Source organism: Arvicanthis niloticus, chromosome 1 (assembly GCF_011762505.2).
Source record: "Arvicanthis niloticus isolate mArvNil1 chromosome 1, mArvNil1.pat.X, whole genome shotgun sequence".
NCBI lineage: Eukaryota > Metazoa > Chordata > Mammalia > Rodentia > Muridae > Arvicanthis > Arvicanthis niloticus.
Window position 1 is genome coordinate 107,135,870 of NC_047658.1, and position 144,179 is coordinate 107,280,048.

At 40.8% G+C, this 144,179-nt stretch overlaps 6 protein-coding genes, 1 long non-coding RNA gene and 2 pseudogenes across 46 annotated transcripts in view; 7 read left to right on the forward strand and 2 right to left on the reverse strand.

Annotated features, from left to right (window-relative positions):
* Positions 1 to 4,235: 4,235 nt before the first annotated feature.
* LOC117719702 (olfactory receptor 13A1-like) lies at positions 4,236 to 4,876 on the forward strand (annotated as a pseudogene).
* Positions 4,877 to 10,597: 5,721 nt separating this feature from the next.
* Positions 10,598 to 15,136, reverse strand: LOC117724339 (olfactory receptor 13G1-like). 33 transcript variants are annotated; one of them, XM_076913014.1, is made up of 5 exons: positions 15,026 to 15,136; positions 14,561 to 14,614; positions 14,035 to 14,103; positions 13,208 to 13,398; positions 10,598 to 12,454 (listed from the first exon to the last, which is right to left on the reverse strand). In XM_076913014.1, the coding sequence occupies exon 5, from the start codon at positions 12,318 to 12,320 to the stop codon at positions 11,358 to 11,360; it is 963 nt and encodes a 320-aa protein (XP_076769129.1). In that variant the 5' UTR covers positions 12,321 to 12,454; positions 13,208 to 13,398; positions 14,035 to 14,103; positions 14,561 to 14,614; positions 15,026 to 15,136; the 3' UTR covers positions 10,598 to 11,357. The 33 variants fall into 33 exon arrangements, with proteins under 33 accessions (XP_076769129.1, XP_076769114.1, XP_076769091.1 ...); XM_076912999.1 differs by lacking the exon at positions 13,208 to 13,398 and adding an exon at positions 13,617 to 13,757; XM_076912976.1 differs by lacking the exon at positions 13,208 to 13,398 and adding an exon at positions 13,617 to 13,816.
* A 12,083-nt stretch (positions 15,137 to 27,219) lies between these two features.
* Positions 27,220 to 37,752, forward strand: LOC117716139 (olfactory receptor 13A1-like). Of its 5 annotated transcripts, none has more exons than XM_076913046.1 (3): positions 27,220 to 27,491; positions 30,977 to 31,031; positions 31,330 to 37,752. In XM_076913046.1, the coding sequence occupies exon 3, from the start codon at positions 36,124 to 36,126 to the stop codon at positions 37,054 to 37,056; it is 933 nt and encodes a 310-aa protein (XP_076769161.1). In that variant the 5' UTR covers positions 27,220 to 27,491; positions 30,977 to 31,031; positions 31,330 to 36,123; the 3' UTR covers positions 37,057 to 37,752. The 5 variants fall into 5 exon arrangements, with proteins under 5 accessions (XP_076769161.1, XP_076769159.1, XP_076769163.1 ...); XM_076913044.1 differs by having other exon boundaries at positions 36,014 to 37,752; XM_076913048.1 differs by having other exon boundaries at positions 36,017 to 37,752.
* A 6,579-nt stretch (positions 37,753 to 44,331) lies between these two features.
* Positions 44,332 to 56,111, forward strand: LOC117717500 (olfactory receptor 13A1-like). 2 transcript variants are annotated; one of them, XM_076913054.1, is made up of 2 exons: positions 44,332 to 44,493; positions 54,275 to 56,111. In XM_076913054.1, the coding sequence occupies exon 2, from the start codon at positions 54,379 to 54,381 to the stop codon at positions 55,315 to 55,317; it is 939 nt and encodes a 312-aa protein (XP_076769169.1). In that variant the 5' UTR covers positions 44,332 to 44,493; positions 54,275 to 54,378; the 3' UTR covers positions 55,318 to 56,111. The 2 variants fall into 2 exon arrangements, with proteins under 2 accessions (XP_076769169.1, XP_034370606.1); XM_034514715.2 differs by having other exon boundaries at positions 54,278 to 56,111.
* Positions 56,112 to 59,820: 3,709 nt separating this feature from the next.
* LOC117719055 (olfactory receptor 13A1-like) lies at positions 59,821 to 67,650 on the forward strand. 2 transcript variants are annotated; one of them, XM_076913056.1, is made up of 2 exons: positions 59,821 to 60,068; positions 65,441 to 67,650. In XM_076913056.1, the coding sequence occupies exon 2, from the start codon at positions 65,477 to 65,479 to the stop codon at positions 66,413 to 66,415; it is 939 nt and encodes a 312-aa protein (XP_076769171.1). In that variant the 5' UTR covers positions 59,821 to 60,068; positions 65,441 to 65,476; the 3' UTR covers positions 66,416 to 67,650. The 2 variants fall into 2 exon arrangements, with proteins under 2 accessions (XP_076769171.1, XP_076769170.1); XM_076913055.1 differs by having other exon boundaries at positions 59,823 to 60,068; positions 65,390 to 67,650.
* A 4,170-nt stretch (positions 67,651 to 71,820) lies between these two features.
* Positions 71,821 to 79,830, forward strand: LOC117718151 (olfactory receptor 13A1-like). Of its 2 annotated transcripts, none has more exons than XM_034515669.2 (2): positions 71,821 to 71,943; positions 78,554 to 79,830. In XM_034515669.2, exon 2 carries the CDS (start codon positions 78,587 to 78,589, stop codon positions 79,577 to 79,579), a length of 993 nt encoding a protein of 330 aa, XP_034371560.1. In that variant the 5' UTR covers positions 71,821 to 71,943; positions 78,554 to 78,586; the 3' UTR covers positions 79,580 to 79,830. The 2 variants fall into 2 exon arrangements, with proteins under 2 accessions (XP_034371560.1, XP_076777628.1); XM_076921513.1 differs by having other exon boundaries at positions 78,557 to 79,830.
* A 5,186-nt stretch (positions 79,831 to 85,016) lies between these two features.
* Positions 85,017 to 88,701, reverse strand: LOC143434426 (uncharacterized). Its single transcript, XR_013103892.1, has 3 exons — positions 88,347 to 88,701; positions 87,913 to 87,995; positions 85,017 to 86,793 (listed from the first exon to the last, which is right to left on the reverse strand). It is a non-coding gene; the product is annotated as an uncharacterized LOC143434426 (long non-coding RNA).
* Positions 88,702 to 102,302: 13,601 nt separating this feature from the next.
* LOC143434427 (histone H3.3A-like) lies at positions 102,303 to 106,798 on the forward strand (annotated as a pseudogene).
* Positions 106,799 to 136,505: 29,707 nt separating this feature from the next.
* The window catches only part of Cyp2e1 (cytochrome P450 family 2 subfamily E member 1), a 10,128-nt gene continuing 2,454 nt past the window's right edge, over positions 136,506 to 144,179 (forward strand). Inside the window, exons 1-6 of the mRNA XM_034512669.2 lie at positions 136,506 to 136,730; positions 137,481 to 137,640; positions 140,777 to 140,926; positions 141,240 to 141,400; positions 141,734 to 141,910; positions 142,656 to 142,797. Coding sequence (XP_034368560.1) covers positions 136,554 to 136,730; positions 137,481 to 137,640; positions 140,777 to 140,926; positions 141,240 to 141,400; positions 141,734 to 141,910; positions 142,656 to 142,797 — 967 coding nt within the window. The 5' untranslated portion in view covers positions 136,506 to 136,553. The remainder of the gene's footprint in view (positions 136,731 to 137,480; positions 137,641 to 140,776; positions 140,927 to 141,239; positions 141,401 to 141,733; positions 141,911 to 142,655; positions 142,798 to 144,179) is intronic.

Here is a 144,179-nt window from a genome sequence, read left to right on the forward strand (position 1 = left end):
ACTTTGGGATTCTCATGGCCTGTGTGGACAGCCTGAATTGGACATACACACAGTGGGTTTATTCTAAGAATCTTGTACTGTCTACCTCTCCCTTTCCCTACACTCCAGCCTTTCCGTATATTGTTAAGAATTAATGTTCCTTCAGCACTTCCATTTTGTTTGCTACATTTTTAAACATTTAAAATATTTATTCAGCCCTGCATTATTATACAGACTTAATGGGTTGTATTTAGGAACACACACACATACATGCAATAACAATTAGCAATAAAAAAAGAGGTCATGCATTTGGAGGAGACTAGGTGGGAGCATATGAGAAAGAAAGGAATGAAATGCAATCAAATTATAACCTCAAAAAATTAAAAATAAAAAGTCACTCAATATTTTATGTGACACCGAATTTGTCATAAATTAAAATATAAATAAAAACATTATTTTAAATTTTTTAATTCTAAAAAATATTTACACAATATATTCTGATCACTATTTTTCCTCCCCCAACTACTTCCAGTTCCTTCTCTTCTCCTCCACTGACCCAATTCCAATGACCTTTCTTTCTCTAGAAAGTCAACAGTTAAACAAACAAATTAACCCAAATAAGGCATAATAATAATAATAATGAGGAGAACCAAACACACATAGACACAGACACACAGACACACAGACACACACACACACACACACAATTAAAGAACCAGAAACAATAGCATACAAGGAAAAGGTCATTAAGAGAAAAATGTCTCCCACAATTCAATATGAGACAAAATGTTCTCAAAAATGCCATTGAGTTCATTTTGTGTTGATGGTCATGAGGCCTTCTGGTAACTGTGTTCGATATGCCCTATGAGACTCCAGTGGGTAGAACTAATTTTTCTTTGTAAGCACTTGTAATTTGGAGATAGCTTCTTGGTTATGGATATTTTATGTCCATTTCCTCCAGTCAGTAAAGGGAACTTGTCTAGCTTATGCCTTTGAAGTACCTGTGCATGCTGCCACAGTTTCTGTGAGTTCCTATGTGCATCAGTCTGTTCTATCTGAGAGATACTGTTTCCTGGAAACCTTTTATCCCCTCTGGCTCTTATAATCTTTCTGTCTCCTCATCCTCATAGGCCCCTGAATCCTGAGGGGAGGAGTTTGATGAAGACATATTTATTATTTAGGACTGAGTGTTCCAAAAATCTCTCAATATGCTAGTCTTGATTCTGCCAGGCATTTCTCTTGCCTCAAGTGAACTACAAGTCTTTATTTTTATGGAGGGTTAAGAGTGACTCTTTGCTCAGTCCTCTCAGTTTACCAGCCCCTAGTTTCCTTTTCCTGTTGAGAATGTGCCCTGAAATGTATCTTTCAGGGCCAGTGTATGCATTACATGTAAGTTTTGTACTGCCACATTTGTACAAGGTTAAATGTAGTGTCGTAATAAAAGTCAAGGAGACAAATCTTAAGCAGTGCTGTTCCTTCTTTAGAGTATGATTTCTACCTGTTTAAATCCTCCTTGGAGCCTCTGAATAGCTGATTTTTTTTTCAGATATTTTTTCAGGAATATTACCAGTGTAGCGGAACTGACAAATCCATTCCATTCTCAGTCAAGGTAACCTTAGAATTACCTGTCATAATTAAAATGCTTCCTCAAAAAATAGAGATAAAATTTGCAGAGTGAAGAACTCAGTCTAATTATTAAAGACATTCATTCACTTGGTGAAAATTTTCGTAGGAAACATCCTGGCCAAGTTCATTGCATTGGAATAAGAAGATAAAGAGTTTCTGGATTTTTACTGTAAAAAATGTTTCAGACACAAAAGCTTTAAAATTGGTATATATTGGAGAATGGTGATGTATATACTGGAAGCCCTCACTATTGAGCTATTGTACATCAAATTGGGAATGTGTTCAGCTTTGAAGTATGTTATGAGGAATTAGGAAGACTTGAAGAATTAGTAATGATCGGGCAAGATATTGAAGGATATTGATTTTTGCTTTGAGAAATGACAATAAAGTGGACAATAAAGGACATTTCCAGAGAATAGCAGTCCAAAAAATTGGTACCTACAATATTACAGAGGTAGAGTGTGACCATAGCTGGACTGAGGGGGCATTCTGCAGAAAGGACCATGGAGCCGTCTCAGATGGACTTCCATTGACAGCTACATAATATATCATTTTCTTGAGGACTCAAGAGAGTTACAGTCTTATTGGAGTGTGTGATGGATGCCAAGCACCAAGCGCCTGATTTTAAGGGTACTCAAACTGGTCTGCATGAGGAAAAATAACAAATGGCACAAAAAAAAAAAAAAAAAAAAAAAAAAAAACCACCAAACCTGGCCATGTAAGAAATGACAAGAAACCTTGCATGTCCAAAGTTGCAAGAAGAGAGAATGTGTGCGTGATGTTCAGGAAGTTTTACTATAGGCTCCATGACTATTTGGATGACAGACATAAGACACATTCTTTGATTCATGGAACAGAGATTTCCCAAATGTCTACTATGGAAAGATAACTCAAGAGTATTAAAATACAGTGAACTAGGAAGATGGAACTCTGCTCCACAGAACACCCAACCTCTGACAACCCGAGTGCCTGAGGCTAGGTTGTCCTGTGAGGCCATTAAAACTCCATAGGAACAACTCAAGAAACCGACAGTGACAACAGCTATGTGAGTATTGAGTTGGAAGTACCTGTGGCTTGCAGAAGCATAAAAGCCACAGAAGTGCTTTGAGTTCACGGGTCTGGAGTTTGAAGAGAGGCTCTCTGGGTTGATAGATTTGAGATTGATCAGAGTAAGGATAGTGTCTTATTTGGGGTTTCTATTGCTGTATCTCTGAAGAGATACCATGACCACAGCAACTCTTATGAAGGAAAACATTTAATTGTAGCAGCTTGCAGTTCACAGGTTTAGTCCATTACCATCATGGAGGAAAGCATGGCAGCACATATTCAGATGTGGCTCTGGAGAGGTAGTTAAGGGCTCTACATCTGGACTGGCAGGCAGTAGGAAGAGCCAATGGACACTAGGTCTAAACTGAACTTCTGAAATCTCACAGCCCGCACCCAGGGACACTCATCCTCCAACAAGGTTATACCCACTCCAAAAGGGACACTTCTTCAAACAGTACACTCCTTATGGGCCAGTGGGGACTATTTTGATTCAAACCACCAAAGATAGATGTAACCACAGATTAAGAAATAAATCATATTAAGTTAGGCTTAGAAAAGACAAAAAGTAATAGAGAGTCTTTTGAATAGAACAGGGATCAGATAACACAGTTCCCACTCAAAGTAGCAGAGATGGGACAGTAAACTAGGTGGACAGGCTGTGTGGAAATCACAAAAGCTATGAATGTGGTAGTCTGAATAGGTATGGTCCCCACACACTCAGGTTGTTTTTGAATGTTTCACCCATAGGGAATGCAACTACTTGTTGGAAGAGGTGTGTTACTTTGCAGGTGCTTTGAGGGTGCTCAAGCTATACTCAGTATAGCATTCTCTGCCTGTGGATCAAGATGTAGAACTCTGATCCTTCTCCAGCACCATGTCTGCCTAGAAGCTTCCATGCTTTCTGCCATGATGATAATGGACTAAACCTCTGAAACTATAAGCCAGCCTCAATTAAATATTTTCTTTTATAAGAATTGCCGTGGTCAGGATATCTCTTCACAGCAATGGAAGCACTAAGACACCATCTCGGCATTTTCTTCTCTGAATGGTACCACTGGTGAGAAGAACACCTGCTGTTTAAGTTATTGGCACAAAGATGTCTCCATTATATCTTTGGCAAAGCACACCATTTGAGGTAATTAATCAGTAAAGAGAAGGCAGATATGAAGCAAGACATCTTCTACTCTGTTTATACATTTATGGAGATGAGAAAGGGATATATGTGTCTCAGAACCTAAAGCTATAGGATGGAAGGTTAAAGGGCAGAAAGTAAAAAAAATATAATAAGGATCCATAGTTTTCAAAATGGAGTGTGGCAGCAAGTAAAGATTTAAAAAAATGTTCCCATGGTAGAAACACATGCACTCTTCATCTTTCTGAGACCAGGACAAGTTTCAAAGTAATCAAATATAAAAATCAAACTTTGAAATCATGAGCTATAAAACTTTTCTCAGATTCCTGAAGACACAGCAGTGTTTTGGGTACAGTTCATACTGATGTTGAGCTCCAACCAGACACTGGTGATTGAGATCCTACTATAGAGGTTCTCAGAGCATTCCAGTCTATGACTGCTCCTGAAAAAAATGTCTTTCTCTCCTGTAAACCATAAGGCTCATGAGAAATGTTGTGATAATTCCTTTGGATCTGTATGCCATAAGGTACTGGTTGGTCTAATTGCTAAGAAAAACACCACTTCTTTCCAGGGACATATGGCTCAGTTCTTTTTCCTTGTGTGAGCCATACTTTCTGAGTTGCTGCTGCTGTTTGTGGTCATGGCCTATGATCACCACCATGTAGCCATTTGCTTTCCTCTGCACTACAGCTCTAGAATTAACCCATAATATGAGGGACCTGACTATAAGCATGTGGTCCACCTGTGCTCTAAATTTTTCCATCAATGTTGGTCTGATGAGATGGCTATCATTCTGTGACACCAAGGACACCCACTTCTATGAGATTTGCCAGTTTTACTGCTCTCCTGCAGACCCTCAATTGTAAACAACATCATGACTCCCATGACTTTTTCAGAGGCACCACTTTTTGCCTCCCTGTTGTCTTATGGCTGTATCAGCAGCAGCATCTAGCACATATACTCAGCTGAGGGAAAGCAGAAGGCCTTCTCCTGCTCATCTACATCACTGTGATCTCTCTCTATTACTCATCCAAGTTCTGTGCCTGCTCCCAACTACAGTCCAGAAAAAGTTATTCACCTGAAGTGATATAGCAGGCTCTAAGTCTCCCTCTCAACCTTACACACTGATGAACAAGAATAACACACATTCTTGCAGGCCATTCTGACAATGTAAGGTCATTTCTCACCTGCACTGCTAAAAGCATTTTCATAGCCATGTGGCTTGGTTATGGCCATTAAAGAAAAGAACCTTTAAACTCAGGACCTGCACATGAGCTTTTTGTTCTGTGTTCATTGTTTTGATCAATCTATGATTATGTACACAAAATAAAAGCTTAATTCACATCAACATCACCCCAAGTCCTGACAGATGTTCTTCTTTCACAGAGAAAGTCATTTTGCCTTCCCAAAGGACACAAGAGAGCCTTGCTTCTCTGTTGGCTCCTTGCTGGCAGGCCTAGGCAAGAGGAGAGTGGTCCTGGTCCCAGTCCTGCTGGATCTCTTTGGGGATAAGTGGGATGGTGAGTGTTGACAGCCCAAAAGAAACACACCGGGCCGGGAGTCTTGTTGAAGCAGGAACTCAACTTTGATGCTTCAGCCTCTGACTTATATAAACTCAGAGCATAGGGAGGGTGATTTTTGGTGAGGTGAGATGACGTAGGAAGGGTGACAGACGGTATGGAGTGACTGACAGGACCAATGGCAAAACTCTACATTAGCAATGGCGGGGCAGAGGCAGGGCCAAATAGGTCTTGCTGAGTCACACCAGTACAAAAGTGACTGAGATAGGTCTCAAAACTCAAGCCAGGCTCAGGTTTGTCCACAAGGCCCAAACCAGGGCCAAAATGGGGCCCAAAACTTCTCTGAGACGAGTTCTTGTTTATTAGCTACTACTATTTTCATTAAACAATTCTTCTGAGAAAGGGCCACTGTCTATATGTATACAGTATTATCTCAATATGAATATTGGTAAATAAACAGTCTGTCTTCAGTGTCTTCTTCCTACTTTATATGTGGTCAAGTGCTGTACTTCAGCTGTCCCCTACCTCTCCCTTTACTAGACAAATGTGGCATATCACTGAATGCAGATTCTCAAAGCAATAGAATATGTGGCATAGATGCTTTCTTATCTCGAAGCAGTTGGGAAACTGAGAATTTTTTTATTCTTCTCTCATACATTACATCTCATCTTCAGTTTCTCTTTCCTCCATGTCTCCAGGTTCAGCTCCCACATCCTCTTTCTGCCAGATGCATTCCTTATCCATTTCCTTTCAGAAAAGAACAGGACTCCAAGCGATAGCAGCCGAACAAGGCATAACAAGCTACAATAAGTCTAAGCAAAATCCCTCATATCAAGGTTGGATGAGGTAACCCAGTAGGAAGAAAGGGGTCCTAAGGGCCGGCAAAAGAGTCAGAGACAACCCCCTACTCCCACCATTAGGAGTACCACAAGAACACTAAGATGTACATCATAACATAGTCAAAGAACCTAGATCAGATCCATAAGGCTACATAATAGCCCCTTCAGTCTCTGTGAACCCCTATGATCCCTGCTTAGTCGAGTCTGTAGGCTGTGTTCTCATTGTATACAAAATCCCTCTGGTTACTACAACCCTTTCTCTCCCTCTTCTGCAGAGCGCTCAGAGCTCCACCTAGTATTTGACTGTAGATCTCCGCATGTATTTCTATCAGTTGCTAGATTGAAACCTCTCTGATTACAGTTGGGCTAGGCACCGGTATATGAATATAGCAGAATACCATTAGGGATCATTTCATTGACTCCCTTGCCTTCCCTTGCCTTCCTTCCCTTGCCTTCCTTCCCTTGCCTTCCTTCCCTTGCCTTCCTTCCCTTGCCTTCCTTCCCTTGCCCTCCTTCCCTTGCCTTCCTTCCCTTGCCTTCCTTCCCTTGCCCTCCTTCCCTTGCCTTCCTTCCCTTGCCCTCCTTCCCTTGCCTTCCTTCCCTTGCCTTCCCTTGCCTTCCCTTGCCTTCCCTTGCCTTCCCTTGCCTTCCCTTGCCTTCCCTTGCCTTCCCTCCCCCTCTTTTTTTGTGCCAGTTGTGTTTGGCTCTATCCTAGGTCTCTAGGCTAATGAGTCTCTAGTTCCTGCAGATTCAGGAATAGGCTCCCTTTAGTAGGATGGACCTCAAATGGGACCAATCATTGTTTGGCCACTTTCACAAGTTCTGTGCCATTATTACCCCAGCACATCTTGCAGGAAGGCTATATTATAGGTTGAAGGCTTTGTGTCTGGATTGGTGCTCCAGTCCTACCACTGTAAGTCTTGCCTAGTTACAAGAAGCTGGCTGATTCAGGTTCTCTACTCCCATAACTAAGAGCCTTTACTAGGCCCACCCTTATATACTCCATAGAGTATCCACTGCACTATATTTCTACATTTTCCTCACAGCACATCTCAATTCCAGTCATCTCTCCCTGTACTCTCTTCCTCCATGCCCCCAGCCCAATCTCTCCTGTCTACCTACAAAATTTATTTTTATTTTCACTTCCCAGGGGGATTCATGTGTTCTTCCTTAAGACCTCTTTGTTACTTAGCCTCTCTGGGTCTGTGGATTTTAGCATGGTTATCCTTTACTTAGCAGCTAATATCTGTATATAAGTGAACATATAACATGTTTGTCTTTCTGGGTCTAAGCTTCCTAACTTAGGATGATTTATTTAAGTTTCTTCCATTTTCTTGCCAATGCTATGAAGCCATTACCCAACGAAGTAATGCTGCATTGTGTAAGTGTACCACATTTTGTATAACCATTTGTTAGTTGAGGGAAAACTAGGTTGTTTCTAGTTTCTGGCTACTATGAATAAAGTCACTATGAACATAGTGTCCTTGTGGCATAATGGAAGTGGTATAGCTGGGTCTTGAGGTAGATTAATTCCCAATTTTATCAGGAACCAGCATATTGGTTTCCATAGTGGCTGTACAAGTTTGTCAGCATGAGTTGTCACTTGTAGTTTTGATTCAAGTTTGAGGAGTATTGATGTTTGAAGTATGACTTAATGATCTTTTAGATTTCCTCAGTGTCTGTTGCTATATCCCCTTCTCATTTGTGATTTTGTTAATTTGGATGTTCTCTCTCCGTCTTTGTCTTTTAGTTAGCTTGAATAAGAGTTTGTCTATCTTGCTAATTTTCTCCAAGAACCAATTCTTTGTTTCAGTGATTCTTTGATTTTTAGCATTGTTCTCTTTGTTCCTATTTTGTTGATTTCAGCCCTGAGTTTATTTCCTGCCATCTACTCCTCATGGGTGCTTGTTTCTCTTTGTTCTACAGCTTTTAGGTGTGCTGTTAAGTGTAAAAGTAATTCCTGCTGGGAGGGAGGTCCTATGCCCTGCTTTGCTCCCAAATAACTGCAGGGCATTTCTACACTCAATCTAACTCATTTTAGCATCCAAATAAAGAAACAGAAACAAGTGATAATAGCTGGGCAGATCGTGATCTATTCTAATCCATCTAGGCTGCTACTACCTAGTCAAATTGTTCTTTGCCTATATCTGAGTCTGCCATGGCTCATACATTACATACAAATTTCAGTTTCCTTTCCTGCCACTCCTTCAAGTTCCCACCCCCACACCTCTTCACTCTGCCAGATGAATTCATTGTTCATTTTCCTTTTAGAAAAGAGCTTTAAGAATGGCATATATAGCTTGATCATGCTATCCCTTTTTGTTCTGGGAATACTTTAATTCCTGCCCATCATGTTAAAGCTTGTCTAAAACAACATCATGTTGGCAGCCAAAGTATATGGCTTGAACTGAAATGGGACCCCCCCACCCCCAGACAGAGTTATTAGTTTAACAGGCTGGTAAACCAAGGATGGGTAAGATTCTGCACAGAGCCTTACCAACCTAAGACAGAGGTGCATTTGTTTTGATAATGCATATTCCATGATGGGTAAGGAAGGCATTCTTGTCAGAACAACCTAAGACAGGTTTAGTCTTGTTTATGAAATAAAAAAGGGGAGAGGCAGAGAGCTTTTGAGGCTGCTTGGCAAGAATCTGGCATTGGCCAAGAACAAAAAAAATGGGCTGCTTGGCAGGAATATGACATTGGCCAAGGACAAGTAGTGGGCTTCAGGCAGGAGTCTGACATTAGGCTAGAATAAAGAAGTAATTTCAGGCAGGAATCTAAATCTTAGGCTAGAACAAAGAAGTAATTTCAGGTGGGAATCTAAATATTGGGCTAGAACAAAGAAGTAATTTCAGTCAGGAACCTAAATCTTAGGCTAGAACAAAGAAGTAGGGTTCAGACATGAAAATGACTTAGCGCTAGGACAGGGAAGTAGGCTCAGATATTTTGGTCATCATGATAAGCCCTTAGAAATAGTGATCACAGGAGTAATCACAGAACTTTGTTTATTGACTTGCTTGTTCTTTGGCTATTTGTGTTTATTGTCTTGCTTGTTCCTTGACTATTGCATCTATTGTATTGCTAGTCCCTCAACCTAGAATCGACCTTAATACTTCCATGTAATCAAAATGGTATAAAAGCAAAAAGGAAGGGGGTGGGGAAAGGGGATGACATCTGAAATGTAAATAAATAAAATATCCAATTAAAAAAAGAAAAGAGCATGTGTGTCCTAATGACTGCTCTCTCATGTCGAATCCTCCTGGTCTCACCGCATGTCTTCTCTACATCTTCCTCTCCTCATGGTACTTCTCTGTCCATTCATCTCCTCTGGGGACCCTGGTCTGGGATCTAAAGTTCCACCCTATTTTTTTCTAACCAGCTAAGTAGTTGACCAGCTCTTTATTAACCAATCAAAGTAATGGAAAACAATTTACATAAAATAGAGACATGAAATGCTTGACCATGCCATCATCTGGGCTGCAGCCACATGTCTGGACCCTGAAATCAGCATCTGAATGCACAGTGCACAAAACCATCCCCCAACAGTTAAGTTGCTAGTATAAGATCTCTTTATGAAGGTATTTAGTGCTATGAACTTTTCTATAGCACAGCTTTCATCATGTCCCATAATTTTGGGTATACTGTGCATTCATTTTTATTAAATTCTAGGAAGCCTTTCTTTCTTTCTTCTGTCCTTCCTTCCTCTTTTTTTTCTTTCTTTTTTCCTTCCTTCCTTCCTTCCTTCCTTTCTTTCTTTCTCTTCCTTTCTTCCTTTCTTTGTTTCTCTTTCTTTCTGTCTGTCTTTCTTTCTGCCTTTACTCAATAGTCATTCAGTTAAAAAGGAACAGAGGAATTTAAACTTGTCTCTCCTCTTGCTGTGTTCCACACTTGCCTGTCCCCAGTACATGTGGGCACAGCTACCCAATCATTCCTTTTTGGAAACAGTTTACAGATAATCATGGAAGTGTGTGTAAACATTATTGTTGGAGATCAATCTAGTCAATCTAGTCCACAAGCAAATAAATCATCATACCATGATTCATTGACATGGTCTTTTTTTACTTTCTAATTTTCTCCATTCTATTTACCTCATTTGGTAATCATGTTTTTTGACATGGCATTTGTATTAGTCACATGACTCTATGTAACATGAGTCTATTTGTATTAGTCACATGACTCTATGTACACACTCTTTACATCTCTGTGTAAAGAGATCTTATACTAACAACTTAACTGTTGGGGGATGGTTTTATGCACTGTGCATTCAGATGCTGATTTCTAGGTCCAGACATCTGGCTGCAGCCCAGATGATGGCATGTAACATATAGAACAACACCACAGTGTATGAAATGTAACATATAGAACAACACCACAGTGTATGAAATGTAACATATAGAACAACACCACAGTGTATGAAATGGTCAAAGTATACATGATCGCATCACTATGAATGTTTTGATAAGCTTTTTATTTCTGAGTTTTTGTCATAGTAGAATAGAGCTCATGTCAGGTTAACATTGCATACAACATGAAGTGTTAAACTTTGAAGGATGGGCATGCCACACAAAACTCTTCCAGGCAGAAAGTTGATGATGAGGTAAAAGTTAGAGTCATGAATTAGCAAACCTTTGCAATGACACGGGATCTGAGAAGAAGCCACCTGGCCAATGTCTGATTCTGGTCTGACATCTATGAATGTTGAGATAAGAGACATTTCAATAGGGATCAGATGCTCCCAGACACAGCCCTGAACACAGTTCCTCTATGGAAATCTCCTTCCCTCAAACTGTTTGGTAAACCAAGCAACAGGAAAAACAGTGAGATAATAATATGAAAAATGGAAACGGTCAAATCAGGCCAGAAAATGTCCAAAGCATATGTGTGTGTGTGTGCGGGTAGTCATGTTTCTTAGTCTCTTTAAACATTTACTTGTGGCCAAAGCCACAGAAGATCAGGAATTTTTAAATAGGATTATGAAAAGGACAACACTCAATATTTAACAAGATTTGATTTGTTTACTCATAGAAATATCTTAACATTTACTAGTACTGAACTTATAAGCATACATTTCTAAGGATAAAGTAGAAATGAGTAAAGTTATTGAAAACATTTAAAAGGGCAGAACTCTGTTATTATCTTGAAGACAGTACAAACTTTGGAGAATTAACTCAGGCTATAACTTCACAGGACTTGGGTGACCTTTTTAGCTTGTTACCCACTGCTTCTAGAGTTCATCTCCAAACTCAAAGTTCTCAATAGAAAAATGAGTTTTTTAAAGGATGTTTTGAATTCCTTGTTTCTCAGGGTATAGATAAGGGGGTTCAGAGATGGGGTCACAGTGGTGTACAGAACAGAAATGACCTTGTCCAGGAGTCCAGCAGTTCCCAGGGCTGGCCGGACATAAGTGTATAGAACAGTGGAATAATAAAGGGTGACCACAACCAGGTGGGCAGAGCAGGTGGAGAAGGCACGCTTCTTGCCCTCAGCTGAGCGGATGCGTAGGATGCTGGTGACGATGAAACCATAGGATGTCATGGTCAATAAAAAGTTCAGGCCTGTCAGGAACATGTCTGCAATGACAGTCATGACGTTGTTGATAAAAGTAGGGCTGCAGGACAGCATCAACACAGAAGGGATCTCACAGAAGAAGTGTGTGATGAGATTGGGACCACAGAAGGACAGTGGCAACACCAGACAAGTGAGCACCAAGGAATTGAGAGCTCCAGTGAACCACGCAAAGGTTGCAAGGGCCACACAGGCTCTGCCACTCATGAGGGTACCATAGTGCAATGGCCGGCAGATTGCAAGGTAGCGGTCATAGGCCATGGCAGAGAAAAGCAGAAGCTCAGAGCCCAGGACCCAGGAGAAGATGAACATCTGTGTGAGGCATCCCCCATAAGAAATGCTGTTCTCTGCCACCAGGCTCTGCAGGACTTTGGGCAAGACGGTCACAGTGCATATCACATCCATCAGGGCAAGGTTGGCTAGGAAGAAGTACATGGGCGTGTGGAGGTTGGGACTGCTGTGGATGGTTATGATAATCAGGCCGTTGCCAGCTATGGCTGCTATGAACAAGGCAAAGAAGAGGCAGAAGAGGGTGTCCTCAACCAAGGGGTCATCAACAAAGCTTTGCAGGATGAACATGGTCACAGCCGACTGGTTTACCGGAGCCATGGGAAGCACTGTCTAGGCTAAGGATGAGAATTGCACCTTGGGCCTCTGGCACACGTAGTGATCTTTAGTCTGATGAACTCAAAATCATTTTAAAGCATTGGTAACAATCAATTCTATGTAACGAGGAACCTGTTCTGATAAGAAAAATTGGTTTAATTTTATTCTCATGGCTCACAGACTAAAGAAACTAGCAGGTCAAAGTTATACCCCATACAGACTCAGTCTGTGAACATGGGTGGAGCCTGAATGAAGGATTCTGTGCAAATTGTTTCATACAAGCTGTAGCTTATCCATCAAGGTGGGAGAGATTGCCATGCTTGTATAAGCCAACCAGGACATAGTTATTGGAGACTGTCTTGTGGATAATGGGAAGACATGAATAATCATGAAAAAGCTGAGAAAAGGGGCAGTGAGAAGGGTTTACCCTGGTGCTGGCTGCTGTCCTAGAGTTGGGGAATAATACACAGAGCATTAATTGAATGTCTCTCTGGAGACAGAACCTAGTGTGGTCTTTATGACAATGTGGCTTCTCATCCAGATGACAGCAATGAACCAAGAACTTCCTACCTTAGAACTCTATTCCACTAGCACATAAAGCTAGAGGATAATAATCAAGGCTCATATACAACTTGTGAAGAAAACTTGGATCTCCTGGGGGTCCCTAGGGTGTCTTTCAACAGTTTGAGCCATAGGAACTCAGCTGATCCCAACCCCAGCTCCTGCAAAGTTACACAGAGAGTCACCTAAACAAATCAAACAACCCCTGTAGGACTTCCCATTGCCTGTCCCTGTCCAGCATGTATCTGAACTACACAGGCCCCCAGATGTTGAGAAAGCAGCCTTCTGTTGTTAGAGGAGGGAGCTGTGGTTACCAAGATTTAGCTCACCTGGACTATGTGTATACTGGTCACTTGTCACTTCCCACTAACCAGACTCTGCCAATTGGGGTACAGTAAAGGATAGGTCCATGAGTGTGATTTATGAATCAGAAGCTAAGGCCAGGATGATGGTGACACGGGACAGGACCTTCCAATGGGGAGTGCCACATGAACAGTGTGCTCAGGCTGCTCTCACCCTGCTTTCAATGCAGCATGAAAAGACATTTCAGGTCCTTGAGTAAAGCATTTACATATTTCTAGAAAAGAATGTTCTAAAACAGAAAATAATCCTGGACACACATTTACTGGAACTGCAAACACACTATGTACCACCTCCTTTAGTTCATCCCACAGTGCTCCAGAAGGGTTTTCAGGGAGAGGGGTGTGGGTGTCTATGCTGTGCTGGCTCTGTTCCTACCTTCATCCAGCAAACCAAGTTCAATGTTATTAATACTGGTATAGCTTGGGCTAGTAGTCCTCAGAACATTTTCCTGGAGTTGACCTTCATTCTTTGCTTCCAAATGGCCTCAAATCTTGCTTCACACGACCAGTATCCCCTCTGTTTCACAAAGAGTTTTCTAGTCACTGGATAGCAGTTGGGATGTGCACATGGTGTCCCTGAACACCAAGAATTGTAGACTCAGTGCCAGATTTTACAGACAAAATACAGGGGACTGAGATAAACAAAAGCACCCTACAAAAACAGGTCTAACATACTCCCTAGAAAATTGTTACTCTAAATAATACTTGTTGATTAATCAAATGCAGTTTCATCTGAACTTCTCTATTTTTCTGTCCACTGAAGTCGACCCAACTCCATACATCCCTCTCCTTACCAGTCTTTGCGGCCAGCAGCAGTTGAGGATGCCCCTGAGTCTGGATTCACACATCTGAGAGATGAACCACTGTCAAACAGCATGAGAATGTGCTCCCTGCTCCAAACTTACCCCTAATAATTGCCCTCCCATTGCCTATGCAGAGGGGTCAGGAGCAGTTTGCTATCTGTTCTGTCTAAGCAGCCCGACAAAAGAAGAAGAGAATGAAGTTGAGGACAATTCCACATCCTGGGGAAAGGGGCATGACCTCATTAGGCTGTCCCCACTAGGATGAAGGTGAAATGGCAGTGAGTGCTCCACGGAGTCTAAGGAGCTTGATGCAGGAACTGCCGCTGAATATACAAACACAAGCCCCACATAGGCTTTCTACTTCCTATTTGAAAGATTGAAACTTACTCCCAAATTACAACCAGCACATTTCTGCCATTTTTTTGTATATCTTTGAGTGAGAAAGATGAAATCTATATGGGAAGAAACTATTTCCATTTGCAAAAGTCTGGAAGCATCACATGGGTATAAAACCTACCTGTATGTCCAAAAACATGTGTCTGGGTGTCCAGCAAAGTATGTAGAAAGGAACCTGAGAAAGAAGAGAAGGGAAGAGAGGAGAGGAGAGGAGAGGAGAGGAGAGGAGAGGAGAGGAGAGGAGAGGAGAGGAGAGGAGAGGAGAGGAGAAGAGAGGAGAGGATTGCACTATTACCCCGTTACTCCTTCCCTCCAGCCTTACTTCTCTGTGATAGCTCTTGGACCTACTGATCCTTCTCCAGAAACACACAGAAACACATCTTTGTTCTTTTGAAATCAGAGAGACTATAGTCCTAACTTGCCAGCCCCCCAGACTCTATAAATGAGTCTCCTGATTGAATGGCTGACAGGAAAAAAGAGACATAGCCAACTAAAACAGCAATACACATTACAACTAAGCATCTTTTCCAGATGAGTCCCCAGGACTTTGACATAGGGTTGTCAGCTCCTGCCTAGAGAGATGTACCTGGACCCTACAAAGGATGAACATCTAGGTCATGTCCTCACCACACCATTTGGGCTGCGGGGAAGCCTTGGTCCTGAGGAGCACAGAGGTGTCTGTTTGCTTCAGGTAATCCTGGCTTAAATCTGGATAGCTTTGGCTGTATGATGCAACCCAAGGCAGCCATACCCCATGGGAGGCCTGCCTCAGGGCTTTGGCCAAGGTGGCCTTGCAGCTATTTGTCAAGTGGAAAGTGAAGGTGGAGAGGGGCCTGGTCCCAAGGGCAGATGGGAAGGATACTGCTTCTGCTTGCTGTGGCAGGAACTCATGCTTTCTCAGCTACAGCTCACTTCTCTTTCAAGTCACTGTTGAAAACACAGCAGGGGAGGGCGCAGGGGCTGGTATTCACTGGCTAACTTCTCCAGAAAAGGATCTCAGACTTCTCTAACATCAGGGGCCTTCACTGCCTGCATTTGAGGCTGTGATGACAAAGTTTGTGTGGGAAAGGGATCTCCTACTCATAGTGTTAGACAGGGTTGAGTCACACTGTGAGCTGGAGCAGGCAGGAGTTCAAAATCCCAGGCTTTTCTGTAGCAAGTCAGTGCTCTGGGGTGTTGCACTCATCCAACTGTTGCTATGAAAGCCTTGCTCCTCAAAAAAGGTATCTGCCATGGGCCCTCAGATTCCCATGTACATTCTCCTCCTTCCTTCCCAAGACAAAGGTTTTGGGATACTAAATGTTTTCAGTTTCACCGGATACATAAACAGAATATAGTTGAAAATGGTGTCTTTAATTTAGGAAATACTTTTTCTTTAACTTTTAAATTTTAAAATTTGGAAGCAACATGAGTGTTTGTATTTTAACTTTTAAGATCTATACTCACTAATATTTATAATACAGAGACACACACACACACACACACACACACACACACACACACACAGCTTTTAGGACAGTAATTTCTCCTTTCATTTTATTTGGTATTCCTACTGTTGGGCATTGCCAGTGCATCATAACCTAAAATTTTTGTTGTCAGGAACATTTTGAAAGAATTTCAGACTTATAGAGGAGTTGAAAAATACTAGAGGGTTCTCCCACCCTTCATCCAGCTTCTGCCCAGCCCTGTATGTCAGCCACAGTCACCTATAAATGCCCTCTATCTGGAACCCCCAAGGGCCACACCTGGCTTGGACTGAGGTAGGTGATTCTCACTTCTATTCCTATCCCCTGTTACAGACTCTCCAGTCTCAACCCCAGTCCTGTAACAGCCTGGGTGAAGGCACCTGTCCTCCGATTACACATCTAATCCTGGGGAACTCTAACAAACCTTAGAGTGGACCCAACTGTTCTTCCTGTAGGCCCTCAGCTTCCTCCCTTCCTAACTAGTTAATCCTCATTCCTTCCTGACAAATCATAGTACCCAGAAATGCTTTCAACCTGGACCCTCAGTGGCCATGCCTGTAAAGGACTCTGGTAAGTGAATCACACTATCCTTCCTGCCCTCCACTTAACTCTCTCTTCTCAACCACACCCAGTTAGAACCTGCTTATAAGCCTCCCCGGTCAACCACATTCACTAGAGACTCTAAGTCTTGTTTCAGACTCAAGGTTCTCTGATATTTTTAACCCTGACCAGAAAATTCTTTGTTTTACAGTAACCTAGTTCCAGGATCCCCTCATTCTACCACACCTACAACTACCTGTCGACCCCAATCTTGTGTGTGAATGGAATCCCCTTATCTCTGAAGCCCCGCTCAGCCTCTTCTCCTAGCCCACCTCTGTTTTTCTCTCTGTGTGTCTCTCTCTGTCTCTCTGTGTCTCTCTCTCTTTCTCTCTTTCTCTGCCATCCACTGACTTGGGCAAGCACTCAGCTACTACACTTTCCTAATATCCAGAGTGCACAGAAACCATGGAATGGAATACTCACCCAACAAAGACAAGTCCAGTTATCAAGAACTAGAATCAACTCAGTCATTTTATTCCAGATGCTTAGATACCAGCACAAAAACAAAACACAAATACTAAACATCAAGACAAGATGCCCTTACCAGAACCAAGAAACTCAACTACAATAGGCCTTAAGACATGTAATGTAGCTGAAACACAAAACAGGACTGAAAAACAGCAATATGAGTATATTCAAGGACTTTAAATAAAATATGAATAAATTCCTTAATGAAATATGAAGACACAAACATTAGAATGAACAAAATGACAATTTATCACATGAAAGAAGAATTTAACAACAACAAAAACAGAATTACTAAAGGAAACCTAAACTAAGATAAAACTGGAACTAAAAAGTGTAGGAAATGAAACAACCAACAAAGCAACCAAGCAACCAAATAAACAAACAAAAACCCTCAGAAGTAAGCCTCACCTATTGACCAAAAGGCTCGGAAGGGAAATTATAGAACACTGAAGATAAGATATAAGAAGGAATTCCCCAGTCAAAAACGCTAATATTAAAGAAATTCAGGAACAAAACATCCAGGAATTCTGGGACACTATGAAAAGACTAAGCTTTGAATACTAGGGACAGAGAAGAAACTGAGAGGGAAAATCAGAAAAATATTTTCAACAAAAGCATGACCTAAAGAAGGAGTTGCCCATCAAAGTACAACAAGCACACAGAACACCAAATAGGAAGGAACAGAAAAGAAATTCTCCATGACACATAATAATCAAACACTAAACACGCAGAACAACAACAACAACAAAAAGAATATTAAAAGCTGCATGGGAACAGTAGTCTGAGGAGACTTCTGTGGTCTCTTAGGGTCTGCAAGACATCTTCCCAGGCTCTTCTAGTTTTTAGAGTCTCTGTGGAGAAGTCAGCTGTAATTCTGATATGCCTGCCTTTATTTTTACTTGCCCTTTTCCCCCTTGCAACTATTTTTTACTTTATATATTTGTTTATTCATATTTCAAATGCTTCAGGGTTTCTCCCCTGACCCTCCGCCCCCTTCACCTCTGAGAAGATGCTCCACCCACCCTGGGACATCAAGTCTCTGCAGGATTAGGCACATCCTCTCTCACTAAGACCAGGCAAGTCCTCTGCTACATATATGCAGGGAACCTCAGACCAGACCATGTATGCTCTTTGGTTGGTAGCTCAGTCTCTGGTAGCTACCAGGAGTCCAGATTAGTTGACTCTGTTGGTCTTCCTGAGAGGCCATCCTCTTCAGGGCCTCCAATCCTTCCCTTAACTATTCCAAAGGGGTCCCCAACCTCTGTCCATTGTTTGGCTGTGGGTACCTGCCTCTGACTCAGTCACCTGCTCTGACTCAGTCAGAGCCTCTCAGAGGACAGCCATGATAGGCTTTTGTCTGCAAGCACAACACAGCATCACTATGTTCCAGGGATTGGTGCCTGCCCATAGGATGGATCTTAAGTTGGGCCAGTCACTGGTTGGCCATTCTTTTAGTCTATACTCCATCTTTGTCCCTGAAATTCTTTTAGACGGGATCAATTTGGGATCAAAAGTTTTGTGGGTGGGTTGGTGTCCTGACTCCTCCACTAGGAGTGCTGTTCGGCTACTGGAGGTGATTTCTTTAGGTTCCACAACCACACTTTTGGGCATCAACTAAGGTCACCCATGTTGACTCCTGGGAGACTCCTCCACCCTAGGTCTCTGGGACTTAACTACAGAAATTTCCCCCACCCTTCCCACCCCTCATTCCCAGAAGCTGCATATTTCCAATCATTCTCCTGGCCTTCTGTGCCTCTCTGCTGCCCCTACCCATAAATGATCCTGCCCCCACTTCCTCCTCTTCCACCCAGATACCCTCTTCCCTCTGCCTCCCATGACTATTTTGTTTCCCCTTCTAAGTAGGATTCAAACGTCCTTACTTGGGCCTTCACTCTTGTTAAACTTCTTTGGGTCTATGGGGTGTATTGTGGGTATTCTGTACTTTTGGGCCAATATCCACTAATTAGTGAGTACATACGATGCACGTCCTTTTGGGTCTGAGTTACCTCAGGTGTCCTTGTGGTATGGTGGAGCATCTTTTGTGTACATGCTCAGGAGTGGTATAGCTGGGTCTTAAGATAGAACTATTCCCATTTTTCTGAGAAACTGTCAAATTATTTTCCTGAGTGGTTGTATGTTTGCAATCCCACCAGCAATGTATTCCCTTTGCAATATATCCTTGCCAGCATATGCTGTCCCTTCAGTTTTTGATCTTAGCCATTCTGATGGGTCTAAGATGGAATCTCAGAGTTGTTTTGATTTCCATTTCCTTGATTACTAAGGATGTTATTTTAAGTGCTTTTTGGTCATTCAATATTCCTCTGATAAGAACTCTCTGTTTAGCTCTGTGCCTCATTTTTTAAATTGGGTTACTTGGGTTGTTGGTATCTAACTTCTTGAATTATTTATATATTATAGATATTAGCCCTCTGTTGGATATAGAGTTGGTGAAGATCTTTTCCCAATCTGTAGGGTGTTGTTCTGTCCTATTGACAGTTTCCTCTGACTTAGAGAAGACTTTCAGTTTCATGAGATCCCATTTATTAATGAGATCCCAATTATTAATCTTAGAAAATGAGGCATTGGTGCTCTGTTTAGGAAATTGTCTCCAATGCCAATGAGTTCAATGCTATTTCTATTCTATTAGGTTTGGTGTGTCTGGTTTTATGTTGAGGTTTTTGATCCATTTGGACTTCAGTTTTGTGCAGGGTGATCAGTATGGATCTATTTGCATTCTGATACATGCAGACATCCTGTTAGGCCAGCACTATTTCTTGAAGATATTTTCTTTTGTTTGGTTTTGGCTACTTTGTCAAAAATCAAGTGTCCATAGGTACATGGGTTTATTTCTGGGCCTTCAGTTTCAACCCATTGATCAACATGTCTGTTTCTATATAAATACAATGCAGTTTTTGTTACTATTGCTCTGTAATACAGCTTGAGGTCAGGAATGGTAGTTCTTCAGGAAGTTCTTTTATTGTTCATGATTGTTTAACCTGTTCTGTTTTGTTGTTGTTTGTTTGTTTGTTTGTTTTTGTGTTTCATATGAAGTTGAGAATTTCTCTGAAATGGGAGATATTTATAAAATGGTGCTCTGTCCAGCTTGTTCCCAGGCAGCTGCCATGTTCCTGCTGGTCTCGCTCAGACCGCAGCTCCAGCTAGCTAGAAGGGTCGGCCCTGGCACCCATGAGACACCAGCATGGCAGCTGGTTCTGTCGATCAGTTCCATAGATACCATGCCCCAAAGCATAGATCTTGGACCAACCCTGTCACCCACATGGTTCTCTGCTAAGCCTCAGACAATACCTGCCGTACTTGCAGTACCCAGTAGAATGAAGACTCTTAATGTTTAAAGATTATCCAATGGATTTATATATTTGGAAATGCTCAATTAACAAGATGCCCACACAATTAGAATCATTACCCAATATCTAACCTTTGATATAAGCTACCCAGGACTGCTCTCAACCCATCCATCCTCCCCCATGGTTACTAGCTCTCCCTCCTTCTCTCTTCCACTTCCTTTTTCCTTCTCCCAGCTCCACCTTCTCTTCTACTGCCCAATCACTGAGGTCCACTGCAAATACAATGTAGCAGAATAAATACCCTGCTACATTGCTCTTTCAAGTTCTGTATAGAATTGTGTTGTAATTTTGATGGGAATTACATTGATTCTATAGATTGCTTTTGGTATGATGGCCATTTTCACAATGTCATTCCTACCAACTCTGAGCATGGGATATCTTTCAGTCTTCTGATATCTTCCTCTATTTCTTCCTTCAGAGACTTAAAGTTCTTGTCACCCAAGTCTATCACTTGCTTAGTTGGAGTTACATCAGGATATTTTATACTATTTGTTGCTATTGTGAAGGGAATTGTTTCCCTAACTTCTTTCTCAGCCTATTTATCTTTTCTATAAAGGAGGACTACTGTTTTCTTTGAGTTAATTTTGAATCTAGCCACATTGCTGGAGTTGTTTATCGGGTGTAGGAGTTCTCTGGTAGAATTTTGGGGTCACTTATGTATACTATCATATCATTCCTGAATAGTGATACTTTGTTTTCTTCCTTCCCAATTTGTATTGCTTTGGTATCCTTTAGTTGTCTTATTGCTCTACTTAGGACTTTAAGTACTATATTAAAGAGATAGGGAAAGAGATAAGGAACCATGTTGTCTTGTCCCTGATTTTAGTGAAATTGCTTTAAGTTTCTCTCCATTTAATTTGATATTAGCTATTGGCTTGCTGTATATTGCCTTTATTGTGTTTAGGTATGTGCCTTGTATTCCTGATCTGTCCAAGACTTTTAACATGATGGGGTATTGTATTTTTTTCAAAGGATTTTTTTAACATCTGCTAAGATGATCATGTTGTTTTTTCTTTGGATTTCCTCTGTGTCTGTTGTTATATCTCCATTTTCATTTCTGATTTTGTTAATTTGGGTACTGTCTCTCTGTCTTGTCTAGTTTGGCTAAGAGTTTGTCTATCCTGGTAATTTTCTCAAAGAAAAAACTCTTGGTTTGTTGATTCTTTATATTGTTCTCTTTGCTTCTAATTGATTGATTTCGACCCTGAGTTTGATTATTTCCTTCCATCTACTTCTCTTGAGTGTGTTTGCTTCTTTTTTCTAGAGCTTTTAGATGTACTTTTAATTCATTAGAATACTGACTCTCCAATTTCTTTATGAGCATTAGTGCTATGATGTTTCCTCTTAGCACTGTTTTCATAGTGTCCCATAAGTTTGGGTATGTAGTGCCATCATTTGCAACTAACTTTAAAAGTTTTTAATTTTTTCTTTATGTTTTTCATGATCCAGCAATCATTGAGTAGATAGTTGCTCAGTTTCCATGAGTATGTAGGATTTCTGTTGTTTTTGTTGTTGTTGAAGTCCAGCTTTAATTCATGGTGATTTGATAAGATGCAAGGGATTACTTCAATCTTTTTGTATCAGTTGAGGCTTGCTTTGTGACAAGTTATATGGTAAATTTTGGTGAAGATTCCATAAGGTGATAAGAAGAAGGTATTTTTTTTTGTGTTTGAGTGAAATGTTACACACACACACACACACATATATATATATATATATACATATACATATATATATACATGTGTATATATGTATATATATAACATTTCACTCAAACACACACACATACATATGTATATATATACCATTTATATATTATATACATTATACATATTATGTCCATTTGAATCATTAACCTCTGTTATTTTTATTATTTCTGTGTTTAGTTTTGATCTGGATGACCAGTCTATTGTTGAGTGTGGGATGTGGAAGTCTCCCACTATTAATGTGTGGGATTCAATATGTGATTTAAGCTTTAGCAATGTTTCTTTTATGAATGTGGGTGTCCTTGCATTTGGGGCATAGATATTCAAAATTGATAAGTCCTCTTGGTGGATTTTTCTCTTAATGAGTATGAAGTGTCCTTCCTCACATCTATTCATTACTTTCAGTTGAAAATCTATTTTATTAGATATTAGAATGGCTACTCCAGCTTACTTCTTGAGTTCATTTGCTTGGAACACCTTTTACTTTAAGGTAATGTGTATCTTTGTTGATGAGATGTGTTTCTTTTCTTTTTTTGTTTTTTGTTTTTTTTTTTTTTTCAAGACAGGGTTGAGATGTGTTTCTTGTATACAGAAGAATGATGGATTCTGTTTACACATCCATTCTGTTTCTTTCATTGGGAAATTGAGTCCATTGATGTTAAGAGATATTAATGACCAATGATTGTTAATTCCTGTAATTTTGGTGATGGTGGTGGTAGTATGTGTATGTTTCTCTTTTATTGGTTTTAATGATGTGAAATTATTTCTTATGTTTTATTGAGTGTACTTAGCCTCATTCAGTTGGAGTTTTCCTTCTAGTATCCCCAAAAAATACACTTTACCACCAAGGGTAGACATCACCTCAGAGTAAAGGATGGAAGAAGAGATTCAAAACAAATGAATCCAAGCAAGCAGGGGAGGCCATTTTAATATCTAAAAAACTAGACTTCAACTAATCAGTTGAGACAAAAACTAATCAGAAGAGTCAGGGAATATCACCACATACTCACCAAAAGGAAAATCCACTAAGAGAATATTGCAATTCTAAACATTTATACACCAAATGTAAGGTTACTTAAATTAATGAAAGAAAAACTACTACAGCTAAAGTCACATATTGACCCTTACACAATACTGGATAAATTCAATACTGGAATACTTCAATAGATTGATCATCTAAATAAAAACTAAACAAAGAAATACTGTAGCTAAATGATGTCATCAAATGGAACTAGCAAATATTTACAGAACATTTTCTCTCTGGACCTCCTAGAAGTTTCACCAGCATTGACCACAGAAAGAAGCACAAAGCGAGTCTCAACACATATAAAAAAAATGTAATAGCACCCTACGTTCTATTTGATCATCACAAATTAAAACTGGACTGCAATAATATTTTTAAAAAACAAGAGAAAGTTTACAAATAGAAAATCATGAAAACTGATCAACTACTGAATGAGAAATGGATTAAGAGTAAAATGAAGATACACATTAAAAACCTTTCAGAACTGAAAGTGAAAACACACCATACCCAAACTTATGGGACACAATAAAGGTGGTTCTAAGAGACAACTCTCCATACTAAGTGCTTACATGAAAATAATTTGAGAGATCTCACATCATCAATTAAACAGCACACCTGAGACCTCTAGAAAAAGAAAGCATAAAAGCCAAAAGGAGTAGTTGACAAAAGAGTAATCAAACTCAAGAGTGAAATCAGTAAAATGAAAATGACAAGAAAAAAATGAAGAATCAATAAAATAAAGAGCTGGTTCTCTGAGAAAATTAATAAGCTTGATAAACCCTTAGCCAAATTAGCTAAAAGATACACACACAGAGAAGATGCATATTAATAAAACTGTAGAAAAAGGTGGAGGCATCAGTATAGATATTGCAGAAATCCAGAAAGTCAAAAGGACATACTTTAAAAATCTATACTTCACCAAACTGGAAAATCTAAAAGAAATAAGTAAATCTGGATATATATATATTACCTACCAAAGTTAAATCAATATCAGATAAGCAATTTAAAAAATCTATAACCCTTAGTGAAATGAAACCAGTAGTTAAAAATTATCTACCAACCAAAAAAAAAACCTAGGGCCAGATTGATTCAGAATAGAAATGGTACAAAACAAACAAATAAGGATTAACAGCAATATTTTTCAATTATCTTATGAAAACAGAAACTGAAGGCATATTTCCTAATTTTTTCATGTGGCCACAAGCATTCTAATATCTAAATCAAAAAAAGAGAGAATTATAGATAATTTTCCCTAATGATCATAGATGTAAAAATTTTCAATAATATCCTTGCAAAACAAACTTAAGAAACATCAAAATGATTATCCATTATGATCAAGTAGGCTTCATCCAAGAGATGTAGGGATGGTTAAAGTATATAAATCAATAAATATGATGCACTAAATAAATGGTCTGAAAGATAAAAATTACATGACCATCTCATAAGATACAGAAAGGCCTTTTTAAAGTTCAACATCCCTTCATAATAAAAGTACTGGAGAGACTAGGGATACTAGGCACATGCCTCACCATAGAAACAGGAGATTTATAGTATACCTACAGTCAACATCAGCATAAATGGAGAGAAACTCAAAGCATTTCCACTGAAATCAGGAATAAGACAAGGATGTCCACTCTCTCCATACCTGTTAAATACAGTACTTAATATCTTAGCTAAAGTAGTAAGACAACTGAAAGAGACCAATGACATACAAATCAGAAAGGAAGAAGTTAAAGTATAATTATTTACAGACTATGATTTTATACATAAATGGCACCAACGATTCTACCAAGAACTATCTACCAACTATCAACAAAGTTTCAGAGGAAGATACCCAGGAGGTGTCCACCTGCCTAGAGGAGGAGAGAAGGGGGAAGAATTGTGAGAGGGGGTGACCAGGAGAGGGCAATAAACAGGTTGTAAGTAAATAAGTAAAAAATTTGAAAATTAAATTAAAATTTTAAAAAACAGTAGCCTTTCTATATACAAATAACAAGCAGACTAAGACAGAAATCAGGAAAACAATACCTTTCACCATAGACTCAGAAATATCATGAGGTAACTCTAACCAAGCAAGTGAAAGAATTATATAATAAAATTTTTAATTTACTGAAGAAGAAATTGAAGACTATATCAGTAGATGAAAAGATCGCCCATGCTCTTGGATCAGTAGGATTAATATAGTGAAAATGGCTTTCCCAGCTAAAGTAATCTACAGATTCAATGCAATCCTCATTGAAATTCCAAAACAATTCCTCACAGAAATCAAAAAGACAAATTATCAGCTTTATATGGAAACAGAGAAAACTAGGCTAGCTGAAACAATTCTTAATAATAACAAAAGAAGTGCTAGATAATCCCTGATCTCAAATTGAAATACAAAGCTATGGTAATACAAAACAAAAAACAAAAACAAAACCAGCATGCTATCTGCATAAAAACAGACACCTTGATCAACAGAATCAAATTGAAGACCGAGATATAAATCTACATACCTATGGATAACTGATCTTTGATAAAGAAGCTATAAATACATACTTGGTAAAAGAAAAGAAAAAGACATCATCAATAAACAGTGCTGGTCAAATGGATATCTGCATGTAGACAAATGAAAATAGACCTGGATTTATCAACTTGCATGAAGCTTAACTCTACACAGAACAAGGACCTCAACATCAGGCCAGAATCACTGACTCTGACAGACTAGAAAGTGGAAACAGTCTTGAACCCACTGGCTCAGGGAAAGACTTTCTGAATAGGACACAAATAGCAAAAGCCTGTACGACAATTTTAAAAATAGGTCCACATGGAACCAGAAAGCTTTTATATGGCAAAGGCACTATTATTCAGACAGAGTGGAACGCTACAGAATGGGAAAAGATCTTTACCAATTACACATCTTGGTCTTCCTTACTGGTACAGCATGAACATTTTCAAGTAATTTTTATTTGCTTTCCCATGGTAACTAAAGATATTGAACATTTCTTCAAATGTTTCTCAGTCATTTGTAATTCACACTTTGAGAACTCTCTGTTTAGTCCTGTGCCCCCATTTTAAATTAGGTTTTTAGTTTCTTAATGGCAAGTTTGGGGAATATTTAGGGCTTCATTTAGTAGGATTGCTGAGCCCTGGTTGTGATGTGTTACCCTAGCTGTTGTTGATTGATTGAAGGAAGGAAGGAAGGAAGGAAGGAAGGAAGGAAGGAAGGAAGGAAGGAAGGAAGGGATACAAACTTCACTTACTGGTACACCCCATGACCAGCAGCAAATGGTGGAAAAAATGGACTCATTAGTATTTTAGTAGACTTTATTTCTCATATTTCTTTGGTTGACTATTTAATCTGACTGGTCTATTACTTGTATTTTATGAATTTGAGCTGGTTTTTCTAAAGATAGAGAGGAAGAAATGGCATGGAGTCATGTGGATAAGGAGGATCTAGCAGGAGGTTGGAAAAGGGAAACAGCAGTCAGAATACATTGTATGAAAAATATTTTTCAATTAAAAATTTTACTAAATTGGTTTATGTAGATTTTCCTTTATATGGTTTGGTGACACATAAAACATTAATTAACATTTTTATTTTTAAAATTTGTTAATATTATATTTTGATTTTAACTTTTATATGGTTCCCTTCTCCCTGAAAACCCTACCATATATCGCTGCATGATTCTCCTCCAAATTCATGGCTTCTTTTTATTTATTGATTGTCATTGAGGGTATATGAGTATATGTATGTCCATGTATATTCCTAAATATAACCTGTTATGTCTGTAAAATGTTATTTGTATATGTAGTCGCAGGCTTGAATGAATGTTTTGAATGCTTAAAATGTCACAAACAGAAGTGCTGACAGAACATTAATTCATAACAATATACAGAAAGAATTGAGTGTAGAGAGAGGAAGATGTGTGTACAAACAGCATACTTTAAAAACACATTTGATGTGTTTAAAATAGAGATAAAGTACTCTCAGCAGGATACAAAAGAGTCAATTTGTACCATGATGAGACCTTCCACACAGGGTATGAAAACACCAAAGACATTCTGAGACATGCATGAAGAGGGTTGGCAGAGGGAGGTGCAGAGGGAGAACTGCTCCTGCCTACCATATAAAACTTCCCTGACCTCTCTCCTCCACAACAGTCTACAGGGAGCTTGGGTCACGAAGTCATGAGTCCCCTTTAATTGATCCTAAGAGCTTTCTCCTTGAGTTTCTATCCCAGGAGGCACAAGAACAAGCACCTGCCCCTGGTCTCAGAAATCACGGGTATCTCTGAATGACCAATGACCTGTACACAAATGAACACAGAGCTTCAGAGGGACACTAAAGACTTGCTGCTTGCAGAAAAGGAGAGCTGTTCTCAGTACAGTGTGCACCTTTGTGGAAGCCATCTGTCACCTGAATTCACTGTGACATGGAAAGGTGAGTGAAAAGAAAATGTTCATGTATGTGACTCTTCTGGCTAACAATGAAGCTGCAAAGCAAAAGTCTCACTATAAAAGTGACATTTGTCCCATTGATTGGACGTCAGCATGGAGAGACATCAACTCATGATTTCAATGAGTATTAACTCTAATAAATAGTCCTGGGGCAAAGGGCGGAAGACAATAGAAATATTTGGTTTTCTACTCCACTGTATAAACAACAAAATATCTAGCTTCTAGTCATGATCAGTTTTTAATGTCTGACATTTCAGCCTTACTCATTCCTCACCCACGACGCTCACACTAGTTTTTAAATGAAACCAACATATTTAGATGAGTCTACATTATATACAGATGACTAGATAGAGGTTGAATATTGTCTTGTCTTGCCTTAGCATCCAGAGAGGATGATGAGAAAATGCCAGAGCATAGAATCCCTTACCCTATTGTTCAGAGTCCACTGTTGAGGTATAGAAAATGGCCTTGACTATCCATGAAGTTAAAACACCAGCCAAGTCCTGATGGTGTCAGCCTTGCCCTAGCTGCAGCAGATCAAGGATGGCATGACTGGGAGTCATCTAAAGAAATAATTACAGATGTCTGCATTAGTATCAAGAAAATGGCCAGATAAAGAGAGGGCTATGATACTAGGGCTGGAGGTGTAGATGTTTTCTCTGCCTTTATTAGCTCCTAACCATGGCATCTGCAGACACTCCAGTTCATGACCATGGTGATGCTCCTCAGCAGCTTTGTTCCTGGTTGAGGCTCAGCTTCTGAAGGTTTTCAAGCCAGCCTTGCTGAGATCTGGCTTACGTGTAATCATGAGAGGCTGTTGTGAATTTGTTCCCACAACCCCCCCACCTGGATACTAGATTCTCCCATTCCCACTTAGAAAGAAATGGGTACTCTAACAATAAAAACTAAGTTCACAAAGAGCAGAACAGAACCATGGACGAAGGGCTCAAGTACACGCAGATCATCTGTTTCACAGTATGCATGGGTGAGCAGTTACAAAACATTTTTCCTCTACAAAGCAGTATCACATCTTATCACATCTGAGTAAGATGATATTACATGTCTCTGCTAGACTCTTAGGAATGACAGGCATCAAAATAATTCTTGCTAAACACAGTATGTATGAAAAGAATAAGTACTGATTTGTGGTTTTCTATAAGTGCTATTCTACTCTCTGTCATGCATTCAAACTATTCCAGAAAAAAAGTGTACATTAGTCTGTTGGATATAACAGTTTATGGCATGCCCCTGACCAATGCAGGCAAAATGGCAGTCACTGGCCACCAAAGTGAGTTTTCCTCTTTTATCTGTAGTTTATCTTCTATGATAGTACAAATACTGAGGCTCCTCCATGATACAGTACAGGGCATGCCTGGTTTTATCCTGATGAAAAGCAGCAACTGGTACCACTAACATAAGTTCACAGGGTAATAATTTTCAAGGTACACTTAAGGAAAAGGTTTCCATACTTTTAACCATCTGATGTCTTTTACATGATGCACATATAGCACATGTTTTATGAAGATGCAGGACATTTTCAGAATCCCAGAATTCCTCTACACCTTCTTGTTCAGGTCACAATAATCAGTAGGTAACACAGATTGGTATTTTCTGATATAGGTTAGGCTTTGAGAGCATTTCCCTCTGTATGGAAGCATGTAACTTAATTGTAAACAGTTATTTTGCACATCTTAAACTTGGGACTCCATACTGTTGTCTGCTTATATCTTTCTATTCTGTGTTAAATTTTTCTGAAATGGTATATGAATAAATCTGCCATGAATGCTGTCAATCATTGTTACCATTTGGAAAAATAAGACATTGCTGTGTTGATATTTCAAAATGTTTATACATATTCTAAGCAAAGGTTTATGATACTGTTACTTTTTTATCTCTAACTTTCTAGCTTTGAGCTCCTCTTGTCTAGTTATTTGTAAATATGTAAGAGATGACTGTGGGGTGTCTTCACTCTGCCATGCAGAGCCCTGGAACTTATTGTTCTTTGGTTTTTTTGTTTTTGTTTTTGTTTTTTGTTTGTTTTCCAAGACAGTGTTTCTCTGTGTAGCCCTGGTTGTCCTGGAATTCACTCTGTAGACCAGGCTGGCCTCAAACTCAGAAATCCGCCTGCCTCTGCCTCCCCTTATTCTTCTTGTAAATGTACTTGGTTCTCATCGTTCTATATCCCTTAGAATTTATTCATCTTTGCTAATTATCAAGTCTATTAATCATTATCCTACTAAGGTAGAGTTTTCTAGTTTCTACATGTGAGAGATAAATATAAGTATCTCTCTGTGCCTGGCTTGTATTTCTTCACATATTATTCTCCATTCCCATTTATTTTCCATTTCTTGTAGGGTATCATGTTATTCTGGTTGAATAACATCGCATTGTGCATAAATACTACTTTTTCCCTCATGCTTTCATACCCTGAGAAATACCTAGACCTAGGATGGATCTTGCCACAGTCTCCTGGCCTTGTTAACAGTTCCAGTTATGAATTCCACCTAGAGAAGTGGGTCTTAAATTCAATGAGAAAGTGTTTATTCATCCCATAGAATCCATGCCACGTTCCCATCAGTGGCCATGTCTTGCCAAGCCTGTGGTTGTTGCTGTAGCTCATATGGTTCAGAACTGGGTGAGATTGGTGATGGGTTGTTTTCTCCTCAAGAAGTCTGCACATCTTTCAGAACTGTGAGAGCAAGCAAGTAGTGGTGAAGCTTGCAGACCTGTACCTATTTGATTTCTCCATGTTGACCGTCCAAGTAGGTGTTGTCTCTGGCAATAGAGTCTTACTATCACATTCTGGATGATAACTCAGAGGAATAGCAAGAGCTTGTAATGTCTGACAGTCAACAGTGTCCAGCGATTAACATCTCTTAAGAAGTGTTAATCTGGTACGGATACAGGAGTTTTATTTAGTACCATGTGGTGTCTAGTCGAACTGTTGCCTGCCCCATTATAGAGTAATCCCATTTAAATATTTTTATTTCTGCATATGAGTATATTTTAGGAAGCTTCTACTACAGCAGATATCCATAGAGAGTTTTCAAAAGGTTCCGGTGTTACATGACCATCTGCATAATACCTCTTCTACCCTCTGCCCGTCCTCCACATTATTTCATTTGTCTTATTTAATGAGGTCCTTCCCATCTCTGAAACATTATATGCTATCTCCCCTTCCACCTCCACATGTTGCCTTACTAGATGCTATCCTCTGTGAGGATTCCAAAGGAGGCATACATATCTAAAGCTTAAAAGGTAATACTCGCCTACGAGACAAAGCAGGGAGTGTTTCTCTTTCTGGGTCAGGGCCACTTTACTCGGGATGATTGCTTCCAGCTCTGCCTATTTTCCTAAGTCTTCATAATCTTATTTGTCTTAACAGCTGAGTGACGTTCCATTTTGTAAATGCCACATGTTCACTCTCTGTGAAGATATGATGAACGTTTATGTCATTTTCTTTTCCAGGCTACAGTGAATAGAGCGGCAATGAACACATAAGAACAATTGTTGCTTTATTAAGGTATGTAGTCCTTCGGGTTTATGCTTAAAAGTGATATACCTGAAGTATGTGCTATATCTGTTTCCATCTTTAATAATCCGCAATACCGATTTCCATAGTGGCTGTACCAGTTTCCACTCCCACTAGTACTGAATAAGTCTTCTCCTCTCCTTACGTATTTGCCTCCTAGCATTGCCTGCCTTTTCCTCCTCTTGTTCATTCTGACTGAAGTAACATTTACTCTCAAAAGTTTTAAATTGCATTTCTCTGATGACTTAGCATGTTGAAAATTTTTTATTACTTTTATTTTTTTTTACAGTCCAGCCATTGCTCACCTCCTAGTCTGCTCTCCTACAGTTCCTCATCTTCTTCCTCCCTCCCCCCCCCCCCGTCTCCAAGAGGATGTCCCCACCCCATTAGGCCTCCCCACTCCTTGGGGCCTCAAATCTCTGGAGGGTTAGGCATGTCTTCTCCCACTGAGGCCAGACCAGGCAGTTTTCTGCTGTCTAAGTGTTGGTCAACCTCAAGGGTCCCCGACTTCAGTCCAGTGGTTGGGTGTAAGAATCTCATCTGTCTCAGTCAGCTGCTTGTTGGACCTCTCAGAAGACAGCCATGCTAGTATTTGTGTTGCATCTTTTGAAAATTCTCTGTTTAGTTCCAGTCCCCAAGTGAGTTGGATTGTTTGTTTTCTTGTTTAAAGTTTTTAATTATTTGCATATTCTAGATATTACCACTGTCAGATGTCTAAATGGTAAAGACTTTTGCCATTCTGTAGGATACCTCTTAACTCAAATGATGGTTATTTTTGCTGTACAGAAGCATTGCAGTTACAAGTGAGCCTGTTTGTCAATTATTAACCTCAATGCCTATAGTACCATGGTTCTATTCAGGAAGACCTTTCCTGTTGGGAGCCGACTCGTAGCAGAATGCGGCTATCATCTTTGCAGCCATCTCGAGCCATATACCCTGACAAGAGACTTGTTTTCAACAGCCTACAACAGCTGAGCACACTCTGATAAACATCTTGTTTATCCCACATATCTTGTTTTGCTGTTTAGTGTCCCCAACTGCAAGGCGCACGTGATATCCACACCTGCAAGGCACGTGGCAAAGCGTATAAATACCCAGGATTTCCTTTTAGTAAAGGAGACTAGAGAAGAGAAACTTGATCAGAACCTCTGTCTTGTCTCCATTCTTCTCGTCTCTTCCCCTTCATCTCCACTCTCTCTCTTGCTAGACCCTGACCCAAAGACCGGAGCAGCAGCTCGGGCCAGGACACAGTAGCCCACAAGCTGGGCAGTGTGGGCCTCAACACTTTCCAGTAACAATGAGTTTTCTCCTTTGTCATTTTCAGGGTGTTGGGTCTTAGGTTGAGGTCTTGATCCACTTGATTTTTTTAAAGTTTTTTAAAGATTAACTATAAAAATCTAGCATAATTCTTTTGTTTGTTCATTTGTTATTTATTTATTTATTTATTTATTCATTCACTCTACATCCCAATTGCTGCCTCCCTCCCAGTCTCCCCTCACAGAGTTCCTCCCCCTCGCTCCTCCCCTTCTCCTCTGAGAGGGTGGAGGCCCACCTTGAATATCCCCCCCACCCTGGTACATCAAGTCTCTGCAGAGCTAGGTGCATGCTCTCCCACTGAGGCCAGACAAGGCAGCCCATTTAGGGAAACATATTTCACAGACAGGCAACAGCTTTACGGACAGCCCCACTCCAGTTGTTGGGAGGACCCACATAAAGACCAAGCTGCAATCTGCTACATATGTTCAAAAGGCCTAGGTCCAGCCCATGTACACTCTTTGGTTGGTGGCTCAGTCTCTGAGAGCCCCAAAGCATCCAGGTTAGTTGACTCTGTTGAGCTTCCCATGGAGTTCCCATCCCCTTCGGGGCTTTCAATCTTTCCTCCAACTCTTCCATAAGAGTTCCCAACCTCTGTCCAATGTTTGGGTGTGAGTATTTGCATCTGTTTCAGTCATCTTCTGTGTAGAGCCTCTTGAAGGACAATTATGCTAGGCTCCTGTCTGCAAGCATAACAGAGTGCTCACAAACCTAATCTAGGAACACATCAAAAACATGATCCAGCATGATCAAGTAGGCTTCACCCCAGGGATTCAGGGAGGTTTAATATGTGAGAATCCATCAATATGATCCTACATATAAACAAACTGAAAGAAAAAACCACACACGATCATCTCACTAGATACTGAAAAAGCCTCATCATGTTACAAGTCTTAGAGAGATCAGCGATACAAGGCACATACCTAAACATGATAAACGCAGTATATAGCAAGCCAGTAGCCAACATCAAATTAAATGGAGAGAAACTTAAAGCAATTCAATTAAAATTAGGAAAAAGACAAGGCTGCCCACCCTCTCCCTATCTCTTCAATATAATAGTTGGAGTACTAGCTAGAGCAATAAGACAACTAAAAGATCAAGGAGGATACAAATTGGAAAGAAAGAAATCAAAGAGAACTACAGCTGATAAACTCCTTCAGCAAAGTGTCTGGATACAAAATTAACAACAACAACAACAACAAATCAGTAGCCTTTCTTTATACAAAGGATAAACAGACCAAGAAAGAAATTAGGGAAACAACACTTTCTTTCTTCCTTCCTTCCTTCCTTTCTTTCTTCCTTCCTTTCTTTCTTTCTTCCTTTCTTTCTTTCTTTCTTTCTTTCTTTCTTTCTTTCTTTCTTTCTACCTCTCTTTCTTTCCTTCTTCCTTCCTTACTTTTTTCTTCTTTTTCTCTCTTTCTTTCATCCTTCCTTCCTTCCTTCCTTCCTTCCATCCTTTCTATCAAACACTTCCTCCTACTCCCACCTCACAGAGACATTCCTCCCAGCTTTTATAATAGCCACAAGTAATATAAAATATTTTCATGTAACTCTAACCAAGCAAGTGATAGTATAATTCTTCTATGTGTTTGACCATGATCATTAGTTGGAAAAAAGTATATATTTTTCTTTTCTATAGTGTATGCTTTTTTACTCTTTTGTAATAAATATGTATCCATAAGTATGTGGACATAAGTATGGCTCCTCAAGTCACCCAATTTATTGCATTTCTCTGTTATTTTTTAGGGGTGTCATTTATAAATCTGTTATTTCCCATTTTATTATATGTGCTATTGGTAACAAAAATCTATCAAACAGTAAATGTTTTTAATAGATTTCAATTATTTTTTAATATTTCTCTTTACCTCAGCCTGAGGTGATCCTAATCATTACTCCCCAGGGAAGGTGCCGAATATCACTCATAGACTATCAGTACTACCAGGGGTATAATCCAAAATTCAAGTTTACTTGAATTAGCTAGACAGATTCAAAATATACCAGGACATTATGAGGAATTTACATCTGAATTATTTTTTGGTAGAGCAACTTGAAATATCAAACTATGTATTGGTGTTCTCTAATGCAATAGAATTGAGGAGGGGAGACGTATGGATAGATCTAACACTGCCCTTATGGTTGAAGACAGTAAATGCTATATTTGAATACCTCTAGTTTGAAATGGAGGCAGAAATAATGTTTAAAATTTAACATGTATGATTAGGATGAGGAGAAAATAGGTTGTGAGGCATACTACAGAAATGATACAGGAGATAAAATGTGACCCAAAAAAATGAAGTGTTAGGAGATGGGTGAGGGACAAAGCTGGAAGTGCTGGGCACCGCTGGGTTCAGTAAGTGGAACACATTACACTGACTAATGTGACATGGATGTGCACTGTCATGATGAAAAAATATTATTTTTATCTTGGGCAGTAAAATGCAAGGCAAAGAATATTTCCAGTGCAAATAATTGCCACAAAGATGATTACAGGTGGGGTAGAGTGGGTTCACATAGGAACTCATGGAACCCCTAGAAAAAGTGAATGGGTGATGTCAGATGAGACTATATCAAGCAATGGAGTGTGATTTGCTGTAAGACTGGAGAGAGACAGTGAATTTAGACTAGGGTCCAAAGGCTAATGATCTATAAGTGCACACTCTATGCTTCTTGAGTGATGGAGGAGAAAATCGGGAATGTTGGAAAGGAAGCCAGAAATTATGAAAAACTTAAAGAAATTGGAAATATGATATAATCCTGGGGAAACTATAGTTGCAAGCTTTGAGGGTAAGTTGGATGAAAGAGGTAAGAGGAAGAAAGTATTTGTCATATAGAACAGGAAGCTACTTTGTATCTTCCATGGGCCTAGGGTAAAAGGTAGAAATGGCTCCATCAGAGAGATGGAGCTGTGCTATATTAAATAAGATCTCAAAGCACTGGGACGGTGGGGATGAGTTTCTATGCATGCCTGTGGAAGCACATGGGAACATCTGTAGACTATGCCAATTATTTCACTCTAGGTGTGTTAACTTTGATATCACTGTGGTTTGCTGAGACAGAAAAGGAACTGAAATGCAATCTGTCTATAGGCTGGGGTTTTGAGAAATGCTCTCTGGGGCACTAGATTTGAAGTGGGTTAGAGTCAGGATAGTTTCACTCACAGGAGAAGTCACATATTACAGTAAACTGAAACAGAAGATACATACCTACTTAGCCAAAGACACAATAATTATCAAGTTTCAATGGGTAGAAGAGAAATATCTTCTCTAAATATCAGAAAAAATAAAGGGACTGAGAATCAATAGACCAGGTCCAAAGGATGGACTTCAGGTGAGTCAGCTCAGTGTGTGTTCCTTCAAAGCTGCCATTGCATGGAGAATACCAGCTGCGGGAGGAAGGGATACTGTTCCCAGCACTGTCAGCAGAACATGGTGCTTACAGGTAATGTACAAGGAAAGCACAGGTGGGTCCTGAACTAGTAACTTTACACTCATTTCACATGTTCAAAGAGATGAGGGAGAATCGGATGTCCTTGATCCAAATCTACAGGGAGAGATTCCTGGGTGAAAATTAAACTGTAAACAAAACACCAAAGGGTATGGTAAGAAAATAGAGGACAAGAGGCTTCCCTGACGCAAATACATTCACTCTCTGTCTGATAGCAGGGAATTGTGAGATGATCAAGTTTCAAAATCAGACTTTGGCATGGTAAAGTGTAATATTTTCTCAGAAGCCAATCTGCACAACTGTGAACTGGATACTCTACATAAAGATGGTCAGTCCGAACCAGACAGGAGTGACAGAGTTTGTGCTGCAAGGGTTCTCAGAGCACCCTAGTCTAAGGCTGTTCCTGACAGGCTGCTTCCTGTCTCTGTACACAATAGCTCTAATGGGCAACACTGTGATCATTGCTCTGGTCACCTCCAGCACTGGCCTCCACAGTCCCATGTACTTTTTCCTGTGCAACCTGGCTACCATGGATATTATCTGCACCTCCTCTGTGCTGCCCAAGGCCCTGGTAGGTCTACTGTCAGAGGAAAACACCATCTCCTTCAAGGGGTGCATGGCCCAGCTCTTCTTTCTGGTGTGGTCTGGATCCTCTGAACTGCTGCTGCTCACAGTCATGGCCTATGACCGTTATGTGGCCATCTGCCGTCCCCTCCACTACAGCTCTAGGATGAGTCCACAGCTGTGTGCGGCCCTGGCCATGGGTGTGTGGTCCATCTGTGCTCTGAATGCATCTATCAACACTGGTCTGATGACACGGCTCTCATTCTGTGGACCCAAGGTCATCACCCACTTCTTCTGTGAGATCCCCCCACTCCTCCTGCTCTCCTGTAGCCCCACATATATAAATAGCATTATGACTCTTGTGGCAGATGCCTTTTATGGAGGCATCAACTTCGTGCTAACCCTGTTATCCTATGGCTACATCATCGCCAGCATCCTGCGCATGCGTTCTGCTGAGGGCAAGAGGAAGGCCTTTTCTACCTGCTCATCCCACCTCATTGTGGTCTCTGTGTACTATTCATCTGTGTTCTGTGCCTATATCAGTCCTGCTTCCAGCTACAGCCCAGAAAGAAGCAAATTTACCTCAGTGCTGTACTCAGTCCTCAGCCCAACCCTGAACCCTCTCATCTATACACTGAGGAACAAGGATGTCAAGCTAGCCCTGGGCAGGCTCTTGCCCTCTTTCTCACATTAAGTGAAGGCTGTTCTCCAGGCCTGGGCTGTTCCTAAACATGTTTTCCTGAGGGCAGCCTCACAGAGCCCAAGTGTCCCTGTTGTTGCTTTAGAAAACATTTGTCTGAGGGGAAGACTGGACAATTCCACTCGCTGTAACTTCTTCCATTTGGTGTAAATAAAACACCAGTTTTCTCTCCTGACAAGAACAAACCATTTCAAAAGTAAAGTTTATCTAAATAGAGATTCCATGTTCCTATGCTGAAAGATTTTCTGTGGATGACTTTGGTGACAGTCAAAGAACATAGCCTTTCATCCAGTGACACCCTATGAACACCACAGAGCCTTGGTTACGAACTACAGCTAATGAATCTACATTTCATAAGTAAACTTGAGGGGCCAGCATGGCCTCGGTACCTTGGGAAGAATAAAGAATAGAGTGGCGCAGGTTCCCAATTTCACAGCTTCCGGCTGTGCGGTGGACATCAAACAGGTGAAACAGGTTTGAGGAGGGATGCAATCAGTGCAATGGAGATGAAGTTTAAGTTTCAACGATGAACTCACACATGTGATTCCAGATTGTTTATGACAATGAAAATAATCAAAAGCACAGGAAAGATTAATTACTTCCAATAAAGAGTTTTGGGGAAACTAGATGAATGTCTGCACAGAAAAGTGAAACTCCTTCATATTTAAATAAAAGTCTACAAAGAATGGATCATCGACAAAGTTTTTCCTATAACATATTTTAATCATATTCTTTCCCCTCCCACAACTCTTTCCTCATCCTACCTACCCATCCAATAATTCTGTATCTCAATCTCTCTTCATCCCCCCTCTCTCTTTATGTCTCTCTCTCTCTCTTTGCAAACATAAAATATATCCAAAACAATAACATAGAATAATACCAAAACAAACATGCACACAAAAGATAGAGTCCATTTTGTGTTGACCAACCACTCCTGGCTAAAACACTATGAGAGCAAAGGGAAGAGAGAGGGGGAGGGCGAGGAGGGAGAAGTGCATCTGTGCCCACTGCTGAGACACTGGTGGGAAGACAACACAGTGGAGAAAGGGCAGCATCTGCAACAGCTGCTGCTAAGATGCTGTATCCTTTTCTGACTACACCCATTCTTCACCACCTTACTTCCTTATTCTTCCTAACTGCTGCACCATAAGAGGAGTTGTAATGTAAGTCACATATGGTGCAGTAATTCATCCTTGTGACCCAAATACCTTTTCCAAATATTGCTTTTGTCCCATGGTTCCAGAAGCTGCAGTCCATGGCCACTTAACTGTTTTGGTCTATAGTGTGGCCAGGCCTCATGGTGATGGGCTTCTGTAGTAGAGAAGCCTCCTCCCACCATGGCAGCCCGGAACACAGAGAAGAGGAGGACCTGCACTCAACTGACTTTCTCCTTTTCCCTTTAGCTCATGCTTTCTGGTGCCCTGGGATGGTGTTACCCACATAGAGAGTGGATCCCTGCTTCAGTGATTCCTTTCTGGAAACACATTCACATGCACAGACAAAAGCGTCCCTCGGGGATCTCCTATGTGATTGTGTAACATCTGCGAATCATTTGCCTGACCTGTTTCACCTGTTGGTTTGTTTCATGCTATTTGCTTCATCTTTAAGCCATATTCTGTGTCATTTCTTCTGCTATTAGTCTCGTGACTGTAACCTATAGAACCTATAGATAATCAGCCAAACACTAAGTATACAAATGGTCACACACACCTCATAAATACATTACTTATGAATTCCTATCATAGTGATGTAATGGCTAAAGAAACTCTATTTTTTGCTAGGCGTCCATCTTGGTACCTAGTAGTCATTTGTCTCTGACTCACTTCCTGGAAGATAAGTTCCCAGTAACTCTGACTCATTTTCTCCCATTCAGAAATGTACAGCTTCTCCACCTGTGCCCTAGCCAGAAGCCATCAGCTGTGAAGAGTTACACTTCAGCACCCTTAGCACAATTTTTAAGAGTTCTCATTGATGCCTTCCTTTTTAGGCTCTTCCTTTTTGGGAGGATGTCTGAGGTAGGGATTAGAGTTGTCACGTAAGCCTTCCAAGTCCCTCTTTCTCAATCGTGTGTCTTTAGTCATTGATATCACTGCCAATGTAGCTTCCTTGTTCTTTACAGTTAGCTGGAGCTTGGGTCACGAGTGTCCATGCGGTTTCTGGAAACAGTACAGACCATGAACATGGCCCCTGACTGCAGTAGGACCAAGGACTTTAATAAGGCCCTCAGAGCCAGTCCTGGACCACAAACATCAGCATGGCCTCAAGTGGCAACACAGGCCACTCACATCATGACCCCCTGGTGGTACCACAGACCTTGGGCATCTGTATGGCTTCAGGCTGCAGCATACACCATGGACAGCATCATGGCCTTCAGTGGTTAATATAGGCCATGCACATCAACCTAGGCTCTGGCTGCTGTAGGACCATGGACCCAGACATGGCCTTCAATAGCATCAGGGCCCAAATATCACCATAGCCTCAGATGGCAGTGAAGGCCACTTAGATCAGCATGGCCCCTAGTGATAGCACATCAATAAGGCTTCAGGTGGCAGCATAAACCATGGACATTCAAATGGCCTTCAATGGTAACAGGGGCCATGGATGTCAACACAGGCCCTAGTTGGAGTAGTACCATAAGCCCAGACATTGTCCTTGGTGGCAGCAGGGACCAGAACACTATCATAGCTTTAGATAGCATTGCAAGTCACTCACATATATATGACCCTACCTTGGAGGGGCAACAAGGCCCACACAGATCGATATGGCTTTAGGCCTCCACACAGAACACAGATTCACATGGTGGTCCTTCAAAGAGGTCTCATCCAGAGTGTGAATCATTCAGTCTTGCATCTAGGCAGCACGTTGAGGTGTGTGGGCACAGGGTGGTTCTGCCTCTGTATGGGCTCCAGGTTGCTGCACTTGAACACACAGGACAACAATCTAAGCCACTGTTGACCTCAGCCCTCTCTCATACCTGCCACTAGCATCAAGTCATCAAGTCCCCTAGCTCTGCCTCTCACCAAACCACAAGCACTGCTCCGCTCTTCCATCTTTCCTATCTCTCCACCACACATCCATTCATCTTAGTGGCACCAGGTGCCTAGCGTGTCCTCACAACCTGGGGGCAGGGCAGCCTTCGGCCACTCCAGCTTCCTGATTGATTCTTTTCTTATATATGCAAAATTTGTCCAAATCCATGAATAGTAGAAGCTTATTGGGAAAATATAGTGCCTCCATCATTTTCAGTAAGAAAAAAGCCACTGCAGACCTAAGAAGTTCATACCCAGCCATCTCAGGGACTTGCCCCTTTTCAGAAGAATATAAAACAGCAGAGAAGACTACTAAGAAACTGGGAGAGAGTGACCTCTTCTAACAGAATTAATGTTAAATTTCCCTGGAGTGTTAGCAGAGACCAATATCCCTAGACTGGCCTCACATCTGCCACCAACTGTTGTTCACCTCTCGAGCTCAGCCTCACCTGAGGGGAAAGCAGTACCCAATCTTGAGAAGAGCTAAAGCAAGCATTAGAAAGCACATGAGCCACCACAGAGACACAGGAATCTTGGTCCCCTGCAACTCATCTTGGAACATTACATTACTTCCTGTCAGTAAGCCAGGCACCAAAGACTATCATCCTGTTTAGGGCTTAAGGGAAAGAAATTTAAAAAGTGGAAATTGGGTGCCTGAGTGCAAGAAACCCTTACACTTTATTCAGACTACTAGACCCAGGAAAAACTGTATGTAATGTCTAAAACCTAACAGGGTGCCTTCTCTCTCTGCTTCTTGTGCCAGTGAGCCATCCTATAGTTGCCTTTAGAGGAACCAACCCCAAGTCAGGGTTCCTATGACCTGTACTCAACTCTCCAGAGCTGTAGAAACCATCCTACTCTGTTTGATGAAGCTCTCACTCATACCTGCTTGAGTATGTCCAATGACACCTGAATGTCACCCCCTTGCAGTATGTGGATGATCTTATCCTGGCTTCATGGACCTCAAAAAGAGTGCCCATAAGCCACAGAGGAACTACATGAAACTCTTCAGCAACTAGGATGCCACATGCCTGATATACAGGCCCTATTGTGTTCCAAGAAGGTAACTTTTCTGTGGTATTGCTTAGCGTAGAGTGGCAGCAGGACCCTGTCTTCAAGCAGGATCCCAGCTATCTTTGACTATTCCTGGGCCACAGGATAAAAGGCCTAATGAGTACAGCTGGGTCCAGCTGGATACTGCAGACTATGGATACCAACCTTTGCAGAAGTAACAATGCCATCATACCAGAGCCTAGAAAGAAATGCCCACTAAGCTAGGACAGCCAAGAAAATGGGACATTCCAAAATCTCAGTGAAGTCTTGATGTCAGTCCCAGCACTCAGATTAGCTGACACTGCTAAGCTTTGCCACTTGTTTGTAGACGAATGATACAGGGTGGCAAAGGATGTACTGACAAACTTTGGAACAAAAAAAGGCTTGTGGCCTATTTGTCTAAGGACCTACACCCTGTTGCATCAGGACAGCCAGCTGCACCTGGGCCATGGGTACTACAGCTACAATTTCTTTCTTTATTTTATCAAAGAAAACTGATAAAATGACCATGGGACAGGGATTGGTTGTCATCACTCCGCACTCCACTGAGATGCTCCTTTAGAGAGTTGTCTGAGCACTGAATGTCAATCACAGACCTCTTTTAAGATGAACTGAGGATCAGATTCTTAACCTCTGCATTATTAAATCCATCATGACTCCTACTTGATTTTGAAGAACAGCCTATAACTATGCCCAGGACATCAGCCACCCACAAGATAGATAACTAGGTGTCGAAGATCAACCACTCAGGATGGCAGGATGTGGTGACCCCTATTCACCAATGGAAGCAGTTGTGTACAGAAAAGGATCCCATATACAGGGGCAGCCGTGGTGACACTTACTAAGGTAATCTGGGCCCAATCTAGGCCTCAAGGGACGCCAGTCCAAAAGACAGAACTTATAGCCTCGACCTCAGGCACAATGATGGGAAAATCACCAGGCAGTCAACACCTGTCAGTATGCCTTTGCCACTGCACATGTCCATGGTAATTTGTATCAGAAGCAGGGTCTGCTGCCTTACTCAGGAAAGGAGATTAAAAATAAAAAACAAAGAAGTTTTTTTTTCTTTGTTTCTGCCCTAGAAACAACTATTTCTCTGGAGGAAATGCTTGCTATTATACATTGTCCAAGACGTCAAAAAAGGATCTCAGTTGAAGCCTGAGGTAACAGACTGGCTGGAACCACAGAAAAAAAAATAGCAGCCACATGGCCAGTGGGTCCATTGCAAACATTAGGCCCAACCTCAATTCTCAACCTCCTGCCTGAGCCAGACCTATTATAGCATCCTCCATACACCAGTGAGAAAGAAAATTGGACCAAAAAGCAGAACACCAAGACAGAGGACTTGTGGTTCTTCCAGACAGACACCCCACCCTACCAGAAGTCCTGGGGCCATCCCTTCTCTCTTAAATCCATCAAAGTACACACCTGGGATTAACCAGATTGAAATAATCAATAGTAAACAGGTGCTTTCTACATGTCCAGATGAAAGTCTGTAATTAAACAAATTACCCATTGCTTTGCTGTCTGTGTCCAGGTGAACCCAAGAAGAGAAAAAAAACAGCACCTATTGAATTCAGCAAAAGGAATTCAGTCCCAGGGAACACCGGGAGTTGGGTCTCACTGAAGTAGCCCACTCACTGACAAAATTTGACTGCCAATATTTGCTAGGTTTTGAAAATACTGTTTCGAAATGAGTAGAAGCTTTTCTTCTTCAAAAAGATCTAAAGTAGTTACTAAAACGTTACTGATTTGTTGCCCATCCCCACTTATTCCTGCAAAGAAGAACACAGACTATTGCAATGTCTAAGTATCCCTTCCTCAAGTCCTTAACAAGCATTGCAGCAGACTAGCTGAGGCATCCAGACTCATCTATCACCCCCCCCACCCCCACTGCCTGCTCTGCCTTTGGCTGAACCAGCAACACATTGAACCTGGGGACTTAGTGTGGGTTCACTGCCTATCTAGAAGAATCCTGGAACCTTTCTGAAACTTATCATATGCTGTGATCTTAACAACACCTGTGGTCATTGAGGGAGCAGGGATCATAATATACATTCATGATTTCCATCTAAAGCAAAGTTATGAACATGGAAAGTATCTGAGATCCTCAGAGCCCCCTAAACATGTGGCTTCTCCATGCCTCAGACTCAAACTGACACTAGTGTTGAAAATCTTGACAGGTGTCTTTTACCTTTGACCAGATGAAAATAACTGAGATTCAGGATTAGGAGTTGTCAAGGGAACCATGCTCCTTTTATCCATGGTCAACTAGTAAAAAATAATAATGAGTATTTTCTGAAATGTCACCTCCTAGACTATGTTTAGATTTGATCTATGTGATTTCTTCAAAGATCAGCCAGACCTGGCTGACCCACAAGATTAGAACCAATCACTTGCAAAATGTGGTGTAGAGGAGGTGGGGTCATTTCCAGGAAATGGAAAAATATTTTTCAATTTCAAATTTTATTTAAGTTGGTCTTATCTGGTTTTTTCTTTATGAAAGATCTTATGACAGTAAAACTTTGAATAAAATGTTTTCTTTAAAGTTTTTCTGAGATTATAATTTGATCCTAACGTTTCTGTCCTCACTTTCTACCTCAAAACCTTTCCATCGATTCCTCCCCCATTCTTCTCTAAATTTATGGCTGTGCTTCATTTACTAATAGTCATTAAATGCATATGTGCAGATTCATCTATATTCATAAAATATGCCTGTTCTGTCTGTGTAATGCTACTTGTGTGTATATTCTCAGGGATTTAAAATGTAGCAAAAAATGGACTGGATGTACTGAAGGAAGATTAATTCATAACGATATATTGAAGGCTTGGAAAGGAGGCATAGAAAGTAAAACATACTTAGAATAAATACATTGCATATATCCAGTTTACATGAAGTTCTCTCAGCAGAGTGCAAAGGAGTCAATTAATACCATGGTGAGATCTTCCACACAAAACACGAGAATATCAAGACATTCTGGGGGATGTGTGTGGAGTGTTGAAGGGTGGGTGGAGGAGGAAGTGCTTCTACCTATGAAACTCCTCTGACCACACTCTTCCACACCAGGCTTCAGGGATTTGAGGTTTATGAAGCCAAGGGTTTTTTTTAAATTGATCCTAAGAGATTTCTCCTTGGGTTTCTATCCCAAGAGGCACCAGGACAAACACCTGCCCCTGGTCTCAGAAAATCACTGGAATTTGTGACGGTCAGTTGACACTCAACACAAAGGAAGACAGAGCTTCAGAAGGACAAAAGACTTGGTGCTTGCAGGAAAGGAAAGTCTGTGCTCAGCACAGTGGCCACTGTGTGGGAGCCATCTGTCACTTCAAATCACTGGGACAGAGACAGGTGAGTGAAGATGTATCTTCCACAGGCTAGCAATGGCACTCCCAAGCAAAAGATGTCTCTCTAAAAAATGACATTTGTCCCAGTTTTTGGAAATCAGTACCAAGGGAAAGAAACACAGAGGGATCAGGTTCTCAACAGATCCTGGGTTTGAGGAAGAGTGATGGGTCGGAGATCAGAAAATAGAATATAATAGAAAGATTTGGGTTCCAGCTCCATTGTACAAACAGCAGAATGTCTAGCTTCTAATCAGGATCATAGATTTACTCATGTCTGATATAGTCAAAACTGCACTAATTCATTCACCCACAGTATTCCCACTAATTATGAAATGAAACTAACAAATTTAAATGAATCAAAAATCTATATTGATGACTAGATAGGACTTTTAATGTTCCCCCTTTTGGTCTGTGGTATCCATAGAGAATGGTGGAAAAAAGCCACAAAAGATTTTCTTACCTCTTGTCCAAGTCTACTATTCTGGGGTCAGAAAATGTTCTTCACCTTGAGTTGAAAACATCAGTCCAGCCTCCTGGAATTAGTCTTGCCCTGTCTGCTTCAAAATCAGGGCTGGAATGACTAGAAGTCATGTAAAGAAATAATTACAGCTGTCTAAAATTAAGTATTGAGAAAAATGGTCAAATAATGGGAGGCTGTGGTAACAGAACTGGAGGTGTAGACGCTTCCTGTGCTACTTTTGCTGTCTTGACCATGCATGGTGCCTGCAGACACTCTGTTTCACAACCCTGGTGAGGCTCCTCAGCAGCTTTGCTCCTGGTTGAGGCTCAGCTCCTGGAGGTTTTCAAGTCAACCTTGCTGAAATCTGGCTTACATAATATCATGAGAGGCTGTTGTGAATTTGCTCCCACAAACTCCCCACCTGGATACTAGATTCTCTGGTGTCCTCTTAGGCACAAATGATTGCATATAAGCAATCAAAGTTAAATTCCAAAGAGCACATTACAGGAAAGAAGCTCAAGGAGAGGCAGCTACTTCTCTATTCACAGTGTGCATTGGTGAACAGTTGGGAAATGTTTTAATTAGTTTTTGCTTCTGTATGACAGTACCATATCTAAATATGATAATATTGTCTTCTAGGCCAATAGGAATGACAGGCATCAAAACATTGCTTGCCAAATACAATGTGTGTGAAGAGAGTATTGATCTACCATTTTCCAGAAGTGCCATTTACCTCTCATTTCATTTGCATGAAATATTCCCAAATCAAATTTGTGTATTTGTCTACTGGATGTACCAGTACATGGCAAGCCCCCAGTTGTACAGTCCAAGTAAAATGGAGTCATGATCTACCAAAGGGATCTCCCACACTTCTCTCTGTGGTTTATGTTCTATGATAAACTACAAATGTTGAGTAGGACTCAATACAAATACTGAGGCTCCTCCATTATATTGTGTAGGGAATGTCCAGTTTGCTCCTGATGAGAAGCAGCAAATAATACCACTTGATGAGGTGCACAGGGTGAAGTTAGTACTGTTTCTGTGAAGCCAACAGATAATATGTAGGGCACTGAAACTATTGGAAAGTCCTGTGTCTAATCCAGCCTCTGCCCATCACAGATTTATGGTCATGATCTTTCAATCTCTCTGTTGTTTTTTCAAGAACAAAGCTCCCTCTAGTTCGTTAGCCAGTCTCAATTTGGACTTAGAAATCTCAGAACTGAGCACCTGTCTGATTTCACTATTTGTTCCAGTTCTGGGCAGTTCAGGGATCACAGACAAAAGCCCTGATGGTGTCTCTGTCTGCTAGGACAGGGGCTATTTGTTCATCATGGCACCACAGGCTCTTACAGGTTGTCACCTCACTGTTAATGCCAAGGCACTGAAACAAGCTCTTGGTCCCTTCACTGACCATGTTTACCAGGATTCAGACATTTGTAGTTATTTCTTTGTTCTTACCTCTAAGTGGGCTCAAATGGAATATTGTAATTTTTAATGTAGTTTATATAGATTTGATCAAATTATTTTATAAATGTACTATAAAATCATTGATGTTTTCTTGTGTTCAATTCAGACCTGTCTCCTGCTGTGCACACATTCATATTTCATCTCTCACTATTGTAAAGTGAATGAACAAGTGTACATGTTGCCATTGTATTACTCATGTGTCAAAGACATTGTGTTCCACTGTTCATAAGACACATCCCCATGTAACCTCTCCAGTAGTAATCCTACTCCAGAGGTCACACACTCTCCCCTTTCTCATTGGTGTCTCCTTTCTCCACCTAAAAGTATGTGTTCCCATTACTCTAAATATACATTCCATTTGCCCTAATGCATTTAAAATATTTTTAATATAGATATCAAGGCTTTGGTTAAAGGGCACTTAACAATGAAAGCAATCTTTTCATATGCTTGCATTTTAAACCCATTTTGTGTTTTATGAAATGCTTTCTTTCATGTAGCCAAGTTCCATGAAGATACAGGGCATCTTCATAATCCTAGAAGTCCCATACACCTTGTCAGGGCACAAAAATTAGGAAGTAACACAGATATACATCTTCTACAGATCAGCTTTTAAGTGCATTTCCTTCTACATGGTCATATATAACTTTATTCTTAACAGCTATTGTGCACATCTTAAACTATGAACTCCATCTATATCATTGTCTGATTATATCTGGCTTTTTGTGATATGTTTTTCTGAATTGGTATCATGAGTAACAATAGCTGTCATGAATGATGTTGATCAATACTGGTATTTGTAATACAAGTCACTGTATATGTTGATGGTTCATAGATATTTCAGCATGGTTTATACATATTCTAAGTAAAGTTTGTTCTAAGTAAGTTTGTTTCTGTGACTTTGTCGTCTCTGTCTTGTCAAGCTTTGAGCTCATCTCTTCTCATTTTAAATACATAAGAGATGATTGTAAGAGAGAGAGAGAGAGAGAGAGAGAGAGAGAGAGAGAGAGATGATTGTAGAGTTTGTCACTCCACTATACAGAGCCCTAGAACTTATTTTTTCTGTCTAAATGAAGTCATCTACCGCCTCTAGATCTTAAAATATTCTTTACTCCCCTCATCCATGAATATTTTTAAGTCTTGAGGAAAGAGGTGTGATCTAAACCTCCCGTTTAGGTCTGAGCACCCCAAAGTTTGTATTCTGTTCTCATTGACCAGTATTAAGCCTTTCTGCTAATTCTTATCTACTGCAAGAAGAAACCTCTCTGCTGAGGGTTGTGTGATGGACTTATCTATGCAAATAGCAGTAAAGCAGTAGAAGACTTTTGAACACTATGTCCATTTAGTAGGAAACCAGTAATAGGTTTTTCTTAAACCTAGGATCTTTCTAGGCACAAGTTCTTGACCTTGTTACCAGTATCAGGTATGGGTTCCATCTAGTAAAGTGGGGTTTAAATTCAGTCAGGAGGTAGTTGGTTACCTTATTACATTTGTGTCACTATTGCATCCATGGCCATACCTTGCCAAGCAGGTTGTTAATAGCTTGTAGGGTTCAGAGTTGGGTGAAACCGATCACATTTTTTCCCACAAGTAATGTGCATAGCATCTTCCAGAACTGTGAAAGCTAGCAAGTAGCAGTAAAGCTTTCAGGTCTGTAACCACTTGATTTCTCCATATTTATGGTTCAAGTTAAGTGGTATCTCCAGCAATAAGATTTTAACATCACATTCTGGAAGACAACCAAGAGCAATAACAATAGCCTATAAGGTCTGAGTGTCAATGCCACCCAGTGACTAACATTTCTAAAAGAGGTAAGCCAGTTCTGGTACAAGAGTTTTATTTGATAGCATGTGGTATCTAATTGAGGTTTTGCCCACCCCTCACTATAAGGTAACTCCATATAAATTCTTTTTATATCTGTATATGAATATATTTTAAGAATGACGTACTATACTAAGTTTCCATATGGATTTCTCAAAAGACTTTTAGTGTTACTTATTATGCTGGCTAGTCTTATAAGTTCTATAAGAAAGCAGGCTGAGCAAGCCATGATGAGGTAACCAGTAAGCACACCCCTCCACAGTCTCTGCATCACCTTCTGCCTCCAAGTTCCTGCCCTGTTTAAGTTCCTGTCATGACTTACTTCAGTGGTATCAACAGTGATGTGAAAATGTAAGACAAACCCTTCTCTCTCACATTGCTTTGGTCAGGGTGTTTCATCATAGCAATAGTAACTCTAATGTAAACAAGTTGGTACCAAGAGTTGGGTATTGCTGTGGCAGACCTTACCATTTTGTTTGTGGAAGGATTGTGGAAGAACATTGAAACTTTGGGCTAGAAAAGCCATTGACTGTTGAGGGCTCAGTGAGCTGTACTGTAGGAGCTTGGAGTTATACAGACAATGTACAATGTAAAGTTTCAGAGGGAAGCAGACTCTACCAGGTCTTTTGTGTGATGAATCTATAGCGTCTGATCAGCCAAAGCTGAACAGTCAGTGCTGATTAGCAAGAGACCAAAACCACTGAAATAAAACCTTTACTTTTCTGAGACAATGGAGACTAATCACCTAAAGAATCAGCTGTGATTAAGAGAAGACCAGCAGTAGATGAAGCATTCTTGTTAGGGTCAGCACACAGAAGATTGCCTCATTTTGGCAGCCAAACATAGTGGTGTAAAAGTCATGTAGGCAGTATTGGTTTTGAAGGCATGAAGAAGTCACTGATAGCATGTGGAGTTTGGCTTTATGAAAGGCTGGGAGAGGCCATTGAAAAAAAATTCAGCTTCAGTAGCTGTTGAATCCCCAGGATTGAGGGGGCCATGGAGAGAAGTTGAGGCTTGGCACCATTAAGAGATCATGAATAAATGCCAGATATTTAGCATTGAGTTATTTAAACTGTTTGGGTGTTGCTTTGCTCTGCTTGGATTGTGACTGTGCCCTAGTTCTTCCCTATTGAGGTAAAAATGTATTTGGCTTACTTTATTTATTTTATAGGAGCCCACATGTGGTAGGCTTTAATTTTTTCTTTTTGTTTTTGTTTTGTTTTGGTTGGGTTGGGTTTTGGGGTGTGTGTGTCTGTGTGTGTGTGTGTGTGTGTGTGTGTGTGTGTGTGTGTGTGTGTGTGTGTGTGTGTGTGTGTGTGTGTGTGTAGAATGGATTTTTTCTTTTATTGAAAATAGATTCTTTTCTCTCACAATACATCCTGATTATAGTTCCCTCCCTCTACCCCTCCCATCCCCCCTCTACTCTGGATTCACTCTATTTCTTCTCTCATTAGAACATAACAGGCTTCTAGGAGATAACAATCAAACATGAAAAAATATAAGATGAAACAAAAACATTCCATATCAAAGTCAGACATGGCAGCCCAACAGGAGTCCTAGGCAGGCAGAGGAGTCAGAGACCCACTCATTCTCCTCGTCATGAATCTCACAAAAATCCTAAATTAATAGCTATGATATGTTGGGGGCCGACTTTTAGCAGAAAGCGGCTATCAGCTTTGCAGCCATCTTGAGCCATATACCCTGACATGAGACTTGGATTACAGTAGCCTACAACAGCTGAACACACTCTGATAATCTTGGTTTAGATACCTTGGGTGTGTGAGATTAAAGGTGTGTGAGATTAAAGGTGTGTAACTTAAGAGTGTGACTTAGAAGTGTAGAGATCAGATTTAGAGACAAGACCTAAGGGCATGATTAAAGGTGTGACCAAAAGGCATGGCTTAAAAGTGAGACATATAAAAGGCTAGAGGCAGACAGAGAAAGCAACAGACTACTTGACATTAGGTAGAAGACACTTGGCTCTAGAGAGAACAACTTAGAGAACAATTTGGAGTAACAGAGATTCAGACACTAGGAGTAGGAGTAGACATTAGACACTCGGAAGAGAACAACAGGAGTACAACTAGGAACTAGGAACTAGGAACTCAAGACTTGGGACTTAGACTAGGAAGAGAGACTGAAGAATAAATGGGATTGAATCACACTCTGTCTGGTCTCCATTCTCCAAGTCTGTCCTCACTTTTTCTCTTGCTGAATCCTGACCCGCAGACTGGAGCAGCAGCTTGGGCTGGGAAACAGTGGCTGCCAATCGTGGAGTGTAGAGGGCCATGATACCCCTAGAAGACCTGGTATAGACCCAAACAGGCCCTGTGCTTCCTGCTTCAGTCCTCTCTGAGCTCTATGTGCTTTGCTTAGTTGATTCCAGGGGCCTTGTTGAGACTGAATTTTTTAAAGGCATTTTGAATAGTAAGTGATTTTAGATTTTTACAGAGACTAAACTTTTGACATTTTTGGTTTTGTTCTGTTTTGTTGGGTTTTTTTTTTTTTTCTTATAATGGACAACACTTAATTGAGGTTCCAGGTTCTGAGGTTCAATCCACTATTATCCTCATCCTACCTTTTGACATTTTAAGTTGATAAAGACTGTAGGATTTTACATTTGTAACATATTTTACATTTGTGGTATTAATTAATCTGAGATTTGGGGGATGGACCAACAAAGGAAAGATTATGTCTTTAAAAAGTACTGTGTCAAGTTGACAAGGAGTCAATTGTGCTGGCCAGTTTTATGTCAACTTGATCTGAGCTAAAGTCACCTGAGAGGAGGCAGCACCAACTGAAGAAATGCCTCCATAATACTCGCATTACATGAGACTGTAGAGCATTTCTTTAAATTAATGATTGATGTGAGAGAGCCCCGCCCATTGTGGGTGGGATCATCCCTGGACCGTTAGTCCAGAGTTTTATAAGAAAGCAAGCTGAGAAGTCCAATAGGCAACACCCCTCCACAGCCTCTGCATCAGCTTCTACCTCCAGGTACCTGCCCTGTTTGAGTTCCTGTCTTAACTTCCTTCAATGTTGAAGAGGGATGTGGAATTGGAATTCAAATAAACTCTTACCTCCTCAAGTTGTTTTGGTCATGGTGTTTCATTACAGCAATAGTAATCCTAAAACATATATATATATATATATATATATATATATATATATATTTTAAAAGGTAATATATGCCCATGAGAGAAAGCATGTGATGTTTGTCTTCCTGGGTCTTGGTTACTTCACTTGGGATGATTGCTTCCAACTCCACCTATTCTCCTATTAATTTCATTGTCCTTAACAGCTGAGTAATGTTCTATTATTTAATTACCACACGTTCACTATCCATTATCCATATGATGGACATTTATGTTGTTTCCATTTACTGGTTATTGTGACTATAGCAGTGCACATGGACAAGCAGGTTTCAGTTAATTAAGACATTTAGTCCTTTGGGTATATGCCTAAGAATGGTATACTTGAAGCATGTAGTGTACTTATTTCCAGCTTTTTGAGGAAACTTCATACTGGTTTCTATAGTAATTATACCAGTCTGCACAAGCCGTGAATTATTCCTTTCCCCACAACTTGTCAGGATCCACCGTCATACTTTTATCTTGGCCATTCTGACTGGGGTAAGATGGAATCTCCAAAGATTTTTAAACTTCCATTTCTCTGATGTCTTAGAAAGTTGAGCATTTAAAAAAAAAATGGGTTCTTAGCTATTTTGTTTCATCTTCTTAAAATTCTGTTTAATTCCATTCCCCATTTTCAGTTGAGTTGTTTTTTTCTTGTTGTTTAATTATTTGTACATTAATATATAGATATTAATGCTTTCAGTTGTATAGTTGTTACAGACTTTTTGCCATTCATTCTGTAGGCTGCCTTTTCACTCAGATGATGTTCTTTCATGTACAGAAACTTTATATATTGTTGCATGTGAGCCCATTTTTCAGTTATTGAGCTCAATGCCTGTGCTGCCATGGTCCTGTTCAGAAAGGTCTTTCTGGGACAATGAGTTGAAGCACGTTCCCCATTTCTGTGATTTTCAGGGTGTTAGGTCTTACACTAGTCCTTTACTCATTTGGAGTTGAGTTTTGTACAGCTTGAGAGATAAGAAAAGTCTATGTTTAATCGTCCTGTATTTTCTCTAGGGTGTAGTTTTTACTTATTTGTAATGAGTGAGTGTCCATGGGTATGTGGACGTGTGTCTGTATTGTCAAATCACCCTATATATTACAGTTCAGTTCTCTGTCATTACTTCCTCAGTGTGTCATTTAGAAATCAGATAGTTATTTTTCATGTAATTAGATTTTTACAGATGTGCTATTGGTGTTAAGAGATATCTACCAGATAACACATTTTCCACAGGTTTCAATTAATATTAAATATTTCCTTCTAGCTCAGCCTAATGTTCATCTTTATTAACACTTTCTGTACTCTGAGTGAAGTACACCCTGGGGATGGAAGTTAATATCACACATATATTATAGATACTATCATGAAAGAATTTCACAATTTCAGGTTTAGTTTAATTAGCTAGCCAGATCAAGAAAGTGCCAAACATATTAGAAAAATACACTTTTGTAATTCAGTTTCTGTAGAACCACTTGCAATACCAGTCTATTCATTAATGTTTTCTAGTAAAATAGGATAGGAGGGAAAGGAAGAGAAGTGGTCAGACATAAAAATGTCCACATAGTTGCAGAGGGGAAACGCTATATTTGAGAATCTCTAGTTTAAAATGGAGGCACACATAATGTTTAAAATTCAACCCTTACTATTAAGTTGGTAAGAAATAGGTTGTGAACATTATTATGGAAAAGATATATAAGATAAAATGTGATCAAAAATGAAGTAACACTAAAATAATTGCCACAAATAGGTTTGTAAATGGGGTAGAATGTGCTCAGATATGAACTTATGAGGGAACCTATGGAAATGATTAATGGAGGTGTCAGGTGAGCCTTCCGTGTCAAGCTATAGAGTATATTTTGCTAAGAATTAGGAGAAAATATAGTGAATTTGCCTAGAAGCCAAGGATGAATTGTTTTAAGGTATACACACTGTACTCCTTGAGTGATAGAGGAGAAAACTGGAAACGTTAAAAATGACAAGAACCGAGAAAATATGAACCAGCTGAAAACATTGGGAACATGAGTTACAATGTTGGGGAAACTATAGTTATAGACTTAGAGGATCATTTGGATGAGAGAGGTAAGAAGATGTAGAACATGATTCTTGGCTCACAGACCAGGACTCTACTCAGGATCTACCAAGTGCATAGACTACAGGTAAGACAATGAGTCAGAGAGATGGATCTGTGCTCCATAGAAAAGCCTTCATGAAGCACTAGGTAGCTGAGGGTGAACTTCTGTATAAGGACATTGAGAGTACACAGTACATCTGCAAACAGTGGCAATGACTTCAGCTGTGGGTATGTTGACTTTGAAGTTACTGTGATTCATTGAGACAAAAAAGGATTTGAGAAATGTTTTCCAGGGTGATAGATTTGAAGTATGATAGAGTCAGGACAGTTTCCATCACAGTAAAAGCCACATATCACAGTGAGAAAATTCAGAATATACATCACTATGTGGCCATGGGAAATGACATCACATTGAGATGTGTCATAGAGCAACCACTCAAAATATCATAAAAGACCAAGTGCCTGGGAACCTAAGAGGCTGGGTGTGGAAGAATGTACAAAAGTGATCTCAGTGAGTCCATCCAAAATTGTCATCATGTGGAGAACACCTGCTATGGAGGTAAACGGTACAGCTGTGTCACTAAGCACTGTCACCAGAACACATGGGACAGGCAAGTAAAGCACAGGCAGGTGCTGAGTGAGGATACTTGCCACATGCTCAAGAAGATGAGGGAGGAGCAGTTGTCACTCTTTATTCAAAGCATTGGGATGAGGGTTTCTAAGTGGGAAAGAAAAGTAAATAAAATACATGTGGTTTCCAGTGGTGTACTACAGACAACAAAAGACAAGAGGCTTCCATAAAGGAAATACATTAATTCTTTCCCTTCCTGACAGCAGGAAAATTTGAGGTGCTCAAGGTCGAAAACCAGACTTTGCAGTGATAAACTGTGATACTTTCTCAGAAGCCAACAGACGCAGTTGTGAAACAGATAGTCTCCATGATGGTGTTGAATCTCAACCAGACGGGAGTGACAGAGTTTGTGCTGCAAGGGTTCTCAGAGCACCCTGGTCTAAGACTGCTCCTGACAGGCTGCTTCCTGTCCCTCTACACGATGGCTCTAATGGGCAACACTGTGATCATTGCTCTGGTCACCTCCAGCACTGGCCTCCACAGTCCCATGTACTTTTTCCTGTGCAACCTGGCCACCATGGATATAGTGTGCACCTCCTCTGTGCTGCCCAAGGCCCTGGTTGGCCTAATCTCTGAAGAAAACACCATCTCCTTCAAGGGGTGCATGGCCCAGCTCTTCTTCCTTCTGTGGTCATTGTCTTCAGAGCTGCTGCTGCTCACAGTCATGGCCTATGACCGTTATGTTGCCATCTGCTTTCCTCTGCACTACAGCTCTAGGATGAGTCCACAGCTGTGTGGGGCCCTGGCCATGAGTGTGTGGTCCATCTGTGCTCTGAATGCATCTGTTCACACTGGTCTGATGACACGGCTGTCATTCTGTGGACCCAAGGTCATCACCCACTTCTTCTGTGAGATCCCCCCACTCCTCCTGCTCTCCTGTAGCCCCACATATATAAATAGCATTATGACTCTTGTGGCAGATGCCTTTTACGGATGCATCAATTTTGTGCTTACCCTGTTATCCTATGGCTGCATCATTGCCAGCATTCTGCGCATGCGTTCTGCTGAGGGCAAGAGGAAGGCCTTTTCTACCTGCTCATCCCACCTCATTGTGGTTTCTGTGTACTACTCATCTGTGTTCTGTGCCTATGTCAGTCCTGCTTCCAGCTACAGCCCAGAAAGAAGCAAAGTTACCTCGGTGCTGTACTCGATCCTCAGCCCAACCCTGAACCCTCTCATCTATACACTGAGGAACAAGGATGTCAAGTTCGCCCTGGGAAGACTCTTGCCCTCTTTCTCCCAGTAGGTGGAGATATGCAGAATATTCTTCTGAACTGGACTATTCCTAAACATGCTTCCCCGAGGGTAGCCTCATGGTATGGGATGTCCCTATTGCTGTTTTAGAAAACCTTTGTCTGATTCAAGCACTGGACAATTCTACTCACTGTAACCTCAAAAATCAACACATTTTTATTGGATATTTTCTTTATTTACATTTCAAATGTTATCCCCTTTCCCACCCACCCCCCTGGAAACCTCTTATCCCATCCCCCTCCCCCTGCTTCTATAAGAGTGTTCCCCATGCACCCACTCCAGCCTCTTCACCCTAGCATTCTCCTACACTGGGGCATCAAGCCTTCACATGACCAAGGGCCTCTCCTCCCATTAAAGCCCGACAAGGCCATCTTATGCTACATTTGCAGTTGGAGCCATGGTTCTCTTTGTACTCATGTGTACTCTTTTGTTGGTAGTTTAGTCCCTGGGAGCTCTGGGTGGGAGGGGGGAGCCTGGTTGGTTGATATTGTTGTTTTTCCTATGGGGTTGCAAACCCCTTCAGCTCCTTCAGCCTTTTCTCTAACAAAATTCTTAAAGGCAATGTAAAGAAAACAGTCAAGCATCATTTCCTGATAAGTATAAACCATTTCAAAAGTAACTAAAGTTCATCTAAATGGAGGTGCCCTGTTCCTGAATGGGAAGATTTTCAGTGAGTGTCAATGATGATTGTCACAAAACAAAAGCATTTTATGCAGGGACTCTCTGTAAATATAACAGTCACTTGTTTCAGAATTATTGCTAATAAATCTAAACTTCATAAGGAAACTTGAGAGGCTAGCATGGCCACAATGTCTTGGGGAAACCAAAGTTGCATGTCTTGGATTCTCCATTGTATAGCTCCCTATAGTTTCCTGGGAGTCAGATGGTATGGAGAAAGAGGTAATCTATGGAACTGAGGTAAAGTTTAAGTTTCAAAGTGAAGTCACATATGTCACACAGCATACTTATGACAATGAAAACAATCAAACTCATAGGAAAGATTAATTATTTCCAACAAAGAGATTTGGGGAACTAGATGAATGCAAGAGCTAAAGTAGAAGTCTTACTCATGCTATAAATAAAAATCGACCAAAAATAGATCATGGACAGCAATGCTAGGTTAAAACTTTATACATACAACATCATCTAATCATCTTGTTTTCTCATGCAACTCTTCTCGGATCCTACCTACCTACTTACCTACCCACTGAATACTTGCACCTCTCCTTCTCTCTAGCAAACAAAATGCACAAACTCCAAACCAATAAGAAGAAACAATACCAAAACAACAAAAGCACACACACACACACACACACACACACACACATATATTATGGTGATAATGAAGAATAGTACTTATGAAATATTGGCCTTGGCCTATTATGGCTGTGTACATTACCTCACCTCTGTGTCATGTGTGTGCCATTTCATCTGGTATTAGTCTTATTACTATAATTTAAGCTACAGAGCAACTGATAGTCATCCAAACACAGGAATAGCAAATGGCTACAAATACATATACATGCATACATCTCATATATGTCTCCTCATCATGAGACATGCCTTATGTCATGTTAACATTACCTATAATGTGTAACACAATATAGAAGTGACCTGCCAGGATAAACAGTTCACAAAAACACACCAGACACTGGGTGTCTAAGTCAGAAATGTGACTAAGCCAATGCCTGATGTGTCATTGTGTCTAGACTCCCTGAGCTCTATCTGGTGTTTAGCTGTGGGTCACTACATTTGTTTCCATTGGCTGCTAGGTGGAGCCTCTCTGATGACAGTTATGCTAGGCTCCTGTTTATGACTAAAACAGAGTATTCGTAGTATCAGGGATTGGTTCTTGCCCATGGGATGGCTCTCAAGTTGAGCCAGTCATTGGTTGTACATTTCCTCCATCTCTGTCCTATCTTTGTCCCTGCACATCCTGTAGGTAAGGCACATTTTGGGTCAAAGTTTTTGTGGGTGAGTTAGTGTCCTTATCCCTCCACTAAAGTCCTGCCTGGCTACAGGAAGTGGCCACTTCAGGATTGAAATCCCCCACTGCTAGAAGTGTCACCTAGAGTTGCCACCATAGACAACTTGCCGCCACCCTCCCCCAGTCCCTGGTCTCTAGCACATCCTAGAAATCCCCCAGCCCACTTCCAATTGCTATTCTTTCTCCCATGTTCTCCTTATACCTCTTCCCCCCAGCTTCCCTCCCTGACCCCTCTCCCACTCAGTGCCCTTTCTCAATCCACCTCTGATATCTATGTTATTTCCCCTTCTGACAAAAATTTAACCATCTTCTCTTGGGCCCTCCTTGTTAGTTGGCTTCTTTGAATCTGTGGATTGTAATGTGGTTATCCTGCATTTTGTGGCTAAAATCCACTTATAAGTAAGTACATATCATGCATGTCTTTTTTGGCTTGGGTTATCTCATTCAGGATAATATTTTTCATTCCATCTATTTGCCTGCAAAATTCATGATGTCCTTGTTTTTAATCACTAGGTAGAATTCCATTATGAAAATGAACCACATCGTTTTTGTTTGTTTGTTTGTTTTATCCATTCTTCAGTGGAAGAACATTTAGGTTATTTCCAGTTTCTGGCTATTACTAATAAAGCTGCTATGAACATAGTTGAACAAGTGTCTTTGTTGGATGGTAGAGCATCTTTTGGGTATATGCCCAGGAGTGGTACAGCAGGGTCTTGACATAGAACTATTCCCAACTTTCTGACATGCATGATATATACTGACTTATAAGTGGATATTGGCCATAAAGTTTAGAATAACCACACTATAATCAAGAGACCCAAAGAAGTCACATGAATAAAATCAGAAATAAAAAGGAGACATAACAACAGACATTGAGGAATTTAAAAAGAACTATTATCTCTTACTTCAAAAGCCTGTACTTCACAAAATTGAAAAATCCAAATAAAATTGATGATTTCTATAAAGATACTACTTACCAGAGTTAAATCAAGATCATGTAAAGTATCTAAATAGTCCTATAACTCCTAAGGAAATAGAAGCAGTCATTAACAGTCTCCCAGCTGAAAGAAAAGTTCGCAGCCAGGTGGTTTAGATGGTTTCAAAGAAGAGCTAATGCCAATACTCCTCAAATTATCCCAAAAATAAAAACAGAAGGCATACTACTTCATTCTATAATGGCACAGTCACCCTGATACCTAACCCACACAAAAACTCAACAAAAAAGAATTTCAGACCATTTTTCCTTGTGAATACTGATGCTAAAATACTTGCATAAAGAGTCTAAGAACACATCATCTACCATGATCAAATAGATCTCATCTGGTGGGTGCAGGAGTGGTGGTTCAATATGGGAAAATCCATCAACATAATCTACCATATAAACAAACTGAAAGAAATAAGAACACATGATCATCTCATTACATGCTGAAAAACCCTTTGACATAATTCAACACCCCTTTATATTAAAAGAAATGGAGAGATCAGGGATACAAGGAACATAGCTAAACATAATAAAAGCAGTACACAGCAAGCCAATAGCCAACACCAACTTAAATGGAGAAAAACTTAAAGCAAATCTACTAAAATCAGAGACACAAGGCTCTCCCCATATCTCTTGAAGATGGTAATTGAAGTTCTAGCTATACCAATAAGACAACTAAAGAAGATTAAGGGGATACAGATTGGAAAGGAAGAAATCAAAGTATTGCTATTCACAAATGATATGTTAGTATATATAAGCAACCCCAAAAACTCTATAAGAGAATACATAAAGCTGATAAACACCTTCACCAAAGTGACTGGATACAAAATCAACTCAAGTCCTCTTTATACAAATTATAAATGGGCTGAGAAAGTTAGGGAGACAATAAAATCCACAGTAGTCATGGTTCTTTTTAAATTACTAATTGTTATTGCTTGGAGATAGATAGATAGATAGATAGATAGATAGATAGATAGATAGATAGATAGATGATAGATAGATAGATAGATAGATAGATAGATAGATAGATAGGCAGGCAGATAGATATCCATTCCTAAATATGAACTCTTCTATCTGTATAATACTAGCTATATAGAGAGTCTCAGGGCAGAAAAAATATTTTTAAATGGTTAAAAATGTAGCCAGCAGAATGGAAGTGATGAGGGAACATTAATTCATAACAATATTTGGAAAGGCTTGAGTGTAGGAGAGGGAGGAAAAGGTAGACAGTACAAAATAATTAGAAGAACCCCTGTGTGTGTGTGTGTGTGTGTGTGTGTGTGTGTGTGTGTGTGTGTGTGTGTGTGTTTGAGTCAGATGAAGTTACCCCAGCAGAATAGAGAGTAGTCAATTAGAATCATGGTGAGAGTTTCCAAAAAGGACATGAGAATCCCAATGATATGGATGCACAGTGTTGGTGGGAGGAGGCTATAAGAGGAATAACTGCTTCTGCACACAGTATGTGACTCCCCTGACCATTGTCCTCTATACAAGTCTGCAGAGAGCTTGAGTCATTAAGTCACAAAGTCTCCATTAATTGATCCTAAGAGCTTTGTTCTTGAGTTTCTATCCCAGGAGGCACCAGGACAAGTGCCTGCCCCTGGTCTCAGAAATGATAGATATTTCTGAACATCAGTGACCTCTGTAAAAATGAAGACAGAGCTTCAGAGAAACACTAAAGACGTACTGCTTGCAGAAAAGAGAGTCTGTGCTCAGCACAGTGTGCACCTTTGTTGGAGTCATCTGTCACCTGAGTTCATGGTGACAGAAAAAGGTGAGTTAAATTCTAAGTTCCATATGTGTCTCTTTTGGCTAATAGTGGATCTCCAAAACAAAAGTCTCACTATAAAAGTGACATTACTCCTAGAGTTTGGATGTCATCATTAAAGGACAACTTATCTTCTCAGTGAGTCCTGAATTTGATGAAGAGTGCTGGGTCAGAGATCAGAAAACGGACTATGATAGAAAGATTTGGTATCCTGCTCCATTGTATAAACAGCAGAATGTCTACCAGCTAATCACAATCAGAGACTTTAGTCATGCCTGTTATTTTTGTCTTATGTTCATAACTGGACCTACTCATTCATCACCCACAGTGCTGACACTACTTTTGAAATGCAGCCAATATATTTAGATGAATCTAAGATATACACAGATGAGTAGAGAGGACTTGGATGCTGTCTTGTTGGCCTGTGATATCCACAGAGAATGGTGAGAAATGCCACAGAAGAGATTTTTCTTACCCTGTTGTCTAGAGTCCACTGTTTAGCTTCCATGGAGCTAAAAACACCAGCAAAGACCTGATGGATGGTGTTAGCCTTGTCCTGTCTGCAGCAGGACAGGGATACTATGACTGGGAGTCACCTAAAGAAAAAATTACAGCTGTCTAATACTAAGTATAAAGAAAAATAGCCAAATAAAGGGGTGGGGGTGTGATAACAGGGCAGGACATGTAGAGCCTTCCTCTACCAAGTGTTCTCAAGAGACCGTACACTGTTAGTCTGCAGACACTTTAGTTCACGACTCCGGTGAGGCTCCTCAGCAGCTTTGCTCCTCACTGAGGCTCAGCTTGTGACGGTTTTCAAGTCAGCCTTGCTGAGATAAGGAGGGGCTGTTGTGAATTTGCTCCCCAATAATTCCCCACCTGGGTAGTATATTCTCTCGTGTTCACTCAGTCACAAACAATGAAACTTAAACTCACAAAAGACCAGGATGTATTTATGGAAAGAGAGCTGGGAAGTCACAGTTCATCTCCCTGCTCCACTATGTATGTGGATAAACTCTTGGAAATCTTACTGATTTATTTTTCCCTCTGTGTAGCTGGATCAAATCTGACTAAGATAATATTGTCTGCTAGTACTGTATAGTAATTATAAGCACCAAAATGTTGCCACTGGATTACTCATGTGGCAAAGGCATTGTGTTCCACTGTTCAAAAGACATGTCTCCATCTAAGCTCTCCGGTAACAATCATACTCCATGGAGGTCACACTCTCTCCCCTTGTCCTTGGTGTCTCCTTTCTCCATCTTAAAGCATATACTCACATTACTCTGAATATACATTCCATTTTCTCTACCACACTAAAAGCATTTTGAAGGTAGATGCCAAGCCAAGCTTTGGATTAAAGTAAAATTAAAAGGTAAAAGTAGTCTTTCTTTACAGGGTCAAGGTAAAGTTAAGGAAGTGGTTTGCATTCCACTAGCAGTGAATAATTGTCATTTGCCCCACAACTAGACAGCATCTGCTGTCTTTTTTTTAAATCTTGACCACTCTTACTGAGAAAAGATAAAATCCCAAAAGGCGTAATTTCCATTTCTTTGAAGGCTTAGTATGTTGAACATTTTTAAAAAACTGTTTCATAGCTATTTTTGTTTCATCTTCTGAATATTCCATCAAATTCCATTCCCTATTTTTAGCTGGGTTGTTTGATTTCTTGCTGTTTAAAGTTATTAGCTATTTGTATATTCTAGATACTAACTTTCTATCACATATATAGTTGTTAAAGACTTGTTGCTATTCTTCAGGCTGTCATTTCACTCAAATGATGGTGTTCTTTTCTAAATTCTTGCATAATTGTAGCATGTTGACTAATTTTGTACATTATCAATCTTTTTATTAATCATTTTATTCATTTAAACTTCGAATGATATCCTCCTTCCCAGTTTCTCCACAAAATCCCCATTCCATCCCCCTTTGCCTCTACATGGATGCTCCTCCACCCACTCACCCACCCCTGTGTCACAGCTCTAGCATCCCCCTGTTCTGGGGCATCAAGTCTCCACAGATAAAGCCATCCTGTGCTACATCTGCAGCTGGAGCCATGGCTCCCTCCATGTACACTCTTTGGTTGGTGGTTTAGTCTCTGGAAGTTATGGGTGTTCGGTTAGTTGATATTGTTATTCTTATGGTCTTCCATTCCTTCAGTCCTTCCCCTAGCTCTTTCATTGGGGTTCCCAGGTTCAGTCCGATGGTTGAATGTGAGTATCTGCATCTGTATTGGTCAGATGCTGGGAGAACCTCTCAGGGAGCAGCCATACCAGGCTCCTGTCAGCAAGTGCTTCTTGGCACCACCAATACTATTAGGGTTTCATGTCTGCAGTTGGAATAGATCCCTAGGTGGGGTGGTCTCTGGATGGCCTTTCCTTCAAACTCTACTCCATTTTTTTGTCCCTGTCTTTCCTTTGGACAGGAACATTTCTGGGTTAAAAATTGTGAGATGGGTGGGTGGCCCCATCTCTCAACTGTGGACCAAGAGGTGGTCTCTACAGGTTGTACCTCCCCTTTGTTGGGTATTTTGGTTAAAGTCATCACCATTGGGTCCTGGGAGACTCTGACTTCCCTAGAGTCTGGACTTTCTAGCGGCAATCCCCAGTTCACTATCCCCCAGTGATATACATTACTATTCAATTTCCTGACCCTCTGTACTTCTTTCCTGATCCTTCCAATACCTGAACCTACCCCCTATTTTTTCCTCCCCCTCCTCTCTCACTCCCAGGTCTCTTCCTCCTTCTACCTCCTGTGATTGTTTTCTTCCCCCTTGTATGTAGGATTGAAGCATCTACATTTTGGTCTTCCCTTTTTAAGCTCTATATGGTTTATGGGTTTTATCATGGGTATTCTGAGCTTTTGGATTAATATGCACTTATCAGTGAGTATATACCGTGTGTGTTCTTTTGTGTCTGGGTTACCTCACTCAAGATGATATTTTCTAGTTCCATCCATTTGTCAGTGAATTTCATGAAGTCATTGTTTTTTAATAGCTGAGTAGTACTCCATTGTGTAGATGTACCACATTTTATGTATCCCTTCTTGATGTTGAGGGACATCTGGGTTGTTTCCAGCTTCTGGCTATTATAAATAAGGCTGCTATAAACATAGTAGAGCATGTGTATCAGACTTAATGTTTGAGCTACCATGGTTCTATTCAGAAAATACTTTCTGTGGCAATGAGTACAAGTATATTCCATAATTTCTCCTTTGTCATTTTTAGGGTGTTTGCTCTTAGACTGAGGTCTTTGATCTAATTGCAGTTGAGTTTTGTACATGGTTAGGGATAAGAGGGTAGTTTCATTCTTCTACATGTAACTGTTCAATTTTACCAGCACCATTTGTTGAACATGCTATCATTTCTCTAGTGTGTTTTTGTTTGATTGTTTGTTTGTCTGTTAGTTTGTTTGCAAAAATACATGTGTCCATAGATGCGTTGGCATGTTTCTGAGTCCTCAGATCATCCCACCTATTATATTACTCTGTCATTTCTTCTTAGGTATATCATTTAGGAATACGTTCATTATTTTCAATGTAGTTAGATTTGTACAGATGTGTTATTAATACTAGGAAATTTCTATCATATAACACATGTCTGTCACAGGTTTCAATTATTTTTTAATCTTTCCCTTCAGGTCTGAGGCATGTGTACCCAAGAATAGAAGCAAGTATTACTGATTATAGGTACTATCAAGAGAGTATTTTACAATATCAGATATAGTTGAATTAACTAACCAGATCAAGAAACTCCTAAAAACATTATAGGACTTTGGTTTTGAACGTCTGTTTCTCCAGAGCCTCGAGCAATACTTAATATGCATTGGCATTCTCCATCACAATAGAATGGGGAGAAGGACACATGGTCAGACATATCACTATCCACATGGTTCCAAAGAGTAAATACAATATTTCTGTTTCTTTAATTTGAAATGTAGGAAGACATAATGTTTAAAATTTAACATTCACTACTAAGGAAGGAAGAAAATAGATTGGGAGCCATAGTATGAAAAATAAATGTGAAATAAAATATGAGTAAAGAAAATGAAGTGATATAGGGCAAAGTGGGGAGTGGGGCATGACACTACATTCAGTGAATGAAACATGTCTCTGGAAGACTGGTGCAAAACAAAGAGTATTTCCAGATGAGAAGCACTGCAGATAATTTCCAATACAGGTTTCCAGATAAGGTAGAGCATATTCACGTCTAAGGTCAGACAGGAACTTAGGGAAAAAGCTAATGAAGGGTGTTGGATGAGTCTATTATGTAAATTCATTGGATGACTGTGGAGAAACATAGTAAGTTTTGCTTGGGACAAAAGCCTAGTTATAACTATATCATTTGTATTTCTGGAGTGATAGAAAAGGAAACTGGAAATGATAAGACCCCAGAAATTATGAAACTGCTGAAGACATTGAGAACATGCGTTGTAAGGGTGGGGAAGCTATAGTTGCGCTCACTGAGGATGAGTTAGGTGAGAGAGGTAAAAAGGGTAGAGAACACCACTCTTGGCTCATGGAGCACGACTCTAGTGGGGATCTATCAAGGGCATAGACTACAGGTAAGACAATGAGGCAGAAAGATGGAGCTGCACAGCATAGAAAAAGTATCTTGAGCTGCATAGCTGAGGGTGAATTTCTGATTAAACATACTGAAACTATACCGAAACATCACAGACAGTGGTAATGACTTCAGCTGTGGGTATGTTGACTTCGATGTTCACTGTGGTTCGTTGAGACAGAAAAGCCACATACATTCTTTAGGTTCATAGGGCTGTGTTTTGAGAAATGTTCTCTGTGGACATTGATTGGATGTGGGTTAGAGTCAGACCAGTTCCAAGTAGAGACGACACCAATAACAGTAATTAATTCAGAAAATACATGTCTACTTAGCCATGGGAATGCCAGCATCTGGTTGAGTTGGGTAGTCGGGCAACCACACCAGATATCAGAAGAAACAAAGTGCCTGTCAGCTAAGGAGGCCAAGTGTGAAAACAAAGGTATAATATCATCTCAGTGTGTCTATCTAAAATTGTCATCATGTGGAGAATAGGAGCTGTAAAAGTCAGGGGTACATCTGCGTCACCAAGCACTGGCTCCAGAGCACAGGGCTTAGTGGTGATGAGGAAGGAACGCATAGGCAGGTGCTAAGTAAAGGATGCCTCACTCTTTTTGCATGTTCAAGACCAGAGAAAACTATAGGGTGAAAGTTACTATGTGAGAAACAAGAGGAAATAAAATAGGTGTGGTTTTCCAATGGTGTGGTACATATAAGAAAAGACAAGAAGCTTCCATGAAGGAAATACATTCACTACTTCCCTTTCTAACAGCTGACAGTTTGGAACCAGACTTTGAAGTGGTAAACTGTGGTATTTTCTCAGAACCTGACAGACACAGCAGAGGACTCCATACTCTCCATGATGATGATGAGTCTCAACCAGACAATAGTGACAGAGTTTGTGCTGGAAGGGTTCTCAGAGCACCCTAGTCTAAGGCTGCTCCTGACAGGCTGCTTCCTGTCCCTCTACACGATGGCTCTAATGGGCAACACTGTGATCATTGCTCTGGTCACCTCCAGCACTGGCCTCCACAGTCCCATGTACTTTTTCCTGTGCAACCTGGCCACCATGGATATAGTGTGCACCTCCTCTGTGCTGCCCAAGGCCCTGATTGTCCTAGTATCTGAGGAAAACACCATCTCCTTCAAGGGGTGCATGACCCAGCTCTTCTTCCTTTCATGGTCTGCATCCTCTGAGCTGCTGCTGCTCACAGTCATGGCCTATGACCGTTATGTTGCCATCTGCCGTCCCTTGCACTACAACTCCAGGATGAGCCCACAGCTATGTGGGGCTCTGTCCATGAGTGTATGGGCTATCAGTGCTGTGAATGCATCTGTCCACACTGGTCTGATGACACGGCTGTCTTTCTGTGGACCCAAGGTCATCACCCACTTCTTCTGTGAGATCCCCCCACTCCTCCTGCTCTCCTGTAGCCCCACCTATGTGAACAGTATTATGACTCTTTTGGGAGACGCCTTTTTTGGAGGAATCAACTTCGTGCTAACCCTGTTATCCTATGGCTACATCATCGCCAGCATCCTGCGCATGCGTTCTGCTGAGGGAAAAAGGAAAGCCTTTTCTACCTGCTCATCCCACCTCATCGTGGTCTCTGTGTACTATTCATCTGTGTTCTGTGCCTATGTCAGTCCTGCTTCCAGCTACAGCCCAGAAAGGAGCAAAGTTTTCTCAGTGCTGTACTCGATCCTCAGCCCAACCCTGAACCCCCTCATCTATACACTGAGGAACAAGGATGTCAAGCTTGCCTTGGGCAAAATATTGGCCTCTTTCTCAAATTAAGTGGAGATGTACAGGCTGTTCTCCTGACCTGGACTGTTCCTAAACATGCTTTCCTGCGAGCAGCTTCATGGAGCGAGGTGTTTTAGAAAACCTTCGTATGATGCAAGGGCTGGACAGTTCCACTTACCTCAAAAACAACAAAATTCTTCGTGACAATGTAAACAAAACACTCAAAAGTTTTATTTCCTGAGAAATAAAACCATTTCAAAACTAACTAACATTTATCTAAATGAAGGTTTCGTGTTCCTGGACTGGAAGATTTTCAGTGTCAATGGTGATTACCACAAAACAAAAGCATTTCATGCAGGGACTCTCCATAAACATAACAGGCCCTTGTTTCAGAACTGTGGCTAATAAATTTAAACTACATAAGGAAATATGAGAGGCTAGCATGGCCACAATGTTGGGGAAACCAAAGTTGCATGTCTTGGATTCTCCATTTTAAAGTTTCCTACGAGCTCTGGAAATCAGATGGTATGAAGAACGAGGTAATCTATGGAAAGGAGATAAAGTTTAAGCTCCAAAATGAAGTCACATACATAACACAGAATACATATAACAATGTAAACAATCAAATTCATGGGAAAGATTAATTATTTCCAGCAAAGAGATTTGGGGAAACTAGATTGATGACTACATGCAAAGGGTAGAGTAGAAGCCTTATTCATACTATAAATAAAAACGAACCAAAAATAGATCATAGACAAGGCTAGGTTAAAACCTTCTTCTCATACATCATTTAATCATCTTGTTTTTCTTTCCTGCAACTCTTCTAAAGTCCTAACTACCTACTTACCTACCTATCCAATACCCACACCTCTCTTTCTCTTGCAAACAAAATGCACAAAATCCAAACCAATAAACAAAATAATACCAAAGCAAATCCAATACACACTCAGAAAATGAAGTTCTTTATGCATTGACCAATTACTTCTGGCTCAAACACTCAAGAACAGCAAGGAGGTTGCAGGAGATAGGAAGAGGAAGGAGAAGTGTATCTATGATGACTGCTGAAAGACTGATGCAGTGACAATTCAGTGGAGAAAGGGCAGCTTCTGCAGGAACTGCTGCTGAAAAGGTGCTGTATCCTTTTCAGACTATACCCATTCTTCATCAACTTACTTTGTTATTATTCCTAAATGCTGTACCACCACACCAGAACTTGTGATGCAAACTATGCATGTTGTGTTAATCAACTCTTCATCTTTGTGAGCAATAAATATATTTTCAATGTATTTATTCTGACTCATGGATTCAGAGGCTTCAGTCCATGACCATTTGGCTCTTTATTTTGGCCTATTGTGAGGCAGGACCTCTCAGCAGTGAGAGTATGTGATAAAGAAGTTTCTTTCCATCATGGCAGCCCAGAACACATAAAAGAGGAACACTCCTGTGTTCAACTGGCTTTCTCCTTTTCATTTTACCCCGTGACTTGTAGTCTCCAGTGTTTAGGATGGTGCTTACCACATAGAAGGTGGATTCCTTGTTCCAATGAATCCTTCCTGGAAACACTGTCACCTGCCTGGACTGAAGTGTCCATTAGTAAACTCCTATGCCATTCTTGACGCTTGACCAAAATAGAAATACTGACCTTAGGCCATGGGCAATTTTATCATCAACACTCAGCAGAGCAGCATTCTTGGAATTCATAAGCTCACTATACAAAGTTAAAACATCCAGAGAGGTATTAGAATTATGCCAAATATACTGCAAGTGTCTTTACACTTTTTCCTAAATATAATTACTACCACAGTAAATTTTAGAACTGACACAAATCAAATGGTATTTGGTATAACACTCAAGATGGCTCCTTACTCTTAAATTTTGAACCTCCTTCCAATAATTTGAATAGGATAAAGAGCATCAATCCATTGTTCCAAATGCCGATCTAAATCCTCTTGTATATTCAACACATTAGTAATGTTTTTTGCTAAATGATTAACAAAAGTAGCTGTCTTAACTTCTTGTTAATTGTCACAGCAATTGTAGAAGCAGTGGTTCTAGCAATTAATGAAATTAAAGCTGTTATACCAGCAATAATCAAGCCAACTACCCTCTTGCTTCTGCCTAAAGCCTGACTCACTTCTTTTAGTACTTGCAAGCTTTTTTCAGAATACCAAGGTTCTGTGATACTCAGGGCAATAAAAACAAAAGTGGTTGATAGACCTCCATAACAGACATGCCAGGTTTCAACACACTAACACAACTAGAAAGTGTAAAATCAACACAACTTGCATTAAATACTGTAGAAGAAACAAAAGTAATTTTATCTTGACAATTCAAAGAGCCTTAACACATGTACTAACACTTGTTTCAAATCTAGATCCTGTTCCAACTTTATCTCTTGCTAACTTAACATCATAGAGAACTTCAGCTAACTTCCAAATATGTCTCTGAAAATGTTCAGAACCAGCCTTCCAAATGAAGACTGTAATTTCCAATATTGGATTGATTTCTAGACAAGTCCATGATTGAGTCTGAATTGGTCACATTTAAGAAAAATACAAGAGTTATTTTAATTTCTCTTTTTGATTCTCTGTTCCAATTTCTCTGTTTGATTCTCAAGTCTAAAAACTTGAGGCAAGGCAGCTTGTCCCATCTGGGATATAGGTAAGCAAAGGTGGGTTGGGAACATATGTCCAATACAGCTTCCCAGTCACCATTGTCAGGGCACTCAGCAAGCTCACAGGTCAGCATCATTCTTTGTGCTGGTATCAACATGTCTTACCCATCACTCTGGCAGCCACCATGCTCTCCCTGTGGCCATCCCCTCCTTGGGTAATAGAAGAAATCTTCTTTCTTCTCTTCTTGTCAGTTCTTCTTGAGGCAGCCAAGGGGGGAAGAGCATGGGGTGGGGGTAAGACTTGGTCTTATGAGATTCAGGGTAAGGCCTTGGGCCTTACAAGATTTGGGGTAAGACTTTGGTCTTACGAAATATTTAGGGTTGCTGTATAACAAAAGTTTACTTATCTATTCTAGAAAAGTTCGCTTACTATACTACTGTAGCTGACCTAGCATCCTTGACCCTGTGGCCAGAAACTGCAGTCTCTGGCATTTAGCACCTCAGCGCCAAAACAGCAAAGGATTAAGTAAATAGCCTTTGTACTCTCTCAGCAGGAACTGCTGGGCTTTAATTTATGCCTGCTAGTCTGAGGTCGCAGAAAGAAAAGACACTTAGATGTGTGGTTATAGCATTTATTACTAAGTTGTTATAAGTTTCCTATGAAAGCTATCTAAGGGGAAAAGCAGAAAGGTCCTAAGTGGGGAAAAGGAAAAACTTCTATTCCATCTGGGGAAAGGGAAAAATTCTATTCTATATACTACTCTAAATGGGGAAAGGTAAAAAAATCCTATCCTATCTATTCTATCTCTCTATTCTAACTATTCTAACTGACTCTCATCTCTTTATCCTCAGTACTTATACATCTTTCAGAGTACATGATCACATGTTACAAAGTTCATCACACATTCACACCAAAAATCAAATCATAAATTGAAATAGAAGTTTACAACAGAGAATGTTTACATGCATATCCATTAGGAGAAATTATCTGGCTAAACATCCATCACCTGTCTAGCTCCACAGGTTCATTGAAGGTTTAAAACTATAACTAAGAAATTAGTGAGGTTTTGTATAGATAAACTCAGGCAATATTTTATCTTCTGTCCTAACACCTATAATAAATCATGAGTTCCCTTTTAGTTACCTTTAGTTAATTGTTTTACAACTTCTTGGAATGTGCTATGAGTAGGAGAAAGTCTGGTTACTATCTGAGAGCAATTAACTGATGACACTTAGGAGACAGGCAGAGTTCTCACTGCAGTTTTGACTATCAGGAAAGTACCTAATTAAAGAGCTTAATAATCATTGATATAATTTTAGGAATTCTTATAGGATCATCATTAAGACTTAAGAAGTCATCTATTTATCTATATAGCATTACTACAAGACAGTACATCTTTGTGGATCTGCAGAGATCTGCTCCAAAGGGGTGTGCTATTGCTTAGTGATTGTTACATATGTTTAATAATAATAATAGGAAAAGCATATTAATAGCAGGAATCATTCCTAAAATAAGTCCCTTACAGCCTTGCTGACTAAGGGTTCACTTGTCGCAGATTATATAATAATTTAAGGCAAACCATTTCAGGATGATTACCTGCTAATTATTAGCTTGTCCTATTATGGCTCCTGACAATGCTCCTTCAGCATCCTGCAGAAAAAACATAAACATGCCCTCTTCCCCATATTAAATACCTGATCAGGATCGTGCCATATGCCAGTATTTGGGTCCTTCTCTTTCACCTATGCATAAGTATGCCTAGTTGTAGAGTTCAGCAGAAAGTTCCTTGGAATCAAAATTAAAAAAAATAAAATAGAAAGAACATGATTGAAATAAATTTGTGGTGTATGGAAATATATCTCTCCCCACCCCCTTTTTTTTTAATGAAGATATTGTTTTAAACTTCCATGGGCCCCTTCCACAGTTCCTTGTCCTTGACAATTATAAGGAATCCCAGTAATATGAGTAATATTAAATTGCTGACACAAGTCTCAAATGCTCAACTGCAATAGCCAGTTCCATTATCTATAGTTGGGTTTTTTATTCAATAATTTATCTACATTTCAGATGTTATCCCCTTCCCTCATTCCCCCCCACAGAAACCCCTTATCTCATTTCCCCTCCTCCTACTTCTATGAGGGTCTGTCCACATCCATCCACCCACCCCCACCTCCCTGCCCTCAAATTCCCCCACACTGGGGCATCCAATGGCTGCTTTTTATATTCTAGTTGTTATTACATGCTTACATTAAGTATTATTAAGTATACATAAATGTATACTTAATCCTAAATATGAGCTCTTCTGTCTGTATAATGCTACTTCTATAGAGAGTCTCAGAGCTGAATAAATATTTTAATTGTTTAAAATTGTAGCAAACAGAATGGAAGAGCTGAAGGAACATTAGTTTATAGCAATATACAGAATGGCTTGAGTGTAGGGAGAGGCAGAAAGAGGTAGACAGAACAAGATACTTAGAATAACCCCACTGTGTATGTCTAAATCAGATGAAGCAATCTCAGAAGAATGCAGAGTAGTCAATTTGTATCATGGTGATACCTTCCATACAGGACATGGTAACACCAATGCATGCATAGGGTTGGTGGCAGGGAGGCTGTAGAGCAGGAACAGTTCCTACCCAGGTAGTACCCACAGTATGTGACTCCCCTGACCATTGTCCTCTATACAAGTCTGCAAAGAGCTTAGATCATTAAGTCATGAGTTCCCTTTAATTGATCCTAAGAGCTTTCTCTTTGAGTTTCTATCCCAGGAGGCACCAGGACTGGTGCCTGCCCCGGTCTCAAAAATGACAGGTATTTATGAAGGTCAGTGACCTCTAAACAAAGGAAGACAGAGCTTCAGAGGAACACTAAAGACGTGCTGCTTGTAGAAAATAGTCTGTGCTCAGCACAGTGTGCACCTTTGTTGGAGTCATCTGTCACCTGAATTCAAGGTGACAGAAAAAGGTGAGTTAAATCCTAAGTTCCATTATGTTTCTCTTCTGGCTAATAGTGGATCACCAAAACAAAGGGCTCACTATGAAAGTGACATTACTCCTTGTGTTTGGATGTCATCATTAAAGGAAAACAACTTATCTTCTCAGTGAGTCCTGAATTTGATGAAGAGTGCTAGGTCAGAGGTCAGAAATCAGACTATGATAGAAAGATTTGGTATCCTGCTCCATTGTATAAACAGCAGAATGTCTACCATCTAATCACAATCAGAGACTTTAGTCATGCCTGTTATTTTTGTCTTATGTTCATAACTGGACCTACTCATTCGTCACCCACAGTGCTCACACTACTTTTGAAATGCAGCCAACATATTTAGATGAATGTAAGATATACACAGATGAGTAGATAGGACTTGGATACTGTCTTGTTGGTCTGTGGTATCCACAGAAAATGTTGTGAAGCGCCACAGAGATTTCTTTATCCTGTTGTCCAGAGTTCACTGTTTAGACAAAGAAAAAGACCTGCAGCTTCTGTGGAGTTAAAAACACCAACAAAGCCCTGATGGTGTTAGCCCTATCCTATGTGCTGCAGGACAAGACTGGCATGACTGGGAGTCGCCTAGCTGTCTAATATTAAGTTGTCAAGAAAAATGGCCAAACAAAAAGTGGGCTGTAATTACAAGTATGGAAATGTAGATGCTTTCTCTGCCTTTATTTGCTCCTAACCATGGCATCTGCAGACACTCCAGTTCATGACCATGGTGATGCTCTTCAGCGGCTTTGCTCCTGGTTGAGGCTCAGCTTCTGAAGGTTTTCAAGTCAGCCTTGCTGAGATCTGGCTTACACGTAATCATGAGAGGCTGTTGTGAATTTGCGTCCACAAACCCCCCCACCTGGATACTAGATTCTCCCATGTTCTGTTAGGCTCAAATGGTCACACAAACAATCAAAGCTAAATTCCCAAAAGACCAGGATGGAATCATGGAAAGAGAGTTTAGGTAGACATAGCTCAGCTCTCTATTTCACCGTGTCTATGGTTGAGCACTTGCAAAACTTATTATTTTTCCTCTGTATAACAGAATCACATCTGACTAAGAATAATATTGTCTGCTAGACCTATAGAAATTACAGGCATTAAAATACTGTTTGCTAAACACAGTGCATATGAAAAAGATTTATTATTGATTCATAGTTTTACAGAAATGTCATTCTCTTCCATGTTGTGCATGCAAATTTTCCCACAGAAAATCTGTGCACTTCGTGGTGGAATACTCCAGTATATGGCATGCCATAGCTAGTCAATCCCAGCAAAATGGCAGTCATTGTTCACCAAAATGATCCCCTACCATCTTCTCTCTGTAGTTTATTTTCTATGATTATACAAGTACCATGGCTCCTCTGTGATACCCTACAGGGAATACCTGGTTTTATCCAAAGAAGAAGCAGCACCTGGTACCACTTGGTGAGGTGCACAAGGTGATGTTAGTACTGTTCCTGTGGAAATGACACAAAATCTGTGGGGAGCTGATCTAATCCAGCTTTTGCTCATCACAGATTCACAGTACTGCTTTTCTAATTTCCTTCCGACTGTTAGTTCTTCAAGAAGAAAAGCCCTTCTCCCTTCTAGTTTGCTAGCCAGTCTCAATTCTCGCTTGGGAACCCAGAACTGGGCACCTGTCTGATTTCACTCTTTTTCCAGTTTTTGAAGCTTCAGGGTTCATGGACAAGATCCCTAATGGTGTCTCTGTCTCCTTGAGCAAGTGCTCCTTATTCATTGGTATATATAATATCATGCCACTACACTACAGGCTTTTAGAAGCTATCACCTCACTGTCGATGCCAAGGCCATGAAAAAGCCTTTAATTCTTTGCATGTTTATCAAGCTTCAGACACTGATTGCAATTGTTCTGTTCTTCCTTCTAAGTGTTCTCAGGGGACTGGGACATGGTATTTTTCAATGTGCTTGATACAAATATGATCTGAAATTTTGGCACACCTGCTATGGAATCATTGGTGTTTTCTTGTGTTCATTCCAGACCTGTCTGGTGATATGCACACACTCGCATGACATCTCTAGTTGTAAAGTAAACACACAAGTGTGCATATTGCCATTGGATTATTCATGTGGCAAAGGCATTGTGTTCCACTGTTCAAAAGACATGTCTCCATCTAACCTCTCCAGTAACATTCCTACTCCACAGAGGTCACACTCTCTCTCTCTCCTTTTACATTGGGGTCTCATCTCTTCACCTTAAGACACCAGTCTCCTATTACACTTAATACAAATTTCATTTACTCTAACATACTTAAACGATTTTGAAGATAGATGAAAAGCCAAGGCTTTGATTAAATTAAAATTAAAAACTGAAAATAATATTTCTTTACACTTTCAAGGTATAGTTAAGGAAGTAGCTTGGATTCTTTTTTGACCATGTGATGTACTTTGCAGAATTCTGCCTGCCATGTAGCCCAGTTCAATGAAAATGCAGGGCATTTTCATGATCCCAGAAGTCCTCTAGCACCTCTTGTTCAGGTCAGGTTAAGTAAGAGGCAACATGATATGCATTTTCTGCTACAGGTCAGGTCTTTAAGTGCAATTCCCTCTACACAAAATCATATACGTTCATTGTAAACAGTTATTTTCTCATCTTACACTTTGGGCACTATCCATATTGTTGTCTGTTTATGTTCAGCTTTTCCATGATATATTTTTATGAATTGGTATATGAATAAATCTACCATGAGTGGTGTTGATGAATGTTGTTATTTGTAACAGAACATCACTGTATGTGTTGATGGGACATGGGTTGATATTTCAATATGTTTATGCATATTCTAAGTAAGTGTTTATGTTTTGTGACATGGTCATCTCTGTCTTCTCTAGGTGTGATCTCCTCTCTTCTTGTCTGTAAATACATAAGAGATGACTCCAGAATGTCGTCACTCCACCATGCAGAGTCCTAGAACTTATTTTTCTGTCTAAATGGGCTTGGTTACCATTGTCATATCTTGCTTAACACTTTCTCATCTTTGACATTTATTATATTATTAATCCTTATTCTTCTCAGATAGAGTTTTCTAGTTTCCACATATGAGAGATAAATGTAATATCTGTCTTTCTGTACCTGGCTTATTTTTCTTCACATATTTTTCTCCATCCCTATCCATTGTACTGTATATAAAAAGGTACCATGCTTTTTATAGTTGAATAGCATTCCTTTGTGCATCTTTATTATCTTTCCTTCATCTTCTCATTTCAAAATGTATGCTTAAGGTTATTCTGTTTATTTGCTAATATGACCTATTCTCCATAAGGGTGTGTTGGTGTTGCTCTGGTATACTGATTTTTTAAATTTTTTTATTAATTATTTTGTTTATTTACATTTCAAATGTTATCATCCTTCCCAGTTTCCTCTCTAAAAATCCCCATCCCACCCCTCTCTCCCTGCCTCCATGAGGGTGATCCCCCACCCACCCACCCACCCACCCATCCACTCACACCCCACTGTCCTAGCATTCCCCTATGCTGGGGCATCAAGCCTTCACAGAACCAAGGGCCTCCCCACTCTTTTAATGCCAGACAAGGCCATCCTCTGCTACATATGCAGCTGGAGTCATGAATCCCTCCCCATGTATTCTTTGGTTGGTGGTTTAGTCCCTGGGAGCTAGGGGAGGGTCTAGTTCATTGATATTAGTGTTCTTTCTATGGGGTTGCAAACTGCTTCAGCTCCTTCAGTCATTCCCCTGACTTCTCCATAGGGGTCCCTGTGCTCAGTCCCATGGTGGGCTGCAAGCATCCCCATCTGTATCTGTAAGGCTCTGGCCAAGCCTCTCAGGAGACATCCATATCAGGCTCCTGTCAGTAAGCACTTCTTACCATCAGCAATAGTGTCTGGGTTTGGTGGCAGCATAGGGGATGAATCCCAGGTGGGGTAATCTCTGGATGGCCTTTCCTTCAGTCTCTGCTCCACTCTTTGTCCCTGTATCCTTTAGACAGAAGCAATTCTGAGTTAAAATTTTGACAAGGGTGGGTGGTCCCATCCCTCACTCAGGAGCCATGCCTAACCTCTGGATATGGTCTCCAAAGGTTCTCTCTCCCTTTAATTCCTGAATAGATTTTCTGCATTTTGAAAGTGTCTCATTATGTAGCTCTGGCTAATCTGAACCTTCTTTATGTAGATGATTCAGGCTTTCAACAGCCTCAACCAAGAGCTGGGATAAAAGGTGCATTGCCAACATGCACACCAATTTTGAAATATGATTTTAAAATATTTTTATCAATTCTTTAAGAAGTTTATACAATATATTTTGATGAGGTTAGTTTTCCCGCCTCAATGCCTCCCAGACACATCCCCACCACCCTACTCACTCAACTTTTTTATATCTTCTCCTTTAAAACACACCAAGCTTCTTGTTTCTGTGGCCCACCTACCCATTTTAATTTACATCCCAAACACTGTCTCCCCTCACAGTCCTCCCCTCATAGAGTCTGTCCTGCCATCCTCCTCCCCTTCTCCTCTGAGAGGGTCAGGCCCTCCCTGGGTATCTCTCCACACCTTGCCACATGAAGACTCTGCAAGGTAGGTGCATCCTCTACAAATGTGGCCAGACAAGGCAGCCCTAGGTTCTGGAGGCCTTGGTCCAGCTCATACATAATGCTTTCCAGTTGGGGCTCTGTCTCTGAGATCTGCCAAAGGTTCAGGTTAGTTGACTCTGTTGGTCTTCCTGTGGATATCCTATCCCCTTCTGGGCCTTCAATCCTTCCCCCAACTCTTTCATAAGTGTCCCCATCATCCTTCCAGTGCTTGGCTGTGGGTATCTACATCTGTTTCAGTCAGCTGCTGGGTAGAGCCTCTCAGAGGACATTTATGCTAGACTCCTATCTGCAAGCCTAAGAGAGTATCATTAATAGTATCAGAATTGGTGCTTGTCTGAGGGATGGATCTCAAGTTGGGTCAGTTATTGGTTGGCCATTCCTTCGGTTTCTGCTCTATCATTGTCCCTGCATTGCTTTAAGACAGGATAAATTTTGGGATTGAAAGTTTTGTGGGTGGGTTAGTGTCCTAATCCCTCCACTGTGAGTCCTGCCTGATTACAGGAGGTTGGCCAGATACTTTTAAGTATAGAGTCTACTTTGGAGTGTGGTCTATAAAGAGAGATCACATCAGTAAACAAAACTGACTCTGCTTTTGCCACCAAATGTTGATAGCTCCTCAGCTAAGGTTGGGACTATGAGCCAACCTCCTCCTCATGCTGGGATTTTATGTGTCTTGTACGCTGTAAAAATCTCTGTGAGTTCATATGTGCATCTGCCCCATTATTCCCAGGCATCCTTTGCTTGATGTCATCTGCCACCTCTGGCTCTTATAATCTTATTTCCTTCGCATCTTCCATGAAGACTCCTAAGTGTTGAGGAAACGGTTATGCTCTAAACCTCCCATTTAAGTCTGACATTTTGATGTTCCTTTTTCTGTGTTCATTGTCCAATTATAGGCCTTTGTTAATTGTCCTCTGCTGCAAGAAGAGCATTCTCTGATGGGAGTTAAAGGATGGGCTGATCTATGAGTATGGCAATAAATTATGACAAGTCATTTTAATGCTATGTTCATTTAGTAGAAAAATAGTAATAGATTTTCTTCTGAGGGCTATGATACATCTAGTCACAGGTTCTTGGCCTTGTTAACAGTACCACAGTAATATGGGTTCTAGCTAGTGAGGTGGGCCTTAAATTCAGAAAAAGAAAGAAAAGAAAAAAGAAAGAATAGTTGGTTAGTTTGTAACATTTGTTCACTACAGCATCAGTGGCCACATATTTATTACCAAGGAGGCTGTTGTTACAGCTCACAGGATTCTGATTTTTCAAAAGGCTTTTAGTGTTGTTTATCTCTCCACATATTCCCTACTCTACCCTTCCTCCCAACTTCTACCTTCCTTCATCATTCCCAGTTAATGTTCTCCTTCTCATACGTGAAGCATTGCATGTCATCTCCTAGCCTTCCTCCCCACAGTGACTTTGGGATTATTCGGCAGGGTTTTGAAAAACATTCTCTTGGAGAGATTTAAAGTGGATTAGAATCAAGACAGTCCCAAGTACAAGAGAAGCCACAGATAACAAGTAAAATTCAGGACATGCGTGGCTACTTGGCCATGGGGATGTCATTATCAGGTTGAGATTACCCATAGAGTAACCTCTCCAGATATCAGAAGAGACAAAGTGCCTCAGAAGCTAGGAGGCAGGTGTGAAGCAGGATACAAGAGTCATCTCAGTGTGTCCATCTAAAATTGTCCTCATGTAGAGAATGCCTGCTGTGGAAGTGAGGGTCCAGCTGTGTTGCCAAGCACTGTTTAGTGGTGACAGAGAAGTAAAGCACAGGCAGATGCTGAGTGAGGGATGATTCCACTCATTGAACTTGAGCTTTTTCCACATGTTCAAGAAGATGAAGGAAGAGCAGATGTCCCTCTTGATTCAAATCTACATGGAAATAATTTCTAGGGGGAAAAATCAAAAGTAAATAAAATATATGTAGTTTTCCAATGGTGTGGTGGAGACAAAAAGAAAAAAGAAAAAAAAAGACAAGAGGCCACCATGAGGGAAATACATTCACTTTTTCCCTTTTTGACAGCAGAGAATTTGGAACCAGACTTTGAAGTGGTAAATGGTGATATTTTCTCAGAACCTGACAGACACAGCAGAGGACTCCATACTCTCCATGATGATGATGAGTCTCAACCAGACAGGAGTGACAGACTTTGTGCTGGAAGGGTTCTCAGAGCACCCTGGTCTAAGACTGCTCCTGACAGGCTGCTTCCTGTCCCTCTACACGATGGCTCTAATGGGCAACACTGTGATCATTGCTTTGGTCACCTCCAGCACTGGCCTCCACAGTCCCATGTACTTTTTCCTGTGCAACCTGGCCACCATGGATATTATCTGCACCTCCTCTGTGATTCCCAAAGTCCTGGTTGGCCTAGTATCTGAGGAAAACACCATCTCCTTCAAGGGGTGCATGACCCAGCTCTTCTTCCTTGTGTGGTCTGCATCCTCTGAACTGCTGCTGCTCACAGTCATGGCCTATGACCGTTATGTTGCCATCTGCTTTCCTCTGCATTACAGCTCTAGGATGAGTCCACAGCTGTGTGGGGCCCTGGCCATGAGTGTGTGGTCCATCTGTGCTCTGAATGCATCTGTCCACACTGGTCTGATGACACGGCTGTCATTCTGTGGACCCAAGGTCATCACCCACTTCTTCTGTGAGATCCCCCCACTCCTCCTGCTCTCCTGTAGCCCCACATATATAAATAGCATTATGACTCTTGTGGCAGATGCCTTTTATGGAGGCATCAATTTTGTGCTTACCCTGTTATCCTATGGCTACATCATCGCTAGCATCCTGCGCATGCGTTCTGCTGAGGGCAAGAGGAAGGCCTTTTCTACCTGCTCATCCCACCTCATCGTGGTCTCTGTGTACTATTCATCTGTGTTCTGTGCCTATATCAGTCCTGCTTCCAGCTACAGCCCAGAAAGAAGCAAAGTTTCCTCAGTGTTGTACTCAGTCCTCAGCCCAACCCTAAACCCCCTCATTTATACACTGAGAAACAAGGATGTCAAGCTAGCCCTGGGCAGGCTCTTACCCTCTTTCTCACATTAAGTGGAGATGCATATAATATTCTCCTGACCTGGACTATTCCTAAACATGCTTTCCTGAGAGCAGTTTCATGAAGCAAAGTGTACCTATCACTGCTTCAGAAAACCTTTCTCTGATACACGTACTGGACAATTCCACTTACTGTAACTTACAAAACAACAGAATTCTTAGAGGCAATGTAAACAAAACACTCAAGCTTTATTTCCTGATAAATACAAACCATTTCAAAAGTAATTAAAGTTTATCTAGATAGAGAGTCCATGTTCCTGGACTGGAAGATTTCAGTGGGTGACAATGGTGATTGTCACAGAATAAATCTCTTTTATCCTCTGCCTCCTGTAACCATCACAGGGTCTTGTTTTAGAACTAGGACTTAGAATGTAAACCTCACAAGGAAGGTTGAGGGGCCAGCATGTCCACAGTGTCTCAGAAAGGACAAAGCTGAGTGGCTTGACTTCTCCACTCCACAGCTTCCAACTGAGCCATGGAAGTCAAAGCTGGTGCATAGAAAGAATCTATGGAACAGAGGTAAAGTTTAAGTGTCAATAATGAAGTCATATATTTCACACAACATACTTATGAAAATGATGACAATCAACCTCATGGGAAAGATTAATTTTTCCAACAAAATGCTTTGGGGAAACTAGATGGATGTCTGCACAAAGGGTAACGTGGAAGCCTAGTCACAGTATCAACGGAAAGTATTATACGCATAAACCAAAACACTGGGGCTGAAATCCCTCTTTCATACAATCTATTTTAATCATATTTTCCCCTCCCATAACTCCCAGATCCTACCAGCTACTTACCTACCTATCTAATACCCTTCTTTCTTTCTCAAACAAAGTGCAAAAGCACAAAACAAACCCAAACCAGTAAGAAAAAAAAAGGAGTTTGTTTTGCATTAACTAGTTACTCCTGAATAACTTTCTTAAAACACTCCAAGAACATCAGGGAGGAAGAGGAGGAAGGAGGAGGAAGAAGTTCATCAGTGGCCACTACTAAGACACTGGTGGGACCTCAATCCAGTAGAGAAAGGGCAGCATCTGCAGCAACTGCTGCTGAGAAGATGCTGTATCTTTTCCAGACTAAACACATTCTTCATCAACTTCCTTCCTTCTTCTTCCTAAAGGCTATACCATGCCAGGGCTTGTGATACAAATTAGGTATGTTGCAGTACTTAGCACTTGATCCTTGTGGCCAAAATATCTTTTCAAAACATTTATTCTGTCTTGTGCTTTCAGAGGACTCGGTCCATGGACTCTTGGCTCTTTGTTTCGGCATATGTGGTGAAAAAGGTTCCTCCCATCATGGCAGCCCAGAACCCATAGAGAAACACAGAGGGCTTTCTCCTTTTCCCTTTAGCCCATGCTTTCTAGTCCCCAGTCCCTGAAGTGTTGCTGCTAATCTCCCCCTTCTGTAAATCCTTTCTGGAAACAATCTCACCAGCAGACAGGTTAACTTCTATTGTGGTAGGAACAGTAGGGGGTGCTGGAAGAATACAAGCAGAAGGGAGGCTGTGCAGTTTACCAGGCAGTATGGAGGGTTTGCTTTGATACCTGTTTTCTGGCTTCAAAGTCTGGGGAGTAACGTGCAGAACCTACAGATGACAGACTCAATAGACAGATCCAATGTAATCTCTATGACAATGTGGCTCTTCAACTCCATAACAAAAAGGAGTTCTGGACAATCTCTTTAGTTTCTACTCTCTTGATTCATGAGTTGAATAAAAGAGCAAGCTAGGGATATGGCCTGTGGAAATAGCTTTTGAATGTGGGTTGATGCTGTGCCATTTTGTCAAGTCCCTGAGCAAATTTCATATGCATCAAGGACCTGACTTTCCGTGGAGACAGAGTTGGCCACGCGTCAGCAAGCTGACATGTAGTGATGCTAGGAATGAAAATAAAATCAGCAAAGGGCTGTGAAGGGTGTGAGAGTGCAGTGAGGGACTCTGCTTCTATGCAACTATTGGCCAGGAATGTAAAATATAGCATTCAGATCCTGAAGCCAATGACAGACTCTCCAGAGACAGACTCAGTGTGTTCATTTTCTTGAACACACTCTCTTGCAGGTTGCCATCCAAGTGACAGAAGTAAGTCCTGCACCTCCATTCCAGGAGCTTCATTCTCCCTAAACCATCAGACCAGGGCAAGGTACCTAGGACACAGCCTGAACCCAAGAAACAAGGTTGGCCCTCCTTGGGGTCAAGGTTTGCTGTCTGGGTGTCTCAGATGACTTAGATTCTAAGCCACAGCAACTAAGCTGGTCCTCAACCAGACTCAGAAGAAACAAACAAGGATCTCAGGCTGACCCTGAAGCACTAAACTCTAATAGTCCTATGCCACTCCAACATGTGCTTGAACCAAGTGGGACCACAAAAAAGCAGGTCAGATGCCATTGCCAGCCAGAGTATGTGTACTAGCAATTAGTACAACCTGTAACCTGACTTGGGCAATCAGAGTGCGGTGAGTACTGAGTTTTTCCCTGGATGTGAGCCATGACTCTACAGCTGGGACAAAGTTGAGCCTATTGTACTATTCACCACTGTGGCCTCACCAGCAGGTACACAGTGTGGTACAGTGCCCTCAGCCAAGGTCAGGATGAAAATAAGATTCAGACTGCCAATGAAAGTGCTTCATCTACTTCCACCAGATCCTGTTCTATACTAGAGCTTGGTCCCAGAGATTCAAGGTGTTGGGTGCATGTTGGTGAAGTTCCTACTACTCTGAGTTGCTCAGATCACCATCCCGCTAGGGTCATATGAGAAGAGAGACGTGGCAAGATTATGTTATGCTGGTTGGCTCATTTACCAACCAGAAAAATCAATGTCAATGTGATAAATGTCCCATCACAACTGGCAGGTGTATGCACCTCTTCCTGAGATAAACCTTCACTCTGTGTTTTTACCTTCCCAGCCACAGGGCTCTCAAGACATTATCTGTTTGTCCAGCCTGTGCTAAATTTCATGAAGACTGTCGATGGCCAATGTCCAGGCTATTTATCTGGTGTCCTGAACACCACATGTCCAGATCCAGTTGCCAGTTTTAAAAGAAGCCCTGATATCATTAGGAAACACTTCATTGACTTCTTTTTTCCAATCATGTTTGGTTCTGTCCTGGGTCTCTAGTATATCCAGCCTCCAGTTTCTGGACCTCCAGGCAGTGTCAAAGGTAGGCTCTTTCTGTGGCATGGTTCTAAAACTGAACCAGTCATTGTCGATCACTCTCACAATGTTTGTGTCACCTTTGCTTACAGACAGGAGCCTAATATAATTGTCATCAGTCTTCCAGCACCTGATGGAAGCAGCCCTCAGTACACAACAGATGGAGCTCGGGGAATCCCACAGAAGAGGAAAAGGAAGAATTGTAGGAATAAGAAGGGTCAAACACACCACAAGAAACCCCACAAAATCAACTAACTTGGGCTCATAGGAGCTCACAGAAACTAAACCAACAACCAAGAAGCCTGCATCAGTCTGACCTAGGCTCTCTACACATGTTTCACTTGTGTAATTTGGTCCTCTTGTAGGACTCCTAACAGTGGAAGCAGGGGCGGTCTCTGACTCTTTTGCCTGCATTTTGACCCTTTACTTCCTTCTGTGTTACCTCATCTAGCTTTAATATGAGGGGAGGAGCCTAGTTTTATTGCAACTTAATATGACGGGTTTGGTTGATATCCCTAGGAAGCCTGCCCTTTTCTGAAAGGAAATGGAGGGAGAGTGGATGGGGGTAATGGATAGGGACTGGGAGGCTAGGATGGAGGGGAAACGGCAGTAGAAACATAATATATGAGACAATAAAATTAGAAATTAAAAAAGAAACACAGATAAATTTTAGTACACTTAGTAAAAGGATGTACCAAATCCTGCCTGGGAAATTCAATTATAGAGTATTTGTTATGGATCTAAAATACAGGTTGAAGTAGACATCCTATATTTTCTCTTGCAATGGTAGCTGAGGCACTACCAAATGTCTTTGAGGCCAGTAGCAATTGACAAACTCCCCATATCAGGATTTAGGTGTCTGAGAGGTGAGCCACAATGCCATGTCGACTTAAAGATTCCCTTGATGCCATCTCAACCCACCTGGGCACATGTTCTCCAGAGAGGTCATGAGGAGATTGCTACCTGTACAGTCTTTCTAGAGTGCCGATAAAGACAAGAGACAGATGCAGTACAGGAAAATTCTTCCTGCTTGGGGAACTAAGGTGAATTCTTTGCATGCTGCCCCTTCAGAGGAAGGGGATGATAGACAAGTCTCCCAGATAGAGTAACACATTAATGAGCATCACATTAATGGTGAAAGACAGGCTAGAGACAGGAGCTGCTGCTGAGAGGTTTCCCTCTAAACCTCCTCTAGAACCCGTATTAGGGCTCTGGCTTCAACCACTCCTGAATCACAACCAATATGTGTCCACTGCACTTTTTTGTATTTGTGAATAAGGCTCATAAACTCCATTGGGGCAGAGAATGCTTCAATTCCCAAACACTAAAAAAGTCACAAGTACGAATTATCTGTATGGATACAGGCTTGGGACTGGACATCCAGTAGCTAGTAGACAGAAATCAGATAGATAGATAGATAGATAGATAGATAGATAGATAGATAGATAGATAGATAGATAGATGGATATGTGGGGGAAAAACACCTCGAGGGGCGGGGTCCCACAGCAGTCCAGCAGCGGGGTCCCAGGCGGGCTTTCCATACTGCCGGTGGAGGGTCCCACATTCACACAGCTGCCACCAGCAGGCCAGGGGCTGCATCGGGAAGGTTTAGGGTTCCAAAGGCTGGGAATCTGGCAGCAGGCCCAGGAGACACGTGGAGTCCAGTTTTACAAAGCTTTTATTGCTCATGGCATGGTGAATGGGTGTAGATGGTTCACGCTCTCCCCAAAAGCCAAGGGAGCCTGGTTTTTATAGGGAGGAGGAAAAGGGGAGGGAATAACTTAATTAGCTACACCCTCCCTGGCCTTTAAATAACTCATTAATATTTTAATCTCTGGAGGTGGAGACCTGTTAATCACACCCTCTACCTGCATCCTATGTGACTGAAAGGTGCAGGTTGAATGGAGATCAGACCTCGTGTCAGGAGCCTGGGTTCTGGGGGCATGGCCAAACCCACAACCCAAGAACCAGGATACCCTTCCATGGCCCGACATCCCACTCTCTTTTCTTTTATAAAACTCTGTGTCACCTGTAATCTGCAAGGTGCAGGTTAATGAGAGCTGTGGACCACATGGAGTAATCTGGAATCCGGGAGCATGGGGAAGATATATGCCATCCCTGACAGGCAATGTCCTGTTGGGTCCCTGGCTACCTCAAACCCAGTGCTCTACCGGGGAGACCAAACCATCTCTTTACAGCCTGACATCTCACTCTCTTTTAGTGAAAATTTTGGATGAGGGAGTCAAAAGAAAACACTATGCAGGCCAGAGAGTGTAGCATAACTAAGCCAAGGGTAATGGGAATTGAGGGTAGGGTTTGGAAGGCAGGGGATCATTGAAACAATTAAATATAGGTTGTATAGTTTGAGGGTAATGACATCTGATTAATCTAAATACACATTATGTTTTTCTCACTAACATGTAACTTTAGCTATGTGACTTTGGTAAAAAGAGTTTATCTGTAGCTGGAAGGTCTGGAACTGTCTTCTGTAATGAGTGTCTCTGGGTTTTGGCGTGCATCTCTGGGTCTTCAGTCAGACGAGGTGGCTGGGAGGAGGCAGCTTGTCAGGTTCCAGGAGGTGGTGCTGTCTCTGGATCTCAGCGTGTCTCTGGAGTCTGCAGTCAGACAAGGTGGCTGGGAGAAAGCAGCTTGGCATCTCAGGCAGGTTTCAAAAGATGGCATGGCCTCTGTTGGATCTGTGGGTGTACCTGTAGGATAATCACAGCAGGGAAGCAGCATCTCTGGCAGAGAGATTTCTGTAAAGACTGGGTATTGAGCATTAAATTGCTTGGGAACAAGCACATCATGGTCTCTCCTGGAAGTTATCTTTGAGTCTGTTTTTGGATGGCTGAAGGAGAAAAACAAAGTTAATTATATATCTGGTATTGGCAGCAATACTTTGTCTGTAAAAGAAATTAGTTGTTAATTATGACTCAAGAAATGGTGATCAGCATGTTGACTTAACCTGTGGAAGTAAATTAGATGGCTTTTGAACCTTGAAGAAATCTTAAAAGTTGAAAAAAATGTTGGACATATATCATGAGTATTAGAGAGAAAAGGAAGCATTAAAACAAAAGGTGAAAAAGCAAAAATTTTTGGTTGGAAACTACCAGCATTGTTGTAGGTCTTCCTGTTGGGGAGAAGAAGCAGTGGGGGAGGGGCTTGTTCGGCCATGTGGTTGCTCTTCTGCCACGTGGTGGCTGGGTGTTTCAGCAGAGAGGCCCCCTGTCCTCCCCATTCTTTTTTTCTTAGCCGGTAAATCTTAAATGTGGAGAAGAAGAGGAAAGGCCAACTTTGAAGAAAAGTTAGAGCAAGAAGCATTGGGGCTTGATAGGAGAGCTAAGAGTCAGAAAGAGTGAGAGTCTGTGTCTATGGGAAAGACACGTGGAAGCTGGATTGGAGCCAGGCAGCTTTTGAGAGAAGTTGGCAGGTGGCATGGGGGGCAAAGGGTGCAGGCAGGATTTTAGATCTGCTGCTTCAGGCAAGCTGGCTGAGCTAAGTAGCTTTAGCCGGCTGTAAATGACTGAGGGGGAGGGGAAGCATAGGCTGGCTAAGGAACACAGGGCTGAGTAGCAAGCAAGGTCTCGCCCTGTTGCTTCAGGCAAGCAGGCTAAGCCAAATAGCTGTAGCCTGTTGCATATGACAGGGGAACAGGGGAAGATTAGCTGTCTGGCAGGGCGCTGGGGACTAGAGTTTGGAGCTGGTGATCTTGAGAGAGAGGACAGTCTCTCAACCAAGGGAAAGAGTCTTAGAACGAGGGTTATAGCAGGTGCTGTGGCTTGAAGGACAGCTGTTAGCTGTGAAGGAGCCCCCTCTGTGGAGCTGGGGGGATAAGAAGAGTGGGGGGCTAGGAAGCCACCGCCATCTTGCCCTTGAGCTGGAGAACAAGTGGGAAGAGAAAGAGACCTAGTCTTTTTGAACTAGGCAGGAGTTAGACTGTAGCTAAGAGTGAGAAAGAGGGGGTAGGGTGGACAGAGAGATATGTTACTCACAGTTTTTGCAGGCACCAGCGGGGGGCGCTTGTGGAGCTGGTTCTGCATGCACTGTCCACCACCTGTGGGAAACAATGTAGGCCTGTGCGTGGGTGCACGAGTGTGGATCTCTGTTGTGTCAATGGTCTGCACCGTCCTTTGTCAGGGGTGGATGTCTCAGAAAGACTGGGTCTACCGCAGAGGAGCAGAAGTGAAGCAGGCACACTCACACAGCACCAAGCGGACTCAGTGGGGCTTGCACTTGGGCAGGAAGCGAAGTCAGCTTGATTTTAGCAGGGGCAGGGGCAGGGCTCTAAGTGAGAATCTCCATTCTGGGCCCCAGCTGCCACATGGGTGGGTGTGCAGCAGGACGGAGACTGTGGGGGCGCATGGTGACAGGTCCATGCACAGAGATTGGCCACCATCTGCAGGGTCTTGGGATGCCTGGCAGAAAAGAGGCAGGGAATGGGCTGGCATAGACTAAGAGAGGACCAGGAGAGCTCTGGCACCACGCCTCGCAGGAAGTATACTTGCTTAGCAGACTCAGCCAGGATGGTTCTTGTAGACATGTGGGTGTTTGCACCACATGTTGGTCATGCCAGCTGTGGGGAAAAAACACCTCGCAGGGGGAGTCCGGGGGGGTCCCACAGAGGTCTGGCAGCAGGGTCCCGGGCGGGCTTTCCACACCACTGGCGGAGGGTCCCACATTCACAAAGCCACCACGGACAAGCCGGCCAGCGGCTGCATCGGGAAGGTTTAGGGTTCCAAAGGCCGGGAATCTGGCAGCAGGCCCAGGAGACACGTGGAGTCCAGTTTTACAAAGCTTTTATTGTTCATGGGGTGGTGAATGGGTGTAGATGGTTCACGCTCTCCCTAAAAGCCAGGGAAGCCTGGTTTTTATAGGGAGGGGGAAAAGAGGAGGGAACAACTTAATTAGCTACGCCCCCCTGGCCTTTAGATAACTCATTAATATTTTAATCTCTGGAGGTGAAGACCTGTTAATCATGCCCTCAACCTGCATCCTATGTGACTGAAGGGCACAGGTTGAATGGAGATCAGACCTCATGTCAGGAGCCTGGGTTCTGGGGGTGTGGCCAAACCCACAACCCAAGAACCAGGATACCCTTCCAAGGCCTGACATACATACATAGATAGATAGATAGATAGATAGATAGATAGATAGATAGATAGAGAAAACAAACCTGTGAGACATCCTCTGTAGACATCAGAAGTATTTACAGGTATGCATCCATGTTTTTCTGACACAGGAGACCCTCATGATGATCTTAAGTGTCCCAAATCGGTTAGATAGATAGATAGATAGATAGATAGATAGATAGATAGATAGATATGAGTTCAAAGTCAGTCTATATCACAAAGCAAAATCCTGTCCCTCTCCCAGATAATTACATTCTGTATTAAGTATGTACAAACATTCTTCTTATCATAATTTCTTTAAACTTCAATATGACAACAATTTTTATAGCATACACATTGTATTAGGTATTGCAAATAATAATTTGTCTCTTTGTCAGGCTAGGCTCCCCTCTCCCCATAGAAGGTGGGACATAGGGATTCTGCCTAGGGCCATAGGAAGCAGGATGAAGAATGAGCCCTTTCTGATATAGCTGCTTACCTCAAAGAAGGTTTTATTCTTTTCTTCTTTCTTGGTTAAGTTTTACGTTTTAACATTTCAGTTTCCCAAGGTTCTACACCCCACTGGTTTTACTATTTAATAAGCAAAGAATATTCTGGAATGCTTATCTTCGGGGTACATGCAACTAACCTACAGCTGCTCTGCATAGAACAAGACATGCCCAGGAGAAGTTTGCTTCTAGGAAACACACACTGCTCTTCCCATGGCCCTCTGAAACTAAGAAATTTTCTAGTTGAATTCCTAAGTGACAGTCTTCAATATGTTGCAGATGCTCAGACGCTGGGAGAGAAGCCAGCCAGGTCTAAGGTCCCTCATAGTCTCATTACACAATTCAGTCTGAAAGACTTCTGCTTGCTGCTCAGGGTTCAGAGATATTTGTAGTAAGCATTTTGGTTTCTTTAAAAACTCAGTTATGTAATGTTTTTGTTTTAATCCCAGGTATGAGATATGGGGCTACTTTGGATTGCCCACAGCAGCTAAATGATTTGTCTCATGCTCTGGCAGGGGTGTGATTCTGTTGGAGTCTAAGGATCCAAACACACGGGACATGCTCCCCCAGAAATACTCACAGAAGGGACTCACTGTAATCGCATGAGGTTTATTGATAAATTGATAATAGCCGGTTCTGGGGTTTTCTTGTATGAAGGCAAGAAGAGCCCTGAGCCAAAAATTGAGGGAAGCATTTATACCATATTTACAGGGCTTATAAAGGCAGTTATATAATTATTTCTTAAACATTAACCATAAAGGCCAAACTCTAACAGCAGTTCTCAGGCTCAGTTGCTAAGTAGCTAATAAAGAAGGTCAGCTTAAATAGCTTCTATTTATCTAGGTTTTACTGTGTTAAGGGCTAATAAACTCCTATCTTGGGTCTTTCTTCCTCTGAAATGTTTGTTGAGCCTCTGAAATGTGTTTCTCCTGGGATGTGTTCCTGGGGGAAGTTAATGTTTGAGTTTAAAACCAAAATCAGAGGGTTTTTTTTTTTTTTTTTAATTAATTCTAAGTTTCTACAATTCTACCAACTGAAGACAGTTTATGTTTGGAAATCTGGGGATTCTGAGAGGATTATAAAAATGCCAGAGCCCCAATAGGCTATGGCAGCTGCTCCTTCCTCAGCTGCTGCTGGTTCCTCCTGCTGTTTTTGATGTTTGCTGGGTTGCTGAATTTTTGGTTTGCTGATTGCTGGATTGTTGGTTGGAGATATCTGGACAATGAAGATTGGACTTGCCCCAAGGAACTCGACATGCCTAATCATCAGGAAGTAGTATAAAGAGATCTATGCTCCTTTTGCCCTCTAACCTTTCTCATCTACCTACTGTTGGGGGTTGGAAGGGATTGAGATGAAGAAGGGTAAACCCAATAAAGTAGCCAAAAGTCCAGCTACAGTTATCTGCCAACAAGAAGAACTATTGACTTGTATGTGGTGGATAGCCTTGGCTGTTTGATGCAACCCAAGGCAACCTCTGCCCCATGGGAGGTCTTCCCCAAGCCCTGGGTCATGTGTCTTTGTACCTGAGAGCCAAGACCACAATGAAGATTGTTCAGAAGATCATTCACAGGAGAGTTAGGTCCAGACTGCATGTCCCCAGTCTCAACTCTTTCATGGCTTTCAGCAGCACCTGGGAGCCCAGGAGTCTGAGACCAGTCGATCCCCACAAGCTTTCTTGCCTGGGGGTCCCCATCCAACAGCTCCATACCCCACAAAACTTCAGATTGAGTGAGAAGTCTCCCCACTGGATGGGGCCCATAGCACACACCCCCCGTGCAGTGTGGAACCAACTCAGTCAACGATCCCTCACTTCTGCTTCTGCCATGCTGAGCCACAGTTCCAGTCAACTGAGCTGTGACAGACACACGGACCCTCAACACAACACAGACTCACGCCCATGCACAGGCCTACATCGTTCCCTACAGGTGGTAGAGGACACGGGCAGAGACAGCTCCAAGGGTGCCCCCCACTGGTGCCCACAAAAAAAGCCTCTTCACGAAACTCCAGGACAGTAACTGTGCACAAGACTAGGCAGGCTTCTTTCTGTCTCTCCCCTCTCTTTCTCCAGGTGGTTTTTGCTAGCATCTTTTCTCTAACTCTTAACTATCACTAGCTCTTGCCTGGTTCAAAAGACTAGGCCCTTCTCTTTCTCTCTCCATGTGTTCCTGGTCAGCTTCTCTGCTTTAACTTCTCTCTCTTCCTCTTTCTCTCTGTCTCTCCCTCTCCAGCTCAAGGGCAAGATGGCAGACTCCCTAGCCTCCACTTTGCCCATCCCCCCAGCTCCACAGAGGGGGCTTCTTCACAGCTAACAGCTGTCTTTCAGGCCACAGCACCTGCTGTGACCCTCCCCTTGTTCTAAGACTTTCTCTTAGGTGAGAGATTCCCCTTTTGTTTTGAGCTCTCAGGAGTCAACTTCAGTCTTTGCATGCTCCCTGCTAGTGTAGGTTTCTTTCTCTCTCCCCATGTGTTCTCCAACTCAACAAGATGGCAGCAACTTCCTAATCTTCACTCTCTGTCCCTCCCCCCAGGGGTGCCTGCTAGCTTTTCAAGAGCACTGGCTCTGAACTCTAGTCCCCAGTGTTTCTCCCTCAGGGGGTCAGTCTTTCATGCACAGCCTGTTAACATAGGCTTTTCCCCTCCTCTTCCATCATTTTCGACCAGCTAGAGCTACTTAGCCCAGCCAGCCCGCCTGAAGCAAACCCTGTTTGCTCCCTTCACCCTGTGTTCCTTAGACAGTTTCTTTTGTGCGGCTAAAAACTCCAGGTTGAGCCTAGAGAAACTGCATGCTGCCTGCCAGTTTCTCCCAAGAGCTGCCAGCTCAAATCCAGCTTTCATGTGTCTCTCCCACAGACACAGCCTCTCACTCCTTCTGACTCTTGGCTCTCCTATCAAGCCTCTATGTCTCTTCCTCTAAGCTTTCGTCAAGGTTAGCCTTTTTCTCCTTCTCTACATTTAAGATTTCTAAGAAAAATAAAGGGTGAATATAGGACCTCTCTGCCAGAGCACCCAGATGCCACATGGCAGAGCTAGACCCTCCCCTACTGCTTCTAAACCCGAAATTACTGTCCTCCCCAACAGGAAGACCTGCAACAATTTTCCTGTTTTTAAACCAAAAATTTTAAAGGTTTCCTTTTCTCCCTAACAGGAACACCTAAAACAACGTTTGTGCTTTTCAACTGAAAATTTTCTTGTTTATGTTTAAATGTTTTCTTTTCTCTCTAACACTCATGATATATGTCCAAAATTTTTTTCAACTTTTGAGATTTTTTGAAGGTTCAAAAGTCATCTAATCTACTTCCACAGGTTAAACCAACGTGCTGATCACCAGTTTCAGCTTTTAATTAACAACTAGTTTCTTTTTACAGACAAACTGTTGCTGCCTACCCCAGATACATAATTAACATGATGTTTTCCTTCTTCAGCCATCCAAAACAGACCAAAGGTGCCTTCTAGGACAAAAATTTCCTCAAACACCTTTGCTTTTCTAGGATCTCAACTGCCGACCATGACATGCTTGCCCCCAAGTAGCCTAATGCTTGCTACACACCTCTTATCTGGAGATAAGAATGGATCATTTCACATGTCGACCTCCAGTTGATCCAGCACCATTTGTTGAAAATGCTGTCCTTTATCCACTGGATGGTTTTAGCTCCTTTGTCAAAGATCAAGTGACCATAGGTATGTGGGTTCATTTCTGGATCTTCAATTCTATTCCATTGATCTTCCTGCCTGTCTCTGTACCAATACCATGCAGTTTTTATCACCATTGCTCTGTAATACAGCTTGAGCTTAGGGATGGTAATTCCCACAAAAGTTCTTTTATTGTTGAGAATAGTTCTCACTATCCTGGGTTTTTTGTTATTCCAAATGAATTTAAAAATTGTTATTTCTATTTCTATGAAGAATTGATTTGGAATTTTGATGGGGATTGCATTGAACCTGTAGATTGCTTTTGGCAAGATGGCCATTATTACTAAATTAATCCTGCCAATCCACGAGCATGGGAGATCTTTCCATCTTCTGAGATCTTTGATTTCTTTCTTCAGAGACTTGAAGTTCTTGTCATACAGATCTTTCACTTGGTCGGTTAGATTCACAACAAGATATTTTATATTATTTGTGACTATTTCCCTAATTTCTTTCTCAGCCTGTTTATCCTTTGAGTATAGGAAGGCTACTGATTTGTTTGTGTTGATTTTATATCCAGCCACTTTGCTGAAGTTATTTATCAGGTTTAGGAGTTCTCTGATTAAAGTTTTAGGGTCACTTAAGTATACTATCATATCATCTGCAAAAATTGAAATTTTGACTTCTTCCTTTCCTATTTGTATCCCTTTGACTTCCTTTTGTTGTCTAATTGCTCTGGCTAGGACTTCCAGTACTATATTGAATAGGTAGGGTGAGAGTGGGCAGCCTTGTCCAGTACCTGATTTCAGTGGGAATGCTTCAGGTTTCTCTCCATTTAGTTTGATGTTGGCTACTGGCTTGCTGTATATTGCTTTTACTATGTTTAGGTATGGTCCTTGAACTCCTGATCTTTCCAAGACTTTTACCATGAAGGGATGTTGAATTTTGTCAAATGCTTTCTCAGCATCTAGTGAGATGATTATGTGGTTTTTTCTTTGAGTTTGTTTATATAGTGGATTATGTTGATGGATTTCTGAATATTGTACCATTCCTGCATTCCTGGGATAAAGCCTACTTGATCATGATGAATGATTATTTTGATGTGTTCTTGAATTCAGTTTGTGAGAATTTTATTGAGTATTTTTGCATGATATTCATAAGGGAGATTGGTCTGAAGTTCTCTTTCTTTGTTGAGTCTTTGTGAGGTTTAGGTATGAGCATGATTGTGGCTTCATAGAACGAATTGAGTAGTGTTTCTTCTGTTTCTATTTTGTGAACTAGTTTGAAGAGAAGTGGTATTAGGTCTTCCTTGAAGGTCTGATAGAATTCTGTACTAAAACCATCTGGTCCTGTGCTTGTTTGGGTAGGGAGACTGTTAATGACTGCTGCTATTTCTTTAGGGGTTATGGAACTGTTTAGATGGTTTATCTGCTCTTGATTTAACTTTGGTACCTGGTATCTGTCTAGAAAGTTGTACATTTTATCCAGATTTTCCAGTTTTGTTGAGTATAGGCTTTTGTAGTAGGATCTGATGGTTTTTTGAATTTTCTCAGTTTCTGTTGTTATGTCTCCCTTTTTAGTTCTGATTTTAATAATATTGATACTGTTTCTGTGCCCTCTGGTTAGTCTGGCTACAGGTTTATCTATCTTGTTGATTTTCTCAAAGAATCAGCTCCTGGTTTTATTGATTCTTTGTATAGTTCTTTTGGTTTCTACTTGGTTGATTTCAGCCCTGATTTTGATAATTTCCTGCCATCTACTCCTCTTGGGTGAATTTTCCTCTTTTTGTTCTAGAGCTTTCAGGTGTGCTGTGAAGTTCTTAGTGTATGCTCTCTCCATTTTTTTTGTAGGCACTTAGAGCTATGAGTTTTCCTCTTAGCACTGCTTTCATGAAGTCCCACAGGTTTTTGTATGATGTGTCCTCATTTTTATTAAATTCTAAAAAGTTTTTAATTTCTTTCTTTATTTCTTCCTTGACCAAGTCATCATTGTGTAGAGCATTGTTCAGTTTCCACGTGTATGTGGGCTTTCCATTGGTTTTGTCATTATTAAAGACCAGCCTTAGTCTGTGGTGATCTGATATGATGCAAGGGTTTATTTCAATATTTTTGTATCTGTTAAGGCCTGTTTTGTGACCAATTATATGGTCAATTTTGGAGAAGGTACCATGAGGTGCTGAGAAAAAGATATATTCTTTTGTTTTTAGGATGAAATGTTCTGTATATATCTGTTAAATTCATTTAGTTCATAACTTCTATTAGTTTCATTGTGTCTCTGTTTAGCTTCTGTTTCCATGATCTGTCCATTGCTGAGAGTGGGGTGTTGAAATCCCCCACTATTATTGTGTGAGGTGCAATGTGTGCTTTGAGTTTTAGTAAAGTTTCTTTTATGAATGTGGGTACCCTTGCATTTGGAGCATAGATGTTCAGAATTGAGAGTTCATCTTGGTAAATTTTTCCTTTGATAAGTATAAAGTATCCTTCCTTATCTTTTTCAATTACTTTTGGTTGAAAGTCGATTTTATTTTATATTAGAATGGCTACTCCAGTTTGTTTCTTGGGACCATTTGCTTGGAAAATTGTTTTCCATCCTTTTACTCTGAGGTAGTATCTATTTTTGTCACTGAGGTGTGTTTCCTGTATGCAGCAAAATTCTGGGTTCTGTTTATGTATCCAGTCTGATAGTCTATGTCTTTTTATTGGGGAGTTGAATCCATTGATGTTAAGAGATATTAAGGAAAAAAGATTGCTGCTTCTTCTCTCTGCCCAAGCTGCTGCTCCAGTCCGTGGGGTCAGGGTCTAGCAAGAGAGAGAGTGGGGATGGAGGGGCAAGAGACACAAAGAATGGAGACAAGACAGAGTGTCTGATTATGTCTCCTTTATTGAAAAGAAATCCTGGGTATTTGTATGCTTTACCATGTGCCTTGTATTCGTGGACAAGCAGGGAAACACAGCTGCAGGCACTTTGCCATGTGCCTTGCAGCCAAGGATACCACATGTGCCTTGTAGCTGGGGGCACTAAACAGCAAAATAAGATATGTGAGAAAAACAAGATGTTTATCAGAGTGTGCTCAGTTGTTGTGGACTGTTGAAAAACGAGTCTTCTTGTCAGGGTATATGGCTTGAGATGGATGCAAAGATAATAGCCACTTTCTGCTTGGAGTCAGCTCTAAACAGGTCCCCCTTTTTAAATTTATTTTCAAAAGGGAAGTCTGGGAAAACTTACGAAAACCATGCCTGCCTTAGGTTGGAACAAAGGACCCCAGCCTCCCTTTCTCATCTTTGGATACTCAACAGCCATTGTTTGAGCTTCTGTCTTATAATGGTGAGGCCTCCCAGCTGTTAGGGGCAAGGGTCTTGAGATGTTCTCTTATCTGTCATTGACTATCTGGCTTAGCACGTAGGTTAAAGGTTAATCCTCATCAGTCTTGATGACAGAGGTTTTAGAGTCTTCTACTTTCAGCCTGAAATAACAGACCTGTTTGGGTTTCATTTGAATGAAACTCAGCATGAAGCTGAGAGACAAGAGACTTAACAATGCCTGAATGGTTGGTATAAAAGCAACACTCTTTTTTAAGGGCAACACACAATTCCCTCTGTTAGAGGAGTAAAAATATAGCACTATTTCAGCTAAGGAGAATAATGAATTTTACAAATGTGATATAGCAGATTTCATTCTTTCTAAATCTAAACCTATAGAAGTACAGAACTGGTCATAGCTTTGATCTTAACAAAACAAGTAAGGAAATCTCTGTGTCTGCCCCAGTCAATCCTAAACCTAAAAAACAACTATAGTAACTGTGGTAATGGGTTCTGTCTTGGGTCTAAACAATGAATTCCCCTAAATCATAAGTCAGGGAACCAAGAGTCCAATAGAGCCACCCTGGAGGTACGGGTGGTGATGTCTCCTTCTGCATTGAGAACTTTCCAAGATAGGTAGGCTGGTTGATCTGTTCCAGTTTGAAGGCAATTGTGAAGCATCTTCATGGTTTTTGTAAAGAAAAACTATGCTTCTCAGGGGATTTTTCCTCTCTGGATTTGTTATTGTTTTCTATTTGTTTAATCAGTCTCTCTGGCAGCCAGTGTGTGACATCTGTCATTTGAGAATATATGCGGACAGAACCTCTTCTCCAAATAAACACTGGATCTGGCCCATTCCAGGTTCTAATTAATGGGTCTTTCCAGAGGAGTGTTGTAAAATTCTTTTTGGTATCAGGATGCCAAAATCTATCTGCAGCAGATTTTCCTTCAGACTTTATTAGGGCTGTACATAATCAATCTCAACTGGGATAACAGATCTCGGCTCCAGAGATTAATGGGAAGGCCCAAGATAACATAAGGTTGTATATTTTTTATTTCTTTCTTTATGTTTCTACATCAGCACCTTAGAGCTTTGTTGTGGGTTTTGACTTTGGCCAATACCCCTTAGATTGGTTAAGGTTGGGGTCAGAGGCCAGGTGGCAGGCCAATCACTTTGTTTGATGATTATCGCATCAGCCCCTGTATCAACCAAGCCTTGGAACGTCTTTCCATCAAGCCATATTGTCATCATAGGTTTTTATTTAACTATAGGCTATACCCAGTATACATCAGAGGAACCAAAGCCTTGATGGGTCCTGAGCGCCCCAGGCTCGCAGTTGTAGCTCTGAGGTTTAGGATAGTGGGAGAGGGTTCTTACTCACTGCTCTGAGTGCAGTGGTTCCTCTAGGATGGCTCAGAATATGGTGTCTTCATGGGAGCAAATCAGCTAGGTGTCTGCCCCAGCCAAAAGGTGTGATGTTTCTTATTTTGCTGAGAAATTTTCATAAAAGAAGAATATAAAAAGCTAAGTAAAATTGATTAAAGCAAAAAAAAAAAAATGGAGGGGTGGAGAATAAGCTACTTGAATAAAACTCAATGAACTCTGTAACCTTGCTTTAGAGAGTCTCAAATGTAGCAAAAAGAACAGAGTGAAGACATACTAGCATGTGAGCAATATGCTAAATAGGGAAAAGGCAGTGCAGAATACAAAAGACTCAGGGAAACGCTTTTTCCATATGTGTCCATTTCAGATGAACTATCCACAGGGACACAGAGACTGAGACAGCAACAGCTAGATGAAACACGTGCTGCTTTTTTTCTTTGAACCCCTGTTTATCTGGACCACCCATTGCAAAGTACCACCCACATTGAGGGTGTGACTTCTTAGCTCAGTTAATCCCTTCTGGAAATGTTCTTACAAACAAACTGACAAGTGTGTCTCTTAGGTGATCCTAAATCCCAACAAATTGAAAGTCAAGATCAACCATCACGAACCCCATTCTTTTTCATCTCTCTATGTGTCCTTAAGGGTAACACAAGCCCTGTAGACGGCACTAGGTAGCTCTTATCTCTTTTTTGTATCTTTCTGCCACTAAATGATACTTTGGAGAATTTTATTTATAGCCAGGGTAGTTATGCATATTAACTGCTCTCTTTTGTGAATTGGTCAGAATATTTTTTATTATCTAGAATTCTTGTTATAACATAGAACCACCAATGAGATTTTTGAATCCCCCACAAGGTAAATGCATCTCACCTGTTCTATGACAGCAGGAAGCATAATCAGCTCTTGCACCGTCAGCATCTTCTCCTAGGACAAATTTTATAGCTGGACCTCTCCAGTTTGGAATAGGGGACAGGAAGATGCCCTATAGAAATGGTGGTTATATTTAACTAATCTAACACTCATTTATGAGCTTGAGGGAATTCAGGTCATGAGTCCTGTGCTGGAAATGATTTTTAAAATTAAAAGTAATAATTAAAAAATAAGAAGTGTTATGGAAGCAGAGATGGAAGGTAGTATAGGGGAAAGTGCAGATGTGGTGAGTTTTACTGCATTAGCTAGAGCCAGGAAACAACTTCACTGACTAACTCATCACAGATGTGCTACATCATAAGGGATTAGGACTGCAGAGAGTAAAAGAGAGTTCAACAATGAAGAGCGTTGTCAGATAAATAGCACCACAAAGGATTATCACATACAGGTTCATTGGTAGGGGTAGAATGTGTGTGTGTGTGTGTGTGTGTGTGTGTGTGTGTGTATGTGTGTGTGTTAATGGAGAAAAGGTCAGTGGATGACCTCAGGTCATGGCACAGGTATTTCCTGGGAGGTTATTATTGGTAAAGGCTAACAATAAGATTATCAAAAAAGTTGAGCCATGCTCTGAAGAACAACCACCATCCCCTCCCTCACACACTGATGACTGGAGTGAGCTGCCTACTAACAGTGCATATAAAACCCACAAAAAAGGCTCTGGAAAGTGGTGATGCCATGAGCTATAGGCCTGTTGAGTTTAGAGTGGTTATCAGTCACCAAGGCAGAAAAGCCACAGAGTACTTTTGGGTTCACAGGCCTGTGGCAGAGAGGAGGGCTCTCTGGGATGACATATTTGAGATACTTCAGGCTAGTGATAGAATCAACCAGGAAGACTGATGGATCCCAGAAAGTAAGGCTTATAGAAGACCTGAGTTTATGAAGAGAGATGTGGGCAACCAGAGACCACACAGAAGTACCAGAGTGTGGGTTCCCAAGCCAGATGAGCACTGCCCACATCCCAGAGAGCTCTCAGAGAGCATGGTGGGAGTAAGGCTGATCTCTACCCAAATCAGGATTGTGCCTACTCAACTCTATAGAGACAAAGGCCATGTAATCATAAAGCCAGTTCAACTTCTGTTTCCCTGCCAGAGAACTGGCTTCTCAGAAATCATGTGACCAGCAGTCTGCTAATATAGCTGACATACTTAGCAGGTTCCTGTCTCTGCTGAAATACTTCCTCCCTTTTCCTTTTCCTCTTCTCTCCTGAGTCTAGCTCTGTCATGTAGCCTATTTCAATAAAAGAGCTGTGCTCTGACATAGTCTACTTGTTATTTATACCCACCATACTCACTGATGCCTGAGACCCTGAGCCAGTGTGCCACAGCTATTTGGGGGTGGGGGATCCACACCAGAGAAAGGATACTGAGTGAGGTCCCAGGAGACAAGGTTATACAGAGTCTACAAGAGACATCTCAGTATGTCTTTCCAAGAGGTGCTGGTGTCTGTGAGAATGTCTGCTATGAAGGTGAAGGGCACAAATTTGTCATCAGAACAGTCACCAGAGTACAGCATGGAAGGAGCTGAGCACAGAGTAGACAGGTCCTGAACAAGGAATGCTCTACCACACGGTGGAGAGAACCTAAATCTGAAGAATGAAGGTTTCAAAGGTAGAAACTGAAAAATAAATGAAGGAAATTGGAGTTTAGAAGATAGAAAGGGTGGATGATGAATAGACAAGCTTCCATGAGAGAAATGCATTCACTCCGCCCCCTTATGTCAACAGGGTAAACTTTAAGATGGTTAAGTTTGAAAACCAGACACTGAAGTTTTGGACTATGACCTTGGCTCAGAGGCTTGTAGACACAGGAGTGGATCCAGAGCTGTTCAATGCTAATGTCAAGTGCCAACCAGACAGTAGTGACTGGGTTCATGTTGCAATAGTTCTGGGAACCTGCTTGGCTGAATCCTGTCCCTCTATGCCATAGCATTCACAGACATTGCAGCAAAAAAATTGTACTGGAGTCCAGCACTGGCCTCCAAAGTCCCATGTACTTTTACTTGTGCAACCTAGCCACCATGGATATTGTCGGTACCTCCTCTGTGAGTCTCAAGGCCCTAGTTGGGCTATTGTTATAAGAAGAGCATGAACCAGCTCTTCTTTCTTGTTTAGTCTGCATCCTCTGAGTCTTATCCTTCCACTAGGGGTCTTGTCTAGCTACAGGAGGTGGTCTCTTCAGGTTCTCTGTCTCCATTGTTAGGCATCTCAGCTAAGGTCACCTACATTGACTCCAGGGAGTCCCTCCTATCCCAGGTCTCTGGAACTTCCTAGAGATTTTCCTCTCCCCCCACCCTCCCAACAGCTGCAGATTTCCATTAATTTTACTGGTCCTCTGGGCCTCTCTCCTGTCTTTCCCCCCACCTGATACTGCCTCCTCATTCACCTCTCCCTCCCCTCTTCCCCCAGTTCCCTCCCTCCCTCTGCTTTCTGTGGCTATTTTGTTTACCCTTCTAGGTGGGACTTAAGCATCTTTACCTGAGCCTTCCTTCTTGTTTAACTTCTTTGGATCTGTGGGGTATATTATGGGTATCCTGTATATTATGGCTAATATCCACTTATCAGTGAGTACATACCATGCATGTCCTTTTGGTCTGAGTTACCTCACTCATGATGATATTTTCTAGTTCCTTCGATTTGCCTGCAAAATTCATGATGTACTCACTCTTAATAGCTGAATAGTATTCAATTGTGTAAATGAACCACGTTTTCTGTATCTATTCTTCAGTTGAGGGACATCTGGGTTGCTTCCAGTTTCTGGCTATCACAAATAATAAGGCTCCTATGAACATAGTGGAGCACATGTCCTTGTAGTATGATGGATCATCTTTTAGGTATATGCCCAGGAGTGAAATAGCTGGATCTTTACTTCTTCAAACAGAACTAAAATTTTCTGAGAAACTACCAGATTGATTTCCATAGTGATTGTACAAGTTCGCACTCTACCAGCAATGAAGGAGTGTTTCCCTTTCTCCATATCCTTGGCAGAATGTGCTGCCCCTTGAGTTTTGAATCTTAGCCATTCTGAGAGTGTAAGGTAGAATCTCAGGGTTGTTTCCATTTTCATTTACCTGATGAGTAAAATGTTGAGCATTTCTTTAAGTGCCTTTGGCCATTCAAGGTTCTTCTGTTGAGAATTCTCTGTTGTGCCCAGCTTTAAAATTGGTTTACTTGATTTGTTGAAGTTTAACTTCTTGAGTTTTTTTATATTTTGGATATTAGTCCTCTGTTGGGCTAATGAAGATCTTTTCCCAATGTGTAGGCTGCCATGTTGTCTTGTTGACCGTGTCCATTGCCTTACAGAAACTTTTCAGTTACATGAGGTCCTTTTTATTAATTGTTGATCTTAAGACCTGAGCCATTTAATTTGATGTTGGCTATTGGCCTGCTGTATCTTGCTTTTATTATGTTTAGATATGTGCCTCAAATTCCTGATCTCTCCAAGACTTTTAACATGAAGGGATATTGGGTTTTGCTAAAGACTTTTTCAGCATTTAACGATCATGTGGTTTTTGTCTTTGTTTATTTAGTAGATTACATTGATGGATTTTTGTATATTGATCCATCCCTGCATTCCTGGGATGAAGCCTATTTGATCTTAGTGAATGATGTATTTGATGTGTTCTCGGATTCCATTTGCAAGAATTTCAGTGAGTATTTTCACATCAATGCTCATAAGTGAAATTGGTCTGAAGTTCTCTTTCTTTGTTGAGTCTTTGTATGGTTTAGGTATCAGGGTAACTGTAGTCTCATAGAATAAATTAGATAGTGTTCTCTCTCTTTCTATTTTGTGTAATAGTTTGAGAAGTACTGGAATTAGCTCTTCTCTGAATGAGCTTTGAATATCTGGTAAGATTCTGCACTAAAACCATCTGGCTGGGCACTCTTTTAATGACTGCTTCTGCTTCATTAGGGGTCAAGAGTCTGTTTAGATAGTTTACCTGATCTTGATTTAACTTTGGTGTGTGGTATCTGTCTAGAAACTCATCCATTTAGTTTAAATTTTCTAGTTTTGTGGAGTACAAGCATTTGAAGTAAGACCTAATGATTTTTTGCATTGCCTCAGTTTCTGTTATCATGTTTCCCTTTTCATTTCTAATTTTGCTAATTTTGATATTGTCTCTGTGCTTTTTCATTAGTTTAGCTAAGGCTTTGTCTATCTTGTTGATTTTCTCAAAGACCTAGCTCTTGGTTTTGTTGATTCCTTGTACTGTTTTTTGTTTGTTTGTTTGTTTGTTTCTAATTGACTGTTTTCAGCCCCGAGTTTGACTATTTCATTCTCCTACTCCTCTTGGATGTTTTGCTTCTTTTTGTTCTAGAGCTGTTAAGTATGCTGTTATGTTGTTAGTATGTACTCTCTGCAATTCCTTTATGAAAGCACTACATGCTACAAACTTTCCTCTTATCACTGCTTTCCTTGTATCTCATAAGTTTGAGTATGTTTTGCCTTCTTTTTCATTGAATTCTAGAAAGTCTTTAGTTTCTGTCTTTATTTCTTCCCTGATCAAGTTATTATTCAGTAGAGAATTGTTCAGTTTTCTTTGTTTTTAGTTATTTATTTTTTTAAATACATTTCAGACTTTATCCCCTCACCCCATTCCCCCCACCACCCAGGAACCCCCATCCCATCCCCCCTACTGCCTCCACAAGGGTGTGCCCCCACCTACCCCCACTCCCCCTCCCCACCCTCGAATTCCTTCCCACTCGGTGTTCAGCCTTCATGGGACCAGGAATCTCCTCTCCCACCCATGCCCAACAAGGCCATCCTCCCCTAAGTATACAGCTGAAGTCATGGGTGACTCCCTTTGTGCTCCCAGGCTGGTGGTTTAGACCCTGGGGAGCTCTGGTTGGCTGGTACTGTTGCTCTCCTCTTGGGGCCACCAACACTTTCAGCTCCTTCAGTCTTCTCTCTAACTTCTCCATTGGGAACCCTTGATCAGATCAATGGGTAGCTGCGAGCATCCGCCTCTGGATATGTCAGACTCTGGCAGACATCCAAGGAGACAGCTACATCAGGCTCCTGTCAGCATGCACTTCCTGACATCCATATTGGCGTCTATCTTTGGTGACTGCACATGGGATGTATATCAAGGTAGAGTGGTCTCCCAAGGGCCCCTCCTTGACTTTCTGTCCCACACTTTGTCACCTTATTTGCTCCCTTGAGCATCCTGGCACTCCTTCCAAGAAGGACTGAGGCATCCACACTTGGTCTTCCTTCTTCATGAGCTTCATGTGGTCAGTTAGTTGAATCTTGGCTATTTCAAGCTTTTGGGCTAATATCTGCCTATCAGTGAGTAAATAACATGTGTGTTCTTTTGTGATTGGGTTACCTCACTCAGGATGATATTTTCTAGTTCCATCCATTTACCTAAGAATTTCTCGAATTCATTATTTTTAATAGCTGAGTAGTTGTTTCTGTTGTTGAAGTCCAGCCTTAATCCATAGTGATCTGACAAAATGCGAGTGCTTATTTCAGTTCTTGTATCTGTTGAGGCTTGCTTTGTGACTAATTATAGGGTCAATTTTGGAGAAGGAATCCACGAGGTGCTGAGAAGAAGGTATATTCTTTTGTTTTAGGGTGAAAGGTTCTGGAGGTATCTGTTAAGTCCATTTGCTTCATAATTTCTGCTAGTTTTATTGTTTCTCTGGTTTTTTTTTTTTTTTCTGTTTAAATTACATGTCCATTGGTGAGAGTGGGGTGTTGAAGTCCCCATTGTTATTGTGTGGGGTTCAATGTGTGCTTTGAGCTTTAAGTTTCTTTTACAAATGTGGATAGCCTTGCATTTGGGCCACAGATGTTTAGAACTGAGACTTCATTTTGGTGGATTCTTCCTTTGTTGAGTATGAAGAGTTCTTTCTCGTTTCTTTTGATTACTTTTGGTTGAAAGTCTATTTTATTAGATATTAGAATGGCTACTCCAGAATGTTTCTTAGGACTGTTTGCTTGGAAAACCTCTTTTCAGTCCTTTTCTTTGAGGTAGTGTCTATCTTTGTTGCTGAAGTTTATTTCTTGTATGCAACAGAATGATGGATCCGGTTTGTGTATCCAGTCTGTTAGCCTGTGTCTTTTTATTGGGGAATTGAGTCTATTGATATTGAGAGATAGAGATATTAATGACCAGTGGTTGTTAGTTCCTGTTATTTTTATGTTGGATGTGTCACTCACTCTGTGTGTGTGTGTGTGTGTGTGTGTGTGTGTGTCTTCTTTGGGTTTTGCCATAAGATGATTAATTTTTTGTGTATTCTTGTGTATAGTTACCCTCCTTGTGTTGGAGTTTTCCTTCTAGTGTAGGGATGGATTCGTAGAAAGATATTGTTTAAATTTGGTTTTAACATGGAATATCTTGGTTTCTTCATCTACGGTGATTGAGTGTTTTGCTGGGTATAGAAGTCAGGACTGCCATCTGTGGTCTCTTAGGGTCTCCTACACATCTTTCCAGGATCTTCTGGCTTTTAGAGTGTCTGTTGAGAACTCACATGTAATTCTCATATGTCTGCCTTTATATGTTACTTGGTATTTTTGCCTTGCAGCTTGTAATATTCTTTCTTTGTTCTGTACATTTAGTGCTTTGATTATGTGGCAGGAGGATTTTTTTTCTGGTCTAATCTTTTTGGTGTACATTTATAGCAATCTCTTTCTGTAGGTTAGGGGAGTTTCTTCAGTGTTTTTGTTGAAGATGTTTTCTGGCCCTTTGAACTGGGAATCTTTACCCTCTTCTATTTCTATTATTCTTAGGTTTGGTCTTTTCATTGTGTCCAAATTTCCTGGATCTTTTAAGTTAGAAACTTTTTACATTTGGCATTTTCTTTGCTTGATGTATTCATTTTATGGTATTTTTTTCTTCTATCTCCTGTATTCTGTTCATGATGTTTGTGTCTGTAGTTCCTGTTTTCTTTCCTAATTTTTCCATCTCCAGGTTTGCCTCCATTTTTTACTTTCTTTATTGCTTCAATTTCCATTTTTAGGTCTTGGGCAGTTTTATTCATTTCCCTTGCCTGATTGGTTGTATTTTCTTGGCTTTCTTTAAGGAACTTATTTGTTTCCTCTTTGGCTTCTACCTGTTTGATCATGTTTTTCTGTATTTATTTAAGGGAATTATGTGTATTCTCTTTAAAGGCCTCTATAATATGGGATTTAAGGTTAAAGTCTTGCTCTTCAGGTGTGTTAGGATATCCAGGGCTTGCTGTAGTAGTAACACTGGGTTCTGATGATGGCATATTGTATTTGTTTCTGTTGGTTATGTTTTTTGTGCTTGCCTTTTGCCATTTAGTTGTCTCTGGTTTGGTTGGCCTGAGTGCCTCACATTGGGGCAGGCCTTCTGAGAGGCAGGTGGAGCTGAGTGTATGTTGTGTTAGACCCACTCTCTTGGGAGGTGGGCAGGGTGGTGGGCAGGGTGTACTGCTCTGCCATTGCTGGTGGTTCGGGCATCCACTGGAAGGACAGTGGAGCTCCAGGCTGATGGGCTTGCTGATGTCCTTGCAGATGGGAGTATTGGGTCAGAGGTGTGGAGGTATCTCACCTATGTGTCTCTAGGGCAGGCAGGGCAGTAGGGGTGGGGTGGTGCATGGTGTGCTGGTGGTTGTAGACCCAGAACCCATTACCTAAGTAATATTAATAAGCATGTGACTCAGGATCTGAGAAAAACCATTAAAGAAGAAAAACTTAGAAAAATTCCAGGAGCTGACACACCATAACTGAATCATTAGGTTTTCATGTCATTCTTTCTATGTATGTTATGTATGTCCAACCTCAGAAGTGTGGAACTAGTATGGACAGAAAACAATTTTTATTATACAATTAATGACAAACCTTGGTATCCTCCTGAAGGCAAAGCAAGCAATTTTTAGAATCCTAATATTTCTCTACCCTTTATCGGATTATAATAAAGATAGAGATCATATTGAAATAAAAGGTTTATGACAAAGACACACAAAAACATTTTGGCTCAGTGAACTGCCTGGCTTCCTAAGCAGGCTTGTCAGATCAGGACTTTTTCTGATAGTATAGAAAAATAAAGAAGATTGCCCTTGTTTAAGCAATGCTTGTATACTGCCAAAAGGGCTATACAATTCAAGTCGATGGAAAGGATGGTGGTCTATGTTAACTACAAAAGAAAATTGGAGGAGAAAAGGAGAGAATTAAACAAAAGACTGAGGGATTGAACTTCTATAGAAATAATAAATATTCAGGGTAATAAAACACTACAGGATAGGCTTGAGATAACAGGTAGTAGAAAATAACGTGTGGTGTTCGCAGCCTTCTCTGTGCTGCCGCCACTCTCTAACACCAGCGCCACCTCTTGCTTGAAGGAGAAGGGGGATAAGTAAGGAGGTGCCCATACCATGGCTCGTACAAAGCAGACACTGCCGGCAAATCCACCGGTGGTAAAGCACCCAGGAAACAACTGGCTACAAAAGCCGCTCGCAAGAGTGTGTCCTCTACTGGAGGGGTGAAGAAAACCTCATCGTTACTGGCCTGGTACTGTGGCACTCCGTGAAATCAGGCGCTATCAGAAGTCCACTGAACTTCTGATTCGCAAGTTCCCCTTTCAGCATCTGGTGCAAGAAATTGCTCAGGACTTCAAAACAGATCTGCGCTTCCAGAGTGCAGCTATTGGTGTTTTGCAGGAGGCAAGTGATGCCTATCTGGTTGGCCTTTTTGAAGATACCAACCTGTGTGCTATCCATGCCAAACGTGTAACAATTATGCCAAAAGATATCCAGCTAGCTCACCGCATACGCGGAGAGCATGCTTAAGAGTCCACTATGAGGTGAAACATTTCATTCTCAAAAAAAATTTTTTTCCTCTTCTTCCTGTTATCAGTAGTTCTGAATGTTAGATATTTTTTCCATGGGGTCAAGGGTACCTAAATATATGATTGCGAGTGGAAACAGGGAACAAAATCAGGTATTGACAGTTTCTCCACGTTCATTTGTGTGTGAATTTTTAATACAAATGCAAGATGTAAAGCATTAATGCAAGCAAAATGTTTCAGTGAACACATTTCAACAGTTCAACTTTATAACAATTATAAATAAACCTGTTAAAATTTTCTGGACAATGCCAGCATTTGGATTTTTTTTAAATAATTAAATTTCTTATTGACGGCAACTAAATGGTGTTTGTAGCATTTTTATCATACAGTAGATTCCATCCATCACTATACTTTTCTAACTGAGTTGTCCTACATGCAAGTACATGTTTTTATTAATGTCATCTGTCTTCTGTGCTGTTCCTGTAAGTTTGCTATTAAATACATTAAACAATAATAAAAAAAAAAAAGAAAGAAAAGAACTTCTGATTTATTAACTAGTCAAAGTTAAATAGAGTCATCCTGCCTAACATTTCTATAACTGCAAGGCTTTACCACACCAATTTTAAGGAAAAAGACTTTGAGTTAAAATTGATTTCTATCATGTTAATTTTTAGTTTTCATAAAATTTGCTGTTTGCTTGCTTTGTTTCTCTTATATCATCAAGAAAGATTGTACCCTAAGAAATTATGTAATAAATGATTTAAAATTTTTTAAGAAATGTTTTGTATATAAAGCCTGTGAGAGACATAGATTGGCAGAGTAGGTCAAGCCACGCCGAGATGTGCTTCCTCTCTGTCCCATCTCTCATGAAATGAAACAAAGAGATGTCCCATGTCTGAGTCCTCCCTAGCTACTCTTGCATCTACCTGCATCAGGCCCTGACCCTCACCTGGAGCTGGACTCTGGCATCCTAACATCGTCTTTGGCTCAACTCAACGTCTCCTGGCTCAACATAACTCATTTTCAGTCTGCTCAGTTTCTTCTCTTCTCCAGCCCTACTCAGCCTTCTTTCTTCCTGTACCAACTCTCTTATCTAACCCTACTCTCTCACCCTACTCTCCTGCCTCCTGGACTCTACACCCCTTTCTCTGAGCCTCTGCTGGCTTTTCATGTCCTCTACTGTTCCAAGTCCAAGCGGCAACCAACACTAAGGATCATAAGGTCAAACTGTTCACCACTGGTTAAGCATTCTCAAAGAGCCAATTGACTAGCCACTGGGGATCCTTTAGAGGGCCAGACACACAAAATTGATCACACTACATTACAGAAATTAAAGTGTGATCAGAAGTCAGAAAGATATGCCACTACGCAGATACGTAGACTGGAGATGGGATTAGTTATACACACTAAGAAATTGGGCTAGAACTAAGTACTACCTGAACAAGTTTCAGATAGAATGAGGAGTAATCAGGGAGCCTAAGTTCAGGCGGCATAGTGACATGTCATTTTTGTTTGATGAGGAAAGGTTGGGGCATGATATGTAGAAGATTTTGAAGAATGGAACATGACAATGAATTGAGGGATGGAGAAGATGCTAAGAATAAGTTATTAATTACCCACTTGTGATGACTAATATTGATTGTTGACTTAACAGGAACCAGAATCATGAAAGAGACAAGACTCTTGGTAGTCAGTGAGTAATTATCTAGATTACATTAGTTAAGGTGGGAAGACCTGCCCTAACTATGGAACATCACTATTCCATGGGCTAGAGTTCCAGACTATATTTTTTTTTAAAAAAGGTGAAGTGAGTGTGAACATTCATTGATCTCTAATATGGATGCCATGTGTCTATGTGGCACTTCTATCACGTGTATTCTGCCATGATGAACTGTACCATCAACTGCTAGTCAAACCCAAAACCTCTGTTACATTGCTTCTGTCAGCTATTTTGTCAAAGCAATGAGAAAAAGTTAGCTAATCCACTAATAGTGTGAGTAACTGGAAAAGAGTGACATTGGCCTTTGGAACAATAAAAAGGAGTAGTGGTAAATAAGCTGAGCCACCAACCAAAGAACATACACAATATGGAAAGACACACACATACCTAGTCAACAGGCGGCTCAGTCACCATGGCTGCCTTGTCTGGCCTAAGAGGGAGAGAATACACCTAATCTGGCCAGGATTGATGTGCCAGGGTGGGGGGATAGCCAGGAGGGCCCAACCTTCTCATTGGAAAATGGGAGGGGGGACAAGAGGAGGGACTCTAGAAGGGAGAGACCTGGAGGGAGAAAAGCACTTGGGATGTAAATAAATAAATTAATTTTTAAAAAGTAATAGGTTCTATGGAAGACTCAATTTTCTGCATAGCTGATTCTCCCAGGGAACTACCATTAGTTTTATTCTTATCAACACCAGCTTTTATAAGAATTGTTACATTCTAGTTGCTACCCCCATCCCCATCCCCCACTGCTACACACGACTGTTCATTTACCTGACCCTCTATACTTGTCCCTGTCTCCTCCCACACCTGATCCTGCCCCCTTTTCCCTCCCTCTTCTCTCTCCCTTCCAGAGCCCTCCCTCCCTATTTCTCATGGTTATTTTGTTTCCCCTTCTAAGTAGGACTGAAGCATCCATATCTCAGTCTTCTTCTTGAGTTTCATATGGTCTATGAGTTGTATCATGGGTATTTTGAGCTTTTTTTCCTAATATTCACTTATTAGTAAGTACACATTTTATGTGTTCTTTTGTGACTAGGTTACCTCACTCAGGATGGTATTTTCTAGTTCTATCCATTTGCCTGTGAATTTCATGAAGTCATTGTTTTTAATAGTTGAGTAGTACTTCATTGTGTAAATGTACCACATTTTCTGTATCCCTTCTTAATGTTGAGGGACATCTGGGTTGTTTCCAACTTCTGGCTATTATAAATAAAGCTGCTATGAATATAGTGGAGCATGTATACTTATTATATGTTGGAGCTTCTTCTGGGTTATGCCCAGGAGTAGTATAACTGGGTCCTCAGGTAATACTATGTCAAATTTTCTTAGTTTTTTTATACTAACCATTCTGACTGGTGTGATGTGGAATCTCTTTGCATTTCCCTGATGATTAAGGATGTTGAACATTTCTTTAGGTGTTTCTCGGCCATTTAAGACTCCTCAGTTGAGAATTCTTTGTTTAGCTCTGTACTCCATTTTTAAATAGGGTTATTTGGCTCTCTGGAATCTAACTTCTTAAGTTCTTTGTATATATTGGATATTGTAACCACTAGAAAGTCCCAGATGCCAAGAAAGAAGAGGATCCCAGGACCCAACGGGGATGACATTAGCTGAAATACCCAACAAAGGGGAGAGAGAACATGTAGAGACCATATCCAGAGGTTAGGCATGGCCCTTGGTTAAGGGATGAGGCCACCCACTCATCTCAAAAATATTAACCCAGAATTGCTCATGTCTAAAGGAAATGCAGGGACAAAGAGTGGAGCAGAGACTGAAAGAAAGGTCATCCAGAAACTGCCTCTCCTAGGGATCCATCCCATCTGCAGACACCAAACCCAGACACTATTGTTGATGCCAAGAAGCACTTGCTGACAGGAGCCTGGTATAGCTGTCTCCTGAGAGACTCTGCCAGAGCCTGACCAATACAGTGGCAGATGCTTACAGCCAACCATCTGACTGAGCACAGGGACCCCAATGGAGGAGTTAGGGGAAGGACTGAAGGGGGTTGCAACCCCATAGGAAGAACAACAATATCAACCAACCAGACCCCCCCCCCCAGAGGTCCCAGGGACTAAATAACCAACCAAAGAATACACATGTGGGGACTCATGGCTCCAGCTGCACATGTAGCAGAGAATGGCCTTATCTGGCATCAGTAGGAGGGGAGGCCCTTGGTCCTGTGGAGGCTCATTTTCCCAGTGTAGGGGAATGCTAGGGCAGTGAGGTGGGAGTGGGTGGGTAGGTAGGGGAGCACCCTTATAGAGGCAGGGGCAGGGGGTGGATTAGGGAGTTTGAGGAGGGGAAAACAGGAAGGAGGATAACATTTGAAATGTAAATAAATAAAATAACCAATAAAAAGTAAGGTCCATATTTTAAAAAAGAATTATTATATTATCCCAGCCCTAGCCTTCGATGAGGAGCCCTTAACAGCAAGGAATTCAAATATTAAGCATGTCAGAAAGACAAGCAAAAGTTGTACAGCAAATTTACACCAAGAGCAGTGAAAGGTCAGTCCAGGTTATCATCAGTGTCTGCAGGACAGGACGCTTGGCATCACCAAAAGGAGACAGGAGAAGAGACCACAATGTAGAAAAAAAAATGAGGAAAAGCTACACTATAATGCTGTATAATGCTGCAGCTATGTGAGGCTGGTATCCCTGAGATGGAGGTTAAACCCATGTGTCCTCCTTGTCCATGGAGGAAGCAACACACAGCCATACTGGGAAGAGTGATCCTTGGCCATTCTGTAATCTGCATATCTGACAAGTGACTGAACCTCTCACAGGCTTTATCTATCGAGTTCCTTAGTGTCATTTGGTTGTAACTTGGATTTCAACAGGTGTTTGGACAGGATCAGTAGCATTTACAAAGCACTTTGTGATTCCGCACTGACCTTCTCTTTCATGCTCACTTGTTTCTTTTCTCCTTTGTTAGATTCCTCTTCCTAATTTTCACATGCCAAGTTTGACACAGGGGTCATCCTCATCACCAGCCTGGAATCTATGTCCCAATACAGCCATAGAAGAGACCTTGCTGCTCTCAACATTTCAGTGGGACCCACCTGAACTGTTTCCTCAGGGATGTCCAGTCCTAAAACAGCCAGCCACCAGCTTACTCATGCTGAAAGGTCCCTGTATTGGTGGGCTTTGCATCACTATATCAGAATGCCAGACACAGATAACTTGAGAATGAGGATTTATTAAGTTGTCAGTTTTGGAGGCTTAATAAGGGGATGGTACCTGTGTTCACTCACTTCTGATGAGAACATCACAGAGAATGATTTGTAGATGACAGTGTTTGGAGTGTGTGTGTCAGGAAAGGCAGTCACAGCTACAGCCAACCAGCAAAGAAGCTGGATGGGGTTAAACTCAGGCTTTTATAATAATCAGCTTGGGAAAAAAATAGCAAGGAGTCCTCTAAGAGTTATCTTCCAAGGGCTCTTCCTAGTGGCCTCCGGCCGAGCCCTACTCCTTAGGTTCTGCCTTCTCTCAGGAGCAGTAATCTTTAAACCACACTTATGCTATGCACCTGCTATTGTTTAAATGCTGATCTTACCCTCTAATCTCCACACAAAGTAATCCAAATGCCCACATTTAAGTCTTCTACCCACAAGTTTCCAACACAAACCCTCGGTTTTAGCTCTATTTATTTCTTCATGATCTACTCAGAACCCTGTTTCCATTCAGGTATGATCTGTACTAGGGCCCCCAACATGTGTTACAGGGCCAGTGCCTGGAGGAGTGTGATCTTGTTTGGGAATATGAGTCTTTTGAACATAGATGTTTGCCAGTTACAATAAAAGCATTAGTGTGAGCTCTACAGAAGAGATACAGATACACAGCAAAGAAACTAAGTGGGGTCCAAGGCACAACCTGCAGTGGCCTGTCTACAGCCTGCACATCAGTGTGTGCGTGAGTGAGAAAAGACAACAAAGGATGCTTGCCTGCAGACGTCACATGCAACAGGGTTCTGCTGACGCTGAGTTTTCTAGTGTGGTCCTGGCACTATGGAAAAATAGGATTCTGTGATTTAAGCTTCTAGTCTCTAGTAAATGATGACAAGAGGAATGTTAAACAAAACAATGTTTTACTTTTTCTTTATTTTTGAGACTATAATCACAACATTTCTCCCTTTCCTTTCTTCAAAGTTTCCCATATGCTCCTCCTTGTTTCTCTTCAAATTTATGGCCTCCATTTTCATGTTGTTATTACATTCACATATGTATATGTACACACACACACACACACACACACACACACACACACACACACATATATATATATATATATATATATATATATATTCCTAAATAGAACCTACTTGGTCTACATAATGCTACTTATATGTACATTGTCAGGACTGAACATTGGAAAAAATCCAAGGAAATGACCCCCCAAAACATGCTGGAGTAGCCATTCTAATATCCAATAAAATAGACTTTCAACCAAAAGTTATCCAAAAAGATGGGGTAGGACACTTCATTCTCATCAAAGGAAAAATCCACCAAGACAAACTCTCAATCCTGAACATCTATGCCCCAAATTCAAGGGCTCTCACATTTGTAAAAGAAACATTACTAAAGCTGAAAACACACATTGGACCTTATACAATAATAGTGGAAGACTTTAACACTCAACTCTCACCAATGGGCGGGTCTTAGAAACAGAAACTAAACAGAGACACAGTGAAACTAACAAAAGTTATGAACCAAATGGATTTAATAGATATCTACAAAACTTCATCCTTAAAAAAAAAAAAAAAGGAATATGCCTGTGGGGGAAAAAAAGGCTTGGGGATCCCGCGGTTCCTCCTGCCATGCTGTGGATAGTCGGCTGGGAACGCTCTGGGTTTCTCCAGCTGGAAGTTGGACCCGGCTGTTCATTAACTAAAAGTCTCTCCCTGGCTCCTCACAGTTCCTCATAGCGGCGCAGCCCCAACACACGAGGAAGCCCTTGGGTTTCCAAAACTGGTTTATTCACATGGCGGATCGTGGATGGATCTGGATGCATACCCCCTCAAACCCAGGATCGACCTGAGTTAAAAGGGGAGGGGAGAAGGGGGGAGGGGCTGGGGAGGAATGTTTAATTGGCTCCACCTCTGGCCTTCAGGTACCTCATTAGTATGTAAATCTCTCTAGGGCCTGTTCACCTGTGTACATGACTGAAGGGTGGAGGTGAAATGGAGATTAGACCTTGTGTTAGGCCCAACATATGCCTTATTCTCAGCAGCCATATAATAGGACACAAAATAAGCCTCAACAGATACAAGGAGATTGAAATAATCCCATTCTATCTCATGACCATAGACAAAGGCTTGTTTTCAATAACAATGAAAACAACAGAAAGACACATACTCATGGAAACAGAACAACTCTCTACTCAATAATAACTTGGTCAGGGAAGAAATAAAGAAAAGTTAAAGACTTTCTAGAATTTAACAAAAATGAAGGCACAGCATAACCAAACTTATGGGACACAATGAAAGCAGTGATGAGAGGAACATTCCTAGCTCTATGTAATCTCATAAAGAAATCGGAGAGACTCCAAACGGAATAGACAGCAGGAAATAAACTCAGGAAGGAAATCAATCAATTAGAAACAAAGCGAAAAATACAAATAACTGACAAAAGTAAGAGCTGGTTCTCTAAAAAATAAACAAGATAGATAAACCCTTGGCCAAACTAACTAAAGGGCAAGAGACACTATCCAAATTACCAAAATCAGAAATGAAAAGGGAGACATAACAGAAACTGAGGACACTCAAAAGATCATCAGATCCTACTATAAAAGACTACACTCAACAAAACTGGAAAATCTAGATAAGATGGATAATTTCTAGACAGATACCATGTATCAAAGTTAAATCAGTATCAGATAAATTATCTAAACAGTCCCATAACCCCTAAGGAAATAGAAGAAGTTGTTAAAACTCTCCCAACCAAAAAATCCCAGGGCCAGATGGTTTTAGTGCAGAATTCTATCAGACCTTCAAAGAAGTCCTAATACCAATACTTCTCCAACTATTCCACAAAACAGAAACAGAAGGAATACTACCCAATTCATTGTATGAAGCCACAGTTACTCTGATACCTAAACCACATAAAGACCCAACAGAAAAGAGAACTTCAGACCAACTTTACCTATGAATATTGATGCAAAAATACTCAATAAAATTCTCAAAAACTGAATCCAAGAACACATCAAATCTATCATTCACAATGATAAAGTAGGCTTCCTCTCAGAGATGCATGGATGGTTCAATATACAAAAATCCATCAACATAATCCATTTTATAAACAAACTCAAAGAAAAAAATCACACGATCATCTCATAAGATGCTGAAAAAGCCTCTGTCAAAATACAACGCCCCTTCATATTAAAAGTCTTGGAAACATCAGGAATTCAAGGCCCATACCTAAGCATAATAAAAGCAATATATAGCAAACCAACAGCAAACATCAAATTAAATGAAGAGAAACTTGAAGCAATACCCCTAAAATCAGGGACAAGAAAAGGCTACTCTCTATCTATCTATCTATCTATCTATCTATCTATCTCTATCTCTATCTCTATCTCTCTATCTCTCTATTTATTCAATATAGTACTTGAAGTTCTAGTTTGAGCAATTAGACAACAAAAAAAGGTCAAAGAGATACAAATTGGAAAGGAAGAAGTCAAGTGACCTTACATAAGTGACCTTAAAAATTCTACCAGAGGCCAGGTTCAGAACTAAGTGTTATAGTTAGGAGAGACGACAGAGGTTCTGGTTAGTCAACAAAATGTTGGACTGGGTATGAGGACTATCTTGTACCTCACAGGTACAAACTGGCATAATTATGCTCTAATTGTATTTTGAGAGAAAAGTTTCATTTTAACAGGAAGGGTGATATGTAGGAGGAGCTAAGGTGGGAGGAGTACTGAGAGGGAGAGAAGGAGTAAGAAGAGGAGGAGAAGGAGAGGAGAAGTGAGGTGATGAAAGAGAGAAAGAGGGGGGAGACAGGGAGGCAGATGTTCATGTATCTCCACCAGTCAAAGATAGTTGATATATCTAGGTTGGGTAGTGGGTTACACCTCTGATTGAGCAATACCATACTTATAACGCCTATGATTAACATTTTTAAAAAAATGTATATGTGCAAAAAGAAAAAGGGGGCAAGTGATAAGGGTTTTCTAAGGGGGGGAATGGGGAAAGGGGATGGCATCTGAAGTGTAAATAAAATATCTAATAAAAAAAATAAAATAAAATAAAAATTAAAAAAAATTCTACCAGAGAACTTCTACAGCTGATAAACAACTTCAGCAAAGTGGTTGGATATAAAATTAATTCAAACAAATCAGTAGCCTTTCTCTACACAAAGAATAACTGGGATGCGAAAGAAATTAGGGAAACAACACCCTTCACAATAGTCACAAATAATATAAAACACCTTGGTGTGACTCTAACCAACCAAGTTAAAGATATGTATGACAATAACTTCAAGTCCCTTAAAAAGGAAATTGAAGAAGACCTCAGAAGATAGAAAGATCTCCCATATTCACGTATTGGCAGGATTAACATAGTAAAAATGGCCATTTTACCAAAAGCAATCTACAGATTCAATTCAATCACCATCAAAATTCTAATGCAAATTTTCATAGAATTGGAAAGAACAATTCTCAAATTCATCTGGAATAACAAAAAAAAACAGGATAATGAAAACTATTCTCAACAATAAAAGAACTTCTGAAGGAATCACCATCCCTAATCTCAACCCGTAGTATAGAGCAATAGTGATTTTAAAACCACATGATATTAGTACAGGCAGGTAGATCAATGGAACAGAATTGGAAACTCAAATATGAACCCACATACCTAAAGTCACCTAATCTTTGACAAAGAAGCTAAAACCATCCACTAGGAGGAAAAAAAACAGCATTTTCAACAAATGGTGCTGGTTCAACTGGAGGTCAGCATGTAGAAGAATGCAAATCGATCCAATTCTTTCTTTTTTGTCTTAATTATTTTGACCATAGGTGCTTGTGGGCACACAAGTGATGCAGCACTGACTTTTATTGATCTACGCAGATCTGTTTGTGATACCTGAGAGTTGAAGACCTTAAAGAATAGGGTGGACTACAATCTAATATAGACAATTGTACTTCAGTTTTGGTGTGCTTTTAGACATAAATATAAGAAAGCAATGATCCAAGGAAGGTCATTTGAGTTCGGGAAAGAAAATAATCAGAAAAACAAGTAAATAAACTTTAGTAAGCACATACTAAATATTAACAGAACAGCTCTTTCCCAGAACTTCCTCAGAAAAAAATAAATTAAACACAATTTCCTGGCATGCACTATAAACTATATCTGGGAAGGCACAAAAGCAAGACTAAAGGCCATGGCCAGATTCAAAGCACACAGAGGACAGCATTCATCATACCCTCTCACTAGATTTGGTTCTATAGTTATGTCCTGACATCCAACAAGAATAAACAAATCTTATAAACTGAATATAAATGTTTAACACGGAAGGCACAAAATAATTTCTAAGAGCAATCCAAGGAACAGAATGAGGTTAAAGGCCCTCTGCCTTTTTTCCTGGACTCTCTCTCACAGTTCCTCCAGGCATTGTTCACCATTCTTTTGACCATGTTCTGATGATGCAGGGTGTGCGTAGAAGTCAGAGAACACCATTTGGAACTCACTTCTACTGTGGATTCTGGAGATTGACTCAGACAGCAGGGACTTTTACCCACTGGGAGTATCTCACCATCCAGAAAATCCAGCTTTCCCAGCAACATCTGTTAAAGAGACTTTCTGTTTTGGGTACTATTTTAAAAGTTTTGTTAAAAAAAAAATAAGTGGCTGTAGTTGTATTCGTTTATGCCTGGATGATCCATTCTATTCTATTCTATTCTATTCTATTCTATTCTATTCTATTCTATTCGCCAAGACATCTCTACATCAAAAAGATTAACCAATAAGATCAAGTATGTTTCATTCCAAAGATGTAGGGATGGTTCAACATACATAGATCAATAAATTTAATCTACTATATGAATAGGCTCAAGGACAGAAACCACATAATCATCTCATTTGATGCAGAGAAGAAGACCATGGACAAAATTCAACATCCTTTCATGATAAAGACCCTAGAGAATTTAGGCATACAAGGTACATTATCTCAGCATAAGAAAGACAATGTCTTACTTTGGGTTTTACAGCTGTGAACAGACACCATGACCAAGGCAACTCTTATAAAGAACAACATTTAATTGGATCTGGCTTACAGTTTAAGAGTTCAGTCCATTACTGTCACAGCAGCGTCTAGGCAGTCATGGTGCTGGAGGAACTGAGAGTTCTACATCTTCATTAAAAAGAATTGAGGAGCAAACTGTCTCCCACATAACTAGGAGGAGGGTCTCAGTGCCCATCCCCACAGTGACACACTTCCTCCCACAAGCCACACCGACTCCAACAAGGCCCCATCTCCTAATAGTGCAACTTCCTGGGCCAAGCATATTCAAACCACCATAGGGAATATAAGGCAAGCCTATAGCCAATACTTTATTAAATAGAGAAAACTTTAAAACATTGTCAGTAAAATCAGGAACAGTGTAAGTTATGTCCACTCTCTCACCTTCTGTTCAATATAGCACTTGAAGTCTTAGTTAGAGCAACAAGACAACTGAAGAAGATAAAGAGGATACAAATAGGAAAGTGGAAAGTTAAAGTCTCCTTCTTCACAGATGATATGATTTTATACATAAAATCAAATACTTCACTAGGAAACTTATACACCTAAAAAACACATTCAACAAAGCAGCAAGATATGAAATTGAGGCATAAAAATCAACATCTTTACTACATACAAATTACAAGCACAGAGATAAAGAAACCAGAGAAACAATGACATTAGCAATCACCTAAAACATCTTGGCGTAAAACCAACCAAGGAAGCTAGAGGCCTACACAATGAAAACTTTAAGAAACTGAAAAGAAATTTGAAGACACCAAAATATAGAAAGCCCTACCGTGCCTGTGGACTGGCAAGATTAATATTGTGAAAATGGCCATACTACCAGAAGCATTCTACAGACCCAATATAATCCCTTTTAAATTCCAATGCACTTTTTCATAGAAATTGAAAAATAATCTTACATTTCATATGGAAACACAAACAACCCAGGATAGCCAAAACAACATTGAGCAATAAAAATAACATATCAACATCCCACAAAGATATAATAATACAAGCAGCATGGCACCGGCATAAAACAGATTCATTCAGCAGATTCGAATCTAGGATTCACACATAAACTAACACTCCTACAGTCACCTGATTTTGACAAAGAAATCAATAATACACACTGGAGGAAAGACTGCATCTTCGGGAAATGGTCTTGTGAAATGGTCAACGTGGATAGCTACATGGAAGAATGAAACTTGATCTTTGTCTCTCAGCTTGAATAAAACTCAACTCAAATGCATCAAGGATAACAATGTAAGACACAATATCCTGAGTCTGATAGAGGAGAAAGTAGTCAATACTCTTGAGCTCATTGACATAGGAAAGGGTTTTCTTAAAGGCATAAGATCAAGAATTAATAAATGTGACCCCACGAAACTATAATGTCCTATACAGCAAAGTATACCACCCCTTGAGTGAAGAGGCAGACCACAAAATAGAGAAGAAATATTTGTTAGCTATACATTTGACAGAGGATTTGAATCTAGAATTCACAAAGACCTAAATAACTAACCATCAAGAAAACAACCTAATTTTTAAAATGTGGTATAAAATGATAAAAAGTTCTCCAGAGAGGAAATACAAATGTCTAAGAAACATTTTTAAAACATTTGATAACCTTTATCATCAAGGAAATCCAAATTAAAGCTATTTTGAGATTTCATCTTCCCCTAGTCAAAATGACTATGAAAAAAAATGATGACAAATGCTATCAAGGATGTAGGAAAGGCAAATGCTTATTTATTGTTGGTGGGAGTGCCAATTTGTGTGTCCATTATAGAAATCAGTGCAGAAATTACACACACACACACACACACACACACACACACACACACAAACTAAAAATAGATCTACCATATGATCAAGCGGCAGCACTCTTAAGCATATACCCTCTAGCCTACTGTTTTAGTCAGTGTTCTATTGCTGTGAAAAGACACCATGACCAAGGTAATTCTTGTAAAAAAAAAAAAAAAAAAAAAAAAAAAAACCAAACTTCACTGAGGGTTGCTTATAGTTTTGGAGGTTTAATTCATTATTATCATGGCAGAGAGCATGGTGGCAGGCAGATGTGGTGCTGGAGAGGTAGCTCAAAGTTAAATCCTGATCCCAGACAGAGAGAGAAACACTGGGCCTGGCATGGGCTTCTGAAACCTCAAAGCCCACTCTCAGTGACCATCTCCTCCTACTCCTTCTAGTCCTTTCAAATAGTGACATTCATTCAAATGGGGTCATTGTTGTCCCATTATAGAATAACATATGTGTGTATTAATTGTATATTATTTAAATTATATATATATATATATATTTGTATATATATATATATATATATATATATATATATATAGCCATTCCTATTCAAACCACTATACCTACTATAGAGATACCTACTTACTTATTCATACTTATTAATGCTGTATGTACAATAGCCAGGAAATGAAAATAGCCTACATGTCTATCAACTGCTGAGCAGAAAATAAAAATGTTGTATATTTACACAATGGAAATTATGAATATTGTAGTTAAAATAACAAAGCTTGAAACAATCATTCTGTGTGAGGTAATCCGGGCCCAGAAAGACAAATGTTACATATTATCTCTCATTTGTTGTTATCTTTGATCCTTAGATACGTATGCTCATTTGGAATATCCATGAAGGCTAAGAAATTATTAAGGAGCCATGTGGGGTAGAATTCAAGGAAAGGGAGATAGAAAGTGGTGGTATAAAAGCTTACAGGGAATTAATGAATGAGGAAGGTTAAATTGGGGTGAGGGATGAGAGGGAACATAGAGAAGGGTACATAACCCCACAGACCCTTTGAGGAAGTCACATGAGAACCTCCCACTACTGAAGAAACTTCACAGATACTTCAGATTGTCATTATGAAAAAATATATATATATATATATAAAATTAAAACAGTATACATAATTAAAATATATATGTAATTTAAGTAATATAAATTTATATACATATTAGTTACCCTATAATGGGACAACAATGCCCCTACTAGAGAACAAAGGCAAAAAGAAAGGAAAGAAAGAAAGAAAGAAAGAAAGAAAGAAAGAAAGAAAGAAAGAAAGAAAAGTTCATTTGTCAAACAGGAATGGGCTTCATCTTTTGGAGATGTTGTCCAGTACAGTCCTGTAGATCCCCAAACATTACAGGCAATTGCCAATGATGTTGGTTACCTTCCAGAACTTGACAGTAAGACCCTATTGTTGAGTACACCATGTATATCATGGAGAACAAACTTTGAAGTTTAAACCCACTGGATAGCTTTTATAGTGCTGGAAGGTTGCTATCCACACTACTGGAAGTAATTACTATGAATTCTGCAAACTACAGTAATGTCTTGCCTGTTAACTTATGCCCACTGGTGCATGAACATTGTGGGGGTGACCATTCACTTTATTATTAGACTTAGTCCCACTCCATGAGATGAAACCTATACCTGACACCATTCTGTGACTACACAGGTCATAGTTCCCAGGGGAGACCTTACTGCTGTTATTCTGCTGAGTGAATGTGATATTAAACGGACTCCTAATGATTTATCTTTATACCCACAACCCTTACCAAAGAAGCTTTTATTTTTGATAGGTGATGATTAACATAGAGACCCACAACTGGCCATGATACCAAAAATGAGAGCCTATGGAAACGCTCAGCCCTACATGAAACATCTATACTACACTGCTTCCTCGAAAGGTTTGTGGATCACTGGGGAAGAAGAGGCAGAAAGAGTGTAAGAGCCAGAGGCAGTAAACGAATACAAGAGAACAATGTCCTCCTGACACAACAGGAAGTTGCACATATAAACAACAATGACTATACAGCATGTCCAAGCCCATGCATGCACAAAACAGACCAAATCCCAGCACAGAGAGAAGTAGACATGAAGTTCCACCCACAGCCAAAGAGCTGCTTGGAAAAAGAGAATTCGTGTTGTTGTTGTTGTTGTGGTGGTGGTGGTGGTGGTGGTGGTGGTGGTGGTGGTGGTGGTGGTGGTGTTAAGAACATAGCCACTGATGAGTAGATTGACCACACTTTAATGGAAGGCTGCACATTCATGTATAAACAGCACATATTAGAATTGATGGATTTTATTAAAACACTGCAAAATGAGTAGGAAAGGAAGGGGTGTTCCTGGGAGCAGCGGGGGTGAGGAGAATAAATACAGTCAAAATTCATTGTACAAAATTCTCAAGAAATTAATAAAAATTATTTTCAAAATCCGCATGCTCCTACAATTCTTCCTCACCTTCTTCCATGGGGTTCCCTCAGTTCTGCCTAACATTTGGCTGCAGAAGGATTATAAGAGCAAGAAGGGACAAGGACACCAAAAAACACAGCCCACAGAATCTACTAAGCATGGTTCATAGGGGCTCACAGAGACTGAAGTGACAGCCAAAGAGCCTGCATGTATCTCAGCAAGGTCCTCAGAATAGGTGATATAGTTGTGTAGCTTGGTGTTCTTGTGGAACTCCTAACAGTGGGACTGGGGTGGGGGTGTCTCTGACTCTCTTGCCTGCTCTTGGGACCCTTTTACTCCTACTGGGTTGCTTGTCTAGCCTTGACAAGGGTTTGTACCTAGTCTTATTGAGACTTACTAGCTAGTTCAGTTCATATCCCTGGGAGCCCTGATCTTTTCTGAAGGAAAACAGAGGAGGAGTGGATCTGAGGGAGAGAAGAGAGGGGAAAGACTAGAAGAGGTGGAGAGAGGGGAAACCATAGTCAGGATATAATATGTGAGAGAAGAATAAATAAAATAAATTAAATAAAATAAATTTGGGTCTTTCAATTTTAAAAAAAGCACATGCTCAAGAATCGAGCTTGTTTGCATGCATAGGCGTTTTTGGTTGTTTTTTTTTTCAGCCTTTGTTCCATCTGGGCTCAGAGCCTGTTGGGCAGAGTTGTCCACATTCAAGGCTGACATCACCTTTCAGTTCCCTTACACACACGTCACAGGTCTTTGGAAACACAATAAAGTATAATTTATTGATTTCTTAGCATCTCTCAACCCAATTGTGTTAATGAACAAAAACATGCCTTGTCGTGCCCCCACTCGACCAGCAAGGAAGACGCAAACAACTGGATCCTTCCCAACACCTTTATTGAAGCACTTCATTCATCATTTACCCGGGGACCTTGAACACCCGGAGCGAGCTGCTTATATGCCCAGCCCCGGTGGGAGGGTGCGCGTGGAGGTGTGCGATTGGTCAGGATTGCAGTGTTTCATTAGCATGTCCCACTCGGGAGGGGTTGGTGCCAAACTGAGTTGGCCCAAGGGTGATCGCATGCGCAGTGCACTTGTTTACCAGTAGATCATACCGGAAGCCAGCGCCATCTTGACCAGCCGAGTCAGGACGGCAGCCTACAATGCCTCACATTTTGTTAAGGGATATACGTTATACAAATATTAAGTTATGAACATTCAAAAATATTTTAAGGGTGAAGAAAAAATGCAAATTTCTTTATGGAATAAAAGCTATTTATACTAGCTTAAAATAATTTTTATAAGTACAAATGTTTTACACTGATACTGAAATCTAAACACTGAAGCCTGTAATAGATATACTGAGGTTAAGAAGAGAAGACTTAAAGTGTACCACTATAGACATCATCTAACCCAAAGAAAGAAAAGAGAATATTGGCAAATGTTAACAGAATGGCATTAGTGAGGCCTTACATGTTAACACTACAGCGAGCAGAAGTTGATTGAATTTGCTTATCCAAGAAAAAAACAGAATACTCTAATAAAATGGAAGAGACGGTGTGACAGATCTCACAGAAGAGTTAGGCGATTACTGCCAACAACTGCAAACAAAACAGACAGCCTGAAACGCAGAATACTTCATGGTTACAGAATCATAAAATCGTTAGACATCAGATCAAAATGATTCTGAGTAAGACATTGAACCCACGACAAAAAAAACTCTGTCATTAAAACAAAAGCAAAGATCCCCCGAGTGACAAGAGTCAGAATAAGGAGAGACTATGTTCTGTGGAAAGGAAAAGAGAAAGCACACAGAAATTGGGAAAGAAGTGACTGGGAGTATTAAAAAAACAAATAATGAATAAACAGAAAGCCAAGGCCCAAGCGAGCAGGAACCAGATTCCAACTCCACTCCAAGCCCCTGCGTAGGGTGAGGGTAGGATGAAAGTGAAAACAGAAGCTACAGCCCCAGTGTCACTGGAGCCTGGGGACAGCAGACAACAATCTATGTTTAAAAGAGAACGTGGTATTAATACAAACTATATAAATATAGAACAATTTAAAAAGTTTAGTCTGTATACTAACATTGATATATTTTCTTGATCTTTCCTCTTGTAGCTTTCAACCATTACCAAAATGCCAATATGGTTTCTTTCAGTAAACTATTGCTGTGTGATGACCTGGCCATTGAGTAGAAAGAGAAACTCATCGAGTAGAAAGAGTAGAATCTCTAAAACCAAGTTTCTTCAAACTACCCACACTTACTCTGATGTTTATAAACTTTGTTTAAGAGTCTGTTAGGATTCCTTGGTTGAAAAACATATTTAGATTTCTTCAGCAATTTGTTTATGTTTCCTTAGTAATATTTTGAAATTATTTACATAATTACAAACTTAAAGTTTATATATCCACAGAAGTTCACATTGCAAAATAAATTATAAAAATTCCCAAAAAGTGTGACATCTTAAACTCAGCGGCCACCAGCACATTCCACACTATTGATGCAACTCACAGAGGTAATAGTGGCTGAAAAAAATCAGGCCTCGGGGAACACAAATGTCATAAAATCACATATTAAAATAAAGATTAAAAAATGAACAATAGCAAAGGTGCAAGAAAACCTCAGAGACAGGAGCAACACTCGAGGCAGTTTTCAGCTCTGGGTGGGGCACAGTTGCAATGGCAGTGTTGGATTAGGCCTAGGGGCTAATTAAACTAGCAGGCTCTACCATTTATAGGAAGTGCAGCACCACCTCCCTCTAGACATCAAATACATTACTAAGGACACAAGAAGTATATGCTGCCTAGCCACTTTCACCTCGTCCCCTGGCTTTGCCTTCCCTCCTGCCCTGGGTAAGCTGTGCATGGCTGATAGGCTGTGCACCATCTCCACTGTGGTCTCAGAGTGCTAGAGCCCACTGGAAACTCAGGAAATGGATGCTTCTTCCACCCCTCAGGTCTAACTCTTTGCACTGTTGGTAGGAAAAACATTTGCTCCCAGAATGTTAAACAGAAGCTCAGACTTGGAGACCATCTGGCAGAGGACAACACAGTGACTCCAACTCCTTTGATGTCAGGAACTCTGTCCCCAGGCCAGGCTAGCTTGTTTGTACTGATACTGTGTATTTTATGTTTTTGTTTTACTTGGAAGAGAATTTTGGGCGTCAGTCAAGGCCATTGATTTAATGAAATGTAGTACTAAATAACAGCTACTTATCCAACCAATTTCTAGTCTGGACTCCTTTTCATTGGAAAGAAGATTTTAACAAGGCCTGACATTTTGCTATATAAAAACAAGAGAAAATTTGCAAGAGTATACTTGAATCAACTCTCACTTTACTAGCTAGCTTTTTAGGTATCCAAAATGGCATATTTGCCTACTATGTTTTAAACCATTGTGGCCTAAGGATTTATGCCTGCTGAGTCCCATTCTTCTTTGAGTAAGAAGAATGTTAAAGGAACAGAAAGTCAGAGTACGAAGTCTGACATGTGACCTGTCCCAAGTGGAGAAGCCCATGATCAGGAGGGGGATGTTACTTTGGCACCTTTATAGAGCTTGACCTCTTCCTCATAGAAACTTGTTTGCTGTAGCCGAGTTCACATGCCTGGGAGGAGGAAACCAGGACAGACTCCAAAATGAACCAGATACGACCTAGAAGACAGGAAGAGGCCAGCGCAGTATAGTCACCAGAGAGGAGCACTGTAAATATTAGTGTCGTTACTAAAATTAATTTATAAAAGAAAAGGAAATTTATCCAAACAAATCTAAAGCTAATATTCTAAAATTTCTAACTTTCCACATTGTGTGGAGTGGAGAAGAAAATTCCACTAAGTTTGTTAATTAAGCTATTTAAGTTAATTAAGAACATAAAGCCTTAATGGCCTCACATGGAAATATCATGAGAGTAAAACAGCAGGAAGCCTTTAGATGCCAATGCATCAAGAAAGAAAAGGAACTAACAAAATCCGATCAAGCAAACTGGAAAAGAAATACATGTATCATAAAACCATGGCCCCAGCACATCTTGCAGGCAGGGTAGTTGAAGGTTTTGTGGTTGGAGTGGTGTCCGAGCCCCACTACTCTGCCTGGTTACAGATGGCCATTTCCGGCTGGTATCCCAGTCCCACTACTCTGCCTGGTTACAGATGGCCATTTGCAGATGTTCTATTCTCCTTCCTGAGGAGATTCATTCATCCCCTCGTAGAGCCCTCCTTGTTACTTAGCCTCTCTGGATCTGTGGATTGTAGAGCAATTCACCTTTACTTAACAACTAATACCTACTTCTGAGTACATAGCATGTTTGTCTTTCTTGGTCTTGGGAACCTCACTCAGGATGACTTTTTCAAGTTCCATCCATTTGCCTACAAATTCTATGATGCCATTTTTTCTAATTAATAGCATTAATAGTGCCGTGCATCTGTTTAGTACTGTTCACAGCAATTTTGAAGAAGTGATTTTATTTAACCTCATTTAATTAGTGTTAAGTGTTACTTTGTTTGCTATACATATAAAACTCAGAATGCTCTCAGAAGAGATTTATCAACATGGTTTGCTTGGTAGGAAAGCTTTCAAGTCTACAAACAGTGTGTAGAAGTTGAATACAATGGCGACTTCATGGAAGGATAGAGACATGGGAAACAATAAATTCCTTATCTCATTTCTTATGGCACAGCTTATGAGTCAAAATAACTCATCATTTTCCCATTTGTAGACTGTCCTTAAGTCTAATTCAGGATTTGAGCATAAAACATATGCATTTAGCCCCTCGAAGATTATAAAGTCCCAGAAACCAGACATAAGCAATCACTGTGTTGACTGAAGATGTACCAGTCATAGGCTCCTTCTCTTCTGCACCTCAACTGCCTCCACTGCACTGACTTTAATTAATTCAAAATGCTGTAAAAGGAGAATGCCTCTGAACTATTTCAGGAAAAAATTTCAACATAGAAAGCAAAAAAGGAAAGATGTGTTCCTGTGTGCTCGCAGACCAGCTGGAAAGGATGCAGTGGGTTTTTGCAGTCAAGGATTGACTGTGCTTGATTTAAAGAGTCAATCTTTAGCTGACAGAATAGTTAGGAGCTGCAGGGGAGACTTTGCAAGGATTTTAATTTATATGGAAGAAAAGGCCATCAGTGTGTGTGTGTGTGTGTGTGTGTGTGTGTGTGTGTGTCTGTGATGCCATTTTTTAACAGATGAGTAGTACTCCGTTGTATAAATGTGTCACATTGCTTTTTACCCATTCTTTGGTTAAAAGACATCTATGTTGTTCCCAGTTTCAGGCTATTATGAATAAAGCCAGTACAAACATAGTTTCCCAAGTAGACTATTTTGTGGTAGAATACAACATACTTTGGGTGTATGCCCTAGAGTTTTATAGCTAGGTCTTAAGGTAGATGGAGTCTCAGTTTTCTGAAGAACCACCATATTGATTTCCAAAGTGACCTTACAAGTCTGCACTCCCACCAGCAATGAAGGCATGTTCCCCTTGTTCTACATCCTCATTAGCATGAGCTGTCACTTGTGTTATTGATCTTAGTCATTCGGACAGGTATAAGATGGAATCTCAGAGTAGTTCTGAATTGCATTTCACTGATAGCTGAAGATGCTGAACATTTCCTTTAGGTGTTTCTTGGCCATTTGAGTTTTCACTATAGAGAACTCTCTGTTGAGCTCTATACCCCATTTTTAACTTGGTTCATTTGGTTTGTTGATGTTTAGTTTCTTGAGTTCTTCATATATTTTGGATATTAGCCATCTGTCAGATGTGAAGTTGCTGAAAATCTTATCCCATTCTGTGGGCTGCTGTTTTGACACTGTCCTTTGCCTTATGAAGTTCTTCAGTTTCATGATATACCACTTACTAATTGTCAATTTTACCGCCTGTGCTATGCATGTTCTTTTTAGGAAGTTGTCTTTTATACCAGTGCAGTCAAGGCAACTCCCCACTTTCTCCTCCGTCATGTTCAGTGTGCCTGGTTTTATGTTGAGGTCTTTGATGCACTTGAACTTGAGTTTTGTCTGGGGTAATTAATACAGATCTACTTGCTTTTTTTCTACATGCAGACAACTTGTTAACCCAGCAACTGTTCATTGAAAATGCTTTCTTTTTTCATAATGTACATTTCCAGATTCTTTATCAAAAATCAGATGTCCAAGGTGTGTGAATTTATGTCTGGGTCTTTGATTAGATTTCATTGACCCACCTGTCTGTTTTTATAACAATGCCATATAGCTGTTATTACTATAGCTCTGTAGTACAGCTTGAAATCAGAGATGATGATACCTCCAGAAGATCTTTTATTGTTCAGTATTATTTTATCTATTATGGGTTTTTTGGTTTTATGAAGCTGAGTACTTTCCTTTCAATGTCTGTGAAGAATTATGATAGAATTTTGATTGGGATTGCATCTAATCTGTAGATTGCTTTTGGTACAGTGACCATTTTAACTATGTTAATTCTACCTATCCATGAACATGGGAGATCTTCTCATCTTCTGATAGCTTCTTCAATTTCTTTCTTCAAAGACTTGAAGTTTTTGTTATACAAGTCTTTCATTCACTTGCTTAATGTGTTAGGGTTTTACTTCTGAGAACAGACACCATGACCAAGGCAAATCTTATAAAGGACAACATTTAATTGGGGCTGGCTTACAGGTTTAGTCCATCATCATCAAGCGGGAACATGGCAGCATCCAGGCAGATGTGGGGCAGGAGGAACTGAGAGTTCTACATCTTCATCTGAAGGCTACTAGTAGAAGACTGACTCCCAGACAGATAGGACAAGAATATTAAAGCCCACACCCACAAGGCCACACCTCCCAACTGTGCTACTCTCTGGGTCAAGCATATACAAACCATCACAGTTAGGGTTACCCACAATATTTTATGTTGTTTATGGCTATTAGGAAAGATGTTGTTTCCTTGATTTCCTTCTCAGTCAACATATCATTTGTATATAGAAGAGCTACTGACTTTGTTTTAGTTAATCTTGTATCCAACCACTTCACTGGAGGTGTTTATCAGCTGTAGGAGTTCCCTGATAGAATTTTGGGGTTACTTATGTATACTATCATATATCCAAATAGCTATTCTGTGGCATCTTTCTTTCCAGTTTGTACTCTTTTCATTTTATCAGTTGTCTGATTGCTCTAGCTAAAACTTCAAGTACTATATTGAATAGCTATGAAAAGAGTGGACAGCCTTGTCTTGTTACTGATTTTAGTGCAATTATTTTGACTTTCCATTTCTATTTAATGTGATGTTTGGCTACTGGCTTGCTGTAAATTGACTTTATCATGTTTAGGTATGACCCTTGTATCCCTAATCTTTCCAAGTCTTTTATTATGAAGAAGTATTGGATTTTTGTCAAAGAACTTTTTAGCATCTAATAAAATGATCATGTGATTTTTTTTGTCTTTCCGTTTGTTTATATGGTGGGTTATATTGGCACATTTTTGTACATTAAACCAGCCCTGCATCTCTGGGATGAAGTCTACTTGATCATGCTGAGTGATCCTTTTAATACACTCTTGGACTCAGTTTGCTAGTATTTTGTTGACTACTTTTGCCTCAATGTTCACAAGGAAAACTGGTCTGTATTTCTTTTTCTATATTGAATCTTTGTGCGGTTTGCATATCAGGGTGACTATAGCCTCATAAAATGAATTTGGCAGTATTCCAAATGTTTCTGTTTTGTGGAATAATTTGGAAAGTATTACTGTTAACTCTTCTTTGAAAGTCTGGTAGAATTTTGCACTGAAGCTGGCTTGGCCCTGAGCTATTTTTGGTTGGGAGAATTTTAATGATTTCTTCTATTCCCTAGGACTTATAGGTCTATTTAAACTGCCTCCTTGATCTTGACTTAACTTTGATAAGTGGAATCTATCAAGAAAATTGCCCATTTATTTTGGATTTTCCAATTTGGTGGAGTGCAGGTTTTTAAAGTCCTTATGATTCTCTGTATTTCCTCCATGCCTGTTGTCATGTCCCCATTTTCATTTTTAATTTTGTTAAGTTGGATATTCACTCTCTGCCTTTTAGTTACTTTGGAGACAGGTTTGTCTTTTTTATTTTCTCAAAGAACCAACTCTTTGTTTCATTTATTCTTTGTAGTGTTCTCTCTGTTCCTTCAACCCTCAGTTTGATTATTTCCTGCCCTCTACTCCTTTTTGGTGTACTTGCTTCTTTTTGTTCTAAGTCTTTCAGACGTGGTATCAAGTTGCTAGTATGAGATCTCTCCAATTTCTTATGTAGGCACTTAGTGCTATGAACTTTCCTCTTAGCACTGCTTTTGGGTATGTTGTACATTCATTGCATTCTAGGAAGTCTTCAATTTCATTCTTTGCTCTGCCTTGACCCAGTAGTCATTCAGCAGAGTATTGTTCAGTTTCCATGAGTTTGTAGGTTCTCTGTTGTTTCTGGTGTTATTGAAATTCAGCTTTAAGTTTTTCCTATGGGATTCCAAACCTCTTCAGCTTCTTCAGTTCTTCCCCTAACTCCTCCATTATGTTCCCCATGCTCAGTCCAATGGTTGGCTGCAAGCATCTACATCTGTATTGGTTAGGCTCTGGCAGAGCCTCTCAGGGGTCAGCCATACCAGGCTCCTATCAGCAAGTGCTTCTTGGCATCAGCAATAGTGTCTGGGTTTGGTGTCTGCAGATGGGATAAATTCCTAGGTGGGGCAGTCTCTGGATGGCCTAACATCCACTCTTTGTTTCTGCATTTCCTATGTGCAAGAACAATTCTGTCTTAATATTTTTGAGATGGGTGGGTGGCCCTATCCCTCAACTGGGGGCCATGCCCAACCTCCGGATATATCTATAGGTTCTCTCTCCTCTTTGTTGGGTATTTCAGCTAATACCATCCCTATCAGGTCCTGGGAGCCTCTTGCTTTCCTGGAATCTGGGACTTTCTAGTAGCTACCCCTAGTTCCCCAACCCCCACTGCTACACACCTCTATTCAATTTCCTGACTCTCTGTACTTCTTTTCCATTTCCTTCCACACCTGATCCTGCCCCTCTTTTTTCCTCACCCTCCCTATTCATCCCAGATCCCTCTCTCCCTCTACCTCCTGTGACTCCCCAGAGCTCCCAGGGACTAAACCACCAACCAAAGTGTACACATGTAGGGACCCATGGCTCCAGCTGCTTATGTAGCAGAAAATTGCCTTATCTGGCATCAATGGGAGGAAAGGCCCTTGGTCCTGTGGAGATTCAAGGCCCCAATGTAGGGGAATGCTAGGGTGATGAGGCAGGAGTGAGTGGGTGGGTGGGTGAGAGAACACCCTCATAGAAGCCAGGGGTAGGCAGCATGGGATAGGGAAATTGTAGAGGGGAAACTCGGAAGGAGGATAACATTTGAAATGTAAATAAATAAAATAACCAAAAAATATATATATAAAAAGAACTTTGTTTTTAAAAAAAAAGAAGAAGAAGAAATTCAACTTTAACCTATAATGGTCTGATAGGATGCAGAAGTTTATTTAAATTTTCTTGTATCTGTTAAGACTTGCTTTGTGACCAAGCATGTAGTTGATTTTGGAGAATGTTCTTTGAAATGCTAAGAAGAAAATATATTCTTTTGCATTTGAGTAAAATGCTCTGTAAATATATGTTAGGTCCTTTGGTTTATAATGTTTGTTAGCTCCAGTTTTTCTCTATTTAGTTTGTTTGGTGGCTGATGAGTTGGTTTTTTGCTTGGTTGGTTTTTGATGACCTGTTCATTGATGGGTGTGAGGTATTGAAGACTCCCACTTTCAATGTGTGGTCTAAGCTTTAGTAATGATTCTTTTACAAATGTAGGTGCCCTTGTGTTTGGAGCACAGACGTTAAGAATCTAAATGTCATCTTGGTAGATTTTCCTTTGGTGAATATGAAGTGTCCTTCCTCATCTCTTTTGATTGATTTTGGTTTGAAGTTATTAGCTATTAGAATGACTATACCAGTTTGCTTCTTAGGTCCATTTGCTTGGAAAATCTTTTCCAATCCTTTACTCTGAAGTCTATCTTTGATGTTGAGGTATGTTTCTTGTATGCAGCAGAAAGGTGGATTCTCTTTTCACATCCATTCTGTTAGTCTGTGTCTTTTTATTGGGAAATTGAGTCCATTGATATTGAGAGATATTTCTGTTATTTTGGTTGTGTGTGTGTGTGTGTGTGTGTGTGTGTGTGTGTGTGTATGAGTTTCTTTTTTTTTTTTTTTTTTTTTTGGTTTTGCTGACACAAGATTACTTATTTTCGATGTTTTCATGGGTGTAGTTAACATCCTTGGGTTAGAATTTTCCTTCTAGTATCTTTTGTCGTGCTTGATTTGTAGATAAATGTTGCTTAAATTTGATTTTATTATGGAATATCTTGTTTTCTTCATCTATGGTGATTGAAAGTTTTGCTGGGTATAGTAGTCTGGGCTGGCATCTGTCCAGGACCTTCTGGCTTTTAGAGTCTCTACTGAGAAGTCAGATTTAATTCTAATATATCTACCTTTATATGTTGTTACTTGTTCTTTTTACCTTGCAGCTTTTAATATTCTTTCTTTGTTCTGTATGTTTAATGTTTTGATTATTATGTGGTGAGTGGACTTTCTTTCTGGTCCAATCTGTTTTGGGTTCTGTATGTTTCTTGTACTTTTATAGGCATCTCCTTCCTTAGGTTAGGAAATTTTTCTTCTATGATTTTGTTGAAAATATTTTCTGAGGGTTTTGGGGACTCTTGCCTTGGGTTTTATCCACTTACAGTCTAGACCTGTTATTGGAGATATTTTTCTTTCCCAATTAAAAGTATCTTGGTTTTTTACCTAGGTTTTTTGTAGAAGGCTTTTGTCATCATTTTCATTGTTGTTGTTGCTGTTGTTTTGTGAGATTTCATTGTCGTTTTGAAATAGTGTCTCTCTCTATGTAGCCTAAGCTAGCCTTGAACTTATGAAGATCCTCTTGCCTAAGCATTCCAAATGCAAAAGTATCTTCTTAATGGTAAGCATATATTTCTAAATCTCAAGTTTAATGCCACATTGGGTTATATAGTAAATCCCTTTCTTAACTCCCCCAGAGTATCTTTCAAATATTTATAAGTAACACTTTACTTGATCTTCATGCAGATTTCCCAAAAACTAGAGCAAGGCCTTTACTCTAACTCCATTGCCTGACTGTGGATTCTGTTCCCCTAACTGGGTTGCCTTGTCTGGCCTCGGTGGGAGGGAATATACCTAGTTCTGCAGTAACCTAATGTGCCAGGATGGGTTGGTTCCCCACAAGGGACCTCCCCCTTCAGAGAACTAAAGGAGTGGGAAGGATGAGGGAGGGGCTATGTGAGGGGGTATCAGGAGGAGCTGGGGGCTTCTAAAGTGAATAAATTAATTAATTAATAAAAAACAATACTATATCTCTATTGTTTTATCAGTGAGTTCTATCAAAGTTCAGAAAGTTCCCTACAGGTTAAAGCATTTGAAAACACAGAGAGAGAAAGAGTATATTTCCATGGTTTCCAGAGTTTGCACAATTTAAACCAAGATCATAACAGAAAACAAAAATCAATGTCTTATTTTTGTTTATAGTACAAATGTAAGATCAACAGCAATACTATTAACAAGTTGGACCTACTTACCAACTAAAAGTAACATTTTGTAAATTATGCATATAAGAGCATTACATAAGACAATATTTCCAGACTCAAAAAGGAAGATCGAAAAACAAAAACTGAGCCAGGCAGTGATGACACATACTTTTAATCCCAGTGCTTGGGAGGCAGAGGCAAGCATATCTCTGAGGTCAAGGCCAGTCTAGTCTACAGAGTGAGTTCCAGGACAGCCAGAGAAACCCTATATTTTAAAAAAATGAGTGAATGAATGAATGGAGGGAAGGAAAAGATGAGAAGAGAAACAAAAATGTGTTAATCAAAAAATTGTCATCATCTCAACTTTCAACTAGTACTTTTAGCACAGTTAATGCTGAGTTAATACTGTTAGTCAATTAGGTACAAAGGAAACATCTTTCATCATCATCATTTGCACACTTGGCACTACAAATGTGATAAAAATCATGAAGAAACAACCACTTCTGTGGCATTATGTACAGTCATTCTGTCCAATTGATTAGCTGTCCCAGTCTACAAGGTTCAGACAATTGAGTAATATACAAAGAAAATAGAGGTCATTGCTTCAAAAAAATCAGACATACATAAATGCCATTATTTTCAAAAGACATGAATATCTATATTACCTGATATTGTCTACACATTCAACAACATTATAGACTGAAAATCTCTGAGTTACTCACCTTGGTTGCAGACTACACCAGCATTTGGTGACACTCTGACTCTCAATATGTTTGTGTTTAGGTGAGATGTGCAAGTTCAGGCAGTCTCAGTCACAGGTTCCAGAGGCTTGGTCTACCTACAAAACCCTCATGTTCCCACTCAGTCTACCAGATCCCAAGATTGATTCAGCCTGAGCAAATAGCACTGTGCCCCTCCAGCATTACCAGAAGGACAAATTTGGGCCCAAGACAGAAGAGCATGTGCTAATAGTGAAGACAACCTACTTGATATCCTAGGACCAGGGTTATGCCACCCAGAAAGCACAGGAGAATCAGGAAGACTCAAGGATACAGTGACTCGTTCATCTTCAAGTCACACCATTAGGTCTCATCTCAGGAACAATTGGTCCTGAAGTCACAGCTAAACATGACACCTGTCTTCAACCCCTTGGATGCTATAATTTTTCTTCCCTCTCTGCCACAAGGTTCCCCAAACTCCAAGAAGAGGGACATGATTGAAATCTCCAATTTAGGTTCTCACTCCACCCAATTTTTGCCTATGGATCTCTGTATCTGCTCTAATCAGCTTCCAGGGGAAGCCACTCTGATGATGATTGGGCCAGGCACTAATCATGTCTGTCATTCTGGTCTGGGTTACCTCACTCAGGATGTTCCATTCATTTACCTGTGAATTTCATGATGTCAGTTTTTTAACAGATGAGTAATACTCCAATTTGTAAATGTACCACATTTTCTTTATCCGTTGTTCAGTTGAGGAACATCTAGCTTGTTTCCAGTTTCAGGCTATTATGAATAAGGCCACTTTGAACATAGTTGAACAAGTGTCTTTATGGTAGGATGGAGCATACTTTGGATATGTGCCCAAGAGTAGTATAACTGTGTCTTGAAGTAGATTGATTCCCAGTTTTCTAAGGAACCACCAGGTTGATTTCCAAAGTGGCTGTAGAAGTTTGCACTCCCACCAGCAATAGAAGAATGTTCTCCTTGCTCCACATTCTCACCAGCATGAGCTGTCACTTGTGCTATTGATCTTGGGCATTTTGACAGGTCTAAGGTAGAATCTCAAAGTATGGTCTGCAGAATCAACTAACAGGACTTATAGGGGCCCAAAGATTCAGCAATCTTAGAGCCTGCATGGGCTTCTGCTAGGTCCTCTGCATGTATGCCAAGGATGTTAGCTTGGTGTTTTGTGGGACTTCTACAGCAGAAGTGAGGGGTGTCTCTGACTCATTTGCCTGCCCTTGGGACCCATTTCCTCCTGTTGGGTTGCCTCATCTGGCCTTTATGTGAGGTTTTGTGCCTGGTCTTAATGGATATCCCTGGGAGGTCTGCTCTTTTCCAAAGGGAAACAGAGGAGTGATCTGGGGAGAAAGGAGTGGAGGAAAAGGAAACTTTGGTTATGATGTGTTGTATGAAACAAAAATTAATTTTAAAAGAATGACAACTGTCCCTGCTAGTCTAGAAGACTTACTTAATGAGCACAGTGCAAAACCACAACTGAGGTTTGAAGGACAGCATAGTCTATACTAATAGTTTATTCAGAGAACATTCAGGTTAGAATACTGTGTGTGGTGTACAGCATCATTTTATATAGGTGAAAGAATCATGGGCCATAAATAACTCAAAAATCTGTTGCTTAGATCCACTGTCATGTTTTCTAATGCATCAAAAGATGTACAGTTACACAAAAATATAAAATCATAAGGCATAAACTAATATCTTTTCTGCATTGTCAGTTAGAAGACAATGTGACAAAAAGATGTCTTCATTTTTAAATATACAAAGGTTTACAATATATCTAGAACCATAACAGAAAAGTGAATATAAGACTATATGAAAGAAATAATTAGTATTTTTACATGTATTGACATCTTATGATCCAAAGGACTGTGGACCAGTACTGCATTCCTGGATGAACAAATGCATGAAACAAATCCAATAAAAATCCTGATCTTTTATTCTTCAGAATTTGACAAACTGTTTTGAAAAACATTTTCCACATACTTTTTCACCACTGAGTGGGACTGCCGGAGGACTAGTGCTACCTTCCAAGTGTACTTGCCTAGCAGGTACAAGGCCCTGGGTTTGGTCCTTGGAACTGCAAATACTAGCATACACATACAGTCAGAATAACTCAAAGTTGGTTAACTTTATTTACAGCTGCTTTTTTGTCTCCATGGAATTTTCTGGTTGATTCGATGTGAAATGGGACCCAAAAGTAGAGATTTCCTGTTCTGCCCTCAATTTCCAGACAGGCCATTAGTGCTGTGGTGTCAGATCAGAAGTTAAGTGTTTACAGCCTAGTGCTGTCTTTGGCCTGGAATGAGCAGTAGAGGGTTGGCAGAGCCTTGCAAAAACCTTTCCCCAGAAAACGAACACATGCAAACATGATCTGAATGCATGCCCACTGGGCTGACCCATGCCATGGGGGAGGACGGCCTCCCACCCCCAGAACTGACCTATGAGTTGATGAGGTATTCTTCCATGTACTCGCCAGCACTGTGACAGGTGCCAGTGACCAGAATATTGACAGAGCCCAGCCTCATCTGTGTCAGATCAGTAGATGCAACTTCTAAGAGGCAATGGCTCCAAGGTTCAGCCTTTGAAATGATGGCCAACTACAGCTAATAATAAACCAGTACCTTAGGCTAGGGGAGAAGAGTAGTTATTGGCTGATGAGACACCCTCCTTCTCAGTGACATATTATAAAATCCTTCTTTCTCCTCAGGAAATTCCTACAAATTTACAGTGGAGCCCCAGCGGCACCATGGCGGTTCTTGGCATCACCATTGCCTTGCTGGTGTGGGTGGTCACCCTCCTCATCATATCCATCTGGAAGCAGATCTATAGCAGTTGGAACCTGCCCCCGGGACCGTTCCCACTTCCTATCCTTGGAAACGTTTTTCAGCTGGATTTGAAGGATGTCCCTAAGTCTTTCACCAAGGTAAGGAAAACATTGCTGCATTAAGAAAATGAGAAATTAGATATAATGTGTATATACTAAACTCACTGTCAGCTGTTATCCAATGACAGATTACCATGACACTGAATTAACAGTTCAGTCCCTCTTGGGCATGGAACACTCACAGAAAATAGTGCCATGCAGGCCCAGAGGCCCTGTGCAATTGAAGTGATTGTGAGATACTGCTGTCCCTGGTATCATCCTGTGCCAACTGACACAACAACAGGTGTACCCTGGCTGGTATCAACCTGTGTCAAAGAACAGACTGAAAGGAAAATACTGAGCCAACTGTGATTCACCAGAATTACAGCATCTGCCTTTTGCTAATGCTGTGAACATTACATGGGTTAACCAGTCCCCAAAATGCTATCAGGCATGGAATTAATGTCTTTCCACATGGCAGGGTAACTACAGGCTTTGAGAGCATTGGCTCCAAGTTAACTTGTACTGCCAGGTAAGGTAGAGCCTTAGCTTTAGAGGCAAACAAGAGGGTGGTGAGTGTTGGCATTGATTAAACAGGCACAGAGAAGAGAATTGTGTCTAGATAGAAGGAAGGTCTCCCCCAAACCCAGAAACTTAAAGTAGAGAAAGTATCCTCATATCAGATGAGACAAAATACCCTTTCCCCCAAGTTCCTCTAACTCTTTGTGAAGAACAGGAACAATAACAGGAGACATGAGCTGTCTAAAGCAGGCTGACTCCTGTCTATCTTCTGTGCATTGGTCCCTGTAGTTGGCAAAGCGCTATGGGCCAGTGTTTACACTGCACCTGGGCTCAAGGCGCATCGTGGTCCTGCATGGCTACAAGGCTGTCAAGGAGGTGCTACTAAACCACAAGAATGAGTTCTCTGGTCGAGGGGACATTCCTGTGTTCCAGGAGTACAAGAACAAGGGTAAGCTGGCTTTTTAGGCCATTGGAGGGGGCAAATTAACAGAGCGTAATATGGGTACCATTTGAACTTCTGAACCTTAGTGACAGCAACAGAATGAAGAAAGAGGCAAAAGCTCAGATGCTATCTTGTGCCTCCATAGAAGCTGCTTTGAGGTCTGTACTGAGCAGGCACTGTGAACACCTGCAGACCTCCATCCTCACCACAGCCCTAATCAACTTACAGAGAATGGCAGCCAGGTTGTTTCTGAACCCAGGAAGTCTCCCCCAGAGGATTCCTCCTCAGGACCTTGTGCTTTTCTATACTTCTTGGGACTCTTTCCACTCAGCCTCAACTGTCTCTGAGTTGTAGCTGGTTGCATGCACCCAAGTCCTTTCACTTACCTAGCCCTGCCTGGCACTCTGCTTACAGGGCTGGACCAGGCTTTAGGCATTTGCTTTCCTCTATTGTAGCTGGTAAGCTCCAGAGAGAGAGAGCGCACATGCTGTTCTGCTCTGCAGATGGAAATGCAGGCTAATTTTCCTGTGTCTTCACAGCTCCATCTCCTAAGTGTGGAACCCAGAACCAGAGCTGCTCCCGGCTCACTGGTGCCTCATGCCTGCCCAGCCTCCATCTTAGCTGTACCATCTTATTTCCTCTTTCTCATTCCAGGTATCCCAAAGCAGATGAGAGATAAGGTTTCCTGATTCCACCTGAGTCAGCACGGTTATAAATTTCAACAAAGCTGTGTGTGTGTGTGTGTGTGTGTGTGAGAGAGAGAGAGAGAGAGAGAGAGAGAGAGAGAGAGAGAGAGAGAGAGAGAGATTTTAGATCAAAGCATGGTCAGCTTTATGTCTTATCCTCATGTCTAGCTTGGTTTTCCAGTTTGTGTTTTCAAAACTATTTTACCTCAAACATTTGATGTTTCCTAATCAATAGTGTGGGTTTCTGTACTGTCTCAGGAAGAAAAAAAGAAAACAGAATTACTCTCAGTCCGTGTCCTCAATATAGGAGTTACTAATTGAAGAGAGACCAAGCAAGGTGACAAGAACTTGCTAAGAAGGGCACAAACCTTCATGTGCCCTCTAGCCCAGCTCAGGCAATGGGCCAACACAATTAGGACCTGCCTCTCCACATGCTAGATTCAAAAGGCATTTGCTGCCCCTGCCTGGGGACTTCAAAGTCCTATTGTCATACATCCCACACAGCAGAGGACTCTTGTGAACTCAGCTGGGCCTAAGGATAACTTTGAGTTTCCAGTGTTCTTTGCGTGAATGATTGTTCTAATAACACTAAGCACAAATATGCAGCAATGTACCAAAATAAAAGTGCATGCGTCCTTTGAGTAAATGCTGAGAATGTGTGGTCCTGACCTGGATAGTTAGTCTAGTGAAAGCCCCCCTTGCCACAGTGATCGGCTGCCAGCTCTGCCACTCTTTCAGCCACTGAGATAAAACTGACCCACAATCTTAGCTCATGCTACATACATCCCTTTCCCCTCTCAGGCTGGCCATCTCTTCTAGAAAGTTCTTTAGACCATAGTAAGCATATGTCCCCTTAGAACTTCCACATATTCTGCTGCATGTTCCACTAGGCATCTCACATGTGATTAGACTGTTAACATAGGTGAGATTATGAGATTATAAAATGCAAGCAAGCCCTGGCCCCATGTAAATATCTCATTATTGTATGTCTCAGAATGCTCAAAGCCTAGACACAGTAGATACCAAAACATTATTTACTGATAGTAGAAAAAGTAAGAAGACTGGGGAGGGATTAAAGAAAGAGAAAGACTCCTGGAGTGTAGGGAGGCCAAAGGGCTTTGCTAGGCAAGAGCTGGGTGGGACTTGGTGGGGCTGACCCTGGATACCTTGAACTGGTTCCAAGGGGATCCAAGAGCTCCAAGAGACAGCTAGCAAGCCATCACATCAGTCAGGATGACTTAAATTCAGTTTTAAGGAATGAAAAAATGCACACAGAATTAGCTGAGATAGAGATAGAAGGAAAGAAAATTTCTTTTCAGAGTTATTAATTCCAGTGTCTTCATGGAGAGTGGGGCAGAGGGGAGAGGGTGGAGACACCAGGCCATGTTCTAAGAGGAAGAACAATACATTTTCTTTGAAGGGGACATACACCATAACATTTCATTGAGAGGAAATAGTACTCTGTCTTTCTACCTTAATGTCTCCAAACTGGGAAGTCTTCTGACCTTTAGATTTTAGTAAAGGATGTTGCTTTGAAACCATAAAGTCTTGAGTTGAAGGGCTTATGTTGTAAAGGTTAAAATCCATGAGCTCAGATATGCTGCTTAGGAATTTTATTAGGAGGCAGAAAGAGGAAAGTCCACTTTTAGAGTGGCTGCCTGCAGTTTATTTAGCATCGTAAAGGTTCAGAGCAAAGTAGGAAAGCAAAGAAAACAGATGCTCAGAAGAATCAACTGTGAAACACAGCCTGTCGGTTCCCTTTGCTTGTGCTTCCTCTGCACCTGTACAGCCCACCCCATACCCAAGTGTAACCTTTCTTTATCCCTACTTCGTGGGCTCTTTGTTAATGTTTCTTTTAATGTCTCCTTTTCCTACAAACAGCAACCAGTTCTCTAAACTCCCAGCCAGCCCTCCTCCCAGTTTCCAGCCCAGCCACTTCAAAGATTTCTCCCAACCACTCCTCCCTCAGTTCCCCAACAGTCTGCATAAACTGACCCTTCTCCCCGTTTTCCTGTCCCCTAACAGTATCTTCTCTGGCTCAGCTCAGCTTCTCCTGCAACAGTCTCCTGTTTTCACTCTGCTCAATCTCTTTTCTGCACCAACTGTCTTCTCTTCTTTAGCCCCTACTGGATCTTCTTTCTTTCTGCATCAACTGTCTTCTCTAACCCTTGTCTCTGATCTCATCTTCTACCACCTGGCCCCTAATCCCCTTTTCTCAGCCTCTGCTGGCATTTTATAGGCTCTCCTCTTCCCAGAAGTCCAAGAGGCAACCCCGACACTGAAGGTCATAGGATCAAGCAGTTCTCTTAAAGGCCCAGTTGACTAGCAACTGGAGATCCTTTAAAGGGCCAGGCACACAACATAAACCACACTACACCCAAGACCATTTCCCTCTCCTTCCTTACTTCTCCAGAATTGTGTATTTATAGTAACCCCTGTTGGTCCCTTTTTCTTAGGGATTATTTTCAATAATGGACCCACATGGAAGGATGTGCGGAGGTTTTCCCTAAGCATCCTTCGCGACTGGGGAATGGGGAAACAGGGTAATGAGGCCCGCATCCAAAGGGAGGCACACTTCCTGGTGGAGGAGCTCAAAAAGACCAAAGGTTAGTATCTCAGCAGTCGAGAAGGGTTGTGGGTAGGCTTCCAAGTACACTGAACAACATGGAGGCAGTTGGCAGCTAAAGGAACCTGGGGAAGGAAGAGATCAAGTTGGTACTGCCTTCTCAATTTGAGTCCCAGCTCTTTCCAGGAGAGCAAAAGTGGCTGCTAGGCATGACTGCTGTTCCCTAAGTAGCATTAAAAAGTAAAGACACTTGGAGGCTCACACATTCACTGTGTCCTCAGTGCGAATTCATGGAAGGCTGAGATAGCCACAGAAGGCCATTGTGAGGTGCTCACACTCAATCTGTTTTCCAGGCCAGCCTTTTGACCCCACCTTTCTGATTGGCTGTGCACCCTGCAATGTCATTGCGGATATCCTCTTCCACAGACGTTTCGATTACAATGACAAGACGTGTCTGAGGCTCATGAGTTTGTTCAATGAAAACTTCTACCTGCTGAGTACTCCCTGGGTCCAGGTGACCATGCTCCTCCTTTTCCATAAACCTTCAGTTGCACTGTTTCCATTAGAAGGGAAAGAAACATTCAGATTGCATGAGAGTGACAGGCCTAGAAAATCAAACTACAGGAGTATACAGGAGGGCATTTGGCTAGGTTGGCTCAACATCCTTCTCACTTCAGGACCTGTGTATACTTGACTGTACATACACATACCTAGTGTTGGAGAACAGCACTCCCAAAAGATGCCATTGGACCCAATATTTTAAATAGTATTATCATACTATTTATGAACATATCATAAGTTCATTGTTTGTAGAATCCTATCAGTTACATAGTTTTGTTCTCCTTAGGTTTACAATTACTTTTCGGATTATCTAAAATATCTACCTGGAAGCCATAGAAAAGTCATGAAAAATGTGTCTGAAATAAGACAGTACACACTTGAAAAAGCCAAGGAACACCTTCAGACACTGGACATCAACTGCGCCCGGGATGTGACTGACTGTCTCCTCACAGAGATGGAGAAGGTACAGAACAAGATGGGTTTGCTGGGATGGGCAGAGTGCATCTGACATCATGACCCACTCTCTGGTGTTCACACTGAGCACCATGGCTGCATCTTGATGGTCATGGTTTTCAGTAAACACACTTGGCTTCAGCATGACCACCATTCTCTTCCCTGATCACATCTGGATGGCAGAGGCCCTCTGTTAGCACCCTCCAGGCCAAGTTGAACTGCAACCCTTTGAGAAATCTAGTCTTTTCTGAGAAAACTTCAGCATACCTTTTGGTATTTATTAATCAGTTGTGCTTAACTTCCAGAGTTCTAGGCCTCCCCACCTTCATTCTCCTGCAGCCTCTACACCTCTTGCATGCCTACCCCTTACTTTCTTGCTGTAATAGCTTGAAAACATGTAAAACTCTGCACTGATTTCCATTTGAGAAATTGTTATCAACTCAGCTTCTTCCTGACCCTGATCCAAATAGCACTGAGAAGAGGCTGAGCCTGACCCCTACAGCAGTAGAAGGTCATTATTAGATAATCCTGGCACTACTGACCAAGGGAAGACCCTGTGGCCTGGTTAAGAAACCCTTTCCTATGCTTTGCCTATTTCCTGGAAGCATCAGTTTCCCTTGTCTTGAGGCAGAAAGAGCTGTTTCCTGATAGCACAGGTGTCTGACAAAACCTTGTCCCTCCCTGATAAAGAGCAATAGGCATCACCTTCTTACACCTAAAGAGATCTTACCAGATCCCTGTCTCCAACTTCACAGGAAAAACACAGCCAAGAACCCATGTACACAATGGAAAATATTTCTGTGACTTTGGCCGACCTGTTCTTTGCAGGAACAGAGACTACCAGCACAACTCTGAGATATGGGCTCCTGATTCTCATGAAATACCCAGAAATTGAAGGTACATAAATGAGAAGCCAAACTCCCATGTGTCATAGCTGAGACCTGTCAGGCCTCAGCTGTCTTCTGTGGCTGCTTACTTACCTTCAGTGCCCCAGTCACCAATTGAACTTCTTTAAAAGCACACGACCTTGTTTGTACCCAAGACCTAGTATCCTGAAGACTGGCTAGTCCCTAACACTCCACTGGGATGTTTATGGCCCAGTGCTGAAATGGAAAGGGGAGTGAGTCTGTGATCTGCTCTATAAATAATTTCTGATGAAGAAAATAATGTTCCAATCTCCCCTGAAAAACATTTCCTGGATTTATAGGCTGAGACAGGGATAAGAGCCAGGCTGGAGTCATCCCAGAGCACCCTACCCCAAGGAGCTCTGAAACGGAAACTGAAAAAGAAGCAATTAGGGCTGTCCTAAATCCATTTCACTTTCTCTTCAAGGCTTTGAAAGCAAAATCTGGGCAGAAAGAATAATTCTGTGCCTGAAGCAGGCACAGGACCCTTAACCCACTATGTAGATGGTCATACATACATTTATCAAATAGAGGAAGTGTGATAACCCCTACATGTAAGTCACTGGGGCTCACCTTTAGTAGAGAAACTGAGGGGGTTGACAACTTAAGGTGAAGGTGCTCAAAGGCCTGAAAGCCTGCCATTCTCTGAGCTGAGCATAGATCTGGGCAGCTACTACATACAAAGTAATGTTTCCCAAGAACATGATTGTGTGTCTGTCTGGTACAGGGACAAGATCTGAGCTCTGACCTTCCTGTCAGCAATGCCTTTGACTTTCCACACAGAAAAAAAAAATGGGAAGTGACTAATGTCCAGAGAGGGAAATGTACAAATTACAGTAGTTAGAACTTTTATTACTGTGTTTGGGAAACATAAATTTTAAAATGTTTTAAATTATTAATATAATGAATTTCTAATATAGTCAAGGAGTAAGTAAATGTGACAGGCATCTATACATCAATTACCAAATTGAACATCTATTGATATTTTGCAGTGTTTGCTTCAGAGCTATTTTAAAAAATGAAACATCTACTAGCTAGAGCCCCACTAACCCACATTTCCCTGTCTCACTCCCCAGATAAGGTGATGCTTTGGGCCCACTATGTAGCATGCCCATGTGACTGGGACATTTAATGTTAACTAAATATCAACACATAACTAATTTTATTTTATGCATGCTTTATACCATACCATACACAAGTTATTGCAACTTTCTTTTTTTCACTCCATATATTATAAAGTCCTATAGTAAATCCCAAGCACAGAAAGACCAAGGAACTTGACAAAGGTTGCTGTTGCCTCTGTTATAATCATGGGGATATTTAGATTTTTATTAACTATAGTCTAGTTTATCACCTTCTTCCTACTTTTAGCAA

Excerpts from the sequence above, each read along its gene's own strand:
- LOC117719055 (XM_076913056.1), top strand. The coding sequence starts at position 65,477 with ATGATGATGATGAGTCTCAACCAGACAATAGTGACAGAGTTTGTGCTG.
- LOC117718151 (XM_034515669.2), top strand. The coding sequence starts at position 78,587 with ATGGTGATATTTTCTCAGAACCTGACAGACACAGCAGAGGACTCCATA.
- LOC117716139 (XM_076913046.1), top strand. The coding sequence starts at position 36,124 with ATGGTCAGTCCGAACCAGACAGGAGTGACAGAGTTTGTGCTGCAAGGG.
- LOC117724339 (XM_076913042.1), bottom strand. The coding sequence starts at position 12,320 with ATGGCTCCGGTAAACCAGTCGGCTGTGACCATGTTCATCCTGCAAAGC.
- LOC117717500 (XM_076913054.1), top strand. The coding sequence starts at position 54,379 with ATGATGGTGTTGAATCTCAACCAGACGGGAGTGACAGAGTTTGTGCTG.